Source organism: Camelus bactrianus, chromosome 1 (assembly GCF_048773025.1).
Source record: "Camelus bactrianus isolate YW-2024 breed Bactrian camel chromosome 1, ASM4877302v1, whole genome shotgun sequence".
Classification (NCBI taxonomy): domain Eukaryota; kingdom Metazoa; phylum Chordata; class Mammalia; order Artiodactyla; family Camelidae; genus Camelus; species Camelus bactrianus.
The window spans coordinates 103930654-104064208 of NC_133539.1; the positions used below are offsets into that span (position 1 = coordinate 103930654).

Sequence of the window (133555 nt, forward strand, 5' to 3'; positions counted from 1 at the left end):
ATTTTCTGTGATGAGCCAAAACTTCACATATCTAAGCCCATGTCAAAAAGTAGATCAATACAAAGATTTTGATGGCATGAAATAAAGAGGATTTGACAAGGCAAAAAACTAAATGAATCTTACTAGGACTTTAAACAGGTTACACCTTCTCTGTTGTCAATATGAAATCTAGGCATAAGCTTAAAATATGCTGGCAAATGGTGTTGTCAAACTAAGATGTCAAATGGCAACATGACAAGCCAGAGGATGAGCCTTTTGGCCACAAAAGACTAAACCTCAGATGAGGATGCATATGAGGAATCAAGACCCAAGGTCTCTGGACTGGGGGCAGTTTGCTTTGAGGCATGTCATGCCTGCCCAAGACGGATTCTCCGAGGGGCCACACTGGCCGTTGACTTGGAGTAGCAGAGAAACTTACACCAGCTGGTGGCACATACAGGGCCTCTGCTTGGCCTCAGGTGTCCTTCATTTTGGAATCATGCAATTTGGAAAGGGACACCCAACCAAAGTATGGCCCCCTCTCTCATTAAAGAACTAGCTTGTTACATCATAGACTAGAACCCTCTTAGAACCTTCTGATATTTCTGATGAGGCCTGTTCTAACACCTGGGGCTAATATGAGTGGGTTCTGGTATCTCAATAAAAATAACATGCTTAGAGATTGAGAACCCTTGTCCTTCCTTTTTGTTAACTTTCAAGTCCTCCAGTGTCACAGAGGCTAAGTTTTATGAAGGTTTATTTAGGGATATTTATTTACGGTACTAAGTGGAGAAGGATTTAGGCTTCTCTTGTCCGGGACACAAATTATCAACAAACCTGGCCTTTGGTGCTGTCACTTTATATTCCCTGGACCATTCAGCAAAGTGGCACAGCATGGTCAAGTTTAACATCCGGCAGGATGCACTGAAAGTCAAGCTACCCAGTAGGAGTCCACGCAGGACCTGACTAAACCTGAGGCCCTGATGTCGACATTTCTGAAAGGAGCGGAGTGTGGGATTCTTCAAAAGGCTAACAGAGGCTGAAAAACTCAGCTCTCAACTATTTACCCAGACAAGAGTGGAATATATTCTCTCCTACCAGATGTGCATGGCTCTCAGCATCCTGCCTGGCCCTGTAGGTCCTCAAAGTAAGTCTGCTGAATGAGCACCACAGTGCTCAAAAACCAGCCCAGATTAAATGCAAGAAAAGACTGCTATGTCCTTTCCAGACGGTTTCTTCTGCTTTGTTACCGAGGACTCCTCACTTCTGCCCTTCCCTTACTAGCAGTGAGGTACAGTAATTTGAAATGAGAAGAAAATCTTACATTAGTGAGAAAGTAAGGTCACGCAAAGAATGGATAGGCTTCTTGTAATTTATTTGAGTTATTTCCAAGCGACAGTTACAAAAGTTTTTAATTTTTATAATACTCTTGATAAGAAAATAAAATTTAAATAAAAATACATTCTCAACAATACAACATGGTTACACAAATTCACTACATTAAATTTTGATAACTTACATTTTCAAAGTGGACACTAAAAACCAATACTTACTAGTGACATATTAATTTCCAAGTTAATAAAAAGGGAAGCAGATAATATCAGTCAAGACTGGCGTTTATCTCTAGAATGAGCCCTGTATTTTTCACATACTGCAAGGATACCTAAAAGGCTTTGAAGCGTTTTGTCTTTATAGGATGTACCGTTAGAACAAATTAAAGGTGCTTCTACTTAAAAAAAAAAAACAAACAAACCAAAAAACATTTAAAACCTGGGCTGAATGCAGCTTTCTGATAAATGAATGAAATTAGGCTTCAGAAATAAACAAAAGCCGCATCATTCATCACCCTTTTTGTACAATAAGGAAAGTCTTGTTTTGACCCTTAACCATTACCCGTGATATTATAAACATATTTCTTTGGCAAATAAAATAGTTCAATTTGATAAATTATATTCCTGGAAGTAAAAAACTTCTTTGCTATTTCCCCTCATTAAATGAATATTAAAAAACAAAGCTAAACAAAAACAAAACTAACAATAACAAAACAAGCAACAGATCAGCACAATCTTGACTTAAGAAAATGGCTAAACTAAGAACCAGAACTGGCATTTATGGCAAGAGTTTCTCCATATCATCCTTTTCTTTCCTTCCTGGGGTTTTCAGAGTTTTAGGGTAAAGTGAGCTGCCATGTATTTCTTCAAGTGTGGAAAAGGCAGAAAGAGCAGATCAGGTAGTAACGATAGTACTCATCAGTAACAGCCAAGGAACGAGGCCCTTGGAAGCAAGTAAGTACCTTGGTTTTCCTGGGGTCCCACTGACATGGTCTCTTATTTCAGAAGACTTTAAAAGAAAATTTCATTTCACATTACTTGTTTTTAGGCTGTGCCGAGCTGGTTAATTCCAGTCAAACTGGCTGTTCACATGACCCTTTTAAAGAAAATAACTAGTAACTGAACTCTTCAAATTCTGAGTTCTGTATTCACACAGCCTTGGTCCCTGTGAGAATGCTGTGATCTTTAAAAAACAATCATAATTGGGGACTTGATATTAGAAACAATTAGAAGAATATAACTAAAGAAGCCACAAGAGAGAAATGTGTGGTACCTGGCAACGCTCACATATCCTTTCCAGGCAGACATCTCAGAGACTCCTAAAAGGAAATTTCAATCTGAGTGAAATGAAATTCAAAAATGAGAAATTTACTAAATGTGAAGTTCTTTCACACTGATAAATCAGTGTAGTGTATGGAATCTACGAGCTCATAAAATTTAAAGGACTTTTTCAAACTTGTCTTTAAAATGGGCCAGGAATAACCTACTATAATGCAGACTAGGACTTATTCTTAAATAAAACCAACTGATTTTTACAAGTCCTTTAGAGAAATACATTGTTCAGTTACAGTCATTATGGAACAACTTTGATTGTGTGCCAATGGTCTTTAAAAATAATTATCCAGTAACAGAATTTAAAAACAATTACTTACCAATAACATAACTGGCAAAGTGTATCTTGAAACATAGCTTATGCTCAGGGAAACAAAAAAAGCAGTACTAGCTAGACTTACATTAATAAGTCACAGTTTTAAACAGAAACACGTAAAATACTCCAGGGTTCAAGGTACCACATTTACAAAATTTAAAAAGACAAAATAAGAGTACCATGGTTTTTAATACTGATGAAGCAAAGTGTATCCCTCTCAACTTCAAGGTGGTAAACTTGCTTCGACTGCTTATTTACAGTTATCATTTTTAAGATAAAAGTAAATTATTAGGGAAAAGTAGAATTCGAACAGTTGCTTGCCCAAATTCCATTTGGCTAGCAGGCAGTAAGGAAACAGCAATGAGATATAAACATTTTCAGGAAAGCACTATTTCTATACTTAAACACTGATCATTCAACTGATCATAAAGATTAGATACCATGGAGTATCTAAAGTAGAATCTGGGGCGGCCCAGATTATTAAAGTGCGCCGAGTGACTGTTCTGGAGTTAGCTCTCAACCTTACCCTGGGAGGGGGGCGTCCTATGGTGGCCCTTATAATAACATGGTCACAGGTGAAGTCTAGTGATTTTACCACCACCTTCCCCCACTGTTTACTTTCTCTTCTTTTTGAGAAGAGAAGTCCTTGGAAGTCACGTTAACCTGAACTCTCAAATCAAGAAAATGAGTACCTGATGTTTAAAACGATGAGAAAAAAATTTAGTGATCTCATTTTATGTCATCTGCCATCACTCATCCTAAATGTAAACAAGATGCACACAACAGTCCACGCTCCCTGATTCCTCCGGAGTTCTGTTCTGTTTACATCCCTAAATAGGCAGGAGGATCTGCTGGCTTTCAAGGACGCTCTGGCAGCTTTCTGCTGTTCTGTCGCTGTCCCTAGTGGAATCTGTAATGACCAACGGACCAGAGGAAAATCCTTTTTTAATTTTTTTTTGAAGGAGGGTCTAGATGAACTAAATGGAAAGCTCTGAATAGTCATGGATTGAAATTTTCTAGTAGAACACAATGTTGGCAGTATAGAGCAGGCACTAATGGTAGTGAAAAGTCCACAGAACACGGAGTGTTACAAGGAGAGATGGTTTCTTGCTATGTGGAGTTTTCCTTCTGTGACAAAGCTTCAGGAAGATTCTTTCTATTAAAAACAAGTTGCAGAAACATGGCTTTTGAGACAAGATATGAAGGGAATCTTGATTTTTAAATTCTCCAGGAATACATTAAGACCAAGATTCCCAAACAGTTCATTTTGATTATTAAATATTAAATACAACATGAATGCAGGTGACACTGAAGCCAATGTTCATTCTTAAATACTATGAACAAAATATACGATGAACTGAAAAACTCCAACAAAAGTTCTATTTTCCAGTTCTTCTTAATCAACTGGTCAAACTCTAAGATGTTTTCCCAACAATTGGATTTTCCCTAGAAAATAAAAAAAAAATCATTTTTCAAAAGTTGAAAAACAGAAAATTTTAAAAAGTGACAAATATAGTATCCAGTAAGTGTAATCTCTTGATAACCTCTCATGCCAAATCTTACTTTATTAATTCAAGTTTTTACTGACCATCTTTTAAGTGTCAGGCCCTATTTTGGAAACTATGGACACAGTGATGAACAAAATGGACAAAACCCTTGCCCCTGTGGAGTATAGAGAAAATAGTATGAACAAATATAATATTTGGTACAAGAAAGACTGGTATTTTTTAACAGAAGAATACAGCTGGGAAGGGGTACAGTGTGTGAGGCTGGGGGAAACGATACTACTTAAGAAGGATGGTCAAGCACTGGCCAGGACCTCATGTGGACACTTGCCAGGGCTCCAAGAAAACTGGGTTACTGCTGTTGGAAGAAAACAATTACACTAATGTAGAAAAGACAGTATTAGGATGCTTACAGTAAACTTCCAATGTACTGAGCCTTCTATCCAGGGAGAACATAAATATTTATACCTGTCAAACTGATTTTTATTGTTTATAAAACACAAATATAATTACCAATCCACATAATTTTAAAAGAATACTTAAGATGATGGGGCCAGGATTCAAAGGGCCCCCTTCCCCCAGTCAGCTGCATGACCCTGGGCAAGGCCCTTTACTTCCCTGAGCCTCTCAGTTTCTCTAGCTATAAAACAGGAATAGAACCATGCTGGGCAACCATGAGGCCAACGAGAGTGTGCGCTGTGGCAAACACTTGCTGTCCAAGAACCATCCCCTCCCTCTGTACCTCTGTGCAAACAGAAACCTGATTCTAGTGCTAATACTGGGCAACCCTGTGTTTCAGGGGAAGCTGAAGGTAACTTTACACAAGGTTTCTTTCCTGTTGTGGAAGAAAACAGCTCTTTCTGCCTCTGGACACTATTATTAAAAAATGTGGGGCTCTGAACTACTGCAGCCCAGTTGTGACCACAAGGGGATAAGCCTGAGGAAGACAGAAATCATCTTGTTGAAGACGGCTGAGTGGCTGGACCATCCTTGATGGCAGTGTTGAACTAACCAAGTATAGAAGAGAGGACTTAATTTGTGAGATTAAAAAACGTCTGACTGTGTAAACCACTTCAATTTGGATTTTCTGTTATTTGCTACTACAAACAATCTAACGGACACGATGTAAAGTCCTGGGCACGCTGTCCAGGGCGCCGAGTAAGCTCTGAGATAAGTGTTAACTGTTACTGCCGTTTTCCTCCGCGGTGCCCATCTGCATCCGAGATGCAGCCAAAGCATCAACTATAAGACACTTCTAGCACTTTCCCAGCTGGCTGTTTTTCAGTGCTTAGCAGGTACAGAGGCACTGTGGGAGATGGAAGGAAGGAAGGGGATCAGAGAACAAAAACAGAAAACTACCAAGTATTCGATTCAGTGGTTACAGTGGAATATAACATTGTAAATGGTGACAAAGTACAGCACCAACAGAATGAAATGATACCAGGACTGAAAAAGACCAGGATCACCGTACGAGTGGCCAGGGAGACTCTTGCGCAAGGGAAAGGTTTTGAGCTGGCCTTAGAGGTGAAGCGAGCAGGAGGCCTGCACTGCAGGCGAGTGCAAGGTAGCAGAGGCGGTCTCACTATGTCCCAGCTACGTTTCAAGTGTCTTAAAAATACTTACTTGCTCCCATATTTCGCACTACTTGATCTCTTCTTCCTATACTTTTCATGAGGTTCATCTAGCTTCTCTATGATGCTTTTTATTTGTTGAATTGTCTTAAAGGTTGTTACAGAATCCTCAATTACAAAGTTAGAATAGTCATCGGGCTCTTTCTGTGGTCCTTGATAGACGGCTATAGTCCCACAGGCCTCTATGAGGAGCAAGAAGGTCTCTGGTCAGACAGCTAGGTCATTAAATGTAATTTGTAGTATAAACAAGAATGTTTCAAGGGGCTCAAGCTGGGGAGATCGCCCCCGGAAATGCACAGACAACCAATAATACATACATTTTATTAATTATGATCATCCCATTTATCAAAAACAGTATTTTCACTTGATGAATATCTATGAAAAAGGCTCCCATTGGGAGTTTGTCAACTTTCATAGAAGTAACATTTTGGGAAATCTATGCGTATCTTCAACTTTAAGAAAATGCCAAACAACGTTTCACTAATTCGTAATGAAGGATCATGGTTATATAAAGTATTTCAGTTGTATAGTTACCTTCCATTTTCTGCAGCTTAAGTGAACTGAGGGTAAAAAGGGAATAAATCCTTTCTGTTTCTCTGTCTTCATCAATATCTATCTGGATGTCTGCAGGGACACCTCTATGGTAAAAATGAAATCAAAGACATTGGAAAAATTTCACTCTGTTAACACGCTACTGACTTTTGACAGTCTGAGACTAAAAACAGAACCACAGAATTTTGTAGAAGGAACCTCAGGAATCTAGTCTAACTTAATAATTAAATAAAATGGGGCCAAGAGAGGTTCGGTCATTTTGTGACTCTAATCAAAAGGAGAGGAATCTTAAAGTGAAAGCATTTTCATAACTTATGCTTCATCACAAAAGGCATACTTTACTTTTTAAATCCATAGGGCTTCAATTAGAGGGAGACTCCTAAGCCCTTCTTCCCCAATATCAGGCTCATACTCGCGCATCTATTTAAACACTGCCCCCCTCATCTTTTTTTGACTTGTGCAATCACAGTTTATTTGGGAACATTTTTATCATCTCCCCTAAAAAAACCCCTGTACCCCCATTAGCATTCCCCATTCCTCCCTCCCTCTAGTCCCTCACAATCACTAATCTACTTTGTGTCTCTAGAAATTTACCTATTCTGGACACTTTACACAAATGTTATCATACAGTATATGACCTTTATGTCTGGCTTCTTTCAGCATGTTGTCTAGGTTCACCTGTGCTGTAGCATGTATCAGGACTTCATTCCACTTTATAATACTAAAAAATTATTATTATTTTATAATAATTTGAAACTTTTTTAATCAAAAAGAAACTTACGCAGTACATCGCTTGCAGCCGAGAGCGCTCTCACTGGTCTCCAGACAGCAGAGCCAGTTTCCGTTTAGATATGCAGAGGGGTGATAAAAACTGAGCCTGTTCTGATTGCATCGGCTCACCCTGCAGAGGACGTCTATCCATTCATTAGCTTCTACACAGTTATTTGCCTGGACATAGAGTGGTTTCTCCGTATGTATCACTTGGAACATCTTCATAGGCAATTAAGATTAAAAAGTTAGTGACAAAGTCTAAAAACCAAACACATTATGAAACACAAAAAGCATATAACAGAAATATAGTTTCCTTGGCTAGATAACTGTTGCTTGGGTATCTTATGAATTGTTACTTTGCAAGCAAGTTAGTCCCCAGGACAGTCTGAATCACATGGTACTCAATAGTACAAAAGAATATAATTTTAAGAAGCCAGACAACTGCAAAGGAATAGACTATCATATAAACAGGAATCAAGGAAGATAATTTCAGATGGAGGAAAATGTATGAGTAAAGGCAAAGCAGAAGGAAAATACAAAGGAACAAGGAAATCATCTTGGATGGCTTGAGTGGATGGTACATACTGAAGAGCAGCAGAAGATACGGTTGCACAGACTAGTTAGGACTAGTATTATTAAAGACTTAACGTCAAGCTGAGAAGTTTGATAGAACAAAAGTATTGAGAAAAGTACCTTAACTTGATAGGTGAGCATCAACAACAGTGGGCAATTTTAAGACACAGTTCTAGCCAGCAATTATAAAATATTAGTGATTAATAACAAACACTAAAATAACCTCCTTAAAATTTATAGCTAAGTAATATATGCAGTTTAAAGTGCTTTAAATTATTTATGTCACTTACATTTTTCTTGTTGAAAGAGCTCTCTTCCAGTTTTTCCACAGCAAGAATGTTTTTCACTGGAATTGTGTAAATTGCATCTTTGCCTAAATAATACAAGAAGCAGGATAAATGACAAGGTTTAAGATAATTCTTTTGAAGGTAGGCATAGAAGCAGGAAACAGATTTTCAAGTGGTACATATGTAAGTATTTGTTTTATGGAATAGATGAATTTTGATTATTTTCTACAGTGTGACTCCCACTTTACTTTTTGATATAAAATTAAAACATTTTCAAGGAAAAATGCAGGAATAAATTTGATCTCTTATGTATAAAATAAAAATGTTATTATAAATTTGTAAGATTAATTATATGGGGACTGAAAAAATATGTCCTTATCAATAAAGGCCTACTCAAAATGTGCTGAGACACGGGATTCTCTTTCATGGAGTTATTACATACACAATGATTCTGACTGTGCCTAAGTGTATTTTTCTGGTTTTTTCCAATCTAATAATTAAATAAGGAATATTTAACTCAAAAACAATGATTTGAAATTGAAAAACTGTTCATTACTATCACATATTAGCTGGTCAGCTGACTGGATCTACCAAATTTACTCTGAGATAGGGAACAAAAGTAAAAAATTATATTTGATGGAGTGAATCATCAACCCAATTTGAGAATTTGGAAATTTGAGTTTGTTGAAGGAGCTCCATAATAATACAGCACAAGGATATAATGCATTTCAACTTAAAATTTACTTGAGAATAAATGACATCTCATATAGTCATAGAAGCTATAGGCAAATGTTAATTATGACTTTTTCTGGTCATTCTGTAATGTTGTTCTTAGAAAATCAAAGCTTTGCCTCCCTCTCCCACCAAACTCTGCTTTAATGACATATGGCTGAAGTGTTGGATACTTCTACATTTTATATTATCCGTGGATTAATGTATAGTTTTTTGGTCAAAGACACTTAATTTGTGGTTAATGAAGGTTTTTGTCCTTGAACAGCAAGGTTAATATTTGCTAAGCCTGGTTCCTCCTGTAAAATCTAAAATTTGTGTAATTCAAGCAATGTGATAACCATTTTTTTTAAACGATAACGTCACTTAATTCAACTATCATACATTGAATGTCTATTATATACCAGACACTGTCCTAGCCACTTGAGATATAGCAGTAAACAAAACACATAAGGCCCCTAATAAAGTCTGCATTTAGGTCTAGAAAGACTGATGAAAGACAAATAAATATTAGGTAGAGATGAATGCTGTAATGAAAATAACCCAAGGTGATGTCATAGAAATTGGGAAGTTATTTTAAATTGGGTAGTTAGGGAAAACTCTTATGTTGAATTTAAATTCAACAGATACAAATCATATCTACATGGGAAAATGAGAAAAGACTATCAGCAGTCTCCTGGAGGCAGACAAGATCAAGTTTATGAGGGGGCTGGGGGAGACGGGAAGGGAGTAAACTGAAGGAAGCCACAGCCTGAGCCACATGTAGGAAAAGACACCCGCAAAAGTAGGACTGGTCAGAAGAGCTTCAGGCCAGAGTCAGTGGACACAGACAGCTGAGCGGGGTGGGGGGACACACCAGACATGTATCAGGATGATTAATTGGTGAGCTGCACCGGGAACAGCTGGGCCAATTAGGTCCTCCACCCACCCCCACCCCCCCACCCCCCGCCCCCCGCCGGCTAGTGCTAAGCAGCAGTCAAGAGGCGTGTGCCCAGGCTAAGCAGTGAGGGCGCGGCCCGGGCTGTGGAGCAGTGCCGCGCCATTAGACAAGCACTAGCACCCTTGCCCCTCAGCAGCTCGTCCTGTCCCTCCCTCGCAACTGCTGGCGGTCAGCTACTGAACACTCAAGCAGGTAAATGGACTGTAACACAAAGATGAGCAAGTCACAAAAAAAAATCACCAGATGAGGAAAATCAGCACTCTGAAGAGAGACACACATACAACAAACAGAATACATCTGAGGAAATCAGGGGTATAATAAATTAGTGGGCAGAGGAGAATATCTTTGGGTACCAACCTCCATGGGGCACCACAAAGATTCCAGAGAACTTTAGAATTTTGCAGGAAGTTTCCGTCTTGATTTGTTGAATACACAAAGCATGCACATACCTAGAACCACGGTGTCTGTTCATTTCTAGACAAATTATGACACAGCATATGTAGAGAAAGCGCATTGCTCCCAGGCACGTGTGATGTCATCAGTTAATAGTGTTAACTGGAAAGAACTGCAAGGTGCACTAGTAAAACGGGGGATTTTACTGAGGACTCTCCAAACGTAGAGTACAAAAGGGACAAAGAAACAAAGTAATAGTGTTAAGAGCCACGGTGGATGAATTTAGAAGTTTCAGTATCTGTCTAATAAGCATTCCAGAAACAGAACAGAAAGAGTGTTCAGAAGAAAATTACCAATGAGAATGTCCCAGAGATGAAAGTAGAAATCTTCAGATTGAAACGATCCAACAAGTGCTAAGCAGGATGGAAGAAAAAAGATAATACCTAGCCAGTGGGCAGTAAAATATTAAAACCTGCAGCTTAAAGAAAGTCCTGGGAGTTTCTAGGGAGAAGAATCAAGATTGAGAATCAGAATGACATCAAAATTCTCACCATCAACAAGGGAAACTAGCAAACCATGGAATAGTATCTTCAAAGTTCTGTGGGAAATGATTTTAAATCCAATTTAAATTTTACCCTTCTAGAGTAAGGGTAGAATACAGACTTTGTTGGTTTTTATATGCAAGGACTCAGAAAATTTATCAGCCCTAAAGTCCATCTGAAATAATTCCTTGAGGATATATTCCTGCAAAATAAATAAGAATGCAGGAAAAAGACAAGTGTGTTATATAAGAAATAGTACTGGGCAAAGAAAAACTTAATAAGAATAGATAGAAAATCATTAAAACATAATATAAAATGGTAAAAGAGAACGTAGCACTAAAATTTCAGATGACTTCATTAGGCAGATGATAGGAAAAAAATAAACTGAAAACATATTCACGTTCTTTCTCAACTTGCATGGAGACTGTGATTAACTGCAGACGTTAAGATAAATATGTAAATTTAACCTGTTAACAATTTAAAGGCAGAAACAGGATGCCCAAGTTTCTCACTAAATAGATAATGTGAGCATGTGTGGGACTGATTATTCCAACAAAAAGGCAGGAAAAAAAATAAACCCAATAAATAGAAAAGCCTAATAAACAGAATATACAAAACAAAGTAGCTATTACTTTGTGTTAAATGTGAGTGCATTAAATTTCCCTATTAAATGACTAAAATCCAGATTTGGCTAAAATCACCATTATCGTCTCAAAAAGTTAAACACAGTAAGTTACCCATATGACTCACTGATTCCACTCTTGAGTACAGACCATGAGAACTGAAAACACATGTCCACACAAAAACTTGTACATGAATGTTCACAGCAGCATTATTCACAATAGTAAAAAACTGGAAACAATCTAAATGTATATCAACTGATGAACTGATAAAATTTGGAATATACCAAACAATGGAATATTATTCAGCCATAAAAGGAATAAAGTACTGATTCATGCTGCATCATGGATTAACTTTGAAAACATTATGCTAAGTGAAAGAAGCCAGTTATAAAAGGTTATATATTTAGGTCCATTTATATGAAATGTCCAACAGGCAGATCCATAGAGACAGAAAGCAGATCTGTGTCTGCCAGGGACTGGGAGAAGGGACGAACAGGCAGTGACTGTTAACAGGTATAGGTTTTCTTTTTGGGGGGATGAAAATGTTCTGTAACTAGTGCTCATTGTACAACTTTGTGAATATACTAAAAATCAACTGTACACTTTAAACGGGTGAATTTTATGGTATGTGAATTGTATCTCCATCAAAAAAAACCCATTACCACCACAAGAAAAAAAGAGGTCCAGCTATTTACCGGTTTCAAGGAACACAGCTAAATAACCACAAGTCTATTTTCTGATAGTAGTTGGTTGAGTAACTCCATTCCTCAGGAAGTAAGTATAAAACTGGGCAAATTATTAAAAACAACCACTTTGGGGCACTGGAAAACCACCAAAGGCAGGCCAAACTCTGAGACGCGCTAACTCATGGACGACTGCTACTGCACAGGGTAAGGACTGTGAGTTTATGGTCTTCCTCCCTGGGGGTGTTTCCAGAATTCCCCCGCTCAGGGAAAACTCACAGCTTTACTGGCTGGAATTTACAGATTCAGCTTAAGGGTGAGATTTTGAAAATAAGAGAGTTTTTTTAAAACAAGGCTGAGATAATGAACTCTCCACATCCGTGGCTGACTGCTAAAGCCACATGTATGTAAACCATCCCAGAGAGTCCAGAAAAAGTGGGAAGTCTGTAAGACTTGTGAATTTGCTGTGCCTCTGAATGTGTTCCGGCTCACACGCAGCTCAGGTGAGAAGACCTACTGGCTTCAGGTATTCGAGCTCTATGTGCAAATCACTGGCTGACGCCAACTGAGCAAGCTCAGGTGAGACCCCTAGGGAGGCAGATGGGATTAGGGAAAAAACCCAAAATCTGAGCAAAGACAATAGCAGCCATACACTGACAGACAGAAGAAAAAGAGAGAAAGACACACACACACGTACACTGCATGTGAGTCTAGGTAAACTTTCAGAAGAACAAACAGAATCCAGACACACTACAATGTATTATCTACAATGTCCAGTTTTTAACCCAAAATAAGATACGGAAAGAAATAGGAAAGTGTGACCCATACTGGGGAAAGAAAGCAGACAACTGAAAATGACTGAGTGGATTCAGATGTTGAATTTATTCTCTTAGTGAGCAAAGACCTCAAAGCAGCCATTATAAATATGTTCAAATAATTCAAGGAAGATACGCTAATAATGACTGAACAAATATGGACTCTAATCAGAAAAATGGAAACTATAAAAAGAAACAAGTAGAAATTCTAGAGCTGAAAAGCACAATAAATAGAATGAAAAATTCACTGTGTGAGCTGAAGAGCAGATTTGAGATGAGAAACAATCAATGAGCTTAAATAGAAATTATCTACTCTAAGGAACAAAGATAAAAAAAGAATGACAAGTGAAGTGACTCTCAGAGAGATCTGTGAGACACTATCAAGTATGCCTGAGTGTCGGACGGAGAGAAAAGGGGCAGGAAAAATATTTGAAGAAACAAGTAAAAAATTGCCCAAATCTTGTGAAAAACATTAGCTTATGGTTTAAAGAAATTCAAATCCCAACAACGTCTTGAAAAATTTCAACTGTCAAGTAGTACATTTTATGCCCATTGTAATAACAAAAAAGAAAAAGGAGTGGTGATATAAAGAGTGGGAAAAATATGGGAAAGTCTTACTTTAATGAAGTTCAATTTATCTTAAAAATGTTTAGTGCTTCTAATATCCTAAGAAATTCCTGCATACTCCATGGTTATAAAGATAGTCCCCCGCGTTTTCACCAAGGCCAATGATCCTGTCATCTTGAATTAAATTTTGTGTGTAGTACGAGGTAAGGTGAGGTTCATTTTCTTTCCATGTTTATCCAGTTGTTCCAGCAACATCTGCCGAGAAGACTCTCCTTTTCCAACTGCACTGCCTTGACACTTTGTCAAAACTGAATTGACCATATTTATGTGTATATGTGTGTGTGTGTTTCTGGACTCTTGTCTGTTCATCGAGCTCTCTAGCTCTTGTGCCAAAATTTCAGTCTTGAATCCTGTAGCTTTATGGTAAGTCTTAGTTCTCCAACTTCGGTCTATTTCTTCAGCATTGCATCAGCTCTGTTAAATCCTTTGTTTTCCCATTGACATAGATTTTAGAATCAACTTGTCAATTTTTACAAAAAAAACTTGCTAGGATTTGGAGTGGGACTGTGTTAAAACAAGATGAATTTAAGAAGTGACTTCTTAAAATATACTGAATCTTCAAATCTATAAACATGATGTATGTCTTCTCCTTCCATTTCAGGTCTCCTTTATTTTATCTCAGCAATGTTTGGTCATTTTCACTAAGTCTTATACTTATTCTAAAAAATTATTCCTAAGTATTTTAGGTGGTTGTTTTTGAAGAGGAATGCTGCTTTATAAATGGTGTTATTTTTAGAATTTCAATTTTCTAACAGTTTGATGCTAGGTTATATAAATACAACTGATCTTTATATATGCATTATGTATCCTAAGGCCTTGCTAAATTCACTTATTAGTTTAAGTAGTTGTTTTGAAGACTCCTTAGGATTTTTTATGTAACTCTGTATGCCCTTTTCTTCCTTTTCTTTTTTTTCCCATTTTTTGGAGGAGGGGTTGTCCTACTGCATTGTTTACAACCTCCAGTACAATGCTGAACAGAACTGATTAAACTGGATAATCCTTTCTTTGCTCCCGAGTTTAGATATGATGTTACATTTGTTCTAATTATTGGTATAGTTGGGCTTACACTATCATTTTGGTATTTGTTTTCTATTTGTCCCATATGATTTTTGTGCCTCTGTTCTTCCTCTCCTGCCATATTTATTTTTTGGGCAGGGGAGAGGAGATGGGTTAGCCTTTTTTTAAAGTTTTGTTTTACAGATTATTATATATATAGCCTTAACTCATTACAATCTACTTAAAATTATTCTTGTGTCACTTCACATTAAATGTAAGAGCCTTACAGTAATTTACTCCATCCTCTTCCTTGGTGCTACTGTTGTCATGTATTTTACATCTAAATTTGTTATATACTCTACAGTTATAAACTCTACAGTTCAATGTTAATGTTGCATGGAACAGCTGCTTTTTAAAGAAATCAAGGGAAAATACAGTATTTATGTACATATTTACCATTTCGGTGCTCTTTATTCCTTCCTGCAGATCTAAGTTTCTATCTGGTGTTATTTCACTTCAGCTTGAAGAATCTCCTTTAGCATTTCCTATAGTGCAAGCCTGCTTGCAGTCTATCTAAGTTTCATTTATGATTGCAGTCTATCTAAGTTTCATTTATGAAAGAAATTTTCACTAGAATTCTAGGTTGGGAACTTTTTTCCTTCAGCACTTGAGAGACATCCTTCCACTGTCTTTAGCTTTGGTTGCTTCTTATGAGAAGTTAGCTGTTAACTGTATTCTCCTGTACGTAATCTGTCTTTTGTTCCTCTGCTTTTCAGATTTTCCCTTTATCTTTGGTTTGATTATTATATGTCTAAGTATGATTTTCTTTGTATTTACTATGCTTGGCATTCCCTGATTTTCTTAGATATGTAAGGTAATGTTTTTCACCAAATCTGGGAAATTTTAGGCCATTATTTCTTCAAATACTTTTTTCTGCCTCACTCTTTCTGTATTTTCCTTCTGGAATACCAACCATGCATATATTAGATATTGTCCTACAAGTCACTGAGGTTCTGTCCATTCCTACCCACCCCCCAATCTTTTTCCTCTATGTTCTTTGAGTGGATAATTTCTATTGCTCTGTCTTCAAGTTCACTGAACCTTTCTTCTGACATCTCCAACCTGCTGTTAAGCCTATCCAATAAATTTTTCATTTCCAATATTGTACTTTTCAATTCCAGATTTCCATTTGATTCTTTTTTATAGTTTCTATTTTTTTCTTTTGCTGGAATCCCCCATCTCTTTATGCATGATGACTATCTTTTCCATTAAATCCTCAAAATATTCATAATAGCTTTAAAGTCCCTGTCTGCTAATTCCAATGTGTAGACCGATAGGGTCTACTTCTATTGATTAGTTTTTCTTTTGACTAGTGTCACATTTTCCTGTTTCTTCTCAACATTGTTAATGTTTCATTGTATAATGAACATTATGAATGACACATTGTGGAAACTGGATTCAGTTATCTTCCTTTGAAGAATTATAGCATTAATCATCTGGAGGCTTGGTTTTATACTTTATTTATATGATACTTTCTTTATTCTTAATCCTGGGACATAGTCTTCTGAGCCAATACCCTCTCGAGATTTCAATGAAAATTCCAAACTCTGTCTCTGAGGAGGAAAGAAACTGAGACCTCTGCTCATCTTTTTTAATCTTTCAGTTATTGCTTTTCACTAGCCTCTTTGAAGTTCCCCCTAGCATGAGCAGTTCAAGAGTCAGCTGAAGATTTCAGGGGAGTTCACATGCAGATTGGAGGGCTCATCCTCATTACCTCCTTAATCTCTGGCTTCTCTGGCAGTTTGAACTCTGCCCTTTGACACCTCAAGCCAATAAAACTATAGCTTTCTGCTTGAATTTTAACCACTTCATACTGCACAGGTTGGGAGTGCTTTCAGGAGGAAAAGCCAAATAAACATAAATCTCACCCAGCATGGCTCTCATCTTTGAAGTGTCAAATTCTTTGGAGAGTTGTTTTACATATTCTGCCTAAAGTTTATACTTATTATCTATGAAAGAGTTAGTCTAGCACAAGCTTCTTTCCTATTATTAGAACTCACATGTCTATTTTTAAAAAGGCAGCTTCATCAGTCTACTTGTGTAAGCCTGAATCTTTGGACTTATCCTTGACTTTTCTCACTCTTGATATGTGATCCTCGAATCATATCTTGTGCATAAGTACTATCTTTAAAACAGATCCAGAATGTGATACACTTTTACAACCTCCACTGCTACTAACACATCCAAGCTATTACCTTGTCTCCCCTGGATTATTGCAATAGCCTCTTAATTGGTCTCCTTGACCCCCCGTTCATTCTATTCTCCACACAGAATAGAGTGTATGGAGATTGATTACTCAGCAAGAGTGATCAATCTTATTAAAATGTAAGTCAAATGATGTCATTCCTTTGCTTAAAACTCTCCAGTGCCTTTCCATCTTATTCAAAGTCTCCCACAAAGCCCTATAATATCTAGCTTCTCCATGATCTTTTTGACCTCAATTCCTATGATTACCCCCTTACTCATTTTTCTGTAGTTACAAAAGCATTCTCTTATCTCCTGAATACTCCAGGCATACTTCTGTTTCAGGGCCTTTGTAACCAGCTGCTGTTAGCTATGTCTACATCACTACTACTCCAAATATCCACATAGCTCACTCCTTCACCCTCTTTAGGTCTTTCCTCAAATATCACTTTCTCAGTGAAGCCTTCCTTGGCTAGACTTTTAATATTGCAATTCTCCACATTAAGCCCATCATTCTCTATTCTCTTTCCCTGCTTTACTTTTGTCCCTGTCCTTTATAATTATCCTATATGCTATACAAAAATTTTCTTTATTGTTTATCACTACTAAACTGTAAGATTCATGGGGGTAAGAATTTTGGTATGTTTTGTTCACTACTGTTTTCTCCAGAGCTTCAACAGCATCTGGCATACAGTAGGCCCTCAATAAAATATCTGTTGAATGTAATGCATAATCAAATCAATGGTGTTCTTTAGCTATTAAAGAAAAAAAAAAACCACAGAGCCCTGTGTGTGAAAATATGAAAAGGTAAACCAAGTCAACCTAAATGTATTGAGATTTATGTTTAAAACATCATGGAAATCTCTTTTATATTGTCCATAGGTTATATGAGGTAGAATACTGATATCATATAGAAGCTGTGTAGGCTCTATGTATGTATCTGTGTATGATAGGTCATCCAAAAGCAAACAATATCTAATCAAGTTTGGAGACTACAAACGGAATTTCAGAGGTGAATTTGTTAATAATCTATTATTAGTAAGTTTGGTGGAAATTTTAGAAACCTAGAGCAGTGGTTCTTAATATAATTCAAATAGCGTATCTGGAAGACATGATGTTCTCTGAAGAACACCATTTACTTAAAACACTTACTAAATGCCTTAATGAAGGTAGTAAAAACACAGTCCCTACCACTGAGGATCTTAAAGACTAGGGCAAGAGACAGATAAAAGTAATGATCACACAGAGTGACAGAAGTCATCACTAATGTGCTTAAGAAACGCAGTAAGAGACTATTCAACTGAGGTGGCCAGAGGCTTTATGAAAATGACCTCCATGAAGAGCTGACACTTGATCTGAGGCTTAAAGGACAACAGATCACACAGGTCAAAAAGGAAAGAATAGGATTTCTTGGTGGAGCAAATGTAAAAGCATGAATGTAAAAGAGCACAACTTACAGGAACTGCAAGAGCTAGTCTGGCGAAGAGACACATGGAGGATGTAAAAGATGAGGCTGGAAGAGACAGAAGAGGAAGAGGCTGGAACATCAGTAACATGTCTGATTCCAGCATACAACTAAGAGAACTTTTACTTGTAGGACACGACTCCATTACAGCACGGCAATATCAATCCATAACCATAACCACACAGATCCATAAAAAACTGTCAAGGTAATCACAACTGATAGCTGACTGAATGCCCTATGATACTCATTTTCCACCTGTCAATTTAGTTACATTGAGGATGAGTTGCTTACTATTGCTTGGCAGCAATTACCTCAGTGGGCATCAAAATTTAATAACTCACTTAAGAAAAATCCTTAAAATTGAGAAAATTCTATTAATTACTTTTCCAGTAAATTGGAAAAAGACTGTATTTTTGATTCTAAGTGGTAGAAATACTTGATTCCAAATACTAGTGTCCAGTAGGAGGAAAGAATGAAAGACTCAGTAACTTAGAGCTGTGTTACAGAACACCTGGGAGGCGCGCTTTCAGACACCAAAGTCACAAAGTGTAAAAAGAGACTACTTAACTAGCAGTCTTAGCTCTCCAGAAAACTGCGAGGGAAAAGGAAGTAAGCAAAATATTTGTTGAACGACCAAAGAGAGACTCCAAAGCCTAGGTATTTTATTCATAGATTGAAAGTCCTGAAATCTTCAATCAAAACCTTTTAATATTAGCATAATTTTAACAAACACAGTACCTATATCCTCACTCACAGTACATTAGCAGTAAAAAATGGAGGTAGGTGGTAGAGGTGGGAATGAGATGTTACATTATGGTTCACTGACAGCACAAGAAATTTAAGGTGACAGCCTGAACATAAAGGGAAAAAGAAAAACTGTATAAAGCAAACACGGGAATACAAACAAGCACAGCAGTCCAAGGCATGTAGCTGGGAAGTAAACAGCTGCACACACCCATAAGCAGCCCTGAAAACATCACTAAATCAGAGTACTATATAATAATTATTATTATCAATGACAGCCCCAAGTCATCTAGAAAACGTTAACTTACGTTCAATGAACTCTTTTTTAGAAGGCAGGGAAGCATGTAATACATTTTGGAAAAATCCAACAAAATAGTTAAAACAAAAAGCATGGATGCTTAAAACTGTAGGCTTTGGTAAATAATCTTGAAATTTCATATAACAGACCTCATTCCTCCAATGCCATTCCAACATGTTAAATCTCTTAAGGCCTGAAAATAATGTAACTTCTATTATGTCTATTTTATACGTTAGAGCAGTCTAATCACTATGCAGAATTTTATCCTCACAAGATCACTGCACAGAAGTTCTTGAGAACTGTGGATGGGCTCTGGCTATATGAACTCTCTGAAATTATATGCAAGATTCTGTGTCTAAGTTTGTGGGTGCATTTTTCTGGAGGAAAGGGTCCAAAACTATCATCTAACTCTTAAAGTCTTAAGTGAAAGAAGACTTTAGAATACTGGTTAGATTAGAAAATAAAAGAGGAGAAAATAGCTAATTTATTCATAGCGAATGACTAACTTACCTTAAATTTCATTTCAATGTACTAGTAATATAAACATAATTAGCATATTATGACAGCTATTTTTTAAATGTTGCTCTATATATGAGAGCATTTATATAGTATTCAACATCAGCTGTCACTTCTAAAACATTCAAAATATGCTTAGCTTAAAGAATGCTGTCTGGAAGGGTAAGTATGGGCAGGAATGTAGCCTACTGATTTCTAGTCATTCAAATATTTACATTCCACAACAAATGATCAGGGTGCCTAAAAATATAGTGCATTTGGCTCCTTATGTCTTACTAATATACTTGAACATATGGAGTCTTTCTGGCTAAGCCATTCTAAGGAATTATGATACAAAAACATTTTTTTTTTCACTCTGCTCTTCAAGAATCTCCACTGAAGCATTCTACTTAATTTGAGTCTACATTCTCTTGAAAGTACTCTATGTCTGGTGTTTGTTTTATCATTTCAGAAATTATACCAGAAGTTCCTTTAACAGATCTTTACTTAACAGAGTTGATGGATTAACCAAGACTCTCCATCTCCTCTGTAAAACATACTAAATGATGCTTATGGGATGCTGAGTGTTGGGGCTGCTAGGGCACTATCTACTAAGCTTGTAACCCTTCCATTTCCATCACTTAGGCTGTCCTGATTACCAAGTCCATTGGGTTTGTTCTCAAAACTATTATGCCATTTTTCCACTTTGTAATTATAATTTACTTAAATATTATGTAAAGTGACAAAATAAATGCCACCTACCAAGAGGTATATTATTTATTTGAATATCAGGCAAGCACTCTGAAAAGCTTTTCAAAAAAGGAGACTAACACCCATACAAATAAAGTTGATTTATATGGCGTGAGACAGCTGTAAAAGGTTAGGGTGACTATCATAAAAATCTAACAGGATTCTATAACTGGATTACTTTTCAAGTATCTAAGTTCTAGATCCACTTTGGAGAAATCAACCTGAAAACATGCATTTGGGGGATATCTGCACAAGAAAGACAATGGGGAAATCTAAACTTACAGATTCAAATTCAAAGAAAAGATCTTGACTCTCTATCAAAAGACAGGTAAACAAATAAATAAATATTTAAGATATATGTCTGCATCTTTTTGTTTGTTTTTAAGTGATTCTTGCTTTAACGGACCTTTCTGGTTAAGTGAACATCTTTGGATCCTGATCACGTTGGATAGAAAGGATTTTACTGTATCAGATCTGTGATCTAGATAAAAGTGGTTCTTGTTAAGGTATCAGAAGCTGTGGCCATCTATGGATAATGCATTAGCCCAAAGGAATATACTTAAAAGAGAGATTTTAAGCATTATGTCAGTCCACTGAGGGACAAACTTTGCCTCTCTGAAGCCCTCAAATCACACTGTAGGAAGATGGCTTTCTTTACTCAAACAGGTAGACAATTTGTGCCTTCTCAGGAGGCAAATTATTAAAATTCCCATCTTAGATTTAGCTTGGCTAATAGTCTAGAATGAAATCTTTTAACTGAATAGAAATCACAGTCTATGGGATGACTATGGGAATTTTTGGCTTATATTTTCCAGCAAAACACTGAAATATTGTCATTATTAGATATTAATTCTTACCAATTTGACTCTGGGAGTTAAAGAAACTTCCAAGTTCTAAAAGGTCTAACTTGTTCCTTATATAGTGACTATAAAACAGGGATTTACCAGGGAGTTTTAGAAAACAGAGCATACTGTAGGGACACCATTTTTAGCAACACAAGACATTCAATGTGAGAGAAAAATGTAATTTTACATGGTGTCACTTAAATATTTTTTACATTTTTAGTGTGTGTGCATCACTGTGAGAAACTATAGACTACAAAAGTATTAGTGAAAAGGTTCACTAGTTACATTAAGCAGCAAAAAAAAAAAAAGAAAAGAAAAAGAAACCTTCCCTGGAAACCAGGACAAGACCCCACAATAAAGCATAAACACAACTACCTGGCTGCTTGTGGTAGGTGAGCTCTCTGCTTGTTAAGCAGAACCACCGTTTCTTGAAATTCTTTTTTCCAATCCGAGTTCTTCCCTGAGCTCTTTTATACATCTCCCTGCCAAAACAACAGATGTAAACATTTAGCTACAAGTATTAAAACAGTTAATCCAAAACAAATAATTGTTCTTTAATTTTAAATGACATGAATAGCTGTGTAAGACTATATTAAGTCTTCACCATCTGTAACTCTTGTGTTTATTTTGGCCCTACTAAGGGAATAAACTCTTTAAATAATTTAATATTTATAATTGCAGTATCCAGAACTAGAGGGGCCACTTGGAGTAATTTTCCCCTTTAACTTCCAAAGATAACACTACTTTAAGACTGAATAATGTTGTGACTTTCCCAAAGTACTCCAACATCCATCATCTCATTAAATTTGCGAAACAACTCTGGGACTGCATGGATAAGAAGTCATGCCTATCTGGAATAAAGCTTACAGGACAGCGAGGGTGACTTACCCACTGATGTTACTTACACAGTTTTAGCACAGAACAAAACCCGGATTTCCTCACTCCTGGACCTCTCTGTCCTTACTTAATGTCTATACTGAAATACGACTTTAGTATCTACTTTAATTACATTACCCTTCTTTCAGGTGCACAGGCTCACTCGTACCACTGGACTCTTTAGTTTCAGTAGATGAAATTTCATCCAAGAACTAAACGGGGAAATGGGCAAATATTACACTTCGTGATAAGGTGCATCAAATTCAGTTTATCTTAAATGTCACTGATAGAGAATACCATGAAGTTCTTCATTATTAAGGAACATACATAATTATAATTTATAAAGCAAAACACATATTTAATTGTAGAGGAAGTCCCCAATTTACATGACAGGTACTCTAAAAAGTTTATTCTTAAGTTACTTAAAATGTAGAATATATTTATTTCCCTGTAGAGATAATTCAACCCACAATCTCTTAACTGCAACTCTGAAATCTGTAAAGCTCTGAGTGCAAAGAGTTTTTTGGTTTGTTTTTGACTTACAGTAAACTCATTTACAGTAACTTGACTTAAACTGGTGTAAGGCTATTTATAAGCCTGTATTTCTCCTACTCAGTGTGAATATTCATATACTGAGCTACATAAACATTAATGTGTTTGATTATAGGCTGTGACCCATGACCCACTGGGTATACTATTATAATATACAGCATATAACTATTATTTGCAAAACTTTGAAAAACTGAATTCTGAAATATTTCTGGTCCCAAAGATTTGGATACAGGATTGTGAACCTATATTGCGGGTCAGGAATCATCAAACTATAGCTCATCAGGCCAGATTCAAACTGCAGCCTGTTTCTGTAAGGCCTGCAAGTCAAGAACAGTTTTGAAATTTTTAAAGAGTCGTAACAACAGAAACAAAGAAGAATATGTTGCAGTGCCCTCATGGGGCCATCAAAGCCTAAAGTATTTACTCACAGCCCTTTACAGAAAAGAGTGTGCTAACGTCTATTATAATATATAATTGACTATAGCCCTGAGAGCTAGTATTTCACAGTTATGACTGAAGTGTAATTGGGTTCTCTGGAATAACCTGGAGATCTAATAACCATTTATAAACTTCCTTTGGAGAATGTGAGAATGGGGCAGCTCAAAAAATTTTGGGGTACCCAAATCTAGCCATTTAGTAAAGAGCATTTAGCTTCATGAATATGCTACCTCAACTGGTCAAGAGATTCCTGGCATGCGGCCTTCTCTTCATGCGAGGAGAGGGAAACCAGGAGTTCAGAACAATTCCTGTTCTTATAGAGGAATCGTATTTTGCCCCATAAATGAACTATTTGTTTAGTCTTTGTTTTCTCCTTTACACTTTTCTATATTGTCCCACTAAGGATTTAGAATAAAAACACAGTACATTCCAATAAGGACGACATTGAGGTACCAGTGAATAAAGTAGAATTTGTGGACACAGTCATTTTCTCCTAAGTCTGGCTGTAGACTGCCCACCAGAACCTCCATTTGTGGGATTTTTCAGTGGAATGTTTACCTCTAGTTTGCTAGAAGAAATCTCAGTAAGTGAAAAACAAGAACAGAGTTACTTCTGCATTATATGTGGGTGATAAAGAGCAAGTATCCAAGGGAACTAAAGGGTCCCATCACATCTTCAGTTCTCACAGATGGACCATCTACTCATAGTGTCAAAGAGTTATCCGAAATATTTCATTTCTGAGTATTTGCCTGATTTACGTGACAGATATTATTTATAGTAATTATTAAATCTATTATTTATTTGTTGTATTATTAAGGAACTATGAGGTAAATATGGCTACATAAGGTGAAAGAAAACATAATAATTAAGATGGACTATAGGCAGGGTGAATACAGGTCCCAATTTGCTCAGGACCATCCTTGTCTACAACTTTGGTCCTAGCATATTCAAAGTACTCCTTTTCACTCTTGAAAATTTTTTGCAGGTTTGGACACTAAATTATATGGTCACCCTGTTTATAGAGCTATTCAGGTTACTCTTCCTAAACTCTGTGGAAATAGTATAGGATTCAGAGTTATAAACTGTTTTCTTCTGGAGCAGTGGCCAATGTCACTAGTGAGAACACCACTATTAAATGAGAAATTGGGTTTCATAAGCTTTTGCAATTTCTAGCACCGCACATATCTAGACTTAGCAAGTAAGTTCATGTATTAGGGCAAAACATCCTATGCAGTTCAGAGACAGGAGCTGTACTGTGGTGACAGTGCATGAGAATGTGAGTGGGTGACTCAGAGCAGATCAGGGACAGACTAAACTCCTGGCACCCTTAAATACTTTCTCCACTGACATTACCAACTATACACATGCTGATTATATCAGGAAAAAGAAATCAGATGCTGCCATAGCCTTGGTCATAAAAAATAGGAAAACCACCCCAAAACAAAAGACAGTAATCATAACCTTGCCAACAAAAGTCTGCCTACAGTGTTCCACAAACTGTTTCAACAATGTCCTAAAAATAAAAGGGCAGCTTTTTCTTTGCCTATTCTTTTGAAAGACTTTCTCCTCAAAAGCATTCAATGGTTGCTTAAAATTTTTTTGGTTGAACTTGCACTATTCTCGATGAAAAAATTCCAACTGGCTTTAACTTTTTAAATCATCATTTTCATTTACTGAGTCCCTGTAAGAATTTTAAAAGTACATACAAAAAAAAATACAAACAAAATATACTCTTAAAATATACTCTTGGCAGCCAACCATGAATCACACTATAGAAACCGAATGAAATCTTTAAAATCTGACCTTGCTAATTTAGATTCATTAAGTTAGAACTGTGATAAGTAAGTACTGTCTTCACGCTAAGTTTAGATATACTTCAAAAGAACTTGTCTTTACAAAATTTCTAGCGTTTTATAATAATGCTACATTTTGTTTAGGATGATTCAGAACTAGAAACTCAAGAAATTAAAGATCTTTTCAAAACATTCTCAACTTCTAAGTACAGCAATTTTTGTTTTTTTGTAGGGCTCGTGTTAGGATGTTATATACTGTAGGCTTTCGTACATTTTAAATTAAAGCCTTTCCTCAGGTTACTACCAGAAACCTATACTGTTTATAAGATACTCAATAATTCACAAAATTTTACCCTGGAAGTTAAATGCTCACTATACAGCAGGCACCATATTAAGCCCTTCCCCCTAGACCAGAGGTTCTCAATCAGAGGAAATTTTGTTCCTTGGGGGACATTTGACAATGTTTAGAGATATATTTGGTTGTAAAAACTGGGAACATGCTACTGGCATCTAAAAGCAGAGGCCAGAGCTACTGCTAAACATTCCACAAATGCAGGAAAAAAAGCCCCTCATAGAGAAGAATTATCCAACCAAATTGTCAACAGTGCTGCTAAGAAACCCTAACCCTGGATTATTTGTAATTTGTAATTAAGACATCAGTAATAGTAACTGTTGCTAAAACTCATTTAGGTATTTTCACAGCTGAAAAACCCATTTATGTATGGGAGGAGAAAAGATGAAGACAGCCTTTTCATATTTGATGGACAGTTCCAACATATTTTTTTTTAACTGGGGATTGATTCCTAGGAATAATATAAAATGTTATTTCCCTAATGCTGTATGATAAAAAGTTAGTATTTCCAGAGTAAAACAATCATACCTTTTTAACTGCTATAATATATCCTTCTTCTTGAAACATTTTGAAAAATTCACACATGAATGTCTCTTTGAAACTTGACTAAGAAAAAAACAATTTATGTATGTTAAGTAGAGAAACAAGAATATAATTTTTAAGTTTAGGATTAGGGACAAAAGGGATTTAATCACATATTTCAAGAGAGTTACGGGGTTTGGAGCTGAAGATTTCTCTCAACAGCTGCTGAATGATTATGCACAGAAAGATAAACAGGAGGCTCTTGCAACTGTTAACTAGACTCTCTCCCCATCTTAGACACATTAGTTTAAATGAAACTGTAACAGGTGACTGAAAAAGGACATCCAGAAGACAACAACTGCATCTACATATACTTTTTTTTTTTTTTTTGGTTTTGCTTTGTTTTTAAGGAAGGGAGTGAGGGAGGGAGAAGGGATGGCAGGGTATGACAACATTTAGGAGTGTGAATACAAAGCAGAAGATATAAAGACTTACCTTGCTTTTGGACAGACTCCCCAAGCTTCCCAAAGTCTGAATGGTTTTTGAGATGAGAGTTAACGTTCTGATTGTCTGTGGATCCTAAACAATGTAAAAAAGACACAAAAGTGTTGTCAGGCTTTCAAGAAGTAGAATTTGTGTGAAATATCTAACAGAGTAAATAGGCTACATTGCCCTGAAACACTGACTCAGAAATGTTCATTCAAACCAGTTAAACTCTAGCTAAGGTTGGGCACAACTCACTGGACTAAGCAATTAAGAGACTAAAGAAGCCACATGTAACTGACAATTCCTCCCAAAGTAATTATACCTAATGATGTGTTACTTCTGAAAGCCATAATTTAATCAATATTGTTATTATTTTTTTTCCCCCAAACAGTATGGCAGCTTGAATTACCTAACAAATCGTATTCACTTTTGGAATGTCAACGCCATCTACTTTCCTCTACCTTATCACGTAAAATGGCAGCTTCCAAATTTTCTATACTCAACCCACTTGTAAGCATATTCAATAATTTTATGAGTTCTGCAACCAACTCTTTTCACCATGGATGCAGAGACCTAAATTCAACTTAGGAAATGAGAAGTCACCAGCTGATGCAGGATCTCAGCAGAAGGTAACTATTTGGGTCTACTATCAAAGGTGTTTTCCAGGCCCATCTGCTATAAAGAAGTAAATATAAAGAAAATTGACAAAACAGTGTTTCCTACTGAATTCTTGCTCCCTCCCCCCCCTTTTTTATAATTGAGGTATAATTTACAGTGCAATGAACAGATTTCAAATGTATATAGCCTGATGAGTTTTCACCAATCCATGCATCTGCATAACCGATTCCTCTATCACTATAAAAAACACCTTTTTTGTTTTGGGGATTCAAATAAACTGTCTGCCATCAGAAGACATATTCAAGAAAATTTAGATGCAAAAATGCTTCAGTTTAGTGTCTGGCTGGCATTCTGTAATATTTTAATATCCCGACACTGAAAATAGGCAGTGAATATGAAGGGGGAAGACATGACCAGGATGTAAGGCAGCTCTGGAAAAGGAGTATCTGAGATATGATCAGTAGGATATACTTATGAAATAGTTACACACCTTAATTATGGTTATTCAGAAAATAGTTTAGCTAGAACATCCAGGATTCCATTATATCTATAAAAGGTCCCTCCAACCCTCCGCCTTTAAAGAATATAAAATTCTTAATGTGCTAACAACCTGAATTTGAACTGGATTTCATTAAGTCATCCCTGTTCAAATTTGGTTTTAAAATCAGTGTTTTAGGTCATTATTTCCCTAAACTGAAAGAAGTGAGCAAAGTATATTTTGCACAATTTTTGCATGTCAGAGTTTTTTTTGCATCAATGTGGCCCTTACTACTATTTGGCAATTATGTCGTTTAGCTACTGTTGATTCCCTGATGTACTTACATATAAACTGTTCTAAATTTTTCCCCTACCATCTGCCATCATAATTTTTCACAGACATCCAGGACTTTAGTCATCTGGCACCTAGTATACAGCCTGGCACTAGCATATAGTAGATGCTATAGAACATTTATTAAATTCAACTGAAACGTTGACTCTCTCACCTCAAAATAACATATCCTATCTTTTTTTCCTTATATTAGGTTGAACCATATGAAATTGCTGTTGACTATTTTTTTTAATACTTATTTTTGGTGGTGGGGAGGGAGACAAGGTTCATTTATTTATTTTAGTGGAGGCACTGGGAATTGAACCCAGGACCTCATGTATGTTAGCAAGCACTCTACCACTGAGCTATACCCTCCCTCTTGTTGACTATTTTTGATCTACTAAAAAACCCCAAGTAATTCCATATGGTACATCATAATACTTCAAAGAAGGAATTGTTCTTTTTCCTTAAGATTTATCCCATCACTTTTTCTTTTAAAGACTTTCTGAATGAATCCTCCAGCATACTGATCTAGTACTGGTTAAGTCCTCTTCTCTCTTCAATTTCTCCCTTTCTGTTGGTCTCTTCTCCTCTATTTAAACCTTACATAGGTTTTCCCGTTTTGGAAAAGACTTATCATTTGCTGAGCTACTGTCTTTTACTTATCAAACATTTACTGAGCATCTACTTGTCCTAGAAGTTGTGCCACGTGCTTGGGATACACAAATCTGAAAAAGATCCAATTCATGCTGTTAAGGTAGCCTGTCCACATGCAGAGACAATACAAAGATGATGATAAAACAGTATGACAGATGCCAGGAGAGTTACACGGTGCTACAGACACACATAAGAGAGGAAGCTAATCCAGACTCCAAGGTTACAGAAGTTTTCCTCTGCTGAGTCTTAAAAGGAGCTATCAGTGAGAGAACAGGGGCTAGGATGAGAAGGAAGGTTCAATCTTTCTTCTTCCCTATCATGAAACTTCTCTAAAAAGTGGTCTACTATGTCAACGTTAACATAACCCATACTTTAAAAATTTAAAAAGTATTTATTCATGTATGCACATGTACATGCTTGAATTTGTCCATGTCTTTTAGCAGCAGGGCAAGCTCACTTTTGATATATTTCCTAAGTAAAACTCCACTCACTTACTTATTCATTAATTTTCTGCAATCAGATGTTCTTTTCTACTCTACTAAAACTGACTTCTCAAAATTCAAAGAACTTCTAAATGTAAAATCCAACAGCCTATCATTGGTTCTCCTCCCCAACTACTCTGTAACTTTCAGTACTGGTTGTGACAATGTCATCACCCTCAGGCACTGGGATCATTCCTCGCTCTTAATTTCTAAAGAATGGATTGCCTATACTCCTTACTTGCTACTAATCAGGTGCTTGTCTTAGATATATGTGCGTAGTTTTGGATTATGTATCCTATGTATTTGCCTTATTTCCCCAATTAGAATAAAAGGTTCACTTAAAAGCAAACAATAAAGTTACATGACAGTCTGAAGCAGTCCTTTTGGCATACTGATTGGAAAGGTGACCTAAAATACAGAGTTTATGGTTAGAAGGACTTTATTGCAACATCTGTTACAGGAATATGCAAATCCAAGTCTGAATATAAGGCAGGGTCAGAAGCTCAGAGGTGGGAGTTCTGCTTGTGTCCAGAATGCTGCTATCAAGCTTTCGCTGCCCCGGAGTACTGAACAGCTTCAGGAACACAGCCACAGAAAGGACACTGGCCCACTCTCCGCTGCAGCTACTCACTGACCATTTGTTCTTTGGCAAGAAAGGGTATGTTGCTACTACCGCAGCATAGTTTTACTTAGTTCTCAAAGTTAAATGAGTGGCCAATGTGCAGCTGTCAAGAGGAGACGTGGCCTTCAGAGCCCAGTGTAACTCCAAAATCTACATGTCTTCCCTGGGTTCAATCCCCAGATGGTATTAGTGAGTTTCTTGAGGGCAGGGAGTGTCTGCCTCATCACTGCATCTCCAGCGCTGAGCACAGCATCTGATACACTGCAGGTGCTCAAACACCTGACTCCGTAAGAGGCTGGAAGGAACAGGGTAAGCTCACAGCCTGGGAAGACTGAGTCAGAATTCTCGTTTAATCCAGTTAGAACTGAGTGAGATCAAATCATAGTTTATTAGTTGCATAACCTTGGAGACGTTCTTGAATAGTGGTTTTGTTATGGAGAGATGGAATGGAGAAGATAAGAGATGACAGAATTTATCTCACAGGGCTATTGGAAGGACTAAGAACAAATAAAGTATTTACAACAAGGCCTACTACAAAGTAAGCACTAAAATGTTGACTATTATTATTGTTATAAAAATCAGCAACAAAAACAATTAGATAAGATTATAAATATTTGAAACATTTATAAAAGGTTAAAAATTAGCAAAAACACACTTATGAGAAGGAAACAGAAACAGTGAAAATAAGGAGTTTAAAATGTTAAGAAACATGTAAATATCTACACAGTGCAGATTCAGATTTAAGTAATTAAATATGACTTCAGAACAAAAACATTATGTGCCTTAAGTTTTAAAGCTCATATATTTACAATATCATCTCAGGTGAATAAAAAGTAAAAATATGGAGATATCAACAAATTATGTTACAATGAAAGTTTCTACACCTTACAGAAATGAGCCTCTTCTTCAAATCTGTGTGACGTTTAAAAATATCTGCAAGATTAGTGGGAGGAGGGTATAGCTCAGTGGTAGAGCACATGCTTAACATGTATAAGGTCCTGGGTTCAATCCCCAGTGCCTCCATTAAAAAAGTAATAAATAAATTTAAAAAATAAATAAATAAACCTATTTACCTCCCACCAAAAAAATTTTTTTTTAGATATGCAAGATTAAACCTGTAACTAACGAAAGGAAAAATAACTCAACAACTCTGTATGATGGAAATTTACAAACATACACAACAGCAGAGGGAAAATACGATGAATCTTCTTTGTTCCCATCACCAAGCTGCAACTATTACCAACATTTTACTACCCTTGTGTAGTATCTTTTAACAACCACCACAAAAACCCAGAATTTTCAGCCTTCTCTGAAAGAAATGGCTAAGAAAAATGCCCAGTAAATTTAAGTATCAGTTATAAGAACACACAGCCAAGTGAAATGGGCTTGTTATTTTATCTTTTCTTTATTTTAATAAAAATAAATAAAAATGGAATAAAGCTTTGAGAACAACACTTACTGGATGATGAGGTCGCAAATGAAAAGTATGAGGTGATACTACGGCTACAGCAAAGAAACGAAGAAACACAAAGCTGCTCACTGCAGAATACTGAACATGAGGGTCATCTGCAGGAAAAAAATGGTGAAATGTCATGCACAAAAACACTGAATTAAAAAACAAAGATGACAAAGTAAAAGATACTGAAAAAACATGTAAATTAAATAGGCGATAAATATAATTTGTCCAGTAAGAACTGAGTTGATGAAATGATAGTAGTGGTTATGACTAAAGGAAAAAAATTCTATGACTAAAAAAAACTGAAAGAAATAATAAGAAATAATAAGGAAAGTGAAAAGCAAAGCTGCTAGGTTTTCAGAAATATTTTAATTTGGAAAAATACCTCTTTCCTCATCTGCAAGAAGGGATGCCTGAAATTACAACAAAAATAAAAGTAGTATCTAGCACCACCTAGTGGTGATACTGAATCCCCTAAGACTAGGATAGCAGACTGTCTTCAGCTTGTTTCAATCTTCCCCTCAAAAATCTTGATAATATCAAAGGCTACGGAGTAAAAACAATCAGACAGCAATCTTTACTTCAAAAAGTTATCACTACTCCTTATAAAAATGCCAATGAACTGAGGACACCTTGTGGCTTTGATCATTCAGCTACAGTTTTCATTTCAGATTAGAGTCAACACTTAACCCAACAGTCAGATGGTAGAGGAGCAGGTGGTGACGGAAAGAATGTCTGCATTTGGTTTGAGTTCAACTCTTCCAGTCACTCAGCGGATAGTCGCCGACCAGTCACTGAATTTGTAGTTCTTTACTAACACTTGCTTCCCACCACTGTCTCCTCCCCGCTCCCCAGCCACCCTCCCGGGGTAGTGAGAACAAATGAGAAAATAATGAAAATACTTTATGACAACAAAACTACCACTATTCTAGTCTATGGAGAATATGAAGACAAGTTAATATTTAAGCCAACAAAAAGACAATTAAGGAACTATGTTTGCATTTATAAAAAATTATAAAATGTGTTTTAGATTATTCATATAAATAAAAACCAAACAGCTACTGCATATTTGAGGCCAAGATCACTGGGTAGGGTGGAGTACAGTGATCAGTAATATGTTTGGGGGTAGGCCAGGCCCAGGTGTGAGACCCTGCTCGCCTGCTGGCCATGCCACAGACCCTGGGCAAATCATTTAACTTCTCTAAACCCCAGTTTCCTTATCTACGGAAAGGGAGCAGTGCCTACCGTATATGGTGGTGTGCAGGTGAGGGAGAGGAGATAACTCAGGCTAGCACTGTGCCTGTTCACTAAGACCTCAGTGTGGAGATTATGATCTCACTCACTATTTAAAAATACAATTTTAGTCAGCATTTCATCCTTTCATATGTTAATATCTCTGTTCCCCTTATTTTTGTTACCTAGTCTAGATTTAGTACACTTATTACAAGTTAACCGTTTACAGCTTTACTATAATTAGTAAACTCAGCCCCACTTGAGCTTTGGGTAAATTTAGTGGAGGGGCAGATAACTGCACACACCTGTGTGCACACACATACTCAAATGAATATGATAAAATCACAAAATCTCTTCAGATGGTTACAGAAATAAACTTACGGTTTCACATAGCTGGGTAAGACTGATAATTTAAGTAGCTGCCTTACCTCCTCACCCTCCCCCCTATTACAGGCAGATCTGGAAAGACAGCCATAGTAAGTTTATTTACTTATCAGAGATGCATATAGTTAGAATAATTCCAAGTATTGACAATCAGAGATAGCAACTGTTAATTTTATGAAATGTTTCTAAGCAAAGCCTTGACACAGCTGCTCTAGCAATGTTAAAGCATGCCAGTTATTGATATGTGGGCCTCAAAATCCTGTATTTTGAGGTATATTGCAACAGAGAAGTTTCTAATGTCTAAAACCATTTCTGCAAAAACCTCTCACCACTAAAACCTTAGCATTCTCAAAACTGTCAAATCTCGTCAGTTGTATGGAACTAAGCATTCTCACTATTTGAATGCATGTAAGTGGAAAAAGTAGTTGGTACAAATAACAAAGGTATTCTGGTTTATCATATTTAACAGTCTCATAAGCACCAGGTATAAATGTGTACTTATATAATGTTATAGTTCTCAATTTCTGCCTTTCTTAAAACTAATGGTGGTTTTGATTTGCTTGTATAAAGTTGCCATTATATTGAAATAAAACAGTTTTATGTTTTGAGATTATAAGAAAATTAAATCAGATGTTTCATTAAAAAGCTAGAACTATTTTGAACAACAAAAGACGACTGTACTTACAAACCTTAAACATTTCTCATAAACCAAATACATGATAAATCTATAAAAAAATCAAATATAGAAGAAGAAATGGTGTATTTTAGTAAAACAAGGCACTTACTAGGAAATCTTTGAGTAGCCATTTGCCTTAGAGAATAAAAGATATCACACATTACAGTGGGGCAGCTCATACTTGATTTTACAATTGTACTGAATAACTTGTCTACATAGTAGCGCAGATTCTCCTGTGGGATTAAAAAAGGTAAACGCTAAGATACTGACTTTTACACATCTTCAGTAGCCTTTATGGGGAAAAAAATGCAACAAAAATGAGACATATTAGGCAGTCACTATCTAGTATTCTGAGACCTTGCTTCCCTTCTCTGAACTCATTCAGTTGAAGGACAGATTGCATCCTGACCTCATTTAATAAATCAGATTTAGATGAGTTAGATGTAAGAGGTGAATGGACGGCATAAACTTCATAAGAAGCAGACAATAAAACGACCCAAAGAGAAATCAGGGAAGTAACATTCTAAAAACTAGACACAGGAAATGCTGCTAACAGTATGGGCCTTATGTAAGTAAAAGGCACTGCTCACCCCACCCCCCAGCATTGCTACAACAGAGTAAGTGGGAGACAGCGGTACCATTAAGACCAATTTTAATGCAGTTACAAAGACAGCAAAGACTTACCTTATTATTTTCTACATTATCTCCCTCTTTCAATTTAATAGGATCAATTTCACAGGGTTTTGAGGATTCACATATCTGGAAAAAAGATTAATTTTTCCTTTAAAGCTCTTTTCTAAATAATTTGGCAAAATGAAAATAATTATTTTTTCTGATCGTACAATTATAAAAATTAAAACTGTAACAAAGTTTAAAACCCCCATCTAGAGATAGTGTATACAATATACCTAAAGAACTTATCAAAAAGTATTTTTCATATATTTAAAACTCTATCTAAAATAAATCGGATAACAAAGAAATAATTATGTAGAGTATATACTGCAATGTGCCCTTCAAGTAAAAATCCACTGATGGAAGAATAAATCATTTATTTTATTTCTGAAGTGTTCAGCCTCATTCATTCAGTAATATATGAGTGGACACAGTATTCGCATCAGTAGATCACTTGATGGAAGAGATGCTATGATAAGGCCAAACTATTCTTATTGGAGGTGCGTTCCTGTACCTCATCTAGAATAGGTTTTAATGTTACTTTCAGGTAGTGCCCTCCCACTATTTTCATCATCTCATCCAGACATCGGGTGGCCAAGGAATTTCCTCTAAAAATTGTGTTTGCATCTCTGAAATACAAACAGAAATAAGGTGAAACCAAGTGTAATAATCAAAGGCTGTAAAATCAATAACAAGAGATTTGACTTTAGTCATATACACAATCTTAGTAATTCTTACCAACCATTCAAAAGCTTGCTACAATTAGGATTTTCAAACTTACTAAAACCACTTATCCAAAATATACAAAAATAAGTTAACAACAAAAAGCAAACTGTATTTGAATTACAAAAGTAGAGTGTGTATGTCTAAAACAACAGTGTTAAATTATGACAGCAATGGGAAGCCATCCAATTGCTCTTTCTGTCACACGTGTGCATGTTAGGGTGCTACACAGCAAATAACGGGAAAAAAAGCTTCTGTCCTGGTGTTTTATTTGTGACAAGTGAATCATTTAAGATGAGAAACAGGAAATTTTGACAAATGAGTAAAAAAAAAAATCATGCATTAATTGTTAATTCTACTGTTGGTGGACAACTGCTAACTTAAAAGAACTGCCTTTTATTACTTGCTAAGCAGTGCTTTTCAGACCTCTATAGAGTAAGGCTGGTCAATACAGAAGAATGGAGATCACAAAAACAATTTGGAGAATTATGGTCCAATTTCAACAGCACATAATTAACTTTTAATAAAATGTAACTCTTACTGTGTATCCTTCAAGTCTAATTCAGCCACTGCAGTAGCAAAAGGAACAAGTTTATCATGGTGGAGCAGCAGTCGTACAAGGGGCAAAACAGCGTCATTTTTATCTCGACATATTTCACCCAAAATGTAAGCAGCTGAGGCAGATATCGGCTAGAACACAGAAAGGTAGAGAACAAGCAGAAAATCAAGGAAGCATGATTAAATATATATTCAATCACTAGCTTGTAAAAGTAATTCAAATATATTCATTAACTGTAACTGTTGTATAGAATAATATTTAATTTTCTAAATTTTTATCAGAGATGAAATTTGGTGCACATATTGGTATATATACTCTGGTTCAGATAAAAACTGAAAAAAAAAAAACAAAACCTTGATACTCTGAAATCTTTTCCTCATCATTTACAGAATTACTTTAGCTTTTTCCTATTAAATCACAAGCTTTAAGATTTTTTAAGTACCTGAACATCTGGTGATTTTAGCAGCAAAGTTTTCAAAGGACCATAGTACTCTGAAGGAAGCACGTAGTCTTCTGTATAACATATATTTAATCGAAGGGACCCCAGGTCATCAGTTTTAGATGACTTGTTTCCATTGTCTCTTGGTTGTAACAAATACCTAAAGTAAAAACACAATCAATTCTATGCGATGGTAATGGATATTCATGCTGGTGAGGTAAACAGCTAAGCTATAAAAAAACTAAATTAAAAAAGTCAACTTAATATTTAACATTAGGACAATTCATAAGTAGCAGGGTATGAGTCTTCAGAGGCTTCATGTTGGTTGCGTATTGAACTAGAAAGCTATAAATAGATTTCTATCCAGGAAACAAAATGTACAGATAATACAAAAAGCAAGATCTCAAAAGGGCTGAGTAAGAGTTTGATTAGCTTGCAGGTTAGGGAAAAAAACAAAAAGTAAAACATTTAAAATCCAACATATTTTCAAAAATAATTTTTACCAACTAAATTTAAGAAAGAAAGCATAAGTGATCTTGTGTTAAAGTAAATCCTATGTTGTAAAAATTTGAACTTCTATTTTAAAAGTTAGGGTTGAAAGTTTATAAGAGACTTTCATATTATTAAAGGATTAACAGTACAACTATACTGAAAATGTTTTTATTTGCAAAAATCAGATTTACACGAACTTTTTCAGGTAAGTAAAAAGTAAACAATGTATATGTAAAAACAGAGGCAGCTTTAAATATCCAAGGATAGAGAAATGTTTACAAATTAAGAGAAACATCTGTAGGACCAAAACCAGAAATCTGTTATTTTTAAAGATTTTTTAATGGAAATTTAAAAATACATAAAAAGTAAAAAGAGTAAATACTGAACTCTCATGCACCCATCACCTAGTGTCAGTAATTCCCAACTCAATGCTATTCTTGCTTTAGCCATATCTCTACTCACTCCTCCCATTCCACTCCTGCGTTATTTTAAAGCATTTTCCAGGGGTTTTAAAATTTCATCTATAAATATTTCAGTATATATAACTGTAACTACATAAACAGCTAAACTTTTAAACATCATCATTATCCAGTCAGTAGTCAACTTCTCCCAAACTTGTAAACAGTTTTCTACAGTCTATTCAAATCCAGGGTTCACAGATTGTAAACATGGTTGATAGTTAAAGTTTCTTTTAATCTACAGATTCCCTCTAACCACTAATAAATCAGGTGATTTATCTATAAAATTTTCCACATTTGGGACTGTGTTAACTCTATCTCCATGATGTCATTTAACATGCTCTTTTGTTTCCTCTGTACTTCCTGTATATTGGAGTTAGATCTAAGGGCTTGGTTAAACTCAAGTTTGGGATTCTGGCAAGAACACTTCATTGACAGTGTTGTGTAGCTCCATCAAGAGGCACTGATGTCTGATCGTTTCTCTTTTTGTGGTATTAGCAATCACTGATGATCACTGCCTAGAGTCAGTAATCTGCACAAGTTGCAAAATGATAACTATTTCTATCATTCCTCCTCTACTCATTAGCTGGAATGCTTTTTATAAAGGAGTCAGGAGTTTCGATGTTTGCTTTTTTTCTTATTACCTGATTTATTAGAGAGATCTCTTCAATATAAAAAATGGAGGGGTGGCAGGACTGGGGTTGGGGTCCGGGGCTACACATGGGTATTATGGGGCCAGCAGTGGCTGCAGGGTTACAGAGGTACCTGCAGCTCGGGGTTTGAGTGGGATGGCCCAAGGGGGCTGTGCATACTGATGTTTAATTTTGGTATTTATCACTTATATCCTCCCCTAATAGACTAACTTATTTAAAAATAGAAGGGAGGAGGTTTTAATAGAATATTAGCTTTGAGAAAGACGATAAAGACATAAAAGAGAACTAGAGAATTAACCAAGCAAAATTTGTAATACAAGGAGAAGAAATTATACAGATATTATATCACTACCCACAAAAGAGGAATTTCATCTCGGAAGACAAACCCTTCAGAACTTCTACTCTCTGATTTAAGGAATAATGATTTAAAGAATTTGCCTCTGGAAATAATAGGAAATAAGCCTGTTAGCAAAGGTGACTCTGGAGTGCCTCCAAGGGAAGTCTAGCTGGCTGATCACCAAGCATCCTGACGTGGGCACTATTTTGGTCAGTTTCCCACAAGGAGGTATATGTTCCATAGCCTTGCAAATTCTGATACCTAATGCCATCAGCACATAGAAAAGTGAGCCTGAACTGAAATGACTGAGCACAGACACTAGCATACTTACAGTAGAAAGCCAATGACTAAGTTTATGAAAAGAAATGCAGTTGACCCTTGAACAACATGGGTTTGAAATGTGCGGATCTTGGAACCAATCCCCCATGGATACTGAGGGAAGACCACAACAGTCAAGTGGCAAAGATACCTGCATTTTTTTGTCCCTGACACATTTTATTATGAAAATGTTCATTCACAAAAGTAGGAAGAAGAGTGATAACATTAGTAAGGAACACCCTCACCATCACCCCATGCACTCATCACTCGGCTTGAACAGTTATCACCATTTCCCACAGTGTTTCATCTACATCTCTCACTTCAACAAATACTTTTTTTTTTTTAAACCTGTTAATACTTAAGTTTTTATGTTTGATCAATATATTTTTTACCTGTTGGTAAGCTATTCGGAAAGCCAAATTATCAGAAAGTGCTGTGGTGAGTTCAGAGACACAACAGAGATTTAAGTGGTCGTAAGAATCTCTCAGCTAAGACAATAGTTTCTCCAAGGAAAGGATAATGCTTCTAGAGCAGAGTCCCCTTACCCCCCTGACGGTGCTTCAATGGGCCTTACCCACCCATGTTTGCCTCTGGGGTCCTTTTTTATTGTTCTAGATTAATCTGCCCCTTTTATTTTAACTGGTGCTTTCCATATATGGTAGAATAAAATTAACTGTATCACAGTTACAACCTGGTTCTGGCTCCTGGGGGCTGCACGTACCCACCTTAAATAGTGTCCCCATGCTCCAGTCAGACTTACAGACCCTGTCTGGGTTTGTTCGTTAGAAATTATACTCAGAGGGCATCTTTAATTCCATTATCTCTAAATTACTGGGGGGGAAGGAGCATGCCTTGGCCCTCTGGTACTGTTATAAAACTACAAACACACACAAAATAGGCCTACAGTCCTACATGCACATTCTACACAGAGGGATTAAGGCCGTGCTGTACCAGTTATTAATTTTTATGCATACACTGTTTTAGGATGCTCAGAAACTCCAGCAGGGCTTGTGCCAGCCACTCTTTTTAAACTTGTCTCCTTGGGCTTCTTTGGCAGGATAAGAAATCCCTACGAACAAAATATCTCATCCATGCATACTTGAACAAAATATAGCATTTCAAAATATGTCATTGTCCTACCCATTCCCTGAAAAGGTCATTTTTTTTTTTTAAATGAGAAAGGACCACTCACTTGGTTTTCTTTTTTGAGGAGGGGTGGTAATTAGGTTTGTTTGCTTATTTTTAATGGAGGTTCTAGGGAATGAACCCAGGACCTTGTGCATGCATGCGCTCTACCACTGAGCTGTACCTTTCTCCCCCTTGATTTTCTTTTTAATAATATTTTATAAGCAAGGGGCACTCAAATTTTTTACAGCTTAAAACAAAGTATTTCTGAGTTTTAAACATATTCAAAAGTATTTATGCCAAAGTACAAATTTACTGTAGTACATTGGCTAAGAGCACAAACTTTGGAGTCAAAGAGTTTGGTCCAAATCCCAGCTGTGTGATCTTGGGCAAATTACTTACTCTCTCTGTGCCTGTTTCCTTATCTGCTAAATAAGTGGTAATAATGATGTCTAACTGATTTAATTCTTACAACAATCCTAAGGAGGTTATATAAGCAAAGCACTTAGAATAGTGCCTGGTACACAGTAAATGTTATTTATAAAACATTTATATACACTAACTATTACCACTTAAATATATTAAATAATGATAAATGTAGTTATTTATATAACTATATAAATGTGATTTATTCTTTTAAAACACTGTTACAAAAGGTTCAGTTTGAACCATCTGAACGATCCCTTGTGAATTAAGTAATCCTGTTTTAATTAGAGTTAAAGAGAAAAACCTCAAGATTTGTTAAACAGAGAATATCTGGTGTGCCTGAGGTCTAAGGATGCAAAACAAAAACATCTCAAATATATTTTCTTCAGTTTCTGAATGAAGTATTTCAGTTTGAAAGAATAAGAAACAGGAAATAAAGAGAAGTCACTAACTGGAGGTGGCATTTAGTTGAGAAGTCACTAACTGGAGGTGGCATTTGGTTGCTCACACGTATTTTTTTCATTCACAGAGCAGCATAAAAACAATCCTAATGCTCTCAATATTCAGCAGTTTTGACAGCCCCTTAATAGAAAGAAAAAATCAGCACTGGGAAAATTTTAACAAGATTTAAATAATTAAAATTGAGCTAGGCAGGGGAAAACTACAACTATTTGTGAATCATGCTGCCTAAGCTGGGAAGTAATTGTTCAGAGGCAGCTCTACTAATACTTGAATGTTATTTCTGGTTCCAGAAATAGAACCATTATCAATTCTTACTGAAGACAGGAGATTAAAGATAGGTGCCAAAATTAGCAAACCAGAAAACCAACTCATCTCCAGTAAATATTAATCTAGTTTTAAATTTGTATAAAGCGTTTATGTTGAATAAAACTCCGTGTTTTATTTACTATTTGAATCTTACTTTCAAACTTAAAACTTACAACATGAAAAGATGTTTGTATCTACTTCCTTAATGTCCACTTTGGATCATTTGGGGGAAATTACTGCACTGATTTGTACAATCACACAAAGGTTTTGCATACATTAAGTTCTCTGACATTGAGGTAACTAGCGAAATGAGATTCAACTAGATTATCACTAAGGTTCTCTTTGTAACATCCCAAACCAATGGACTACTGGTACAAAGGGGGAAAAAAAGCAGCAGAAATCCTATATGTACTGGCGTGGAATAATGGTGATGACAGCAGCAATAGCTACAATGACAAGAGCACGAGTAATACTCAAGGTCACAGCCCCTGTGCTTTCTCTGTGTGAAGCCACTTCATCTTCTGACCACTTTGGGAGTCCGGTACTATCTGTATTATCTCCATTTAACAGCCAAAGAAAGCAAAGGCATTCAGGTGGAGTAACTTGTCCAGGGTCACCCAGGTAGTCAACAACAGAAATGGGATCTGAACCAAGGCAGTTTGGTTCTAGTGTCCGTACTCTTAACCACTATAAAAAGTCAACAAATATTTATTGAAGTTCTGCTAAATTCCTAAGTGAAAAAAAGTATAGTGCATAACATGATACAATATGTGTCCATTGTGTAAAGAAGGGGATAATGGAAAAAAATGTGAAAATGAATATATGTATGTATATGCATGGGACATTGTGCTGTACACCAGAGATCGACACATTGTAACTGATGGTATTTCAATTAAAAAAAAAAGAGAGAAAGGGAAAGAAGGACATGTATGTATTTGTCTGTATTCACATAAAATATTTTCAGAAACTCAAACCTGCTGCCTCAGAAAAGGGAAACTCAGGGTCAGGGGCAGGAAATAGATTTTTACCTTTTGAACTGTAAACCATGTGAATATATTACCTATTCAAAAAATCAAATCAGCTATTATCTACATGTTAAAGTTAAAACTAGCAAATATCAACACTAACAAGCTAATCCTAACATCTGACAGATGTTTCAGAATAAAGAATACATATCATTACTAAGGAACTGACTAGCCAAGAAAGGAAAGGGAAAGTAATTGAATCATGTCATAATTCGAGAATGAAATTAAATTGGAACCATCAAAATCAGTTTTTAGGAAAAGACTCTAATAGACAAATACCAAGGGGAAATTCTGTGAAAAAGGAAAGCAAATTGAGGCTTTCAAAACAACAGAATTACATTACATTATTCTAACTCTCATAATATTAAGATTAGAAAGAATATCTGAAATTCTGAAGGTAAAGCTTTTCTTGAGTTTTCATGTAGTTACTATCAACCCCACAAGGGGATGCTGCAGTTCCACAAATGACAAAGGAGGCTAAGAGTTTTAACTTGACTTAAAAGGAAATGACACACATTTTTCTATTTCCTTACAAGTAGGGAAGTATAAAGTAATTAGCAGCTGCTCCCATTTCGTGCTGTATAAATTTTAGCACTTATACTGTTGGCAGGTTACTTTTAAAATATTACTGGCAAAAAAAACTATAGGAATAAAGTTAATTTCTGTTTGTCAGTGTTCTTACATCCTGCCAAGGTAGCTCAACAAAGTTTTGCCAGATTTGGAGGGCCTGTCTGGAAATGGTCTTACTTAAAATACAGGCTGTGTGGCACATTTCAAGTCCACTTTAAGGGGCCCAAGTCCACAGCAACTCACATTTTATTTTGTAACGAATAGCATGGCGTATAATTTTAAAGACTTACTGAATTAAGTTCAGAAATTTTCATTTTAAAATGTATGCTACTTTATGGAAAGTGGAAGAAGACTGGGGGTGGGGGTGGGAGGAAGATGACAAGCTTCAAATGTTCATCAATTTTTCACAGTGACAAAGTTAAATTTTTTCCCCTATCTATGAAAATATTTTGGAAATTACAGCATATAAAATACCACCATAAAGACCACTAAATCTTAGACCTGCATTAGCAAGAGGTAAAAAATAAAATAAAAAACTTTGAGAGTCTAAATATCAGTCTATCAGGGGAACGGCCTGAAGACAACAGAGTTCAAACTGAAGAACGCCTGATGGCCCGCCCCGTCAGGAGAGGCAGGCTCTTAAAGACAAAGGAGCCTGCTGCCCACAGTGAGAAACATCTAAACACTCAGTTTCAACTTCTCTTCCGGGCGACTGAAACTGAGTTTTAAAAAGTGGGCCTTAAAAGGCAAATGAGAAAGGCATGTTGTTTTATATTCGGTTGAAACCCAAGTCTAGCATGAGGGCTGCTGGCAACCTACTGGAAGGGACAGGATATACATGCTTTTAAGTGGTGCAGATAGGAAAAAACAATAGTTTCACGTTGATTCTGCTACGGAAACTAACGTCAGCTTAATGTCTTGAACACTAATTTAACATGAGTTTAATGTCACCTAGAAGTCATGAAAAGGTAGAATACTATTGGAGCCAATACTGAGCCACCAGAGCTCCTGAAAAATCTATTAACTAAATCAGCTTAACAACACGTAGATCCTAGACATTCAGAAACTAACGTCAGGGCCATCCACAGCGCATTTCAGCTGCAGGGATGTAGGGGAGGGGAATCACTGGCCAGATCCCATAAACAGCCGAATCTCTACAATAAACCCTTTGCTTTCAAACATCCACAGTTCCCATGACCATTAAAAAAGCTTCTGAGCTGCAGAGTTGGTTTGTGACCAAGCACCCTCTCACATGGGCAGCTCTTATGTACTGTTTTAAATGGTCTCCATTTTTTCTTTAGAGTTAAGATTAAGTTTTTGAAGAGAAAAATATTTCTAAACAATTCAGCTCTTTCAACGCAGTACCAGAGGACAAGTCATAAAACTCATATAATTGTACCTATTCTTTAGCAGCAATAAATTAGGGACCAAATCAATTAATGTTAATGACTTTGGGCTTATTCCATTAAAAATTTAAAATATGCACATGGTAGGCATTTATTTGCATATATAGTACATTAAAGGGCATGATCTACTATGTAGTTCACTACAATGTCTGTCTTCTTACCAGGCTTGATGAGAGGAATCATTTCTTAATACGTTCACAGGAACCTTAATCTCACCTAGGAAAACATCTTGGACCAGGTTTCCATTGTTCCACAAATCAATCCTGAAAATTTAAAAGTGGCTTTATTTTTTGCAAACAATATTTAAGAGAACACGCAGGACCAAATAGCTTCAAATCACTATGCCTTGTATTATAGCATTAATTTTACAGTTCTGGATACTTTCGCCATAAGCATCCTTGTCATAGACATCTTTGCCTTAAGCATTTTTGCCACAAACATTTCACTGCATAACTAATTGGTCATATGGCAATTTGTCATAAAAGATAAAACAGAGACACAAACATAAAATATGAAAAATGAATAACAAAATTAAAGACTGTTGCAAAATACAAAATATCTGAATACATTTAAAATGTGTGTAGATTCATGGCAATACTGTGCAAATAACTGCTTTTATTTTGTGAGTTGTACCAAAGCACTCTGTCTTTCAAGTCTTTCATTCACAGTATTTTATACAGGTGTGTGTGTGTGTGTGTGTGTGTTTGCTTGTTGATTCGTCTCCTTGTTTGGCGTTGCATTTTGCTAAAATTTCTTTCTTTGTTAAGAGAGGTATCAGTTTCCAAACACTAATGCATATTTGTATCTGAGTTTTGTATTGCACTAGGAAAGCCTCCACGTTGTTGTTTGTTCTTGGCATGCTGCTGCACATCTGTTGATAGATATTACAAAGTCCTATGGGAAACGTGGGTTCTATTCCATGCTTTCGAGGCCCTCAGACTCTTCTTCCTTCAATGTGATGTGTTTCAAAATAAGAAACCAACTCTTTGGGGCAAATCATGTCATCTGTCGGCTTGATAAAGCTATCAATAACATTGCTAACTGGAAGAAATGCTAATGCATTTCAACCAGTTGAAAAAACTATCAAGTTATTTTATCTTTCACAGCAAAGCTGACTTATGGCCAATTAGTTATGTGGCAAAAATATCTATGGCAAAGATGCTTATGGCGAAAGTACCAGACACGTGATTTTACATGCTTAAAAGGGATGTTAGCATTGTCATATATCTCACCATCTAAACTAAGAGAGCAGAATACTGCAGTAGCTTTTATTTAACAGCACAGAAAGTAATTATCTTAAATAATCTAAAAGAAAGCATTTAAGCTTCTTAGTTTCAAAGTCTAGGCTTTATTTTAATCTGTAGCAATAAGGACTACAGAGTTACTTTTTTGAATTTGAGAAAAGAAACCAACACAAGACTACAGTTTCTTTCTCAATTAAAACCAGTTAATATGTAAAGATGGGTGATTTAGAAAAATACATTACCTGATCATTCCAAACATGTGATTAATACACCCTTTAGATGAACACACTGTTAACACCACACCTATACATGCATTTACAAAACTTTCCCCTCCCAAACAGCATAGATATTTAATACCTAGGAAATAGCACAAACTTCAAACACATGCACCTGTTGAATTATCTTACAAGACTTCTTACCTCACTGAAATTTCTGTTAGACAGCAGATATGTTAAGAAGAATAAAAAAATTATTTCTAAATTGGCTAATATATAATTACTTTTCTACATATTTTTTTCTTCCATCCATTATGCTATGATTTAGAAATTTAGGAGCAATTAAATTTGGAAAAAATAAAAAATAAAATAGGTGAAAATTAGGTCATCTTTGTTTATCAAATAAATACACCTTGACTATTTCTGCAAGAATACCAGATTTTGAAAAGATAATTTGGATTTAAATTAGATGCACATTCCTCTAACTTTTATCAATTAACTTGCTAAGGAGAATTCTGTTAGGCTTGACTCACTTTTTTCAGTTAAATTTAGGATTTTCTTTTGGCACAGTAAAAAAGCAATTCTGTAAAACCACAAGACACATACCTAATTTCTAGCTTTTCAATATCCTCCTCTTCTACCTGGAACTGGGACTTTCTGGTGTAACTACTGGATCTGGTTACCTGTAAACAAAATATTTTAGTAAAAAATTTTTTTCTAATATATTTTTCCTACATGAACTTAAATAAAAACTATCATCCTTAAAATGTTCAATTGTGTTTATCATAAACATAGGAAAATATCTAAGGAACATTTTACCCAAAAGCTAAATACAAAAAGAGCTACGGAAGTAGCAGAGAGGTAAGAATAAGGTGGTGTAAAAATATCAAATTCCACCTTGCCTCTGTACCCTTCCTTATCAACTCAAATATAGCAGCACTGGGTTCTCTGGTTCACATGTAATCTGCTGGTGACTCAGAGTAAAAGTGTTCTATTTCAGTAAAGCTGCACAGGCTAGGAACTGTTTGAAGACTCTCCCACATTTCTCAAGATACCAATGTCACCCTCACACTTCCTCCTCACATTTTTACTGAAAACATCAAGGCCACTGGCAGGAACTTCCTCAACTACTGTGCACCTGAACACGTCCGTCCCCACACAGGTCCTTCTACTTGACAAGGATGAGATGATCCTCCTCTTTCCTAAGACTACTCCACCCACACAGCAGGCAGTAAACACACAGTAAGCATTCGATCTATTTTAATTACAGCTTTCTTTACCAGACTGTTCACCTCATTCAAGTCTCAGAAAAATTCTCCCCTTAAATTATGGTTCTTCTATCTCTTTCCTTTCACAGACAAATATCTTAAAACTGTAATCCATTCTTACAGCCTCCACTTCCTCACCACCCACTCATGACTGTAACTCCTTATAATCTGGCTTCCTCACAGATCACCCTCCTAAAACCTCTCTCTAATCACCAAGTCTGATGATGAATTTTTAGTTCTCACTTTCCATGACTCCTTTATCTGAACGACTGACCAGACAACCATCCCTGCTCTTCCCAGAGATACTCTTTCCTTTGAGTGCGCCCAGCACTATCCCAGCCACCTTCTGCTCTCTGTGCTTCTTCCTCTGGTACCTCTTCTTCCTCAGAACCTATAAACAGGGGTCTGTTCCAGGGTTTTATCTTTTATTTTGCTCTAAGAGCTGCACAGTGCTGTACAGTTTACAAAGTGCTTTCACACCCATTATCTCTTTTGTTCATCAGAACACTGCTCTGAAGCAGGCAGGGCTAGATTTTTTATCCTCATCTCAAAAATGAGGAAGCTAAAGTACAGAAATTAAGAGACATATTCAAGCTGAATACTTCATATGTGGCAGTGAGCTTCTTCACTTTTCTCCTTTACTGTGTACCTCTACTCCCCTGGCTTTCTTTCTTGACTCTGTAAGCAAATCTTGAGTATCTACAACCATCACCCATCGTCATCATGAACTTCCTATGGGAGGATTTTACATGTCAGACCTCAAAGCTCATTAAGTCCCAAACTGAATCACTCATGTTTTCCTTCTTAACTTTTCTATTTTTCCAGATCTGAAACCATAAGGACATTTGACTCCTCCTTTTATCCTTTCTTCTATAATCAGTTCATTACCTTGTCATTTGTAGTTTCTTTCTCTTCTGTCTCTTCCTCTCTATTTCCATATTACTCTCTTGGCTCAGACCCCTCTCTTCCTCCCCACCCCCCCTTTTTTTTTCAAACACCTAAACTGCAACAGTCTCTTGATCTCTGTTCTCTCTCAGCCATCTGGCCCACAGATCATGGTTAATTCTTCCCCAAACACTGCATTACTCTTATTACTTACAGGTTCAAAAACATTCAGTGGCTAACACAGCACTGCAGCCTGGCTCTCAAGCCTTTCGTTAGTCAGATCTACTCTATCTTCTTAAGCTTAGTTCCCATTATTCTCTTATATAAAACTTTCAGTCAAATCACTACTTGCTGCTCTTTGGACATAACTTTGTTTTTCTGTCTCTATATCTCTGCTCAGAATGTTCCTTCTCTAATACTTTTTCCTCTGGCTTAACTCAGCTGGAACAGAGCTCCCCAATATCTACTGCTGTGTTTTACTGCTGTGTGTGTATGTGCGTGTGCACGCTTTGGGTCTCTTGCTCTAGCTAGATGACAAAGATTGAACCTTATCTTTATAATCAGCTCAGCAAAGGGTCCTTTGAATGAACGTTTCAAGGCCTAATAGGTACACTTGCAGATAGCAAACAAGTCAGGCCTTGACCTTCAAAGGGCCATCTGCTTGCTGCAGTTGCCCCTTTGTTTTCTGCAGGCTAGCTAGATACAGCAGCCATTTTTAAATGTAGAACTGAACTACATGAGTCCTTAACAGGGGAACAGAAAAGCCTCATATTGGTGCATTTCCTTTTGTTTCTCTTTTCCCCTTGCCTCCACCTCCACAATTCTTCCTACTTTGATTCTGCCATTTCTTCAACCTGTGTTCCTTTATTAATGTACAGTAATCAGGCATGGTTAGATGTGCTTTCACTATCTTCACTTTGAAATACCAAGAAAAACACACACAAAAAGAAGAAAAAGCACAAAATGTAACCCTTTTTTTTTTTTCAAATCTTCCCTACAAGTTAATCTCAACTGCAACATCTATGGTTAGAACACAGTCTTTTAGAATAGAGAGTTTGATTATTTTTGCTTTTTCCTGTGGTTTTCAAATAATACGGAAAAGGATTTCTTTACCAAATGCTCCACAATAAAGAACTCCAAAGCACTGTATCTGGGACAGTTTCAAGGCAGCTGAAGTTCTCCACGGAAATAAGCATGTGTCCAGAGTGATTTAGCTAAAAAGATGTTAATAATAAGGCCCTAATCATATAGTACTTTATAATCTCAAAACATTTTTCCATTGGAACCTCATAAAAACTCTTCGGAGTCAGGTAGGGCTGCTGCTGTTTTCTCATACAAAATTATCCTTTCACAGGATGAGAAAGTTAAGTCTCCCATTGAGTGATTTGTTAAAACTCAAATGAGACTATAACTCAGATCTGCCAAGTGATATCATACCTATTTCACTAGTGGTTTTCAAACAGTTCCGTGCAGGAGAGTTCTGTGGCCACTGCACGTCAGGTCGGGGGTTGGGTGGGGGGGTGTGTTCGAAGTAGGGTGTGATGCTGACTGGGTGCGGTCCTAGACCTCTCTATCCTCAAATCAATCAGAGCTCTGCCTTTGTTTGTTTTATGCACTGGGCCTCCACTGTATTACACCCTGGTTCTACTGCTTTCAGGAGAGAAATGCTCAGTTGCACTAGTTCATAAAATGATTATTATAGCCAGGATATGAAAAAAGAAAGTAAAACAGCATTCAACAGTCAATGTCAACAATTAAATAAAACAAAAAGTTACCTCAAAATAAAAGATTTCATTAAACTGCGGGTTGCTTGTTTTCTTCTTTACTTTTGTCTTCTTTTGGTCATTCCTGTTCCAATGTGGTAGAGTTTTACCTTGTAGAACTTAACAGTACACAATTATAAAACATGCTAATTCCAACCAGGGAGCCTGACCTCTGTTTAACTGTTAAGATGACTCAGGGAAGGCCGTAGTTTTAAATATTAATTGGGGAAAAAAAACTGAGGTGTCTCTAAAAACTCTAATCAAAGAATACACAAGTTTTGTATATCTGACATATGCCAAGATTTTATTATTCTGTCTCTTGGCTGTACTAGATTGACTGCCAAGCTTACTTCAGGGGTTCTTAGGAACACATTCTATTATATAAGCAACTCAAAATAAATGATAGAAGGAAAACAATGAGAGTCAGAGTACCTTTATCTATGTTGAATAATACCCGAGGAACACGGAAAGCATTCTTAACTCAGCTTACTTCTTGGGCTTCAGCTACAATGTGGCTTTTTGAAAAACTTCTTATTTTGAAATAATTATAGATTCAGAGGAGGTTGCAAAGAAACGTACAGGGAAGTCCCATGTAGCCTTTCCCCAGCCTCCCCCAAAGTTAACATCTTATACAACTACAGTATAATATCAAAACCAATAGTGATTTTTTTAAAACAAATTAATTTGCCAATAGTTTCTAGCTGTATATTACTGAACAATTACACTAAAGAATCTGTCAGGTACAGATTATAAACAAGAACAAAACCCCAAAACAGCTCCACTAGATTAAGCGTTTTTAACATGCAAATTAAATCCCTCTGATAGCATGCGTGCTACAGAACTGAGTATCAGCTTTTAAATTTAAAACCATCTATGGTAATAATAGGATACTATTGTTTGAACATCTAATAAGTGCCAGGTATGGTGCTAGGTACTTTACATACGTGGAGACAGATACATTTTTCAAAGTGACTTACTGGTGACTTTATAAAAAAATAAAAGTACCTAGAGAGCTTGGGGTTGGGAAGAAGGTGTGTGTGTGTATATATGCGTTTGTGTAGAGGGAAAATTGTGCTTTTTGTTTCCTGATTCTAAACCTTTAAGTTGTAGACAAATTTCAGACTAGTCAGGCTCTGAAAGAAACCATAATGAAGTTATAAAGTACAAACTACTACAAAGTGCTATAGATGTTCCATAAATTATCGTGAGTAATTTAAATCAATGACACAGTGTACTTCACCGTATTCTGACTTGAGCAGTTTGTCTGTGGCTTGGAATTCTCTCTGAGGAGCACAGATACCATGAGGAGAAAAGGTATTCTTAGTTTTGAGCTGCTTTCCAGATAAAAATATGGAAATTTCCCTGCTATTCTGAGATAGCATTTATTAAAATAGGATTTTACCTGCAATAACATGTAATACATTTGAAAGCAGGACAGCTGATGATAAATGAAGAAGGTCAAATTTATGTTTTAGAGTACATTTTAACCACTATAAAATTGAGATTGCTTCCCAAAGCCTGAGAGTCTGGCAGATTTGAAATGGCACCCATTTTCTTTTACAAAAACAGGAGCTGGTTGGTTGCAACTGTATAACAGAACTAAAGATCTTTCTTTCAAAGCGTTCATTACTTTGTGTCATAAATAGGTATTTAGCATGTGCTCTTAAAACCTTGATTTTGTAATTCTTGAACTTTAAAACTAAAAATCTAGTAATAATTCAATAAACATTACCTAGAAGGGCCCACTAGAGAAACTGTTGCATAAGGGTCACAGCTTTGTCCATTTATGAGAGGCAACCCATGGCATGCCTTGATGCTAAGGAAGAACAAAGGAAAATTAAGGTATTACATTCAAATTAAACAACATAAAACATTATCTTTAAATACAAATTAATATATTCAAAGGGTTATAGCTGTTTTCCACGTCTGCAATAGTATGCCTGTGTATCACCTAAGCCAAACATATGTATGTACGCACTTATTTACTTACGTGTATTTCCAAAATAGGACCAGACCACCACAGTCAGTACTAAGACTACCAAATAACGTTTAGCACACAAAGTACCCAACAAGGTACACTCTGTGGTTTAATTATACATTAAAACTGCTGTGGCTTCTAAAAAGGAAAAGAAAGCGGTATGAACCTTAAAGGAGAAACTACAAACCAAGTCAGATCTGTGGCATCGTATGCTCTGCTAGAGCATGAATGAGAAACAAGGAAACAACTGTGGTTTCCACTTAAAATCTGATTCATAAATAAAGGGCAAACCGCACACAATTCTGTATGTAGCCTTTTATTCTGACTCTCAGTAACAGCTCCTGCAACATTCTGCAGAAAATGCTTTAGACCATAAAAAAAAAACATTATCTCATCCACTCCATGGGTAATAGTCATTGGTATTTACAGAGAATACAGAATCTAACTTAATGACCTGCTCCTCAAATTTTCTCACTAAATTACTGAGTTCATGAATCTAGGTTAGCATCTAAGTGTCTGCATTTCCTAATGCCTGAAAAAAACTCATGAGTGCTGGAGAAACATATTCTTTGTTGAAAGATGTGGGCTACTGAGCAACATCCTAATTTCTCTCCACAACCCCACAGATCATATACGTGGGTGAAGTGCAAATGGTGCACTGACGAGTAAAGAAACAAATGATAATATGACTCATTTCTATTAAGTTGGGTATCAAAAATCAAAGTTAAAACATTTCTGAAACTAACCAAAGAAAGCACAGGCCAAGATGGTAATTCTGACTGTTAATGTCAGGCTTAGGTACAGTCAGATTTTCCCACTGTGCGTACTGTTTGAAATTTACACTTCTCAGGGTAAACCTCAAAATGATACCTGATTTTTACACAGTATTTGCAGTTTACTATTTATTTTCACAAAAATGCCATCTAATTCTCACAACTACCTTTGAGAAGAGCATCACCACAACATTTTAAAGAAGAAAGTAAAGCTCAGAAAGGTTATGTGAGAAAGTAACAAAACAAGACTAAAGAGGCAGCACAGCTTCTCAGAAGTGGGCCAAGACTCAACTCCCACTTTCTTAATCCTGTTTCTAAAGTCCGGGGTCCTCCAACATTCCCACTGTGCCTGAATATATTGTATTACTTTCCTTGTTAATACCAAATTTATCTCATGTAAGCACTAATAATGAGAAATCTTAATTACAGAAATTCACCATAATTTTATGAGGTACAAAAGCACTGAGAAAACTTCAGTTCAGTATACAAAGACCTCCAAAAGGATACCCATAAACAAACAAACAAACAAAGCCAAACCCCCCTCAAAAAAAATGCCCACAAGCCAAAAGTATGAATTTATAAAAATCATCAGAAGTACTCTTAATTTTTAAATGTTAAGTTTAAAAATTGAAACAAACTTAGTAATACTATTAAATCCAGATTGTTTTATTTGTTACATATATATATAAAATGTTTTCCAAATTACCTAGGATATAACCATTCTTCTAATTGGTAAGGCAAGCAATTTTACATCATAAACCATGGGTGAGCCAGAAACAAATGTTAAAATAAACTTAGTACACTAAATTATCTTGTATTTTATTTATATATGACATATAAAGCATTTGATATGAACACATTTTCTAGAAATCACAAAGGAAAATAAATTTAGTCCAAGTTTCTTTATAATACAGAATGACCCATTCTTTTCCTTGGATTTTTTTGTTTGTTTTTAACTAAAAGACAAATATTAGCTTCTACATACAGGAGTACATAGTACAGGGAGTAACAGGGAATGGATTTAGCCTGCCACCTCAAAGAACTTAAAAAAATGGGTAAAATCAGCAATGCAGGACAGTGATCTGTGAGTGGGGAACAAACAAGGTGAGCCCTCCAACTGTCCCAGCCCACTTTCAGATGGTCTCCCTGTGAAAAAACAGAGAGCTGTCAGCTGGGGAAGGCCAAAGTGATGAGAGTTCTCTGGGCAGAGTCCTGGAAGAAGGAAAGCTGCACAGAGAGAAAGAAGCCTCCGGAAAGCCACAAAAAATCCCCCTCTAGAGTCTTCAGCTGACTGCTGATAAGCATACACATGTGAGGAAACTATCTGAGGCTGGGGAAAGAACCATTAGAAAAGAGCGGAGAGTATAACGGAAAAGAATCTGAAAAGAAAAATAAATACATGTGTATGTTTAAAAAACAAAAAAGAGCAGAGGGATGGGCCACTTGGTAATTCATGGGTGCTGCTTCAACAGTGGGAAAATATCGGCCCTGGACTAAGGCTACTATTGCTCCAACTGACAAAGCTTAAAAGCAAACCACAAATGAACCAACTGCTTCCAAGTAACTTCACTGAGCCTTCAAATATACTCACAGGAATATAAAAATATCCAGCAACTACACAATGTCTAGCATCCAAAAGAAAATAATCAGGAACATGAAGAATCAAGAAAATATGACCCACGATGAAGAAGAAAAATGAATCAATAATAATAGATCCAGAAATGACACGGGGGATAGAATACATAGACAAGGCCATTATGAAACAAGTACAACTGTATTTCATACATTCGGGAGAGACAAAGGACACTTTAAAAATTGAATATCTAGAGATGAAAAATACAAGGTCTGACATGAAAAACACACTGAGTGGGATTAAAAGATTAGATATGACAGAAGAAAAGATTAGCAAACATGAAGATAGAGTAATAGATACATAATAAATAGATATATAAATGGTCTAAACATGACAATTAAAAGCAGAGATTTTCAGATTGGACAAAACAAAAATTATATGCTGATTTTAAGAAACTCCTTTAAATGTAAGATAAAATTAGGTTAAAAGTAAAAGAGTGGAAAAATGTATACCATGCTAATACTAATTAAGAGAAAGATTCAATGAGTAATAACAACAAAATGTCCATTAGTAAGGGTCTAGTTGAATAAATTATAGTGAATCTATATGATCTAATTCTATGTAGTTGTCAAAAAGAATGAAGTAAATCTCTATTCTCTAATTACTCTGATATAGAGTGATCTTTAGGATATATTCTTACATGAAAAAAGAGGAAGTTACAGAACACTATATGTTGTGTAAGAATGGGGTAGGAAACATGAATTTTTTTATCTATTTATGTGTGTAAATATTTTTTGCTTATATGTGCAAAAATACTGGAAAGAAAGACAAAAACTTTTAAATACAGGAGTAAAGAGGGTAAAGGACTGGAAATGGACTTGCCCAAATATACCTTACATAGTTCTGACTTTGGAAACATACATTTCAAAAGTAAAATCAAACTTAGGAAATAACCCTTTAAAATAACAGAGAAACTACTTTAAAAAAAGAGAGAGAGAGAATTAGTTCAAAGGACGAGAGCGCAGTATTTGACTCTACATTCTTAGTATTATATATTCTTAAAACAAACAGAACAGTAAAATCTAAAACTTCAGTTAACCTAATTATCAGTGGTAATGTTGATATCACTATTTTGAATCTATTTTCTGTATCTTATAAGACAATGTAAATATAAGTAACTATGTTAATGTTGTTAAGTAATGATGTAATGTAAGGGATTAAGATTTTCAATGTAACAGGAAAGACAGAAGTATAAAATCAAAGTTAGATTAAAAATCTTGTAATACTAAATTTAAATTAGAAACATAAAAAAAGAAGAAAATAAACCAGTCAGCCATCCATCCAGAGTGGCTATATTAATATCAAATAAAGCAGATTTCACAACAAAGAATATTACCAATATCAGAATGAAGCAGATTATTTTATAATAATGAGAAGAGTTTAACTTTTCTGTTTGCCTCTCAAAATTTCTTGACCTTTCACTTCTTACCCCACTGAAATCTAGTTGTTGCTACACTTACTCTATAGAAACTCTTCTCATTAAGGTCAAATGATATCCATATTTTTCAGGGCTCTTCTTGCCGGACTTCTTGGTTGCATGCAATATTCCTGATCAATCTCTCCTTGAAACCTTCTCTCTTGGTTTCCTTGACCTCACTCTCCTAATTTCCCTCATACGACTTACCTGTCTCCTTCATGTCTTCCTCACATGTTATTCTACCTCTACTGCTGGATTCACTCTCAGTCAACTCCTCTCTTTACACTACATAACCTCCCTCTAAGCCTACTTCTAGCTATCGTGTCGATTCTTATGGTCACAACTACCATCAGCCTTATTTTTCTATATGAGATCTCACCACAGAGCTCAAGATTTTTATATCCAAATGCTGGATGGAAATCCCTACCTGGATGCTCAAGAACAGCTAAAGCTCAACTCATTATCATCTCTTATTAAAGCAGTTCCTCCTCCCGTATTTCCTCTTTGTTGTATATACCACCACCACCCAAGTAAAAATCTAGAAATCTAGGAGCTACTCTTAAATTCCTTCTTCTTCATCATGTTCTACATCTAATCAGTAAGTGTCAGTGATTCTACTCTTTAAACATGTCTTCACCAGTCCTCTTCTCATATCAGCAAATTATTGCTCTGACACAGAATCCATCACCTCTCACTTGGATCCCCCAACACCCTTCAAACTCACTTCCCAGCTTCTACACTAACTGCTGTCACAAATCTGATCTTTCTAAAATGCAAATCTGTCCATTCTCTATTGTCTAAAATCTTCCAGTAATTTCACAGGCTCATATAAGTTTTATATGTTCATATGGTACATAAGAGCTTCCAAGATCTAGCTCCAACCTCTTTCACCAATTTCTGACCAATCTTTGACTCAAGATTCATATACTGCTTTTAATTACACACCAAAACACAGGCTGTTTCTTGCCTCCATATTTTGGCCTATATTATTCTTTCCTTTTGGGAAAAAAAAAAACCCTCACTATTTCTAGGCTAGCCATTTTCTATTCGTCCTTTAAGACAAATGCTACCTTTCTTCATTTACTTGTTTCAAAGATTTATTTATTCATCTTACTTATGCTTATTAAGTACCAGGTTCTGGGGCGATGAGGTGAATAAGACACAGTCCCTGCCCTCATGAAGCTTATAGTCCACGTTAATAAGGAGATGATGAACAATAAAGAAACAATAATAATAATTACAAAGAGTGGTAAGTGTATGGAGGAAAAAGAATAGAGCACCCTGTTTTAGAGGAAGTGATATTTAAGCTGAAACTTAAAAGATAAGAAGGAACCAGCTAGAAGAAGAATAGGCATAATGGGCATTCCAGGCAGAAGGAAAGGCAGATGTAAACATCGAAGCTGGGAGAGTAATGTCACGTTGAGGACCTGAGAGAAGGGCAGCAAGCACATGCACAAGAGGAAACATGTCACCAAATGAAATCAAAGAGAGACAGGCAGGGTCACTGGATCTTGTGGGCCAAGATAAGGAGGTTGGAGTTTATTCTAAATGCACTAAGTATCTGAGCAGAGGAATGACATGATCTAATTTATGTTTCAAAAGACTGCTCTGTGCTGCTTACAAAGAGAACGGATTGCAGATTGGAAGACCAGCTAAGAGATTATTGATATAGTCAAGGTAAGAAATGGTTGGTGGTTTGAAATAAGGAGACTTCAGCAGATATCATTAAAAATTAGAAAATTCAAAAAATACTTATACAGAATCAATAAGAAGTGGATCCAATGTGTAGGGAGAGAGAGAAGGAAAGATTTTCAATGACTCTCAGATTTCTGACTAAAGCAATTAGGTGGATGGTGGTACCACCTGCTAAGGCTATCAGGAGGAACTAGATAGATATAAGAATCAATATTTCAGTTTTAAGTATGTTAAATTTGCGATGCTGTGAGACATCATAGTGCATTTGCCAAAAAGGCAGGTGCACATGTGAGTTTGGAGATAGGAAAAAAAAAAAAAAGAAAATCAGGATTGGATGCATAAGAAGCAGACAATTTTTTAAACTTTTTATTATGAAATAATTTCTAACTTTTAAAAAGTTGTAAAAACAATATATAGAGTTTCTATATACCTATCACCTAATGTTAGCATTTTGTGTAACCAGGGTAGAATTATAGAAACAGGAAACTAACACTGATACAATGTTAGTTAACAATTATATAACAAATCTACAAACCTTACTTAAATGTCATCAATGTCCTTTTTCTGTCCATGATGCAATATAAGATCTCAACTTGTATTTAGTTGTCATGTCTTCTCAGGCTCCTCCATCATAAAACAGGTCCTTAGTTTTCCTTCTTTGCATCACAATCTTGCCAACTGGCCAGTTATTTTGAAGAATATTTCTTAAATTGCATTTGTCTGATGCTTGCTCATGATTAGATTGAGGTTATGCATCTCAGTGTCCTCAATGCAACATACCAGGAGGTACTGAATGTCTCATTACCAGAGACATTAACTTTGATCATTCAGTTAAGGTGGTAACTACCATTTTATAGGGTTATTTGTTGAGACTATGGAAATATGCTGTTTGTCATTATGCTTATGCCCACTTATTGAGCATCTACAGATGATGTGACCCTGTACTAATTATTATTGTAGTGTTTGCTAATAGTTATTTTTCTATTTCCATCATTTATCCTACATTCATCACTTAGAATTCTACTATAAGGAAAAAGTCCTTTGTCCCCCCATGTATTTGTTATATCAGCATTGGCTCATGGATATTAGTTTTATTCTATAGCTTTTAATCCATCATTATCATTATTTATTTTGATGCTCAAATTGTCCCAGATTTGATTATTTGGAGCTCTTTCAAGCTGGCTTCAATGTCCTTTCCATATGCCCTCATTATTTTTTGAGCAATTCCTCACTTTCTGACTCCATAGAGACTCTGGGCTCACCTTATATTTTCCCTGTCCAAACCCAGAAAATAGGCACTGCTGAAAAAAAAAAAAAGGCTAGGTTCTTTTTATTGGAGCAACTCTTATATTATAGCCATAGCTATGTGTGGCTATTTAAATTTTAATTAAATAAAATTAGATAAAATTTAAAATTTAGTTCTTTAGTTACACTAACCACATTTCAAGTTTTCAATAGTCACACATGCGCCAGTGGCTACGGTATTGGACAGTTAAGACATGAAATATTTTCATCATCACAGAAAGATCTGGTGGACAGCGCTGACTGGAGAATGATATTTAGAAACCAAGATACGGATGCTAAATATATGCATGCTACTGGGATGACATTGCTTCCAGGCCTTCTCAGTGAACAGAGCTAGTGTGTATGTACACACACACACACACACACACACACACACCCCTCCTATATCTATTAGACAATTTTACTTTAAGAAGTCTGCCTTCAAAGGAGAGTAAAGAATGGGGATGGTAGCTTAGGAAGGAGGCTGGAGATGAGGTCTGGGAAGACATGTCTTTGAGAATGGGAGATCCTAGAACATGTTTACATGCTGATGAAAACAATCTAAGAGAGAGGGTAAAGCTGATGAAACAGAAGGAAAAACTGAAGGAGCAAAGTCCTTGAGTAGGGGAAATAGAATCCAGAGCTTAGTTGGAAAAAGTCACTCCCAACAAAAGAAGAGGTACTTCCTCTACTATAACATAAAGACAAAAAGATGGATGCCAAGACAGGTTTGCAGACTTGGATTCAGGAAAATGTAACCAATTTACAGTCTACAATGATGGAGAATCTCATAGGTGTATTAGAGAAGCACAGTGAAATGCCATGGTAGTTGTAAGTACCCATGTGAGGTTTGCAATCATGAATTTAAAGTAAAATCTGTCTTTCTGTGTGATTTTTCTCTAGCAATATTAAGGTGCAGACTGAACACAGAGGGAGAGGTTGAGGGATATATATCCCTATATAAATAAAAAAGGGATAAAGAGAAGAGCAGGGGAGGTTAGCGAACCTGTAAGAAAATGACCACAGTGACAGACCACGGAAAAAGACCCAAGGGAAGTTAAAATAGGAGCAGGTAAGAATGTGGTAAAGATCAGTGGATCGAGGTCTTCCTGAAGTTCAAGAAATATTGCAGTGGGGAGCTTCCAGGTCTAGAGGATAAGAGCAACTGCTGGGATATGAATCTTTTCACACAGTACTCCCCAAAAGTATGTGTTCAGCAAGGAGCACAAAGACGACGATATATGAAACTATGCCTTCAACACTGTTGAGAAACAGAATACCACAAACTTTCAAAATACTTCTAAAGTTGAGAAATCAGCAATAAATTCCACAAAGCTACTACTGGAGCTCTGTTGCTGTAAGCATGGACAGCGAACGCTTATGTGGGAAAAAAAGGAAAGAATGCAGACCAGCATATGTCCACAAACAGACATGTTTGTGAACACTGACAGCAGTTTTCTTTGTAATAGCCTCGAACTAAAAATAAGTCAAATATTCATCAATTGGTGAATGGGTAAACAAATTCCATACAAAGGAAGGCCATTCATAAATAAAAAGAAATGAACTAGTTTCCTGTTCTAGGACAGGATGGAGTAGATGCATACCTCCCTCTTCTTCCCATTAAGTATAGCTAAATACCCTGGATATTATACATAAAACAAACATAAGAAAACTGAAAGATGAAGAGAAAAAGGCAAGCCAACTAGAGATTGTGGGACCCAAAGAAAGATGCAGCAGTGAATTTTCTGGGCTTTCTTATGCTTTATATAGCCCAGACTGAGTGCTAGAGAAGGCACCAAACCAGAGACACCAATGGGCATAGAGAAAAGATGCCCTAAGAAAAGCTAGCTTTCTCTAGCTAAAGGACCAGGAACTGGGCCGCTTGCAAGATGGAAACCATTTTAAGACAATAATCACCTACTCCAATCAAACAGCATGAAAAACACTGTGGCTCCACCCTCACCCCCATCAACAAAGGCCAAAGGTTGAGGGGAGAGCCTAGACTTCTACTTTTGACAGGTTGTAACGAGCCCCTTCCTTCCACGGTGTCAGTAGGGAGCACATCGGGAGCCTGGACGTTCACGGCCGCTGAGGAACGATGAGGCACGCCTCTCCCTCCACGCTAGGGTGGTGTCAGAGAAGGCTGAGTGGGAAGGCAAGACTTTCCCACTTTCCAGGGTAACTAACTCCCCGCAACCAGGGTGTCAGTGGAGGACACAAGGAGCAATAATGAGGTACTCCTCTCCATCCCAGCCAGAGTGGAAACAGGAAGGAACTGGGGACAGCCTGAACTACCACCCTCACTCAGTAGTAACAAGGAACTCCTCTCACTCTTCCCTCGAAGTATCACTAGTGGTTGAGTCAGGGACCTGGACTTTTACCTCTAGACTGACAGTAATAAAAAAGGTCTCCTCTTCCCTCACCAGCAGTGTCAGAGGAGTCTGGCTAAAACAGAAGATTTAAAGATGATCCAAAGTCTCATAACATAATATCCAAAATGTCCAGGACAGACCTGAAAACCATTCACCATACAAAAAAACCAATTTCCAACTTAGATGAGAAAAGACAATCAGTATGTGACAACACTGAGATAGGATGGATGTTGGGCTTACCTGACAAAAATGTGAAAGCAGCCCATCATAAAAATGACTCAATGAGCAATTATGAACATGTTTGAAATAAATGCAAAAATAAACAGTTTCTGCAAAAAAATAGTAAGTTTCACTAAAGAAATACAGACATAAGTAAGAACCAATGGAAATTTTATAACTTAAAACTACAATAACCAACAAAAAAATAATTCACTAGATGAGCTCAACAGTAGAATGGAGAGGACATAGGAAAGAATCAGTGATCTTAAAGACAGAACAATAGAAACAACCCAATATAAACAACAGAACAGCATATTCCAACAATATGCTGGGGGTAAAAAGAGGGAGGCACAGAGCCTCAGGTACCTGTGGGAAAATAACAGATCTAACACTCATGCCACTGGAGTCACAAAAGGAGAGGAGAGAAGGCCAGCTGGGCTGATAAAGTATATCAAGAAAATAATGGCTGGAAATTTTCGTAATTTGGCAAAAGATATAAGAATATAGATTCAAGAAGCTGAGGCAACATTGAACAGGATAAACCCAAACAAATCTGTAGTCGAACTAAAACACTTAGAAAGCTAAAGACAATGAAAACAATCTTGAAAGCAGCTAGAGAGAAATATAGGAATACCTGCATAGGAAAAACACTTTGAATGACAGTTGCTTTCTCGTGGAGGCCAGAAGGAAATGGTCGATTTTTTCATGTGCTGAAAAAAAAGAACTGTCAACCAAGAATTCCATATTCAGTGAAAATAACCTTCAGGAATGAAGAAAAATATCAAGACATTCTCAGATGAAGGAAAACTAAGAGAATTTATCACCAGTAAACCTACTCTCAAAAATATTCTCTAAATATAAAGAGAGTGATAAAAGAATCTTGAAATGACAGAAGGAAAGAATATGGAGAACAAAAATATAAGTAAATACAATACAAAATACTTAAAATTCCCTTCTTTTTTTCTTTTCTAAATTGTGTTAGATGGCTGAAGGAAACACTGTAACACTATGTGAGTGGTTCTCACTGTATATACTGGACATACTTAAAACAATTATATTACAAATGGTGGAGGGTAAAAGGATTAAAAGAAGGTAAGATTTCTACACTTTATTCTAAGTGGTATAACATCAACATCAGTAGATTACTTACTATAAATGTACAATGTAATACCTAAAGCAATCACTAAAAAAAACTATACAAAGACATACACCATAGATTAAAAAAATACTACAGATAAATCAAAATGGAATTCTAAAAAATCTTCAATTAACTCATAGGAAAAAGAAACAGAGGGGACAGATATAGAGAAGAGAATAGAGGGGACAGAAAACACCGAAAAAAAAAAAAAGGGCAGATTTAAGCCTAACATATCAATAATTATATTAAAAATAAATGGTATAAATTCACCAAATAAAAGAACCTGCCAAAGTGGATCTAAAAAAGTGACCCAACTATATTCTATCTAGAAGAAGCTGCACACAATAATTAGATGGATCTGATTTTTAAAAAGCCAATCTCGAAAGGTTATGTACTATAAGATTCCATTTACATAACATTCTTGAAATGACAAAATGGTAGATACAGAGAAAGATTAGAGTTGCCAAAGATTAGTGATGGTGGTGGCGAAAGACGTAGGTGTGACTATAAAGGGGTAGCAGAAGGGAGATCTCTATGGTGATAGAACAGTTATGTATCTTGACTGTGGTGGTGGTTACACAAACTTACACAAGTGATAAAAATGATACTTTGTACACTGTACAATGTCAATTTTCTGGTTTTTATATTGTATTATAGTTACACAAGATGGGACCATTGAGGGAAACTAAGTAGAGGGTACAAAGGACCTCTCTGCACTTTGCAGTTTCCTGTAAATCTCTGATTGTCTCAGAAATTTAAAAAAAAAAAAATACCAGAGTTCAAATCTAGGTTCTACTTTCCTTGTATGAACTTGGGCTTATTTAACCGATTTGTGCATCATTTAGTCATCTGTAAATGAGGACAACAGTTATCTACAAAATTATGGTAAGAAACAAACAAAATAATACCTAAAAAAGGATGAACAACTGCTATACAATGTGGAATGGTCTCAAAAGCATTATGCTAAGTGGAAGACACAAAAGACTATATATTATATGAATCTGTTCATATGACATTTTGGAAAAGGATAAAACTATAGGGACAGAAATCAGTTCATGGCTGCCTAGAGCTAAGAATAGGGAGAGGGGACTGACTGAGTGATCCCTTTTCGTATAGCTTTGACTTCTGAAGTCATGCTGATATTCTGCATATTCAAAAATAAAAGTAAACCAACAAGGACAGGAGAAAATAACAATAAACTAAATGCAAACAAACCAAATCAATCCACCTAACTATATTTCATAATACAACATAATGAAACTGAGCAGAGGATAGAGCAGAAGAAGGCAGACCAATCCAAATACTTTCATTATATGCTCTCAGTCGAGGGGGAAAAAAACTGCAAACAAATCTTAAATTGTTTTTAGTAGGTAAATCCAAACTGAGGAAGATTCAAAAATAACTGGCCTATATTCTTCAAAAATCTCAATACCATAAAAGACAAAGAAAAAGCTAACAACTATTACAGGTTAAGGCGATTAAAGAGACATGACAACTAAACATAATACATGGGGGCGGAGGGTGTAGCTCAAGCGGTAGAGCACATGCTTGGCATGCCCAAGGTTCTGGGTTCAATCTCCGGCATCTCCTCTAAAAATAATTACATAAACTTAATTACCTCCCCCTGCCAAAAAAACAAACAAACAAACAAACAAATAACACATTATCTTGGACTATATCCTTTCTTGGAGAAAAAAAGAATGTCTTCAAGGACATTACTGGGACAGTTGACAAAAGTGAAATATAGTAACTGTACATTAAAGTATTGAAATATTAAAACTATAGATTATACTTTTATTGTAACAATGTTAAGTTTCCTGAATTTGATAATTGTACTAGAGTATATTTAAGTATTGTGTTCAAGAGACTATCCTTATTCTTAGGAAGTACACACTGATATATTAAGGGTCACGATACGTGTAACTTTCTTTAAAAGAGTTCAGAAAAGGTTAAGTAAGTAATATTAAACATAGTATTTTGTGTGTGTGTGTGTGTGCATAAGCACATAAGTATAAATATATACATTTATGAGAGAGATACCTCAAAGGAGCCGGGGTATTCATAATTAGGAGAATAAATTATAGTCTGGAGCAGCAACCGGAGAGTAATAATGAGGCTAGTCCTTAGTATACTGACTCCTACTCTAAGGTATATGGCTATGGTAGAATACACAGCCTCAGACTTAGAAGGCAGAAGAGGAAACTGTACTTCAGGGGATGTCCAGATATCAGTTAAGAAAAAGATAGAGAAAACATTCAGAAGTCAAGGATGTCCCAGTAGTTTGCTGATAACACAGAGGAAGGGTTTGGGTGGGAGGGAAAAGGCAGGGGGATTGGGCTGGATCAGATTTCCCAAACAGTTAGAAGATTAGAATCTGGGTGATAAAAAAAGAGAGCAAAAGAGGCAAAAGGGAATTCACAGTAGGTGAGAACCAATACTGGTAATCTCAAGGTGCACATTTAGTTTTAGCCCCAAGGTCCCTAATGCTGCTGTATCTGTTGTATGCATCAGTTTCTGGAGGCTCTCTACTAGGACTCCTTTCCAACTCCTTCCTGCCAGGTAGTTACACATGTTTGTGTGTGATCCTATAACAACACCCTACATCTATCATTTAACCCACATTAAATAAATATTGGTTGAATGAATTAATGACTCATCATATATAACCTGAGTAGACTAGATGCGAGAAAATAGATGGGAAATCAATTTAACAAAGGAATGGCATAGCAGAGTTCATTTCTGAAAAAAGTTTCTGAAGTATTTAAAATAGGAGTTGGCTTAACATTCAAAGACTACAAAATGGAGCATTATTTCTAGTTGATTTTGGTAAAAGAAATATGCTTACTGTACAACAAGCTGCTGGCACACAGTTCCATTTTCTGTTATCAGTTCATTCAGTTTTAATTCAAGGTGAACTTTACCCTATAATGACAAAAAAAATTTATAAACTGAGAAGTCTATTTTATTGACAAAGTATTAATGAAAGGTATGCACTTTTTCAAATGGTAGCCATAATGTTCAGTTATCCACTAACTAAATATTAGTGATCCGTACGTAGCACATGCTTTTCCCACACTGAGTACTTGTTAAACAACTAATAATCAACAATGTAGACCAAAATCTGAAAGATAAGCAAATGTTCACATCAAACACAGATTCAAATCTAAGAATTTTATGCCCACTTCAACAAATATTTATCTCAATTATCATGGATTGAAAAGAAAGATAATAGTTATGTCTTAGGAAATTGTGAATTTAGCAAATTACAAGATGTAGACTATTTTTTCCAGAAAATATAAATCATCTATGAGTATACAGGTAGTATCGGTAAAAGACAGAGAAATCATACAATTCTAAAACAAGAAAACTAAAACTAAGTTAAAGCTAATAAGATTCAATTTGTCAACACTTACTTGTCTCAAATAATAAAGACTGATGGACGATCTACTATATTTTAGGAGGCACTGTGGGAGTGCATAGGAATCCACAGATATCTAAGACACACTCACTGCTTATAAGAACTCAATCCAGTTGAGGAAATAATAAATAAAAGGTAATATATGGCTAAGAGCACTGATGAAAAAAATGGGACACAGAAAATGAAAATAAAGGAGTATATTTTCTTAAATAGCTTTAACGAATGGATTTTTAAAACATTCAGTAGTATAAGTTTAAAGCAAATAAATTATCAACTTCCCAAGAAACAAAGGCTTGGGAACAATATAATCTAGAGCTTGATATTTCTACACTGACACTGGTGATGAGCAATTCTGAACTGGCTAAGAATCAGTGCTAGATTACCTCCACCCAGTTGACAAGACAAATTCCCACACTACCAACTGGAGATTTCAGGGGTGTGAAATCTAGGGACTAATGACACAAGTAATTCCATCAGAGGTAGGAAAGTTCATTATACAATCATTGTTACTCTTTGGAACAACCCCTTTCAGACAGTCACAGAAATACAACCTGAATCAGCCTATTTTTAACGGGGATATTTTATACAAGAGTCATTCTGAGGTCCACTAACTACAAAGCTCAGGGTTAGACAGACGTGCAATAAATACTACTGGATCGCAACACGAAAGTCTGCATGAGAAAAGCTAAGCTCCAAAACACAAAGAGGGCATCACTGGTGGTAAAATTAGCAGCTAGGTGGAATTGGAACTAGATCGAGCAAATCTCCCATTAAAAATCTAGGCACAAATATTTATAAAATCATATACAATTTATAAAGGAAGTCTTTCATTAGTCCTGCATTTAATATTTACAATCCCTTACTATTCAAGAGTGACTCTGAGAAGGTCCATAATATGTAGTTATTTAAAATATTACTCAACTAGAATCCTGAATCATACTTGCTGTCACACGAGCATGTGTGTCATGTGACTATTGAGTGAGTCAAGACAACTACACCAACATTTGCATCTCAAAACAGCTTTACTTTCAACATACGTGTATTTTATGGTAGAAACTGTGTACTACCGAGGTGCTCCCAGCTATTTCTCAGGAAATGTCTAGGATCTACTCTATTTTTAAAATAACAAAAACTGTTTAATAGGGCAGAAAAAGTATAATAACTTTATTCACAACTAAAAATCATAGCACTGCCTCAAGTCAAGCTTAGAAATAAAAAGACATTTAATGGGGTTCCACCAGGAATCATTATCACAGAGTCAGAGCCTACCTAATATGTTCATTACTCCCACTGGCTGTTAAACAGAACATTCCTTTGGTATTAGTCAAAAATAGCATAATTATGTATTAACCTGGTCAAGAAAAGAGTGGGGACAGAACAAGCAAACACAAGATACACACTATTAGGGTGGAACATTAAAATTAAAAAGCATTATGAGTTAAATTAAGGAAATTATTATTTATAAACAGTAAAACACTATCTCATTATATACTTTAATATGGAAATATGTACATGATACTCAATAAAAGAAAAGAATAGGGTGTACAATACAATGTTAATCTGTAAAAACAAAACATGATATACATACGTGTGTGTGTGTGTGTATATATATATATATTTCTATGTAAAATTACTACAAGGCCATCTACCAAAACACTGATAGAAGTTACCTTTGGTTGGTAGGATTTCAGATTTTGTCTTTCTGTTCATCTAGATTTTTAAAGGTTCTACTACCAATGTGTTTTACTTTCTAGTAAAGAAAAATGAACAAAAAGTTTTCAAAATTATTTGAAGCCACTTTTCAGTGTTAGAAATACAAATTTGAAAATATTTTAGAAAAAGTATTTAGTATTCCTTATACATTCACACAAAAGTTCAGTCTTACTTACATCTGTCACCATTTTATTAATTTGGATTACAGCAAAACAAGTTTTTTTTGGGGGGGGGGGTGGTGAGGAGGCGAGCACTTGAGTTCAGCAAAACAATTCCCAGTTTCCCTTGAAGCCAGGGATAGCGGCTAAGGATAGCCGTAAGATATAGTTCTGGCCAATGAGATGTAAACAGAAGTTGCTGGTGGAACATCCAAAGAAGCCTGTTGAAAGGAACTCCCTAACTTCAGCAGCAGCCTGAGAGGCTGAGAAGTATACTCAAAGCTTTCCACAATCTCATGCTGGGCATGATTAAAGTGGGAGTCTGGGTCCTACCAAGATAGAGTAGCTCTGGTAATACCTAGGCTTTCTATTGGAACTTTCAAAGGACTGAAGACTATGTGAGAATAGTAAGGATGAATAACATAGACCAGCCTTTACAAAGACTGAACCCAAGCCTGGAATCAGCCAAATTCCTCACTGGCTTAAGGTGATCTGCCTCCAGCCTAACCACATGCCAAACACAAAAGTAAATCTTTACTGGAGGAAGAAAACAATATCATCCAGAACTTCAAATTATCTCTAAAATATTTCATATTTCAATGCCCAGCATTCCACCAAAAATTACGGAGCATGCCGTAACACCAAATCCCCTTCCCCTCCAGGAGAAACTGACAAAGAGCAGCAGATTTCTAGGAGACACAGATGTTGAAGTTAACTGACAACTGACAGAGGTTTTTTTTGTTTTTTGTTTTTTTGAGACAGAAAACAAAATTAAAAACCCAGCCAATCCTTGGAAACTATAAAATATGTCAAATAAAAAATTCAGAATTAAAGGAGGGAGGGTATAGCTCAAGTGGTAGTTTATGCTTAGCAAGCACAAGGTCCTGAGTTCAATCCCAAGTACCTCCTCTAAAAATAAATAAATCTAACTACTTCCTCCCCTCAAAATAAAAATAAATAAATAAATTAAATTAAAAAGAAAGGAGTTTAAAAAATTTAGAATTGAGCAATAAAATAACCAAAATGAGTGTGTATTTAACAGCCGATTAGCTACAGCTGAAAAGAGGACTAGTGAAATAGGAGACAGATTAGTCAGAGAGGGAAAGAGCGTAAGAGACACATGAGACATAGTAAAATGGTCTATTATTCATGTAACTGAAGTTCTAGAAGAGAGGAGAAAGAAAGACCAGGGGAAAAAGATGAGGAGATAATTGCCTGGAATTTTCCTAAACTGAAAAAAGACATCAAGGCATAGCAGTCAAGAGCCCCTAGGAACACCCAACTATGACAAATACAAAGAAAGCCACAAGTAGGCACAGCATAGTAAAACTGAAAACAGAAGATAAAGAGAAAATCTTAAAGGCAACTAGAGAAAAACAGACATTACTTGCCAAGAAGTAACTGTTAAGACACTGACAAGGAACTATATTTGGCGATAAACATGCAAGGTGATTTGGTCCACAACTGCTTTCTTATTTTCCAACCTCCTAAGGTAGGTTCAGGGACAAAACAGTGTACCTATTTTATATATGTCAGAAAAATAATGGAAAATCAAATATCGGACATTATATTCTATAATTTAAAAATAAACCAAATTCTTGGAAGGTATTATTCTCTCTCTATTTCATATCATTAATGATATTAGGTTAACATATACAATTATATCACATTAATTTGTATTAGGCAGCATATTTAGGAACTTATATTTCTCTGGTACTGTCTGAAGGTTTATGTGCTAACTTGATTACGGTTACTTTTATGAAAATTTCACATAGAAAAGGCTGTAATTATTTTAACTTTATATTGTGTATATTCTTGGTACCATAAAGAAGGTATCATGTGAACTGATGCATAAAATTTGAGAAATTCGGATGAACATAGGTATCTGGGCAAAACACAATGCACACACTTAAAAACCTCATGAGTCTAGATGACACAAATGAACTTACTTACAAAACAGAAACAGACTCACAGACATAGAAAACAAACTTACAGTTATTGAAGGGGAAAGGGAAGGGAGGGATGGATAAATTAGGAGTCTGGGATTAGCACATACAAACTTCTGCATACAAAATAGATAAACAACAAGGTCCTACTGTATAGCACAGGGAACTCTATTCAATACTTGTAATAACATAATGAAAAAGAATATGAAAAAGAATATATACATATAACTGAATCACTATGCTGTACACCAGAATCAAATACAACACTGTAAATTAACTATACTTCAATTAAAAAAAAACACCCCATGAGTCTAAACATCTTTTCACTTTTTAATCACAAAACATTAAATTTTAACAACCATCCCACATAAAAGAACTCAGTATATTTCAACTGGTAAAATTTTTTCTTCACATGAAGCACATTTCCAGATTTCTAACAGATGTTTTTATATATAGTAATTAACTCTGCGAATCATTTTGGACAGAACTGCCTAACAGTTGGAAAAATAAAAGTTTTACTTAATATCTGTTTATGGATGGATTTGTTTTCTCTTTAAAGAAGTACTTATTATGATCTAGAATGACGCATTCCTTTACTATTTCATGTTTACAGATTTACAAATGAAGTTTTTTAAAATAAATCTGTAACAGTGAATTATACCTTTATACTCATTATGTCTTAATTGGGCATGTAAAAAAAAAACCTGATACATGCATTATTAGCTATCATCACTGCATTTTTAAATGCTTGTTTTAAATAAGTAGGACAGAGGCCATATTACCACCCCCCCAAATAAAATTCAATGAAACCATCAACAACTTATGGCATGATCCAGAAATTCAAGATAAGCTTGCTGGTAAAGACTTATTGACTAAGTAATTACATCAAAAGGATGTGACTGAGTGCATCTGGATTTACTGCTTGTACAAGTTGTGTGAGATAAACACCCTTAATTAATGAGAGCAACAATTTCTCCATATGAGAGATTAAGTTTAATCGTTTTATGTAAAGGCATGCTCTTTAACATAGGACCTAAAAAAGAAAAATAAAGAAAGGAAATATATTTAAAGTTCGTTGATAGTTCCAGGACCAAATAGCTAAAAGCATGGCTGCAGATCACTTAAGGCAAAAGAGGATTTATAGGAAGGGGCACCAACACAACCCATATTAACTTCATTTACATGGAAAATAACATGGAGAAAGGACACTAAGTGAAGCAGGATGATAACTAGGATCAGAAACTAAGGAAGTTCTTTAAAAAGGAGGGAGTGGTCAACAGTATCAAAAGCTGCTGGAAGATCATTTAAGAGGAGGACAAAAAAAGGTCCTCTAGACTTAGTAACAGTGCCATGGGTAACATTAGTGAGAGCCATCTGTGTCCTTCCTCCAACCCACTGTGGGGTCTGAAGGCAGATTACAGTGGGTTGAGAAAAGAATAGTTCAAACCACAGGGAAACACTGCAAAACAAAAAAAGAAAAGAAAGTGTAGAAAAATGCACTCACAAATATTAATATTGTCTTGAATGTTTGAAAAGAAAACTGAAAATGATTAACATTAACAGCAATAATAAAGGATCTGAGAAACAATTCAAGGTAAGTAGTTAGTGTTCTTAGCAGTTTTTGAGCTGTTTTGGTATAAAACCGATCTTACTACTGTGGGATCTTTTCATTTGAGGGTTAAATTAAGTTTCCACACGTTTCTTCCCTAAGAACTCCAGAGCTGAAGGGAATTCTATACATTGAAGTTCTCATGTAACAGTTGAAGATTCTCAGACAACAATAGTTTAACAACTCTTCTGGGTACAAATGCCAAATAGAACTAGGAAATCAAACATTTTCCCCTCTGAAGTAGAGGTATCAGTCATTTCCTCTACCTAAACCCCTTGGTGTTAGGGGACATGCCTATACAAAGCCCCAAAACCTTACTCCTCAATCATAACAAATTACATTGCACTGGGCATCTGACTCAAGTTTGGCCAAATCTCTCTAAATTGTGGCAGAGAACTGAGTCAGATCTTAAGAGAGGGAGGAAGCTGTGTGGTCAAGTAGACTCAAAGATTGATGTGGCATTTTTTAGCTCTCAACAACAGACTAGAGCAGATTTACAAAGAGAAGCAGAAGGGAGAGACATGCAGTCTCATCAGACATACAAAAAGAATATAGTGGAATCTCATCATTGATGCTTTTTCTTTCCCTTTCACTTTGCAAAGTGAATAGTTATTAAAATTAGATGGGAAACTAGAGAGAAACATTAACTATTCACTTCACAAAAGAAGAGGGAAAGGGAAAAAACACAAAACAGTGAGCTCATACACTCAATGAGCACATGAGTAGGGAGAAATGAATCGGTGGGTGTCAGTTCCCTTGTGCCGTCTGCACTATCTACTGCTGCACTGAGTGAAAGTCTATACTTTAAATATACAATATATGCTTTTCACTCACCATGGTGCCAAATGCACGCCAACTATTTTGTGCAGTGGTTAACCAAAAGCAAACCAACCATCCAATATTTTAGTGTACTTTATGAAAAATCAGAGTCCTTTCAAAAATAATTTTGACTGTGTGAACTGTATCTAGTCTGTTATAATAGGAACCTGACCTTCAGTTAAGATGCAAACCCTCCATAAATGCATGACCACTTTCCAGCTCTCACTGGCCTTATTGAAGTTCCTGTAATTATACTCCAAGAAGTTCCCTCGGAACTTTCTAATGTCCTTCCCTTTTTCTGTGAGCTAATTTGGTTATGCTTCTGTGCCTTATACTCAGGTGTTTCCTAAGTGATTCTTCTAATCACTATGTTGAAGCCTTTTTTTATGACCAACAGTACAAAACAGTAAAAGGCAGTAAGCACCGTGGTTAGGAGTTTCAGAATCAGACAAGCTCTCTAATGGAATCACGGCTCCACCAAATAGTTTTACGACCCTGCAGGTGTCATTTAACCTCTACGAATCCATTTTCTGCATCTGTAAAATGGAGGTAATGCTACCTACACCTCATAACACTATTCTGAAGGTTAAGTGAGATAAGTATATTAAGTATTTAGTACTGTGCATGTTATATACTGTTACACTTACTAATAGTAATTATTAAATTTCTGCTGAACTCAATCTGTCTCATAGCTTTCTTCTATAGCTCCATCAATTGCTCATATTTCCATATTTGTGTAAAATTTTATAAAATTTATGCAAGTGAACAAATTTATTAACAACAGGATTTGGATGAACCATGGGCTGCTTTTCTATCTTTTTCAGATTCAAATTTTATTAATACAAAACTAATTTAGTATTCTTAATCAGTTTAGGGGCCAAACAACAATATTCTCAATGGTACGTAAAAGTGTTATGTACTCTTCTTCCTAAAATTTATTTTAAATAGTGAATAGATTTACAAATTAAGGATCATTTAAGACAAAAGAGCTGTAGAGAGAAGGATATATATAGTTCAAGTGGTAGAGTGCATGCTTAGCATGCACATGGTCCAGGTTCAAACCCCAGTACCTCCTCTAAAAGTAAGTAAATAAATAAACTTAATTACCTCCCCTCCAAAAGAAAAAAAAAAACCTTAAAAAAAAAGGACAAAAGAGCTGTAAAGGTTAGTTACTCATGGTCATGAAAATAACTCGTAGCAAATAAAAAATGTCATTGTACCTAACAGTAAAATGCTATTTATAGATTTTCATATCTCAGACATGACTTTTATGCATACTATCAAAAAGCCTGTTACTCATGACTGATCTCTAATACCATTTCCAGTAACTATATAATGACTATTCTATAGCAATTTCTACCTTCAGAGAGCTGAGTCCCTTAAATCCTTTAGCAGATGACATTGGCCGTAAGAAAAAGAATGGACCCTGATAAACTGTATCTTGAAATGATCCTCATTTCATTTCAGGCCAAATTCTGAAAGCCTTTCCTTATCTTGCTTTTTTGTTCAAACTATTAAAAAAGAAAAACTAGCACTTAAAAACTTTCATGTCAGCCTTTTGGTAAAGGCATATGAGGGAAATGGGCACCTGACTGAATGGTGGTAAACAGATGTTTTACATCTGTATGTATTAACAGCTTTCAAAATACTCTTGAAGATATTTCACTTCATTCTCACAACCATGTAAGTCAGCATGGCAACTTTCATTCCCATTTCACAGAAATAAAACTCAAGGGCAGTAAGATAACCACTTAGGAAAATTAGGACCTAAATTTTCTGACTTCTAGTTTAACATCCTTTCCACTTCATCACATTGCCTCTCACCTGGATCGTTAACCATACAGGATTAACTGGGACAGGAATACAGTTATCACCAAGTGGAAAGAAAAGAATACTAAAATGGAGTAGAGTGGAAAAAAGGGGAAAGTTTCAATTATATGTTGTACTTAAGAAGGGATCTTAGCAAACAAATATTTAATTTTTTTTGACAACTTAATCAAAGAGAATGCTTGAAAGGTTATGAGGAAATAGAGACACAGGCCCTTTATTTGCAAATATCTGTGGGTGTGCGTGCAGGACTTTTTTCTTGTCTTAAACTTCTGTTTGAGTCACAGTGGCAAATTATAACTTCCTTTAGAGAGGAAGAATCTGCTTGCAGTGATGCCCTCGGGAAATGGTTTCACAATCCTTACCATGTTTTATAAATAAATAGGGTTACAAAAAAAGGATTCCTTTTAGATAGAAATAACAATTTCTAAGAGCAATTCAGATTTTTCAGAAAGAAAATAAAAAGTTAAACTACATGGTTAAACATACATCTTCACTCACACATAGAATCTTTCAGACCTCTTATTTTGGCAAGAGGAAAAAAGAGCTTTAAAAAGAGTAATGATATATCCTTTCAAATAAAAAAGAGAGGCGAACACCAGGAAGGGTGAGTACGGGAATGAAGGCTCTGCACGGATATCTAAGGATTCTCCTCAAAGTCCCGAGTTATTAATAAAATACATCTTTTCCCTTAAAACTTTTTCCCTAAGAAAATTGTTAATTTGCTACTGTGACTCAAACAAAACTAAAGCACACCAAAAAAAGTGTCCTCTTTAGATAAGCCCCCAAACACACACATGTGCACATACACATGCATTCTTCTTGATTCCATGTGGCAAGGCATTTCCTTCCCGCTATGTTACCCGGAGGTCTATAATACTGAGTGCCAGAATTTAAAATAAGCTATGATAAGCTCTCTCTATATATGAATTAGTATAATTAGTTCATTTTTTACTCATTCTGCGTGTGACAATCTCTTCTACCACTTAAGCCTTAATATTTACCTGGACCTCTGAATTGGAATCAACAGGCTGTAGTGAAAACCAAGTTTCTTTGCCACTATGGTTACACAAGTCTTCTTTTTTGATGGCTACTTTTCCTATAAAAAAATAAGTAAAACAATATGAGGAAACATATTTTGTATAATCATTAGCACTGTTACATATTATATTTGTAGAAAACATTTTAAAATAATTTACATCTGCTGATATTTTAAAAATCCATTTTTATAAAGCATTTTTCTACATTCTAAAGAATAAAAAAGTGCCTCACTTTCTTATAACCCCTTGACAGGTCCTTCTCTGGGTCATTTTGAATCAGGGGATTAGACCAAAACTCAATTGTATTTATATGCAACTGCATTTTTTAGTACTTACTCAGATTCATGTTTTCACCCAGAGTACATTCAGTGTAAAAAGCAATGCACCACCATAGTGCAAATTAATCCCCAACTTCTTTAACACTATGAATAAAGCATATGTTTGGTCTGAGCAGATATATCTGCATTTAATAAGAGTGTATAAGCTCCCCGAAGAGAAAAGTAAATCAACATCATACGTCACTAATAATATTGAAAACTGACTTGAGACTTATGAGATTAAAATAATTTTATTAAAAATTTCCTTTTATCTAAACATTGTAAACACTGCTTACATTGCTACAATGCATACCACAAAAAAAAAAAAAAATCAAAGCACTTCCCCAAAGAGTTTCTATTTCTCAGAGAAGGATACAGTACAATGAACAAAGCAGTACGAGAGGAAGAAACAGAAATGTTCTTATTATAATGAAGTATTTGCCATGTTGGTACAAAGCATTTCCTTCCTCAATTCAAGTTTTAAGAAGCAGACAGAGTTTTGCATATGACCGACAATTTATTACAAGATTCAACACAAAAGCTTCAACAAAGGATAAATGCTAAAGTAAAAAATCAGTTCACTTTCTTTTATCAAGTAAGAATTTTCATTTTAAGTGCCGTAATCATACCTCATACCTTTTCACTTATGACCTATCTTGGTCTTTTAGTTCAACACTGGAAAACGTTTAGGAAACAGTAAAAAAACAAAAACTTTCTGTCAAAATACATCAATTTTTGTGTATCAAGCAGAGAGAAAAGGCATAACAGGAAAACAGAGAGAAAATCTGTCTTTAAAATTTTATTCTGGAATTAGTGGTAATGGTTGCACAACTTCGAATATACTAAAACCCACTGTACTATACACTTTAAAAAGGTAAGTTTTATGGTATGTGAATTACACAACAATAAAGTTGTTAAAATTTAATTATATTAAAATTTTTGATAAGCTTATCTTCCTACTTAGGACTTAGAATGCAAACTACAAAAACTACCTATATGTGTAATTTAAAATCAGGCAAGGAGAGGAAACACAAAAGAAATGAAGGAACTATAGACACAGAAACCATCTTGTCGGTCTCTAAATAAAAAGAGTATTCTTAGATAAAGCACCACTTCTAAGCATTTTCTTACCATCCATAACTACCATATTATATTGGGGTCCCATTTTTAAGACACAACATATTCTTAGAAATTTCGTCCTGATACAGATAACCAACTGGCAAAATCTTGGCCACTAGTAGAAATAGCTAAAAGGGTAGATAAAAGTAGTGGTAAGTGTGCCTGCCTATACAAGATGAAATAGGACCAGAGGACTGAAAAAATTCTGGCAAATATCAACAACAGCCATCCAGTCAATGGCAACACTTAGATGCCCTAGTATACAGGGTTTAGATTGACATGTTCTGGTTTCTGTGGCAGATGGATATATAGTGGCTTCCGATAAATCATACTTCCTTGGTCTATGCCATTGCGTGGTCCCCTCCAGCACTGACTCTGGTTTTGGCCACGGCACTGACTTTTGCCAATGGGACATCAGCAAATGTTATGCAAGCAGAGTCTCAAGAAGCACCTGTGCAGCAGTAAGGCTTACCCTCTTAGAACCTCAACACCGCGAAGAGAGGGAGGTCCAGGTAATAGCCAGCACCAGCCATCAGACATGTGGGTCAGACCATTAAGCTTGGTCACCAAAGTATAGTCTTAGGCAATTTTCAGACAGTAGGTTTGAGTTAAGAGCTAAATGCCAGGATAAATTATAATTCAAAGTGTTGGAAAACACCTTAGCTCTCTTAAACCCACCCTTATTTTACAGGTGAGCAAGGCCTAAGAAAGTAAAGTGACTTGTTTAAGGTCACAAAGCCAGTTAATGATGGAGTCATGACTGTAATTCAGGTCTCTGATACTCTAGCGAAATTCTCTTACTTCGTATCATTCTGAACCAGAGGAAAGCAAAACAAGTTAACCAGTCTAAGAAAACTGTAGTTTAACTGTTTGACCCTAGATTCCCCTGAAAACTAAAATAATAAGAAAATACACATTAGAAGGTTAAATACATATATTTTCATTTTAATATAATTACGATCCTCATTGGAAATGGAATTTTATCCTTTTTTTTTTCAAAGATGAGAATTTTTAATGGTACAAGCAAGTTGAAAAAATTAATTTAACCCTACAAATTCTGCACCAACAAGACATCCTGCGCCCAGGATTTGACTTTAGGGAAAAGAAGGTCCACAAAAAAAATGTGTCCATCCATGTTTATAGCAGTTTTTAAAGTTCACTTCTATGACTGGTGTATAATAGTCACCAACACTGTTTTGAGAAATGAGGCCTAATGAATATTCTAATATTCATTAAACATTCTGCTCAGTTACCATATTCCTTTCACCACTAAGAAGACATAACCCAAGCATTTGCTGAATATAGAAAAAGGTCATCATTTCGTGATGTGTTCTAAGAATTCCAATATTTTTTTGTTTTGTTTTGTTCATTTATTCTTTTTACCCTTTCTTTTTTTTTTTTTTTTTGAGCACTTTTAGCATCTCTGCCATCTCTTCTTGTTTAGACTACAGGAATCTTGGACCAGTTCTTGGACCAGAGAATTGAGTTCCTTCCTCAAACGCACATTGACCCTCATCACTTTTCTGCACATATCAGTGAGGCTAAGTATATTAAATAAATCTCTGTTGAGCCTGGCATGCTCTACAGATTTCTCCATGCCAGCATTCTCCTTTTTAGCAGCACCAATCTTGTCAATAAGTTGGTATTTCTCCTCAATCAATGCAGCCAGCATTTTTGCCAACTTCTCTTTGTGTTTTCCATAAAGTCGACTTCTACAAGACTGAGCAAGTCTGAAAGTACATAAGACACCCAACAGGAAGCTGATGACAGGCAGACATGCCACTGTCCACCCTTCTAGGGTCTGGAAAGTGAACCATGAACTCAGGCCACTGGGCAGCAGCAACACCACAAACTCACTCAGCTTCCCAAAGAAGAGCCTTAAGCCAAGCTCCACAAAGGATGGCAGCCCCTCCATGGCACTGATCCACCACAGGGCTCTGCCCAGTTACCATGGATACACCAGCCACAATAAGCCCTGGGAACACACCAACATTCTACCTGGAACCCAACCAGCAACTGACATCCTAGATTGGTCAGGTATCTTGTCAGTGTTGGGAGAGGGGCTGTGTCAGAGGAGAGGTTTGTCACGAAAATGTGTTTCTCTCCACTAGGGTCTAATTGTAACTTTTTCTTCCCTCTTTCCTTTTGTGTTGATCTCAATACACAATACAAATGGTGTGAAGTGTGTCCATGTGAAAGTTACGGTTTCACATGTCTTTAAAATTTCTAAAACCTGACAGTATCTGAAGAACCACTGTAGTAATTATGTTAGAATCATAGCCATTAACACAGAATATACACCTCTGTCCCATTTCTACTGAAACACACACACTCATCATGGATCCATCAGATTCGTGGGGGCTGAATTTCATGGAAAGGAAATCAACTGCAATGTACAAGTTTTTTATTTAGTTATAGTCAGTTTACAAAGCTGTGTCAATGCTTGTATACACTTTCATGTCTGTCTCTTTTGCTCTCAGTACTGTTTTTAGAGCTACATGCCTGTTTTTATATGAATATGCCATTCATTCTGTTCATAGGGTGGAATATGCCTTTCATTCATTCTGTTGGAAGGCTTGTAAGAGTATATCACAAACTATTAATCCATTCTCTTAATAATAGACATTTGAGTTAGTTCAAGTTTTGTTATCATGAATCAGTATTTTTGAATATTTATGCACACATCCTTTTCTAAATCTCTGATGGAATTTTATTCTTATATAAAGCTTTTCTTTCCTCTTTTCCTCTCTTTTTGAGAGAAAAAGACATTATATCTTAGGATAATATAGCACAGTAAAAGACCTTGAAAACCTTAATTTTACAATTTCCTATCTTTTTGTAGTAATGCTTTCTAGGTCTCAAGTTTTTAATTACTCCATAATCAAGTTTTTGTACTAACTGTTCCTGGCATATAAAGACGTCTAATATGAAAAACTTTGCCCATATTGGTAACAGTTATAACTTTCAGGAAGGGGACTGGGAGGTGGGAGTCAGTGGTCAAAATTAATTATCTGTAATACTATAATTTAAATTTTCTTACAAAAAGAAAAATATCCATATATTACCATATATGGAAGGTAATATCCATGTATTACCTATACAATTAAAAATAAAAAACAAAAAGCTCTCAAAGCTATTCAACCAGTTCACATTCTCAGCTCTTCTTATGTTTGAAAGATAGTTCTCTCAAATTTAACTCAAATTACATTCCCAGAAAATGCTATGGCACTGTTTAACCTACAACAGAGCAACTCAGAGTCATAGAATAGTTAAGGGAACTCAATTTCCAGCAGCTTGAAATTAAAAACAACAACAACAAACCCCCCCTAATCTTATGAGTTAATGACAAAAGAAAATATGTTAAACTAAAAAATGCAAAAATTTATAAGTGAAAATATCAAGACCATTTTCCAACTAGTTTTTTCTTTTTCGTTTGGTTTCTTTCTTTTTTTTTTTTTTTTTTTTGCTTTTTCTTCTTTTCCAACTTTAAAAACTATGCACATACTGTGTTTACTTTAATAATTCCTATTTGTAAAAGGAAAAATAATTTCTGCTAAGTGAAGAAGTTTTATTTCCTAATAAGAATAAACTTATTTTTTTAAAAGTTTCCATACCAAGTTATTGCCTTCTGATACCACTCTACAAAGAATTGATTTTTACTTAAATTAAAATTTTTACTTTAAAAATAAACAAAAAATGAAACAAGGGCAACTTTTACAAATCATAATTATAAACCTCAATTAAAGCCTTTACGAGAAACACTAAATGATGACTATGTATAAATAAGACAATGAAAATTACAAAACATTTTCTTAAAAAGTCATGATAATCAAAGATACACACTCTTTCAAGGGTCACTAATAACAGCCAACAGCCTCTATGCAATCTTTATCCTACTCTCTCTCTAGTTATTAAAAGATCTCCTTGCCTTCTGAGATACTGCTCTCTCCTATCTCTCTTCTGACCTTTCTGATACACTATCAATCTTCACTGAAGCCTCATTTTCCCTGCAACCCTCCTTAACTGCTTCCAGGGCAATTTCATTCATTTTGGTAGAGGCTTCAAGTATCACTCAATGCTAATGACTCTCAGATCCACATCTCCACATCAAGTCCAGATCTCTTCCCTAAACTTCAGATCTGTTTTTCCAACAGCCAACCAACATGTCCACCAAGATAGAGCCCAGGTAATACAACAAGTTTAACTTGTCTGAAGCCAAAGACATCCTCTCCCCGTCCCATCCCCCACTCAAAACTGAATGGTCTTTTTCACAGTTTATCGCAGTTAATGAATAAGAGCCACAGACAACAAGACCATTTTTAACTCCTTCTCTTCTTATATCCTCTGTATCTCCTTAGTCCCTAAATCCTATTTGAAGGCTACTCCTGTGAGGTACATGCCATCATTTACATTTCCACAGCCATTACCCTTCATCTCATTTGAAAACAGCTTCCTTGATGACCTCCCTGCCATTAACCTCTTGCTATTCTAAACCATAAACTATAGATTACATATTTAAAGTATGTGTATGTATACCTAAAAAAAACTGCGTGTGTATATATAGTTATATATAATTACACATATATACTTTAACTATGTATTTCTAGAGACACTGAGTTTGCAGTTTGAGATTTATTGCTTAGGCCACAGAAAGTTGTTAAACTACAAACGTCTATTTGTATATATAGTTATATATAACTTTCAAAAGCCTCCTCATTCTAAAAAGGCTCAGTACTACTGTCTATAGGATAGAGTCCAATTCCTTAGCACAGCTTTTAGGGTCACCACAACTTGGCCCAATTTGTATTTCCAGATTCACCAGCTACCACACTGCTCTGAAGTAATTTATACACTCCAGCACATACACCACAAAGATTCACTTTTTCTTCTCTGCTTCTGCTAATCCCTGTTATCTTGAAACTCAGGGTAGTCTCTGTTCTCTGCTAATCCTCCACCAAACAAAATTAACTCTTCTTTCCTCTGTGCTCCCAAGTACTTTGTTCCCACCTCCAGCACAGACCCTATTAAATACATTAGTATTAGAGTACACATCTGCCTCCCTGATAGCCTGGGAGCAACTTGAATCTTATTCATCTTAATATTCCCATCTTTCGTGTGCTACAGAAGTGTTTGTAAATGTTCGTTTAACTGAATTGAGGATAGAGCCTCAAGGGTAATCCATAATTAAAGGTCTGCTAGAAAGAGAAAAGTCCACATATAAGTAAAGGAGTCAGAAGAAAGACAACTAGGAAAATGCAGTGACATTAAACTGTCTTTTCTTTGGCTTTCAATAAACTGAATAAACAGTTCAGAGAGTCTAATGTGACACAGAGGCAGAAGGCGATTGAAAACTACGAAAATGCCTTTTGTGATAGAGAAAAAGTATTTGTTATGTATACAGCTGACAAAAGTTAACATACTTAATAAATACAGATGTATAGGAATAGATAAAAGATAAAATTCCATCCAAAAGAAAAATAGACAAAAGAATTAACAACTAATTCATAGAAGAAAAATGTAAAAGACCGATAAACATTTGAAAAATTCCTCAAATTCACTAATAATCAGAAAACATTAAGTTGGAAAAAGAAAATACTACTTTCACCTATCAAATGGAAAAAAAAATTTCAATGATAATATTCAAGAATGACCAGGGCATGATGATGATTATGCCCATGCTATGCTGGGGGGAATGTAAATTAGTACAATATTTCTGGGAGCCAATGTAAAAATACATACAGGAGAAGCTTAAAAATATTCAAACCCTTTGACTCAGCATTTTCACTTCTAGGAATTTATCCTAAAAAAAGAGACATGGAAAAGTTTATGCAGAAGGATATTCATAGCAACACCATTTAGAGTATTAAAAATCTGGAAACATCAATGTCCACCAAGAAAGGAGTGACAAAGGAGTGATAAAGTCATATATTTCTAAAAAAGGATATTAAAAAACAAATTATTTTTGAAAAATATTTAATGAAAGAATCATTAGATAATATTAAGTGAAAAAGGAGTGATAAAGTCATGTATTTCTAAAAAAGGATATTAAAAAACAAATTATTTTTGAAAAATATTTAATGACATGGGAAAAGAATCATTAGATAATACTAAGTGAAAAAGGAAAAAACTGAATAAATAGTACAACATAACAATACAAATGCATGAAATAAAGAATGGGAAGAAATACACAAATTATTAACTGTAACTATTCCTGTGCAAAGTCACTACCAGTCCCTAAGAACACAAAGTAATTTTATAATTAAGAAAAAATATGATTGTTTTTAAAAGGTTATTTTATTTGCTCCTAAATGATTTTGGCAAATTTCAATTGTCAGAAAAACGTAGAAGCCAGATTACAGGAGATTTAAAGATAAATAAGTAGTAAGCAGAAGGATACACACCATTTGTTAAATAGTTCAATAGCAAAAGCAGAAACAAATTAGATGGTAGTTAAGAGGTCAAAATCAATTAAAGCCTAATCATTTAAACTGTAGGAGACGAGCATATTCAAATTGGAAATGAGAGATGGAGACGATGAAATTCAGGACACTAAAAAGGGAGAGTAATACATGTAAATTACAGACCTCTACCTGTTATTACAGTTCAAAGATAATGGTGCAAAGACCATAAATGTGACACATATGGGGCCAGTTAGCATTGTTCTAGTCCGTGCCTACAGATTACACCCCAGCCTCAGACAATTATTTAAGAAATAGTTACTGGTCACCAATATGGCCAGAGAGAAAACATATGACTAGATTAAAGTGAATTATTACTTCTATTAGAAAAGCTCCAAAAAACAGATGTTCTTTGGAGATCAAATACTGTGATCTTTGTATAAAAACATTCTTTGAACCATTTAACAAATACTTACCAAACAGTTACTAAATGTAAGGCAGTCTCTGAGTGACAGTCTCTGCCTTCATAAATATCATATTCAACTAGCGAATCTAGACCTTAAACAACAAAATGATGAACAAGTATAATGAATACTACAGAAAGGGACCGATCAGGTACTATGGAAATAGATGAAACCATGACAAGGGGCGGATCAGTTACACCCCTTCCCTGAGGAAGTGTCATACAAGCTGAGCATACAAATTAAAAATCAGGTCCACAAATGAAGTCTAGAGGAAAGGATTAGAAATGTTGAGCATATTTTCAACACTTTTAGAGAAAGAATGAGTGTAAACACCAATGTTGTGATTAAAGATAATTATGAATAGTACATACCTATACGAAGGTCTCTTTGTAAAACATTCTTATCATAGACATAGAAAGACAAATATTGGAAAGTTCTTGGAATCTCAAAGTAAAATTCTTCACTGAAAAATGGGCTGAAGAGAAAAGGGGGAAAGTTCATTAAATGTAAATTCAACAGTATCCTCAATTAATATTTTCAATAAAATAAATTAAAATTACAAACTAAAACACCATAAAGAAAAGTTTCAATAGCTCCAAAATAATTCTCTATGTTATGTTTCAACTAAATCCTGCACAAACCAAGCTGAACTCTACAAGGACCTCAACTGCCAGGCTGGGCTCTGAACAAGCAGATTTGCAGGAGTCCTGTGGCCAGCAGACCCACTAACTGCCTAGGGTCATGCTCCCCTAAAGTGGACACAAGAGCTGAGGACAGTGTTGTTCACACCATCATCATCTCAGAAATACGTAAAGCTAAATTAATCACAATAATATAACATCTAAAGTGGGTAATGTTATATAAAATGTTAAACATATTCTTCAAAAAAATAAAACAAGATATTTTTAATCCACTTTACTGAGGAATAAATTACATATGATAAAATCCAATTTAAAGTGCAGAGGTTGGGGGGGGGGTATAGCTCAAGTGGTAGAGTGCATACTTAGCATACACAAGGTCCTGGGTTCAATCCCCAATACCTTCTCTAAAAATAAGTAAGTAAACCTAATTACTCACCCACCCCCTCAAAAGTGCAGAGGTTGTGACTTTTGATAAAATTATAAACCTGTGTAGCCTCCATCCCAATTAAGATACAGTAACATTTCTATCTCCTCATAAAGTTACTCTACCATACCAGCCACAGTGATCTGATTTCTGTCACTAAAGATCTGCTGTAGGATTTCATATAAATGGAATCAAATGGTTAAGTACATTTGTGTCCAGCTTCTTTCACTCAGCTTAATGTCTGAGATTTTTTTTCTATTTTGTTACATATATCACTAGTTCATTAGCTTTAATTGCTGGATAACATTCCATTTATGAATATTCCACAATCCATTCTCCTAGTGATGTCATCTGACTTGCTTCCAATTTGGGCAATTAAAAATAAAGCTGTATGAATATTTGTACGCACAGCCCTTTTATGCTTTCAGTTCTTCTGTGTATGTAACTATAAGTGGAGTTGCTGAGTTAAAGGGTAGGTGAATTTTTAATTTATGGGAAATTGTCAAACTGTTTCCAACCTGATTGTACCATTTTCCACTGCTACCAGCAGTGCAGGAGAGAGCTTCAGGTGCTCTGTATCACTGTCAACTTTTGCTACCAAAACTTTTTAAAATCAGATATTCTAGTGAATTTGACATGATAAATTTATACCCCTGTGTAATCTCTACCCCAATCAAGATAAAGACATTTCCATCTCCCTAGAAAGTCCCCTTGTGCAGTCACTTCATACTATCACAGGGACCAGTGGTCTGATTTCTATCATGATACATTATGTTCAAGAATCTATAGTGACAGAAATGGTTTTAAACTACATTTCCCTGATGACTCATGATGTTAAATATCTTTTCATGTGCTTGCTGGCCATTTGTATATCTTACTTTAGGAAACATCTGTCTGAGTTTTCCCCACATATTTTAAAAGGGTTGTCTATCTTCTATTTTTTTTTTAAAGAAATTTTGGATACAAGTCCTTTGTCAAAATATTTTCTTCCAGGCGTGGCCTGCCATTTCATTTTCTTGCCAGTGTCTGTTGAAGAGCAGAAGGCTCTGATTCTGATAAAATCCAATTTATCAAGTTACCTCTTTTATGGCTGATGCTTTTAGCATCCTAAGTAAAGAAATCTTTGCTTACCCCTAAGTTGCTAAGATTTTCTCCTATGAAACAGCTTATTTTTCTAAGTTCATTTTAAAAATGCTATTTTGATATTTAAATTCTCCCATGAAGACATGAATCTCTGAAATGCTAGTTAACATCATCTGTCAAAGTACCTCTTTCCTGAAAATGTTTAAAGAGCAAAAAGATACATTAAAAATGTCACCATAAAATATAACTTCTTCAGGATGTCACGACTTAAAGAGAAGCTGAAATGCAAAGTAAATGACTCTTAAAGAAGTCATTTAGGACCCTGTCCAGAAAATTGCCAGCTCAGCTTTTTAGTTGTTACAATGCCTGGTCAACGTCTGTCAATATGTTTTTCACTTCAAACGTAACCAAAATAAACTTCTAAAAGTTGGTCTGTCACAGTAACTAGTCTTCTATTTAGTCTCAACATAGAAAGCAATACAAAAACAACTATTAGGCAAAGACACGACATGTTTAGGAATTTTCCTCCTTTGCATCATTTTACAATCATAAAATTAAGAAATTCCTTTATACATCACACATCCACACTCAACTATTATTTTAAAAACACATTCTAAGGCCAAATAAGGACAAGATGAGACCTATTCATTAAGTCATCTGTATCACTATATTACCACAATCTCAACAAATTAATCCCCACATCTGGGTGTCTACGTCTTTATTCTATAAATTAATTAATTGATTAATCAATGTATTTGAAGAAAACTTTTCAACAAGGTTGGTAAGGAGCAATGACCAGATTTATTTAAAGCAATACTCTACTATGATCACTGACCTATGATCACGCTTATCACTCCTAAGGAAGTTCCTGGTGTGGAGAAGAGAAGCAGTATTAATGTTACTCGATTTGTTTACAGACCACCTACTCCTTAAAAGGAGTTAAGGTAGAGATTTAGGAGCTATGGATTCCATGTGTGACTCCTACTTACCTGATATGAAAATTCTATATCCAGACTGCCTATAAAAACTATAATATTCAGAACCCATAAAGATCTAAATGGTATCTACCGACTTTTGACTTAGCTTATCACATTATCCACAAGGGTAGAAAACAATGAAACGAAAGCAAAGTGAGGAAGGCTTTGTGCTACAGTTTCTTTCACCCTATTCCACAAGGGAACATGCTAGGGGGGCACCTAGAATCCAAGAAATATCTAACTATATTGAAATGACCTCAGGTAACCACTGCTAGCCTTAAAATATCTTCCAAGTTGCTATGCATCTAGAAAAATAATTTAAGATGGATAAAAATAATTGGTTTTATAATTTTCTCCAACACAAATATCTGGAAAGGCAAGGGTTTAATACAAACAAACAAAAAAGTAAACTAACTTCAGTTACTCATTTACAAGTCTACATATTAGGAACAACCCAAAGTATTCAATTTATTAAAAATTACTAGTTTTGTATGTCACTGATTTTTCTGCGATATGGAATCAACATACATTAAGTAACAAATTAAGATTTAAATAGTTTCACGTCCCAATCTCAGTTTTGCTTCTAACTTCCTTTATTATATGCACAAATTATTCAGCCTTTTGGTGACTCAGTTTCATCATTTATAACATGTAAGTAACAACAGAATTCTAATACAACAGGGACAGGTGATTTACGATTAAAGACGTGAAGTGTATTACTTTAACTCTTTTTGGGTTACTAAATATCTCATCCACCGTATGTTCATTCCAACAACTCTCCATTCCCTAGCTTTAACTCTTACCTCTGAATAAGACTGCATCCTTACAGCACAGCTCTGCACTAGAATTATGTCCACAAACACTATTGCAGAGAAGAGGCGGTACACTCTAACTTGATGAATTAGAATTTACTATGATATTCTCAAAGTGCTATTACACTTTCAAAAGATGAGAAATCTACCTAGGAGTTCATTCCCTTACAATGCCCTACTTAGTTAAGCGACTTGTACAAACTTTAAGGGGTAATTTATTCTCAAGAGTAATAAAATAATGATGAACTTTGAGAAAAGTTTGAATGAATGGGCAAAATTTAGCCTACAGAAAAACCTGAGGTATATGGCAGTTGTTTTCAAAAACTTGAAAGAGTGTCATGTGAAACATGGATTAAACTTGTTCTCCAGAAATCCAGGGGACAGAATTAAAAACAATTAACAGGAAGATAAATTTTGAGGCAATGAAAAGTCACATGAAAGCAAGCACTGAGTCTGTCTTGTTCTCGTGGTTGTATGAATAAACAGCACCCAGCAAGTTCCTGGCGTGCAGTACATTCTCCTTTTGATAGACGTTAATCAACTAAATGCAACAGTTTTTTAAGAGTCAGAATGGTTCCAAGACCCAACAGGCTGCTTAGGAGGCAGTGAACTCCTTGGTCACTGGAACATTATTAAGCAAATGCCAGATGATCACTTGTCAAAGATAATTGTCAGTATGAACTAAGCATAAGGCATTTAGTCCAGCTCAATGAACATGAAGGCTCCTTTAAACTCTGAGATTTCATAATTCTAAAAATAAACTCAGAATGTAAAAGAAAAGTAAAAGTTCCAGATGAAAAATGTCTTCTTGATGATGGCTGCCTAGGAAATGTATGTATAAAATGTTTCAATCAATATATATCATGCAAATGATAATTTACCAATTGTTTTACAAACCTTAAAGATTTCTCAACAACTTGGGTACGGTAAACCTCTTCCTGGTCCAAATTTATGGTGCAGAAACAATCTCTCATTTTGTGGGGTCCAAGATATGGCAATAAATTTTTTGCTTCACCTGTTGGCACAAAAATTAAAACTGATGTTAAAAATCACCACCTGCTATATGCTAAGCCTTATATAGAATAAATTAAATTCAAAAGAATATATAAGATGTAGCACAGAAAAAAAAATTACTGATTAGAGAAAGATGATGATCAACTTGATCTAAAGGAGTCTGGTGAGACAGAAGGGAGGAGCTGTGTACACAGGGGTGTGTGAGATCATGTTATACCACTGGGTCCCTCCTCCTAGAAAAGGGCAATCCCCCAACTTGTGCCCTCCAACCCATCCCACCAGCGCCACCCCAAAGACTTGTCTCCATAATTAATCCCTCTTTTTTGTATCACCATTAATTTCCCTCTCTACTGGATCATTCCCATCAGCTCATGAACAAGCTTTGGCATTTCCCAATTTTTTAAAAGTACAAAAAAGAAAAAAGAAATCTCCCTTGACTCTACCTCCTCCCTCAGGATATTATTCCATTTCTAGACTCCCTTTCACAGCAAAACTTCTCAAAAGCAATCATCTCTAGTCACTATCTCCAATTCCTTACCTTCTATTCATTCTTTGATCCTCTTCAGCTTCTAACCCAATAATGACACTGAAACTGCTCTAGCCAAAGTCACCAATGCATTCCATATTGCCAATGGCATGTCTCTGTCCTGATCACACCTGATCTGGCAGCAGTATTTAATACAAGTGGAGGCAAACATCCCTCCTTAAAAATCCCTCTTTCCCTAGCTTCCACACCCAGTATTTCTGGCTTTCCTCCTACATCACTGGCCCTCTGCTGACTTCCCTCCCTTCTCACCTCTGAATGTTGCAATGCTTCAGGGTTCAGTTCTGGACCACTTTCTCTTCTTTCCCTATGCAAATTCCTTCAGGGTATGTGGTGTTAATGCTAATGCCTCCCAAATCTGCATTTCCCACCCTGATTACTGCTCCCCAACACTAGATGTGAATATTCAACTGCCTCCTTGAATATTCAGTAGGCTTCTCAAACTTAAGCCCCAGATCATCTGATTTCTTCCCCAAAGAACACAGGCTTACCCCAGTCTACCAGCATCTTCTCTCTTTTTCACTATCCTTCCAAAACCTCCCACCCCTATATCCAACCCATCAGTAAATCCAGCAGACCTCCAAATAAATCCCAAATCCCACCACTTCTTCTTGCCTTCATTAGTATTACCCTACAGCCCACCTTCCATCAAGCATGTGATCTTTTAAACACACTATTCAGGTCATTCCCCTACTCCAATACGGTTCCATTTCACTTAGCGTACAAGGCCATTTCTAAATCCCTATTTTCATGGTCTTCACAGCTCTACTGGACTGTGCTCTTCTCTCTGGCCTCTTCTCCTCCCACTCACCCTCTTCCCTTACATTAACCATGCCCAGCCTGTTCAAGGGGAGGGCCTCTGCCTGGAACGCTCTAACCCTCCCTCTCCTTATGGCTGCCTCTTCTTACCACTCAGGTCTCAGCTCAAATGCCACTTCCTCAGAAAAACCCTTCCTGACTATTCTATCTAAAGTAGATAAGCCTGCTACCATATTCTATTTCTGCTTGTTTTCTTGACAGCATTTACAACTATCTGAAACTGTTCATTTTTACTTAAGTTTATTTTTGGTTCCCTCAATTCAAGGCCTGAGAACTTGCTGATCCCCAAGATTTAAAACAGTGACTGTCACACAGGTGACACTTGAGAAATAGTTGCTGAATGAATATTAGAAGAAGCCTGTAAGTCTAGTTTCGAAGTTCTCGTGATATGAGATGCTCATGGGCTGAAAGGACACACAGAAGTGTGGGCGCTGAAGTCAGACACCAGTGAACTACATTAGGAAAGCAAGGTGGTTGGCACAGGGCAAGAGCATTTCCCTGAGAATCATGAAACCAATGCTCCTGTCTCACCTATGCCACTAAGCAGCAAACGACTTCAAAGCTCTGAAGAACAGTTTTCCTGATGAAAGCCTGAGCTAGATAAACTCAAGTCTCTTTCTGCTTGTCAACTTTAAAGGCCACTTAAACCAATATATTTTAAAGAAGTCAATCAGAAACTTAAGAAGCACTGATGAAAAACCCAGTAACAAATAGTTCTCTAAAATTAAAATTAGAAAATCAATGGAAAGGCACCAGTAAGATACTCATTGTTAAGTGTGTCACTGAGAGGTTAGGGAAAAAAGTCAAGGAACCACTTAAACAGAATAAACATACTTATATTCATCTCAAGTCAGAATCAAGGAATCTGATCTTTTAAAATGACCCTCAGATTGTCTAACGTGAGTTGGCCTTTATAAATACACTGGTTTCCTAACAGAAAAAAAATTATATGTATTTGAATTTGTATCCATCCATTTTCCTGTTCCACATGAGAAGAGATCCCCCTCCTCTTCTCCAAAGCTCATCCATCTACCGGTGCTCTCTCTACCCCATTCCCTCCCTCTCACGCTAGGACACTGCCAACCAATTCTATTTCCAATCTTCTCCTTTAAGTCTCTCTTTCATTGACAGCTCCCCTCTGTATAACCCAGAGGGTTTTGGTTTGTTTTCTCTCAACTGAAAATACAACTAGGTCACCATATAAGGCCTGGAAAGTAAACAAATTTGGAATTAAATCATAATAAAATGCTCCGTATCTAATGAGGGAATCTGGAACACTCAATCACTGCCCTTGAACATGTTGCTATTTTATTCACATAAGCGCAGTTTGAGCAAATGCCACTGTATTAAGTGTACATGTATTCTACCACCCACCTGTTTAAGAGGGAGACAGTGGGGATCATTTTGTCAGCAGAATCTAATGACTTTGACATTGTCAGATATTTACTTAGAATAAGTAAAAATTCAACTTCTATGTAATACATAAAATGCACTCAACATCACTTCTTAGAAAGGCAGTTGTCATAATCTGTACTCTTTGAGTGTCACTAACGTTCAAAATAAACTACCTTGCAAGTAAATTCATCGAAATCAATGCCAGATCACAAATCAATCATGTTAATATGTTGATTAAGTCAGCTATCAAGGCTTTAAACTGTAACTCCAAACTACAGTAGTAATTAATTGGCACTTTATAAAAAAAATCAAAATAATTAACTGCAACTTTATTTTTAAAAAACAAAAAATGAAGTAACTAATGGTTAGAGAATTAATAAAAATCACGTTGTACCCATTACATCTCTAAGCAGAGATTATTTTAATAGCACACACTTTATATCAAGCTACACAAAAAGGTCAGACGTCAGGAACTTTAGAATATACTTGTCTTACATGTGATATCTGCGTAAGGCCTCACTAGTTCTAGTTAATTACTGTATATAAATAAGCAAGTGCTTTGGACCAAAAAAATAAAAACACTAACAAAAAATTACTGCTCCTTAAAAGGCAAGCTTCTGGAAAACTTAATTTAAAATCTCGCTCCAATCCTTCACCTCCTACTCACAGCCTGAACCTGAAATTTGGCTTCTGACCCTTTCTTTACTAGAACTTTCAAGAACAATAATAATATTAAGTGTTACCAAATCAAAGGACTGCTTTTCTGGTGCGACCTTATTTAACCACACTTTAGTATTTGATAACACTGACCCTTCCTCAATTTAGGTAACCCATTCTAATGGTTTTCCATTGACTCCCTTTTTCGGGCTTTTCATCCATTACCCACACTTGACTGGCCTGTCGATGTCTGTTTCCTAATAGCAGCGGACTTCTTATCATGGCACAGGTGGCAGAGTTCTAAGACTAGCAGCTACAAGTTACAGCTTCCTAATTTTGCAGGCACCTTTCTGATCCTAAAAGTGGTAATTACGCCCCTTGTGGTCCAGGTGCAATGTGGCTTTTGAATGTCATGCCTGAAAGTTTGACTAGAGTCCGTTTCTTCAGTCTTTCCAACAACTCTATAAGCCATTTAAAATCTTTTATTAAATCTCTTTCTGCTTAAACTAGCTAGAGTTGATTCTGTAACCTAATCCTGACTAGTTTCTCTTATCTTTTCCATTTTTTCTAACAAATCTGAAAATCCCTATCTGGATCAAACATGAACTCAAAAATTATAAAGCAGTATTTCACTCATAACTACTTTTATTGTTCCATTAGACAATGAGTTGAATAGCAAAGTGTGCACAAGAGGTGAATGCTTCAACTTGGGAAATGGAGACAAATGGATCTTAATTCTTTGTATTGCTATATCTGCCTCTGGAAAACATTTCTTTGTTTCCTACTTTAGCATTTGGATGTGGTTTTTAAAACACGCTCAATGATACAGTATCATGTTTCCACGAACTTGGTTGTGCCAAACACTCAACATCCAAACCATGTGCACCGTTTCTGGCACCTCCATCTTATCCTCAAATTTACACATCCTATTTCGACTCTAAAGTAATAAGATTAAAGTAGTCAAGACATTCAATACATTGCTGAGATAGGACACCTGAGCAAGACAGCTGAAATGATGCAAGTGGTTTTTACTTGCATTTGAACGAAAGTAAGAAATGTTTTTAGCTTATTCTTCATTTAAAAAACTCTGTCCATGCCAGGGTACTAATATATGCAAAAGCAGGTATTTGTCCTACAAAGGTAGATGTACCATTGGTCCTGTAGCAAATAATATAGATCTAATGACATTTACAACTGTCACTATGTCCTTCAACAATGAATCAAGGTCAGGAGGCATATTATTGACAAAACAACTGCTCTTCTATGAAGAAAGGAGGCTGGCTTTCAAATACAACATCTTTTATTCTATAACAACACCCCTTCTTGTTGAATTCATAACTGGTACTCTTTAATAACTTTTCTAGTTTACATGACTTACAACATAATTGTTAACCAAATTTTTTTAAAAACGCTTCTATCCTAAAGAATAGACTTTTAGAGATGAACTAATCTTCCACTGGGCATTTCTTCTCCCTCACAGATGTACTGCAAGTATGCCAAGAACGTCTTCACACTACATATGAGTGGTTTTGTCCAACCATAAAATGCAATAGCCACCTGCCCCTTCATGTGATAGTAACTGTTTCTCTGCATCATATATATCTTGCAACATCATACACAGAGTATATAATAAAATGTAGTATTTAGCTTTGATCCCCATCCTTCACACTGTTACCAGTTACCTTTTAAATATGTAACCAAATATATCACTCATTCAAAAGTCTTCAATGGCTCCACACCATCTACCCCTGCCCCAGGATAAAATCTAAAATTTCTTAGTCTGGCATAAAAACTCTCATGATCTGGCACCACCTACTACTAAATCTTTACCCCCACAAATTATGCTCCAGCAGTACTGTACTTTTGGTCCCTTGAACACACTGTGTTCTCTCATGTCTGCAATGCTATTGTCATTGTATGGGATGCTCTCACCTGATTTTTTTCCCCAAACAGGGAAATCTTTCTCAGGGCATCTTTGTAAAGCCTTCCCTCAACTCCTAGGTAGTCATGTCACCCTTTCCTCTACTTCCTACTGCATCTTATATGCACTGCCACTATAAGGATCAAACTGTATTGCACTTGTATTTCATTCCAACAAATATTTATTTAGTGCCTACAGCATGCCAGGCACCTTTCTAAATGCTGGGAACATAACAGTGACTAAAAATAAGTCTGCCCAGTTTGGTGCAGCCACTGTGGAAAACAGTATGGAGATTCCTCAAAAGACTACAAATAGACTTACCATATGACCCAGGAATCCCACTCCTGGGTATATATCCAGAAGGAACCCTACTTCAGGATGACACATGCACCCCAATGTTCATAGCAGCATTATTTACAATAGCCAAGAAATGGAAACAGCCTAAATGTCCATCAATGGATGACTGGATAAAGAAGATGTGGTATATTCATACAATGGAACACTACTCAGCCATAAAAACCGACAACATAACGCCATTTGCAGCAACATGGATGCTCCTGGAGAATGTCATTCTAAGTGAAATAAGCCAGAAAGAGAAAGAAAAATACCGTATGAGATTGCTTATATGTGGAATCTAAAACAAAACAAAACAAAAACAAACAAACAAAAAAACATACAAAGCATAAATACAAAACAGAAATAGACTCACAGACATAGAATACAAACTTGTGGTTGCCAAGGGGGCAGGGGGTGGGAAGAGATAGACTGGGATTTCAAAATTGTAGAATAGATAAACAAGATTATACTGTATAGCACAGGGAAATATACACAAAATCTTATGGTAGCTCACAGAGAAAAAAATGTGACAGTGAATATATATATGTTCGTGTATAATTGAAAAATTGTGCTCTACACTGGAATTTGACACAACATTGTAAAATGATTATAAATCAATAAAAAATGTTAAAAAAAATAAGTGTGCCCACATGGAACTGTTGTGCAATCTAGACAGAGGGGACAAACATCATAAACACTTAAACTTAAGTAAGTACATAATATTTACTGCTATAAAAGAAACAAATACTTACTGCCAAGGAAGAAAAGAAAGTAAGGTAAGAGAGTTAGGGAATGCCCAGAGGTTAGAGAGAGGGAGGAGGGCAATGTTTTTTTTTGTGTGTATATATATATTTTATATTGAAGTACAGTCAGTATACAATGTTGTGTCAATTTCTAGTGTACAGCATAATGCCTCCATCATACATGAACATACATATATTCATTTTCATATTCTCTTTCACCATAAGTTACTGTAAGATATTGAATATAGTTCCTTGTGCTATACAGTTGTTGTGTATTTTATACATGTTAGATTTATTTATACATTTACATATGTATACATATATGTAGTATTCCACTGTAAAAATATACCATAACTTCTTTATCCAGTCATCTGTTGATGGACATTTAAGTTGTTTCCATGTCCTGGCTATTGTAAATAGTGCTGCTATGAACATTGGGGTGCATTATCCTTTTGAATTAAGGTTCCCTCTGGATATATGCCCAAGTGTGGGATTGCTGGATCATATGGTAAGTCTATTTTTAGTCTTGAGGAATTTCCATACTGTTTTCCATGAGGGCTGCACCAAACTACATTCCCACCAACAGTGTATGAGGGTTCCCTTTTCTCCACACCCTCTCCAGCATATGGCTTATGGACTTTTGCTTGTATTGTCTGTTTTAAGAGGGGAAGGTAATTTGGTTTATTCATTGATTTCTGTTTGGAGGAGGTACTGGGGATTGAACCCAGGACCTCTTGCATGGTGAGCATGCGCTCTACCACTTGAGCTATACCCTTCCCCCAATGGTTTGTGGACGTCTGAATGACGGCCATTCTGACTGGTGTGAGGGGATACCTCACTGTAGCTTTGATTTGCATTTCTCTGATAATTAGCGATACTGAGCATTTTTTCATGTGCCTATTGGCATTTATATATCTTCATTGTTTAGGTCTTCTGCTCATTTTTTTTTTATTGGGTTTTGTTTTTTGTTTTTTGTTTTTGTTATTGAGTTGAATGAGCTGTTTGTATATTCTGGAAATTAAGCCCTTGCCAGTCTCATCACTTGCAAATATTTTCCCCCGTTCTGTAGGTTGTCTTTTCATTTTGTTTACAGTTTCCTTTGCTGTGCAGAAGCTTGTAAGTTTAATTAGGTCCCATTTGTTTATTTTTGCTTTTATCCCTATTGCCTGGGTATTGTCCACCCTAGGACAACACTGCTGAGATTTATGTCAGATAATGTTTCGCCTATGTTTTCTTCTAGGAGGTTTATAGTGTCTTATGTCTAAATCTTGAAGCCATTTTGAGTTTATTTTTGTGTATGGCGTGAAGGAGTATTCATGATTTACATGCAGTTGTCCAGTTTTCCCAACACCACTTGCTGAAGAGACTGTCTTTTTACTCCACTGTATGTTCTTGCCTCCTTTGTCAAAGATTAATTGACCAAAAGTTTGTGGGTTTCTTTCTGGGCTCTCTATTCTGTTCCATTGTCCCAAATGTCTGTTTTTGTACCAATACCATGCTGTCTTGATTACTGTAGCTCTGTAGTATTGCCTAAAGTCTGGGAGGGTTATTTCTCCAAAATAATTCTTTCTTCAGTAATGCTTTGGCAATTCTGGATCTTTCGTGATTCCATATAAATTTTAGTATTATTTGTTCTAATTTTGTGAAAAATGTCCTGGGTAATTTGATAGCGATCGCATTCAATCTGTAGATTGCTTTGGGTAGTATGGCCATTTTAACAATATTAATTCTTCCAATCCAAGAACATGGGATATCTTTCCATTTCTTTAAGTCATCTTTAATTTCCTGAGTCACGTTTTGTAGTTCTCCATGTAAAAGTCTTTCACTTCTTTGGTCAGATTTATTCCTAAGTATTTTATTTTTTTGGATGCAATTTTAAAAGGGATTGTTTCTTTCCTTTTCTGATATTTCATTGTTAGTGTAAGGAAATGCAACTGATTTCTGTATGGCAATGTTATTTTCTACAGGGAATCAAGATATTTGAGGAGATACTTGAAAGAAATCAATGAGGTAATGAGCCAGGTAGATATCTGGGCAAAGAGATGGAGAAGCAGGGAGAATAAAACATGCAAGGGGCCTGAGACAGGATAGTTTGGTACACTGACGGAACAGCAAGGAGGCAGTATGGCTGTAAAATAAGCAAAGCAGGGAGAGGGAGGACATGGCAAGAGATGAGGTAGGGGTGGGGAGGAAGCAGGTTAAATAAGGTCCTGTAGGCCAATGGAAAGTCTTGGGCTTTTCTGAATGAGATGCGAAGCTCCTGAAAGATTATGGACAGAAGAATGATCTAACTTTTGTTCTAAAGAATCACTGCAGAAGGACAAGGGTGGAAGCAGGAGACTAGACAGAAAGCTATAATAATAATTTTGATTGGAGATAACTCAGACAAGGGGGGCAGTCCTGGCATGGAGAGAAGTGGTCAGTTGGGCTTATATTTTGAAGATAAAGCCAAAAGGATTTTTGATATTTTGGATTTGAGTGTGAGAGAAAAAGGGGTCAAGAATTACTTCTCAAAGAGTTTCAGTCTGAGCAGCTGGATGAATAGAGATGCCATTTCCTGAGGAAAGAGCCTCTTGCAAAAGGAGGATCAAGAGTTTGTACTGAGGGGTACAGCTCAGTGGTAGAGTGCATGCTTAGCATGTACAAGGTCCTGGATTCAATCCTTAGTACCTCCATAAAAAAAATTATAATAAATTTAAATTAAAATTTTAAAAAAATCCAGGACCCTCCCCCAACATATAAATAAATAAGTAAATAAATAAATAGTCTGTATTGAGTATATTAAGTCTGAGATACTTATTAAATATCCAAGTACAAATGTCAAGGGGGCAAAGAAGTCCTAGCTAGAGTCAAAATTTGAGAATTATTAGCAAGTACACAATATTTATAAAACCGTAAGACTATACAGGATCACATGTCAAGTAAATGTGAAGAAAAATGAAAAGAGATTTGAAGACTTGCCTCAGAGCTCTCCATCATTTTGCGTTAGTAGAGTTAAAAGAAGGAACCACCAGCAAAGGAGACTGCTACATGTCTCTTCGTTGAACTATAAACAAACTCTAAGGGACAGGACCAATTCTTAGCATCATGCCTAGTTTATAATAGACAATGAAAACCTACTGAATAAGTGTATGTATGTGTATGTTTATAACTTTAGCATGGGCAAAGAGGTTCTAATACCACATCGCAAATGATAAAATTCCATATAAACTACTTTTTATAAGTTTATAAGCTTGATACAAATTGATCTACATCAACTGCTCCAAAGGTTTAAAAAGAAAATATCCCCTGTATACAGTTACCAAAAGCACTAAATTTAAGTCTTTATAGCGTTACTACACAGATATCACATTGAAAATAAACAAACCAACTCTGAAATGCACACATTCAAATGTTTACTGGGTGCCTACTAAGATGCTAGGGATGCATTAGTGAGAAAAACAGACAAAATTATGTCCTCATTGAGCTAACACAGATGGACACATAGATAACAAATAAGATCAATAAGTAAAAATAGCACGTTAGTATTAAGCAGGAATGGGCACCACATGAAATGGCAGAGGGAAGGGAACCAAGGAAGGCTCTGCATAAATGCCTGAAGAAAGAGGGTAGACATTTGTTTTATAGAAAATATCTTTTAGTCGTTGGCAAAGAGCAAACAATTTAAACCAACAAGATAAACACCACTGGGAATCAAAATTGATAAGATAACTTAGATTAACAGAAATAGAAAGAAGGCCAATTCTCTGTGTACAAGATCAGTGACTGTGCAAAGGTCACCAGTAGTAAATCCAGATAGTACCATACAAATTTTACCTAGGACTGGAATTCCAAGTATCAGGCTACTGGGTAGAGATTCTGGTGTACATGTTTCCGGACATAATGTGAATATATGCACACATGCACTTATGTGTACGTTTTAGAGGGGACTGCTTGCATGCATGCATTTATATCTATAGTTTGTATGTGTGTTTCTGTGCCCTGGAGGGAGATATTACTGGGATAAATAAGAAAAGAAGATAAATATTTATTAAGCAGTTGGATGTTCCAACACAATGCTAAATATTTTCTCAAATAACTCATTTGGTCTGTACAACAACCCTGTGATGTAAGCATTACTGTTCCTGTTCTTTTTTATAATTTTTAAAAAATTCAGTTACAGAGCTGGTACTGTGATTTAACAGAAATCAAACTCCAAAGCCCACTCTTTCCATTCCTCTTAATGTCTTTCTGAATACAGCAGCTCTGAGAGGAATAGACAGCTATTCCTTTCTGAAATTATCCTAAGAGATCCTGCAGTGTATTTCAGAGAGGTCTGATCTATTTCAAAGGACATCTTAAGTACAGAAGAGCCAACACAGACCCCAGTGTGATTAACCCCCAAGAGAAACTGCAAAGGGCCAGGGTCCTGGGCAAGATGACCCTAACATAAAGATTATTTGGAGTAGGAGGAAAGCTCAGTCATAATAATAGCTGTCATTTACTGAAGAAATAAACGTATTACACGCAGCAGATGTTTTTTACGGACTTCATACATATCATTTCACTCAATCTTTATAATAACTTCTTCCAGTGAGTTTTTTTTTTTTTTTTTTTTTATACACAGAAATTGGGGATAGAGAGAGAACATTCCAGGAGTATGGCACAACACGAACCAGTCCGGGAGGTGGAAACAAGAGGAGCACCTTCGAGGAGGCGGTGAATAGTTCAGGCTGGCTAGAGCACAGAGAGAGATGAAAGGGGCATAGGAAGGGCTAAGGTACTAAAAGGAAAGGTGGCATCAAACAGAACCTGGAATGCTAAGCTAAGGAGTTTTACTTTATTCAGGCAGCAATTCGGGTCACTAAAAGTTCCTTGTGGTCAAAACCATGCTTCAGGAAAATTACTCGGACAGTTACAGAGCCTAAACTAAGGTAATGAAAGGGCAACGGAGGAAAAGAAAAATGGAAGAGACACTACGCAGAAAAAATTCAAAGAATTTGGCCTGAGTGACTCAGGATATGATGTTCTAGTAACTGGAATATCAGTCTAAACAGAGGATTAAGAACTTCAGATGGGGGAAAGATACAAAAATATGCAAACTTAATCATCTATACACACCACAAAAAAAAAAAAAATGGAGGAAGAATGAATCAAATATACTCTTAAAAATACAATACAGCCTCAATGCTGACAAGTTTAGAGTAAAAGTGAAATGCTGTTACGCCATCTAATTATAAATAAGACAATCCTATGTGATGTTAACATAAGGTCTTTCAAATTTTCTTATAAAGTTTAATTTAAATTTTTGCAGTAAGATAAAAGGTGTACAGAATTCTGAAAACATACAGTACTGGTACGGTACAGCAAATTAAGCAAATTCATTTTGGAGACAGATCTGAGTTTCAATTTGAGTTTCGTACTTAACGATCTCCTTAGTCTCCACCTCCTGCATGAAAAAAAGGTAATTATAATGCTTCAGGACTACTGTGAGCCTTAACTGATGTAAAGCCCTTACCACAATACCTAGAACAGAGTAAGCATTCAATACATAGTAACTAGTCATGTCCTTCCTTGGTCAGAGATTCCTAAAAATTAGCATCTGACACAATTCCCTTCACCCAAGCCATCAGGTCCTAACCAAAGATAATCTATAATTTAACAACTGGATACACCAGAGGAGCTTATTTATTTTTTTAATGAGACTTTTATTTCATAAGGAATACATTTCTACTAGAGGAAATATATGGAAAAATATCTGGCCTTTCTATACCTCAGCCCCCACATGTCTAAAACAAGTATTTTGAACTATTTCAGACTGGGGACACAAATTGGGGTCAGCTGGCCAGCAATTAACTTTATTTGGCCTGCACAGTATTAGAAAAAATGGAGCTAATATCTAGAAACTGGGAGAGTTAATAATAAGCAAATCCATACTTCTGGTTTCTCTTTAATAATCAAAGACCTGGCAACATGGTTCTGAGTAGAAACTACAGACAGGCACTCTCTTTGGAAATCATAACAATCCCCACCTGGCTTTACCTCACTATGCCTACTCTCTGTAGAATGGTGTTTGCAACCCCTGAACTAGTTAATCTTCTAGGTTCCCGTAGCTTTAAGATTTTGAGAGGTAACGCCTGAAATTTAAAAAGCACATGGCAACTCTGATTTCAAATGTTTTCAGATATTGCTACCTACTGCCAGTTTAACCTGCTAAACACTACAAGAACTAGATACACATTTATATTAAATAAACTGTTCATCAAAAAAACTATGAACATACACTTTACTGATTATTACTGCTTATGTTAGCCCACACTTAACTGAGCACAACGTGCAAGCAGTATACCAAGTCATCCAATCATTTCACAAACATTCTGTAGGATTAGAATAACTAATATTACCAATTTATACAAGAGGAAGCTGAGGCTCCGAGAGATTAGGTGATTATTACAAAAGTAGCAGAAAATCATGTTTTCAACATGCTACATTTTCATTCATCATTCAATCAATTTCTATGTACCTAACATAATAAATACTTTGTAGAGAATAAAGAAATCTCACACAAGGTAACAGCTCTCTCTCATTCATTTATCTTTACAGTTCTCAATGGAGAAAGGAAGAGAAAAACTGCCATAATCAACATGACCTTCCAAAACTTTCACATCCATCCTGTGAAATGACAGATTGCCCCAGGTGTACAGTAGCAAAAAAGGAGGGAGGGATGCCTAAGAACTATTGAAGAGAAAAAAGTTACGCAGCTGTTATTTCTCCCTTTTCTTGTTACCCTGAAAGCACCACTGGATATGTGATATAGATGTGATATTATTCAGGCAAAGAATGAGTCACCAATAGGCACATGGTGCCTACTGGAATAGCTACTGGTAAGTAGGGTTTTCCAATGCATAAATTAGCATGATCAGATAACTGGACTGTCAAACAACTTTTCTCACTCCCAGTAAATGATAAATTATCTTTGAAAAATATAATCCATCCGGGGGGGCGGAGGGTGGGAAGGGATAGACTGGGATTTCAAAATTGTAGACTAGATAAACAAGATTATACTGTATAGCACAGGGAAATATACACAAAATCTTATGGTAGCTCACAGAGAAAAAATTTGACAATGAGTGTGTATATGTCCATGTATGACTGAAAAATTGTGCCGAACACTGGAATTTGACACAACATTGTAAAATGATTATAAGTCAATAAAAAATGTTTAAAAGAAAAGAAAAGAAAAGAAAAATATAATCCGAGATTCCCTAATCCCACTCAACTGGTAATCTGAAAAAATCAACACATTACATAAATCCTATCAGAAATCCGGTTCTACCTAAGAATAGGCACTATGATATTAACCTGGGACCTGGAGGTTAAAGAAATAGGGAATAATAAAGTTTCACTAACACTACACTCCTACTCCATCATGGAAGTAAGGTACTGTGCAAGCATCAATAAGACAAAAACTCAAGTAATAGCACTGAGCAAGCACTTGAGTGGGCAAAGGACTCCAGGAATCCAGCATACTTTAGGTGGTTAGCTTAGACTCTGAGCAAAGAATGGTTCTGTGGTTATAAAACCTGGCATAAAGTCAAGGTTTTAAAGCATAAACTCCATGGCAACTCCTCAAAAACGCCCTACTAGGTAATATGCAACTCTTTAGTGGGAAAGTCTACAGAACATAATTAGGGGCCAACTGTTTTACACAAGTCTTGTGCAATAATTATCACAGTTATCTATACTGCTATCATATTAATCATCTCTGACTGAAGCTTGGTCCAGAACGAGAAGTTAGGAAACTACTGCACATGAAAAGGCAAGTTTCGCAAGGTATTGCCAGGAAATGTCCATGGGTTATAGCAAGACGTCACCAAGTTGCAGGCAGGATCTTCCTGTGGTTTGTCTTGCCCACTTCTGGTTTCAGTTCTGAATGTGTGCTGATTCCTAAGCTCCCTACAGCCCCCTTCTCAAGTAGCACACCAAACTCTGAAGCACATATGGTAAAAATCTGTCCTAGGATAGGCCTACAGCCACCTGAAACTTAGGGGCTCCTAAGCTGACAGAGAGAGGCTAGCATGGCAAGCAAATGGAAGGCCCAAATCAAGTGGTGGCAGAACTCAGGGCTGCCTACCCAGGCTGTATGTGGGATAAGGCTGCTATTCCTGGTAACAGCATCCAGGAAGCCAAAATGGGACTCATTGTGATGTAATGCTTTTTTAAAAAAGGGGGGGGGGACCTAGATATAAAGCAGTTGCATCCACACAAGTGCATGTACACGTATATGTGCACACTTGCACACATGTGTGCCCTAGGAGAACCATTAACATGCAGAGACAAACCTACATGAGCACAGTCACGCAGACCGAAGAATAATATTTTTTATGACTCCTCAAAACAATACTAGAGACAAATTTTTATAGCATTCCAACATTCTAATTTTATTGAATACCCATTACATTAGATCATAACTAATTTAGGAACAATTATCAACTTCTTGATAACAAAAATGTACTCATCAATTCTTCCCAATATACCATCTGACAGGCAACTTGGTAGAGAAAAGGACAAGGATTTTGGCATCTTAAAGACGTTCTGAATAACCTGGCTATGCCCCGTTGAACACTGAACAAATAACTTTTCTGTCTGCTTCTTTGCTAAAACAGGAATGATAACAAACTTCTTCATGAAATTGGATTAAATGAGATAATTTACAACATATCCTAACATAGTACCTAGAAAAGAGTAAATACTCAATAAATGTTAGTTTACTTCCCCCATCCACCAAGAAGTATTTTTATAAAACTGTCCAAATTCAAAACTAAGAGGTGCTGTACCACTCACACAAATGTTATAATATTTGAAGGGATCAAAATTTTTCTTTCACTATATTCCTCTGAAAAAAAAACACTGAATTTTCTTAAAGTCAACTTTCCGAATACAATTTGTAAAAACAGGCAGAGCATATGGGAATTCACTGTACTATTCTAACACTGTGTGTGTGTGTGTGTGAAGTTATATTAAAATTAAAAACTATCCAAAAAACTGACAGAAAAGTTGACTTTATTTCTGTGTGCACTCAAAATGTTACCAAGCCTAACATTTGGTTACACGACTAATATTGCATCAAATTCATTTATGCAAATAGTCATTTTTGATAACATAGCTCATACATAAATACACTCTCTAGGAAAGTAAACCATTATAAGGCTAATTCCCTTTGTCCCCACTGACAAAACCAATGTCGTTCATCTTTTCAAACCTCTCACTGTGCATTTTCCCATATACGTTAGAGAAAATAAAACACGTAGAATAACAACACATATCACCTTAACAACTGGCTTTTTCTTTTTTTTTTACTCAACAGTACATCTTGAGGTTCTTTCATAGTATAGATACATCTCATTCTTTTTAGCTGTTATAGAATATGCATATGAACACACTATTTAGCCATTTCCTATGAATGGACACTTAAGTTGCCTCTAATTGTTTTGTTTTACCAACAAGGTAACATTAAACAGCTTTGTATATGCATCTTCTGCAAATACACAAGTGTTTCTGTAGGGCAGATAGACAGAAGTAGAAATGAATAGAGAATATACTTTTAAATTTTTAACAGATACTGCCAAAATGCTCTCTAACGCTGCTTTCCAATTTAAACTCACAGCAACAGTGAAGAAACTACTTGTTTCCCTAAACCCTTACCAAATTTAACAAGCTTTTCTTGTTAAATTAAAACCAAAATTAACAACCTTTTCTTTTTTCACAAACTGATTAATGTTTTAAATTTGTATTTCTCTGATTAATTTTTGTTAAACCTTACCAGTATTTTCTTATGTTTACTAGACTTTTGAATCTCCTTTTCATAACCTTTAATTTTTTTTTTTAGTGGTCTTTTCTTTTTTAAAATTCGGATGAACTTTTTCAATATTCTGAATACTAACAGGTAGCAGCATGGCATGGAAGGTTACAAGCAACAGAGCCAGTCTGCCCAGTCTGAATGACAGCTCCATGCCTCACTAGCTCTCTGATCTTGGCAAGTTAATTTAGTTTAGCTACTCCATGCCTCAGTTTCCTAATCTGTAAAAATGTGGATAATAACTGTACTTACAGAGTTACCATAAGGATAAAATTAGTTAACATTCTTTAAACACTTTAAAACAGTGCCTGGCACAGAATAAGTGTTATATAAGTGTTTTCTTTTTGTCTGTAGGATTTGCTACAAATATCTTCTCCCAATCTATTGTTTATCTTTTAACTCCTATTTATAAGTCTTCACTTACTTTTCCTCAAACAGTTCTTTTTCCACTTCTATTCTAATATCAGAAATTATATAAATAGATGAAACCAACAAAAGACTGCGCTCATTGGATCTTACAACCAACTTCTCCTCAAGAATAAACACAGACATCAGCCAAAGCATCTAAATTTAAAAAACATCTTTCCACTAAAAAAAGCTAACTTCCTCACTGCATAAAGCATTCCCACAAATCAGTAAGAAGACTGGTAATTCAGCAGAAAAAAAAGGCAAACCAAATAATCAATTTCACCAAAAAAATGGAAATAAAAATGGCTCTGAAAAATATGAAGAGATCCTCAACCTCATTTAGAAGTTGTGAGTTAAAACTAAAAATTAGGTATTCCTTTTCATCTTACAGACCAGTAAAGATCAAGAAGTTTTAAAATATTCACTATGTGGGTATTAAGAAATGGACATTCAAACATTGCTGGTGGGAGCATAAATTGTTACGGTTTCTATGAAAAGCAATTTGGCACTGTCTTTCCAAAATGAAAATGCACATACCATCCAATTCATCAGTTTAACATCCAGAATTTATCCTACAGACACGTGTATTCATATTAAAAATGACATGCCTACAAGATTATTTACCGCAATAATGTGTATAATAGCAAAGATTGCAAACAAGCTAAATGTCCATCAACAGGGGACTGGCTAAATAAACTGTGGTACATCCAGATGATGAAATTTTATGCAGCTGTTTAAAAAATGAGGCAGCTCCCCTATTTATTTATTTATGAAAAATCTTCAAGCTATTACTGTTAAGCATAAAAAAGCAGGATACAAACAATGTGTGTATTTTGTTGTGATATGTATATTGGTGAGAGAGAGAGATATTAATACTCATACTTTTAAATGTAAATGCTTAAATAATCTCCACAAGGATACACAAGAAACCAGCAATGCTTGCTTCTGGAAAGGTAATGGCTAGGAGACAAAAGAAGTAACAAAACTTTTTAACGTATACCTTTATGTATCTTTTGAATTTTGTACCAAATATTTGTATTATCTAATCAAATAAACAAATAAACCTTAAAAAGTAATCAAATTAAAACCTCCCTGTGATCACACCAAATTTTTTTTAGTTCAGTTGTTGTCAGTTTACAATGTGTCAATTTCCAGTGTAGAGCACAATTTTTCAGTTATACATGAACATATATATATTCCTCGTCACATTCTTTTTCACTGTGAGCTACCTACCACGAGATCTTGTATATATTTCCTTGTGCTGTACAGTATAATCTTGTTTATCTATTCTACATATGCCCGTCAGTATCTACAAATTTCGAACTCCCAGTCTGTCCCTTTCCAACCTCTCCCCTCTGGCAACCACAAGTTTGTATTCTATGTCTATGAGTCTATTTCTGTTTTGTATTTATGTTCATTTCTTTCTCCCTTTCTTCCTTCCCTCCCTCCTTCCTTCCTTCGTTCTTTCCTTCCTTTCTTTCAATTCCACCCATGCGCTATTTCATATGGTATTTTTCTTTCGTTTTTCTGGCTCACTTCACTTAGAATGACATTCTCCAGGGACATCCATGTTACTGCAAATGGCGTTATGTTGTTGGTTTTTATGGCTGAATAGTATTCTATTGTATAAATATACCACCTCTTCTTTATCCAGTCATCTGTCGATGGATATTTAGGCTGTTTCCATGTCTTGCCTATTGTAAATAGTGCTGCTATGAACACTGTGGGGTGCAGGTGACTTTTTGAAGTAAGGTTCCTTCTGGATATATGCCCAGGAGTGGGATTCCTGGGTCATATAGTAAGTCTATTCCTAGTCTTTTGAGGAATCTCCATACTGTTTTCCACAGTGGCTGCACCAAACTGCATTCCCACCAGCAGTGTAGGAGGGTTCCCTTTTCTCCACAGCCTCCAGCATTTGTCATTTGTGGACTTTTGAATGATGGCCATTCTGACTGGTGTTAGGTGATAGCTCATTGTAGTTTTGATTTGCATTTCTCTGATAATTAGTGATATTGAGCATTTTTTCATGTGCCTATTGATCATTTGTTATTTCTTCCTTGGAGAATTGTTTGTTTAGGTCTTCTGCCCAATTTTGGATTGGGTTATTTGTTTTTTCTTATTAAGTTGTATGAGCTGCTGATATAGTCTGGAGATCAAGTCTTTGTCAGTTTCATCTTTTGCAAAAATTTTCTCCCATTCCATAGGTTGTCATTTTGTTCTGCTTATGGTTTCCTTTGCTGTGCAGAAGCTTGTAAATTTAATTAGGCTCCATTTGTTTATTCTTGCTTTTACTTCTATTGCTTGGGTAGACTGCCCTAGGAGAACATTTTTGAGATGTATGTCAGATAATGTTTTGCCTGTATTTCCTTCTAGGAGGTTTATTGTATCTTGTCTTATGTTTAAGTCTTTGATCCATTTTGAGTTTATTTTTGTGTATGGTGTAAGGGAATGTTCTAGCTTCACTGATTTATGTGCTGCTGTTCAGTTTTCCCAACACCGTTTGCTGAAGAGACTATCTTTATTCCATTGTATGTTTTTGCCTCCTTTGTCAAAGATTAGTTGACCAAAAGTTCGTGGGTTTCTTTCTGGGCTCTCTATTCTGTTCCATTGGTCCATATGTCTGTTTTTGTACCAATACCATGCTGTTTTGATTACTGTAGCTCTGTAGTATTGTCTGAAGAGGGTTATTCCTCCAGTCTCTTTCTTTTTCTTCAGTAATGCTTTGGCAATTCTAGGTCTTTTGTGATTCCATATAAATTTTATTATGATTTGTTCTAGTTCTGTGAAATATATCCTGGGTAATTTGATAGGGATTGCATTAAATCTGTAGATTGCCTTGGGCAGTATGACCATTTTAACAATATTGATTTCTCCAATCCAGAAGCATGGGATATCTTTCCAGTTTTTTATGTCTTCTTTAATTTCCCTAATCACTGCTTTATAGTTTTCCGTGTATAATTCTTTCACCTCCTTGGTTAGATTTATTCCTAGGTATTTTATTACTTTGGGTGCTATTTGAAAGGGGATTATTTCTTTACTTTCTTTTCCTGTTGATTCATCGCTAGTGTAAAGAAATGCAACTGATTTTTGAATGTTAATCTTGTAACCTGCTACCTTGCTGAATTCTTCAATCAGTTCTAGTAGTTTTTGTGTGGACCTTTTAGGGTTTTCTACATATAGTGACACTTTTACCTCTTCTTTTTCAATTTGGATCCCTTTTATTTCTCTCTCTTGCCTGACTGCTGTGGCTAGGACTTCCAAGACTATGTTGAATAGGAGTGGTGATAGTGGGCAGCCTTGTCTTGTCCCAGATTTTAGTGGGAAGCTTTTGAGTTATTCACATTGAGTACTATACTGGCTGTAGGTTTGTCATTTATAGCTTTTATTATGTTATGTTCCCTCTATACCCACTGTGGTGAGAGTTTTTATCATAAATGGGTGTTGAATTTTATCAAATGCTTTTTCTGCAGCTATTAAGATGATCATGTGGTTTTTGTCCTTTCTCTTGTCAGTGGGATGTATTACATTGATTGATTTGTGTCTGTTGAACCACCCTTATGTCACACCAAACTTTCTATTGGTACTCTTTAAACAGTCATGCACAGCAGGTTGCTACTATTCAGCTAGTTGGGGGCTAGTCTGTTCAATGCACAAAAGCAGAGGTTCACTACCCTAGCTGCCCATTTTCAACCCCTGTGGGATGTTTTAACCTACAGATGTCCAAGTACCACCCCAGATACTGATTTAGTAGGTATGGAGTAGGGCCTGGGCATCAAATTTTTTAAGTTCACAGGTGACACTGATGGGCAGTCAGATCTGAAAACAGCTGAGTTAGAGCATGAGACAAACAGGTAAATACCCAGGCTCAATCTCCCCTGAGCTTACAACCGTAGTTTCATCACGAATCCTAATCACGTCACAAAGTTCTTCAAAAGGAACAGATGAGTGTGTAGATGGCACAATATTACTACTTCTGGATATACCACTAGATAAGCAGTATAATCTTCATATATTAAACACAGTACATTTGTATGAATTCATTCTATGTAGCATTTTAGCAAAAACTCTGCTAGTGTACTAGTGCCCAACAGGCCATTAATTGTGTGACACTGGAGTCTCTGAGCCTCAACTTCATCATTTGTAAAATGATAGGACTGAACAAGATATGTTCTCCATCTTCCAGCTCTAAACATCTATAAATCTCTAAGAATACAGGTGCCTAAAAGCAACAATTGCTTTAGGACAAACTAGGAAGAAACTTTTTCATCTCATTCACTGCTTAGGCCCAGTTCACATTCCAGGAGGCTAGTGCCCTAACAGACACTCAGACATTTATTGCGTATTGCTGAAGAAATTAATGGTCACAGGAAAAAAATGTTGTTAGGATTCAAACAATCTTATATAATACATCTTAGATTTACGCAAAATAAGCATACTACATTTGAGCTTTAAAAGAAAAGCATCTGATACACTGTCTTTAAAAAAATGGTTCAAAAGGTAATAGTCAAAGACTTTGTGCTGGAAGGGATGTTAAAGTCCACATCCAAACCTCTCATTTTACAAGTAAGAAAACAGAAGCTCAGCAAAGTTAAAGAATTTGCCCAAAGTCATTTTGTCATTAAGAATATTCTTAGAACCAAGCTCACAGTAACAGATTTGTCAATTATTGTTCACTGATGTTTGCATGTGTACTGGTATAACCTTATAAGGTATATTATTTTAGCTAGGGATTTTTGATGACAATAATGACATATAAAACTAAAGATACAGAAATTTCTTAATATACATAAAGTCTCTTAATTTACATTAATTGATTACAACAAAGCTGTCAGCTGCTCTCAAAAGTGCATAGAACTTCATTAGTAGATAAAACATATAATCTGATATTATTGTCAAATAATTTCATAAAGCACATTAACAAGAAATAGGATTAGCATCTACGATTAAAGGATAAAACGATAGTTTTATTTCAGCTACATTAGTTCCAGTCTCTTAGAGTCTATTCAAAGAGTTCTAAGTTACAAAAAAATCTATGAACTCATTGAGGTTTACCTCCTGCCTTCCTCAGACCAAATGATTAGCAGAGTGCTCTGTGAACTTTTACAAAGAACCCCTTTCTCTCATTTGTATCTCTCTGAAAGATGGATTCTTCCTCCATCCTAAATAACTCATCATCTCATTTTAAATTTCTGACAATAATGAGTTCTTAGCATGAACAAAACCTTTTTTAATCTCTCCCTCTTTCTATTAATTTATTAAATAACCCATCTCATTTCAAATATCTGATAATAATGAGTTCTTAGCATGAATAAACTCTTTTTAATCTCTCCCTCTCAATTCTACTGCATGGTCAATAAAATGTTTTGATTATACTTTATTACCAAAAAATGCAAACCTGCCATGGCAAATAAAAACATTTAATGTGTACACAGTGTGATTATGAGATTTTTCTTTTACAGGCTCAGGACCAATTAGTAACGATATTCATGGAATATGGTCAGGTAACAATATTCAAATCCCCTAATAATAAGCAATCAGGGCATTTAGAAAAATTTAATCCTTTTCCTAATGAGGCAACTTTGGCATCACTTCAAACCTAAGCTCAGTTGGCACTGTGATTTTTAAAGGGATGAACTTCCTGCCACAGACCCATGTCATTTTCTTTTAATAATATTATCACCTTCTAGTTTGTTTGGCTGTAAAATTTACAAACCACTTTCATATCTAGTATATATCTCAAATTCTCCTCAGGATAACATAGTGAGAGGTAAAGCATTTTCTAAAGGCCTATTCTGTTCTAGGCACTGTGCTGACACCTGGAGAGTTAAAAAAAAAAAAAAAAGAAGAATAAAAAATTCTATTCTGGAAGAATTCACAGTCTAATGGGGGAAATAAATGATTTCTATAAAACGTGCTGTAATAAGGAAATGAACAATGAGTTGTGATCACCAAACAGTACGCCAAACAGGCCTAACACATTCTCTCCAGGAATCAGGGTGGCAGTGCCCCAAAGAAGGCTTTGGTCAGGAGATTACATGGCGCAGGCTTTTGAAGGATGAGTAGGAGTTCCCTGACATAAATATGGGGTGGAGGGAATGACATGTACAAAATGGACAGTGATGAGGAATTATTCTCATTTTAAAGAGGAGGAAGATAAGCTCAAAAGTAAGTGAGCTGCCTAAAGTCACATGAACAACAATTAACAATGTATGAAACAGAATTCAGGTCTGATTTTAGTCAGCTTCATACACCAGGAAATGCCAGTGCATGTTGGGCATGAACATTAGATAAACATCAGTTTTTATCTCCTACTTTACTCCTTCCTAAGAGGTGGTCCATGTCTGATTCAGCTCCTGCGGGGAGAAAGAGAGATGATCAAAGTAGGGGATTTACTGAATCCTCAGATCAATCCTGTGAGGTAGAGGTGTTTTTACTATTTCTTCTTTACATGTGAGAATACAGAGACACAATAGGGTTAACAAAAGTTGGAAATTAAGTGAAGAAGCAAACCCAGATGACTACCCTGACCAAACCTCTAAACTCAAGCACTTAACCATACCCACAGATTCTACTTCTCCAAACAGCCCTGGATCACTCTTCATCTAAAAATATCAGGGAGACCAAGTGAGTTCTGGGACACATCATGGGCCCACAGATCTCGTACTGTACCACACATCTCAATATTCATACAAATTCTCGTTGGCTCCCTTAACAATCTGGTCTCCCTTGAGCAGATAAACCCACATATAAGGTAGCGTGAGCTCTCTGAGCAACATTTTTACAACCTGGACAAGAGCAAATTTAACAAAAAGCAGTGACCGAAAAGGACAGCACAAAATAGCAGCATGAAGCCTTAAAGTATAAAGGAGAAGCCCCAGTCCCCGTCTTTCACTTGTGAAAGATTTTCTTAGGAGGATGGGGCCAATGTCAAAGTGCTTCAGAAGGACTAGCATACCTGCCACTCACTGCACTGAGTTCAAGCCAAAGGATGGAGTCTGGAGTACAACTGTAATTTCCTTTATCAAAGGTTCATATGACAACTCTAGGAGATCCAAAAACCAAATCTGTCTCTTGAATATTAATATCTGGAGCTGTCATGATTTCCTACAGCACTAATATGACCTCAGGGAATTGGGGATCGGCATATAAGCTAAAATACTGCAGTAACACTGGATTTGTTAATGTCAGCTGATTGAAAGTGACCACAAAATGGTTTTCAATCTGTCATCTCACCTTGTGAAGTATATGGGAAGTATATGGGAAAATCAGATGGGATATATGGGAAAACTAACAAATACTGGAATCAAATGCCTAAAGAAGGTTGTGGAGTTCTACTCTAGAACTTTGGAGACATATAAATCAATCCCTCCTCATTTTCTGCTGCTATGATTTGGAGGTGAGGGGTCTGCCCACATCCAGGAACGTTTCCTTTCAGGCTCACTTTCAGCTCTGTGGATCTCTAACCGTCCAAGTCAGAGGCTCTCAACCAGCAGTCTGGAATCTGCCAGCACATCTCCAGGCTAGTGGGCACTACCAGGCCTTCCTCCCAAGTCTCCCAGCATGGTGAAAAGGAAAGCTGACAGGGTTACCCCCATCCCCAAGCTGCATAACATCTGCATTGTCAGAAGCACTATCATCCCATTTCTGTGACTGTAGCACCTGCTAACAATGACTCTTCCAGCCCCCAAACCCTCAACCTGCAAAACCCACATGTCAGTTTCAGGGAAACAGAAAACAGCATTTCTTCTCAGGGTTCTGAAGCTCAGTCAACCAACTCTAGATTACACCAGCTTAAAAAGAGGACAAAAAAAAGGAGAGGGAGGTGGGGAGAAGCTTCACCTACAAGCATCCTAATACACTTTTTCTATGAAATAGGCACTCCATGACCTGAGCTGTAAGCCAAGCAATTCAAAAAGCAAGAAACTGAGATAACAGACGTTAATACCTCAACTACAGTTAAAGAGGTAATATCATTCCCAGCAAGTGGATGTTCAGTCTCCCAAATCTGGGTAGTGGGGTTGCTCTAAACCGTAGAAACAAAGCTGTGTTTTGTTGTTGTTGTTTTTTTTAAATCTGTAGGCCCAAGTTTCACTCACAGTGACATCAGTTACAGTTCTATCTTCGCCATGGAGCAGGTGAAAGTGCAGGGCAGCTAAGTCCTTTTGAAAACAACCCAACCCTAACTCAATTCCAAGACAGACATATGTACATGCAGTTCCACGGTATAACCTGCAGATAAGTCAATCAGCGAGGCTCGACACTGCCTAGCATCAAGTGACACTAAAATGTAAAGCAGTAAAAATTTGGAAAATGAGATCAAGGAGGTGCTCTGGCCCATTCATTTATAGTTTTCCCATGTTTAAAACAGATGTATGCAAATATTAAGCATAAGACTTAATTTGAATATGGAAAAACTTTTATACCCTAGAAGGTAACTTCAACATTGGGAACTTATAGACAAGGTCTTCTCTGGTGTCATTTTCCCAGGTTTTAAGAACTCTACTCTCTTAAGAGCCCCAGGACGGACTACTTTTGGGAATAAAAAGGTGAGAGAATTTAACATGTCTGCTTCTGAGGTTTAGTAAAATCCCAAATACTTGAAAGTGGGAGCAACCTGAAAAGAGGAAAAGTGGGAAAACCCAAGCTCAATTAATAACATCACTTCTCAGGAAGAGGAAAATTTTACATCCTGCTCAAGAAAGAGCATTGTTAACCATTTTAATGCAACTCGGTTTTCTTCATACAAAGTGAAAAGTACTCCTCATGACTAAGGGTTATTTACATGAAACATAAAGCATGTTTCCAATTTGAGGATACTGAATCAAGAAAGCAAAGCTAATTTTCAATAAAAGCAAAAATAAATTATGTTGATACAGCTTACAAGGCGCGGGGGGGGGGGGGCGTTTCTGTGAAAAAATCGGAAGCCAAATAAATGTCCAAATGACTGAACTCAAATGGTCTGTCCATAGCAATGTGCAGAATCTCTGAGAAAAAATTTGAAGGCAACTAGACTGGCTCACTCACAACAGTAACAATTAAACGCATGAGAAAGAAAGGAATTAAGTGGGTTAAGTGCGGGCTGGATGACGGTGTTTCGAGACCTGCTCACAGGAAGCCACTACATCCTGCCTGAAGTCCCTGTCAGTCACGCTGTCTCTCGATTCAAGTCCCCGCCGCAGCGAGATGGGGCGAGTACAGGTGTCCGGCCCGAGCCCCTCCCGGCGCACTCACTCTCGAGCACCCGCGAGGCGGCCACCCGAGCCCCAGGGCGACCCGTTTCCTCCAACTCGGGGCGCCTTTTCCCACCTCTCCCCGATTCAGGAAACAGGCAGCCCCCTCCCCTCGGGCCAGCCCCTCTTCCCCGCCCTCCTCCTCCTCATTCTCCGGCCGCACCTCCGGGTAATTACCGCTCGGCTTCCAGCGCCGGGCCGCTCCCGACGCCCGCAGCCGCCCGGAGGCCCGCGCTGGAGAGCGGCCGGAAGCTCCTCACTCCCCCGGCCCGCGCCCCTGGCCGCACCCCCGGCCGGGGAGTCCCCGCACCCAGGCCGCGCTCCGAGGCCGAGCCCCTCGCGCCAGCGTTGCCACCGGAGCCTCCCCCTTTCCCCGGCAAATTCCCGGCTCTCCACTCCCTCCGGACAGGGGCAGCTCCAGCCCACGCCGCCCCGTCCAGGAGACGCCTCCCCCAACACACCCCCCTCCCAGCCTCTCCGTGCCGGCCCTCCCCGCGTGCCTCGCCCGGCCCCGGCCACCGCCCAGGCCACTCTCGGCCCCGCGAGCCCAGCGCGGCTCGGCGCCGCCACCCCCGCGCGCTCGCCGCCCCCTCAGCCCCGCGGCCGCCGCCGCCGCCGGGTGGGACCCATCAGCCCGGCCCCCGCTTACAAATCTTGCCCCGCAGGCTCTGCAGCACTCGGACCTCCCGACTGTCCTCATCCCCGGCCTCAGGCTCTGCCGTCGCAGTCGCCGCCGGCGCTTCGGAAGAAGGCGCCGCAGCAGCAAGCGCCGCCGCCGCCATGGTGCCGCCCGGCCTGTGCCGCAGCCCCGCCGCCTGCGTAGCCGGGCGAGGCGGAGCCCAGCCGCGGCCTCCGCCAGGGTGAGCCGCGCGCCTGGCCCCGCCCCTGGGCCTCGGCCTGGCTCTCTCCGCCCCGCCCCCGCCCCACCCCGGCCCCCGCCCCACCCCGGCCCCCCCACCTCCACTCACCACCGCCCCCGCTCCGCCTAAGCCCGGCTTCCCCGCGCTAAACACCTCCTGGCTTTGCTCCTCTTGGCCTCCTAAAAGCCCAGGAGCTAGCCAAGTGTGGCTCCAAGTCGTGGCTCTGTGCAGCCTCAAAACCCTACTGAGGGAAAACCCTGGGCCTTCCGAGATCCCCAAATCCTCCTGGAAATTAGCCCCCCTCCCCGTCCCCATCAGCGGACTTCCACCTCTAGCGCTCAAGGGAACTCCCTGTGGAAAGAAAACAGAATGGAATTTGACAGTTGCACAGACCTCAAAACTACCCTATTCAAAACGAGCCAAGAGGTGCCTTAGAGACTCCCGTAATAATATCCACACGCCTCCACCCTCAAGCCACACGTACGTACACATTCTTACTTCTGAGTAAGAACACTTTATTCTGGTTCAAAAAAAGGTCCATACTCGCAATCACAAGCTGAATGCCTGAGACCATCCCAATTTTGAAGACTTTACCACCACTTGGGTATTATGGAAACAGAGCTAAGAAGGGTAGGGTCCCACCCCCTGCTCCGCTCCCCCCGCCCCAGATTATAACTGAGCTTGTGAAAAAATTGATTCACACTAGGAAATTTGTAAATCTTTGACTAGTTGTTAGCTTTATTTCAAGGAAACTTTTTGCAGTGAGTAAACTGTATGAATAATACCCTGGTATGTGAGGAGGAAGATGATTTCCTAGTCTTGAGGTTAACTGCTCTGCCCTAAGAAGGAAGAAACTGTGACTTAATAGGGCAGGGTAGTTGTTTTCTAGGGCAAGAATAGGAGTCAGTCAGTCTGTCAACAAATATGTTTTGGGGGTCAGACTTGACAATAGTTAGCTTCAGAGACACATGTCAAGGTGAAGACAGCCCCAGCTCTCCAGCAGCTCAGTCTACGGGAGACACAGAAAAAGACAGAGGCATCGGGAGAAAAGAACTAAGATGATTAAACTGGGAAGTCAGGGAATGCCTTCCTGGGAAATGTACTGAGCAACCAACAGAAGACAAGGCGGGAGGGGCAGAAATGTGCCAAAGAGCAGAAGCTTCTTGTGCCAAGGCTGGGCAGCGCAGGGAATGGCCTTGGTATGTGTCTGTGGCCAAGGAGTGACCCTTCCAGGTCTGTGCGTGTTGTCGTTGACCTCTGTGTGATTTGTAAACATGTTGGGGAGAGTAAACCTACCACCTCATGTGTTTTGCTGTCATTTCAAACAATAGATCCGAAACATATTCCCTATCATCCTTTTCCAAATCTGAATTCACAGCCATATTCTGTTATCCAGGCTAAAACTCTGACTCTTTTCTGAATCCCTAGGCCCCATACTGTTTTCAGTTGCCACATCCTTCTGACTCTGCCGAAATCTCTCTCTTCCTTCCTTTCCATTCTCCGTCATTGTCCTTGTTAAAACCATCCTCATCTGAGTAGTGTCGACATGTTACAGTTTTTGTGTGTGTGTTTCATCTTCAAAAAGAATGAGTTTATGAGACAGACAGACTTGGGTTGGAGCCTAATTCTACCACTTTTATATGTGTGACATTTGGGCAAGTTACTCAATCTTTCTGAACCTGTTTTTCAACAATAAACTGGGAATACTATACTTACTATCCCTTCCTCAAAGGGTTATTCTCAGGATTAAATCATGATGGAGAGTACATGTGTGAGGCATCTAGTGGAATGCTGGGCATGTAGTTGGATTAACTCAGTAAATGTCACCTCATGCTCTTGACTGGAACTCATAATAGGTCTCCCATCCTTCTCATTCTGCCTACACACCACTTAAATTAATCTTCCTGAAGCAAAAATTGGGGTTTGTCACTTGTCTGCTCAAAAAAGCATCAATGGCTTCATTCATCCCTTCAGCCAGCAAGCACGCTACGCTGCAGGTCATGAAAAGTACTAGAAATGACTAAAGAGTAAAGTTCACATTCCTCAGGCAAGTGTTCAGCGTTGGAAATGGACCCAGCCTACCTAACTCCTCTTATCTCCCGCCATACCGGGCCACTTTTCCCCCCCAGCTGGGCTCTGTTAGGAGGGCCTTTCCTCCCTCCTGGCCAAATGCTGCCCCATCTGTCTCTCTCTACCTGGTGTTATAAACCTGTGTACTTGTTTATCTCTTCTTCTGGATATTTAACTCCACTGATAAATATCTGTCAAATGAATGAAATTGAATCATATTTGCCCACTTTCTTCCTCCACTCTGCAGACTAGATATTTTCCTATTTTGGAAATCCTGTTATGTACTCAGTATTCATTTTCATATCTGTCCAAATGGTTAAAAGAAGAATGGAAAACCTTAATGACATCCTATCATTTGAAATTAAAAGCCAGCTTTTAAAGGTTTGTTCCTTTTTTAAAAATAATATCCATACCAGATTCTTCTAATTTCCTTTCTTTTCACTAGCTTATTCCCAAGTCCATAACTCTATCACAAAATTGTGTGAAAAACAATTTTACATGAAGTGTAAAAATTACACTTTTTTCTTCCCAGGCAGTCTTCCTGTTGCACAGTTCAAAATTATCATAGTCTTTCACTAAAACTCAGAAACTCCATTTTTTCCCATCTGAAATTGCTCCCAATTACTCTAATTCTGAATAAACATGTAAGGACATTGATGTTCTTTTACTGGCAGCGGTCTGCTTTGCAGAGACTTTTAGCAGAATCAGTGTTTCCTGAGTGTAAAATATTTGGGAAATAAAGTTTTGTAAAGACTCGTAGGATTTACTCACAGTGCTATGACAAGAAGGCTGTTCCATCCCCCTCCCTTAATTGCCCTTGCACTGTGTTTTAAATTCAACTAGAGTTCCTCTCCTTTCTTCATGAGGTTTGGTAACTGGAACAATATTGCATCATACACAAACTGGCCCTTCACTTCCTTCCTCAAATTATTAATGAATGTGTTTAAAGGCCCTCACTCCTCTCTCTACCCACTCCATTCACTACTTCGTCTTTTCCTATTTCTTAATCAGGTTTTAACCCATTCAGTCATTTTTCACCCATAAATTGGCTGTCTTCATGGTGACCGAGGTAGGGAAACTCTTAATAAGAATATGTCCACACATGGAAGCAACCTAAATGGCCGTTGACAGATGAATGGATAAATAAGATGTGGTATATATACAATGCAATACTATTTAGCTGCAAAAAAAAGAAAATGAAATAATGCCATTTGCAGCAACATGGATGGACCTAGAAATTATCATACTAAGTAAAGTAAGTCGAGCCAGAGAAAGCCAAAAATATGATATCACTTATAATATGGAGTCTAAAAAATGATACAACTGAACTTATTTTCAAAAGAGAAACAGACAGACATAGGAAACAAACTTATAGTTACCAAACAGGAAAGGTGGGGAAAGGGATCATTTAGGAGTTTGGGGTTAGCAGATACAAACCACTACATGGAAAATAGATAAACAACAAGGTCTGACTGTAGAGCACAGGGAACTATATTCAATACCTTGTAATAACCTATAATGAAAAAGAATATTAAAAAGAATATATAGGTAAAACTGAACCACTTTGCTGTACACCAGAAACTAACACAACATTGTAAATTAACTATTCTTCACTTAAAAAAAAGAATGTGTCCTACAGCTAGAAAGAAATCCCAAGATGGGTCAGTTATACAGCATTGTTTGGAAACAACACCCATCAACCTATAACATGGCAACAGAAGGGGTATCTCCTGGCCCTGAGTTATTTATTTATTCACCTTCTTTCTGGTGAGTCAGAGGAATACAAATGGGCTTGCTTTTTAATATTTAAATGTAGATCATTTTCATAGGGCTGTCGACTCCGGAGGCAGAACTGGTAGGGAGGCAAGTTCCTTTGGTCGTTGATGACGTGATCTCCCCATTCATCTTGTTAGAGTACTGTTTGTGTCTCAAGCATGATGCACTCAGCTACATTGTACAAATAGTCCCTCACTTCAGGCATTTTTCTTTTTGATAATTTAAATTGGTGGAAGGTGAGACAAGAGCTTAAATATTAGGAGTATTTGCATAATATTCAAAATGCACTTTTAACAGCTTACCTCAAAATCAAACAGGGCCACAACAGGGATGTGCTCAAAAATACACACAAGGTGGGGGGTGGGTATAGTTCAGTGGGAGAGTGCATGCCTAGCATTTATGAGGTCCTGGGTTCCATCCCCAGTACCTCCATTAAAAAATTTTTTTTTATTAAAAAAATAAACCTTTCACTATAAAAAAAGAAAATTTATTAAAAACACACACACACAAGTTTTTCTCCTAAAGCCTCCAACTCCTCCATTAAAAATCTTTTCAAATTTGCTGCGCTCTGAGAGCAGGACATTGAAGGCCTGAATGCTGGAGCATGGGACAGTCTATGCCCTTAGGCCTGCCTGACTTCACTTTTTTCTCAGCCTCCCTCTTTTTGAACTGTGATGGTATATCCACTGCACCTCCACTGAACTTTTCTTATCATTTTAGACTGACAAAATAATGGGTCTGAAAAGAAAACCAGAAAGTTGGACAATCATGCTCACGTTTCATTGCTACTCTGTCCTTGAGAAATTTCTCTCTTTGGGCAGATTTGTCCATTCACCGTGAACCCTGGAGACATGCTCCACCCAGTTGGCAAGAACTGGGCTGTGGCCCAGCTGATTTTCATGCTGTGAAGATATAGGCAAGGTCTTCTGAGGCCAAGAAGCCTGTCACTTGCCTGGTTGGTACCCGTTTGAGTTTGTCCCTCCAGCACTCATCAAAGGAGGATGGCTAGAGACCCACCTGGCTGTACTTGTGCAGGTTGGAGATAGATGTGTCACCTCCCAGACCTGTCCCCAGTGCCGTGGGGGAATAATGGAGTGGTGCTTGGGTAGAGGATGCCCTTGCGTTCTTCCAAACTCTGAGGAAGGAGCAAAGGAGACTTGGGTGGAACTAGAAAGGAGATGGCCACAGAGCAGGCCCAGAGCATCCTCCTACAGCAAAGTTCAGGGGTGAGAAAACATCAATAAGGAGAAAGATTCAAGGGAGGGTATAGGTCAGTGGCAGAGTGCATGCCTAGCATGTGTGAGGTCATGGGTTCAATCCCCAGTACCTCCATTAAATAAATAAACAAACAAAGCTAATTACCCGTCCCCCACCCCAAAAGGAGAGTGATTCAACAATGCAAATCCAAGGGGAACTTCTCTGAAAAGTATCTCTACCGTCTGGCAAGACATAGGAACTCATAGTGCCCTGTATTGAGTGCTTACTCTGTGCCAGACTCTTCACCTGGACCCACAGGATCTGATATTATTGTCATTTATTGTTGCTTGTGTTGTAATTGTTATTCCCATTTTATTGATATCTCTGAGTAGAGAAAGATTTTTTTAAAATCTTGCAGGTCAGACAGCTAGTAAAGAGGCTATCTGTGATTGGAACTGATGCTGTTCTGGCTATAGGTCACACCACTCCAGTGTCATCCTGGAGATCCATCTCCCACTGGGCAGTTTTCCCAGCGGTAAGAGATTGGGAAAGTCCAGTTCTGAGAGGCAGTCCGTCACTCCTGATGGTGACAGCAACTTCTGAGCAGCTTCCATTGGTGTGTTGGAGGTGAAAAAGCTATTTGGACGTTTAGCCCTAGAACAGCAACGCTGATTCCAGAAAAGAACCATAGGAAAATCTTATTTGAGTAGAGAAGGGCACACGTCACTCCTGGAGACAAAAAGAACTTTAGAGGGAGGGGACCTGACTGGAAGAGCAGGGCAGCTTGGAGGGGGAGGGGCCAGCAGCTCCTGCACTAACCACTGTGTTGCATAAGCAGAATTCTGTGGGCACTGATGACTTTATTTCCCCCTCCATGTCGTTTCTCTCTACCCTCTACTCTCCCAGCCCTGGGTGAAGGCTCATACAGGTTTCACTGCTGGTTCAGTCACTTTTAGTTATAAAAAATGGCTCATGTCAGTAATTAAATGTTTAATTTAGACTAATAATCAAAATTTCTCACTTCAAAGTCAAGGCTTCTCCTCTGCCTTGATTTAGATGTGCCCCAGGCTGGAGGGTTTACAGAAGGAGGGAGAATGAGATTGACTTCTTGCCGTTTTTCCTGAGCTCCTTCTGCGCTCAGGGAGATGGCTGACTCCTTGGGGATAGACAGGGTCCAGGGGAAGGGAGATGGAGAATGACACCCCTTGGATGACCTGTCCTGGAATGATGCAGCACTGCAGCTCTGAGCCTCATGGTGCTCAGAGCAGCCTCTTTCATTCATGGACCACTTTGGTGGGTTTCCTGGAGATTCTCTGTTCTGAACCTCAACTCTGGCCATGTCTCCTCCAGTCAACAGCTGGAAACTCCAAACATTCGGCCCCTAGACTTCCTCAGCTTATCCCTCTGCTAGGGCTGGCCATCTGGCACCTCCCACTTCAGGTGAAGCCCTTTAAGTGATGTCTCCAGTCAGTCCCTCTGGGAAATCATGCGCCCTCTCTGTGGAAGGGAAGCGCTCTCCCACTGCATCTAGTTCTTGCTTCCTCTCTCTCTCCCTCTCTCTCTCTCTTTCTCTCTCGCTCTCTCTCCCTCTGCTGTTCTGCAATCTTAGGGCAGTAGTCTCAGCCCCTCACTTTTAGATTTCTCATGCTTGTCACACTCCAGGGACACCCTCCAGGTGTAATGAGGAGTACTTTGGGGGTCACTTTCGCTTTTCTTGATAAGAAACGCCCTCCTTGCCTTTGCCCATAGAGGTGCATGGAGAAATGCCGTAGCACACTAACGACCCTTTCTGGAAGACTTTTCCACCCTCTGCCCACTATAGGTCAGAATGGAGAGATGGCTAAAGCTGGCCCGCAGAATGGGTCCCCCCTAGTCTCTTGCAGACCCTGCATAGGAGGTCTGGCTCCTCATATTTAGGATGTGGGGAGATACCTACAGTAGCATCCTGTCACACCAGGACAGTGAGATGGATCGTGCCACTCATCACCCCCCAGACAGCAGAAGAAAGTAATAGACCTTAAAGGAGACTGGCTGTTGAAGACCTCCTAGCTTTTGGAAGGGAGTGGTCTTGAGACCCTCTCTGACTCACTAAATGGAGGACAGTCCAAGAAGATAAGGAACAGGGGATGATGAGGCTGATGAGGCTAGAACCCTGAGGTTGATCCAGGCGGACGTCACACTCAAGGCTGCTCCAGCCTGCCTGCAGACAGCAGGGAAAGGTGCTCCCTCAAGAAGCCTTAGGTCCAGGAGACTCTGAGCCTCAGGGCTTCTGCAGCCTCAGAATCTGAATGACTGGCTGTTCCTGGGGAAAGTAAGGTGATGGCCTAATAGAGTATATCTTCCAGGGGGACTGGTGAGGCCTCAAAGGTGCGTGGAGGCAGAGTGAAGTTTAGATGGCCTGAACCCAGGAGCTGAATTCGTCAAGGGCTCACTCTCCACGAACGGAGGAGGAAAGCTTATTCAATAAAAAATTCACTGAAACCTGATAACCACAAATACCTACATCTAACTTGTCAAGTCAAAAAGTGTGTTCTTTTAAAACACTTCCTCTTTAGGTATCAATTAAGGCTTATATATACACCATTTGACCCTCTAATGTTAACATTTAAAAATATTTCCTTTTTGGCTTTCCCATTTTCTCTCTCTGCTACTCTCCCTCTCTCTGTCTCCCTCCCTCCTTCCCCTCTTCCTGCAACCATTTCAGAGTAAGTGGTGCCTCTACCCATAAATACTTCTGTGTATATGCCCTGAAAACAAGAGTTCTCTTACATGACCTAGTGCAATTGTCAAAATCAGGAAATTAACATTGATACCATATACTAGCTAATCTATGGGCTTTATTTGAATTTTATCAACTGTCCTGATAATGATCTTTATAGAAAAAGAAAATCCTTTATGATGAATTGCACTCAGCTGTTTTGTTATGTGTCTTTAATCTGGGACAGTTCTTTCAGTTTTCCTTATATTTCACAAGCTTGACATTTTTGGTTAGTACAGGCCAGTTATTCTGCAGAATATCCTCCAATTTGTGTTACGTGTTTTTGGCAGGAGCCCTGCATAAGTAAGCAATGCTGAGTTCTCAGTCCATCTTTTCAGGAAGCTCCTGGTGACCATCTCTCCCACTGCTGGTGATGTTAGCTTTGATCTGCTGGTTAAGGTGGTGTCTGCCAGTTTGTCCTCTGTGAAGTCACTATGTTCCCATGTAATGAATAAGTATCTTGTGAGCTGATTCTTGAAGTTTAATAAAAATGAATTGCTTTTTCTCCCTAGACATGTTCCTCCTTACATATTCCACTTGGATGAATTACACCTTCACTGGCCCAACTGCCCCAGCCAGAAACTAGGCTCATCACTCTTTCCTCTTCCTGGTCCTTCGTGTTCAATTACCAAATCCGTAGATTCTGCCCCTTTAATGTCATTCAAGTTGAGCTTCTTCCCCACCTCCATTGCCTCAGGTTAGCTCAGTGTCTCATCATCTTTCCCTTGAGTTACTGAGACACCCTTAAGTAGGCTCCCCACTTCCTGTCTCTTCCTCTCCCCACCGAACCCGCTTTGCCACCAGAGCTGTCTTTCAAAAATGCCAATCTACATTTTCCTGTCTAAAAAATCTTTCATTGCAAATTGGAGGTTTTCAGGCCGTGATGGGAACCACATGACATTTGTACTACAACTCTGTACCATAACAAAATACCACAGACTGGGTGGTTTAACCAACAGAAATGTATTTTCTCACAGTTCTGGACGCCAGAAGTCCAAGATCAAGGTTGTGGTCAGTTCTATTTCTGGTGAGAGCTCTTTTCCTGGATTTCAGATGGTGCCTTCTTGCTCGGTCCTCACATGGCCTTTCTTTGATGCATGCACAAGGAGAAAGACTATGGGCTCCCTGATGTCTCTTCTTATAAGGAGACACTAATCCTATTGGATCAGGGCCCCTCTTTTATGACCTCATTTAACCTTATATGTCCTTAAAGGCCCGAGCTCCAAATACAGCCACACGCCATAATACAAATGCTACAGCTTCAAGATATGAATTTCGGGGGGACACAGATGTTCCGTCCATAACAAGCTCCCATGTCTGCCTTCCTCATACCCATGGCTCACACTGTCAAACAATCAGAGCACTCTTTTCTGCTGAATTTGAATGAGCCTCAGACCATTGTGCCCCACCTTCTCAAGGTCAAAGTCTCTCTTGAAGCTGGGATGCATGCATGTAACTCAGTTTCCCCCAGGGAGCTTTAGCCATATGAGACTTTGATTCAGAGGAGAGAAGTATGAGAAAGAAAAGGATATTGCTGGTGAAGGTGGCAAGGCAGAGCAGAAGGCCCTCAGGCAGTAGAGGTAGCGGCCCAGGCTACTGTGTCCTGTGCAAACTGCAGTTCCTGTGAGTGTTGACCAGATGTGTGACTTGGGCGTTGTTTTTAGATGAAAAGTTTTCCACTGGATTCTTTGACCCGCCAAGAGATTGTTAGTTACCCAATACCTTTAATACATTTGTTTCCTGCTTAAGCTAGCTAGGATGGGTTTTGTTTTCTTGACAACAAAGACAAGTGATACATTCTTTCACTTTATGCACCGATACAAGCTCTTTGCAGTTTCCTTAACGTGCCAGGTGGTTCTGTGCAGATCTGCTGTACTCCAACTGCCCCCTTTGTCCAAGATTCCCTCCCTACCCCATCCTCCATTAATACCAGTTAAGAGGCTTTTGTCTGCAAGTAACAGGAAAACTGTCAGAAAATGCTTTTTTAAAAAAATCCAGTTTATTTTGTCAAAAATGAAGTCCTATGGGCCCTCAAAATTTAAAAATAGAATTACTATATGATCCAGAAATTCCACTTCTGGGTATATACCCCAAAGAACTGAAAGCAGAGTCTCAAGGAGATTTGTACACCCATGTTCATAGCAGCTTTATTCACAATAGTGAAAAGGTGGAAGTAACTCAAATGTCCATTGACGGCTGAATGGATAAGCAAAATGTGGTATATACATCTAATGGAATATTTTTCAGCCTTAAAAAGGAAGGTAATTCTAACTTGTTACAACATGTCTGAACTTTGAGGCTATTACATACTCTAAGTGAAATAAGCTGGTCATTAAAAGACACATACTGGACAATTCCATTTTTACATGGTACCTAGAGTAGTCAAAATCCTAGAGACAGAAAGTGGAATGATGTGGCCAAGGGCTGAGGGGAGATAAGAACAGGGAGTTATCATTTGATGGGTACAGAGATTCAGTTTTGCAAGAGAAAAGGAGTTCTAATGTTCTGGCTCATTTTTGGCAGAGGTAGCCAAGAGAGCATCATGGGTCATGAACTGTTGTCTAGTAGTGAGCTAGATCTAACCATTTTCCATTTTTTTTTTTTTTTTTTGTGGATTGTTGTAGAAGCTGGAAAATTGATTTCAGTGGGGGAGATATAGCTCAAGTGGTAGAGTGCATGCTTAGTATGCACGAGGTTCTGGGTTCAATCCCCAGTACCTCCATTAAAAAAAAATTAAAATAAATAAGTAAATAAGCCTAATTACATCCCTGCCCCCCCCACAAAAAGGAAAGAAGTGATGATTATACAACAATATGACTTACTTAATATCACTGAATTGTATATTTAAAATGGCTAAGATGGTAAATCTTATGTATATTTTACCACAATAAAAAAAATTCTTGGGGGTGGGAAGGGACAGACTGGGATTTCAACATGTAGAATATATAAACAAGATTGTACTGTGTAGCACAGGGAAATATATACAGGATCTTGTGGTGGCTCACAGCAAAAGAGAATGTGGCAATGAATGTATGTATGTTTATGTATAACTGAAAAATTGGGCTCTACACTGGAATTTGACACAACATTGTAAAATGACTATAACTCAATAAACTTTTTTAAGTTAAAAAAAAATCTTGGGAAAAAAATCCTTAGGTATGTAACCCCAGGATGATTAATTCATCAACTCAACAATGTCAAGGTTTGAGTTAGCATCTTTGCAATTCTTTTGGCTTTGGCCTCATGGGCACAAGAAGACTTGCTGCAGCTCCAAACATCTCAACATCCAATGAGAGGAAAAACCATTTTCTCCTAAAATGTCTTTTTTTTTTTTTTTTTCAATTAGAGAGGAAAAGCCTTCCCAGATACTTTTTCTGGAAATCACCCCGCCACCACTCTTCCTCTCACCCTGATCAGGAAACTTTTCCTTCACATCCCATTCACAATCATGATGAATGTATAATTAACATTAATACCCCTGAATCTGGAGGCGAACTTTCCTTCCCAAAGTGCATTTCTGCCTGAAACCTAAGACCTGAACCAAACAAATGCTGTGAAAAAGAGGGCCACAGCCTCTGAGTAGACAGCCAATTCTGTGCACCACACTAACATATCTACTTATCTTTCAATGATAATGTCAACCGAAAATATGTCGACGTGCGTAACAGCAGAGATTCATCTCCTGCCTTGCCCTGTAGAACTGGCACCTTCTTTCTTGGTGCCACTGTGGTACCCTGTGTGTACATTCACTGCAATGCCCAAATCACATTTATCGTTCCTATTTGTTGATCTGTATGTAAGATTCTCAAAGATTGGACAATGTTTTATTTGTCTTTGCCTCTCTTGTGCACAGAAAACATAGAAGAACACCAAAGGCACTTATGAAGCAATTGCTGAATGGTGAATGAATAAATGAATGAATGAATGAGCAAATGAATGAGATGAACTATTCAGAGAAGCTGCTAACACATGAGCTGAGAATTTTGAATTTCAAACCCACAAGGGAAACCAGAGCAGACCACATAACCATGCTGGGCTGAGCCCGAGTTTTGCAGGAAGCTCAGGTGCAGAAAAAAGGCAAGGTCTCAGAAGTCAGATGAGGAAGGAGGAAGGGAAATAGGCAGAGTCTAGGGTTTTCTTTCAATCCTCCTGCTGGGCTGGGGTTGTGTATGTCACAAGCAGCTCATTTTTGGCAGAGGTAGCCAAGGACAACAGAAGCTCATGGGTCATGAACTGTTGTCTAGTAGTGGACTAGATCTAACCATCTTCCATTTTTGTGGGTTGTTGTAGAAGCTGGAAAATTGATTTCAGTTGGGGAGATAAAGCTCAAGTGGTAGAGTGCATGCTTAGTATGCATGAAGTTCTGGGTTCAATCCTCAGTACCTCCATTTAAAAAATTAAAATAAATAAGTAAATAAACCTAATTACCTCCCTGCCCCACCCCCAAAAAAGAAAATGCAATTTCATAGTCAGAAAAGAGTTCCAGATTTTAAAAAATTGATTTCAAAGTTGCAAGTTGTTTTCATGCTTGTTACTATGGTCAAATCTCCAGGCAGCTATTTCAGCCTGTGGTTACATCCTTACTCCCAGGAATCCTTTTTAGTAGATGTCTGATCTGCAACAACACAAAACGTATTTATTAGGTCCTTCGTGAAATTGCCCTGAAGGGTGGGATGGGGGAAGACTAGATTCTGAGGGTTCTCCAGGAGTGAGCAAAGGATGGAGAGTAAACATGACTGCTCATATTGATCACGTCTTAAATGTGATAGCTATTTGGTGGGCTAGTTTTATATTTTTATACTGAGAATAAAAATATAAGGGTTTTTCATGAATTTTCTAGAAATTTCCATATTCACCTCTATTTTTCCACAGGGTCTGGAATTCTTCAATAGAAATCCTCCCACCTGAAATGTTTTCAGGAACCTGAATCCTGTGATCTGGCTGATATTACTGCATGTGTGTAAGTGCTGGTTAAGAATTTTACAAACATGAAATGTTTAAGTTGAAAAAAAAAGTGTCTTTTCATTGAGAAGATGTAAGCAAACAAGAGCCCCTCCTCCATTTTTCTGTATCAGAGTTTTTCAACCTTGGCACTACTGACAGTTTGGCTGAGATAATGCTTTGAAGTTGGGGGCTGTCCTGTGCCTTAGGATGTTAAGCAGTGTGTCTGGCCTCTGCTCACTAGATGCCACAAGCATCTTCCCAGTTTTGACAATCAAAATGTCTGTGATTAAAAAAAAATGTTTTCTTTTGTATAGCACAGGGAACTATGTTCAATATCTTGTAATAACTTCTAATGGAAAAAAATATGAAAATGAATATATGCATGCATATGCATGACTGATATATTGTGCTGTACACCAGAGACAGACACATTGTAATTGACTATACGTCAATAAAAAATAAATTTAAAAATAACTGACAGAAAGAATATTGAAATGTTCGCCAAAGTACATTATATAAAATAAAACCTTAGCCTTTTGACCCACCCCCCCAAAAAAAGTCTGTAGATAATGCCAAATGTCACTAGGGAGGCAAAATCACCCCCTGCTCTATATTTATGCGTCTCATATAGTAGCAGGGTCACTGTGTTTGTAAACCTGACACCTGTCACAGCTGAGATCCACGTGGTCCAGCCCCTGAGTGGGTGAGGTTCAAAGAAGCAAAGTCCTGATAGGATTTCTAGGCTTCATCTCAAGGAACAGAAGTGAGATCTAAGTATGTAATCGGGAGCAGCTCTTATCTAAACATCTTTCCTCTTCTCTCATATTCAGCCACTCCATTCCTCTCTTTCCCCAGAATGGAGCGCTCTCACCCACCCATTCTGTCCCTACATCTCTGTGTCCCCCTCCCACCTGATGCCTCTGAACACAGTGATGACCCCTGTTCTCTGTTTCTCCCCTTAGAATCTACCCAAGTGGCTTATACCACCACCATCCCTCCCCCTTTCCCCTAATTCTCCAAAGATCCGGTCTAGACCATCCAAGCTCTTCTCCACAGTTAGATGTGGGTGGATGGGAGGAACTGAGCAGCCCAAACAGCACCAAATTTAGCAGCAGGGAGGAGGACAGGGAAAGCTGACAACACTCGTATGTGTGAAGGTTTGCAGATTTTTTCACCCTACTCACAAATGTGCAAAGAAGATGTAGCATTTCATGTCTCCAAAATTGTTCTCAACTTTCTTACGCGCCTCCAACCACTAAACAGAGGGGGAAATATTCTGACACACTTTAAATAGACATTTTAGGTAAGTGGTCCATCTCTTCAGGTAAAAAATGCTGTCTCTCAGGCATCTGTATCCTCCTTTTCTATCTTTTTAAGATGGTGCCTAGGTTTTGGTGGAGTTGGGACTCATAAACCTTGGAGGGACAGAAAGAGGAAGGGATCCACAGGTCTGTGCAGAATCTTCTGCTTCCTTGCTGATTTCCATCGTGGGGGTTGGTCTGGACTCTCCTGGGCTGTGTCTAACCTGTCCCTGGGAGTTCAGTGAGGACCTGCTGTTGAGGCTACATTTATTGCACCTGTGGTCTGGTTCCTCCTGGCTTGGAAGCTCACTGATGACTCTGCCTCTGCTCTGGCTGCTACAGACCCCTTATCCTCCACCTGACTCTTACTTAGAATGTTCACCCTTGGTCTTGCTGCTCACTTCCCTTTCCCTCATGATGGCTGAGGTGTAGAGGCCTCTTGGCTCTAAACTCAGCTCCTCTCCTGGCCTCTTCTCTGGAGCCAGTGGGAATTCCTTTATCTGTTTTATTTCATACTTGTTCTGGGGGCAGCCCTGCCCGTCTCCCGGCAGAATCCTACTGTGCTGCTGAGTTAAACCTGGATGTAGCCACTCCCAGGGTGGTGCCAGCCAACCTGCAAGGTGAGCCCCTCCCAGAGTCCCAAACACAGAGGCTTCAGAAGCCCTCCACCTTTCCCCCAACTGCTTAAAAAAACTCCCCATTTAGGGTGGAATCAGGAGAAAGGAGATTAGAGTCACCTCTGACAGCCTAGGACTGATAGGGTGGGCATTCTTCTTCCTCTTCCTGTCTTCTCCAGAACTTCCCCGTGTAAGACTTTGTGATCAAGCTGGCTTTTGATATGCCAACAAGAGAAATAAAGGAATCTAGACCATTTTTTTCCTCTCTCTTACAAAGCCTAGCTTTTAAGAGCATCTGGTAGAAAAATCTTAAAATCCGATTTGGAAACTGATACTTACCTTTTTCTTTCTCTTTTCCTTTGCTGTTGTTGTTGTTTATTTTTTCCCTTGTAACAACCCTAAACCTCCCTGGGGTAAATGGAAACCACTGGAAATACGGGGCAGGGGGAGGGGAAGTGTAAGGAAATAAAAAAGAAAGCAGCCTATTGGGGTATTTCAAAATGAAATTATCATCATACATACATCGATCATTTTTCCTGTCACATGTCATGTTCTTATGAGGTTGTTCCATAGAGGTCTGAAAGCCCGAGACCTCAGCCTGTGGGTAGACCACGTATGTCCAGTGAATGGCCAGAAGTAAGTAGATGTAGGTCCTCAGACAGGAAACCAGAACTCTGAGGGCAAATCTTAACAGACAGGAGATCTGTTTACCATCCTCGAGGTCTCTTGGCTCAGACCCTCAGGGCCTCAGGACTAGCACAGCCCTTCCAGGTGTGGGCTAATTTTCTCTCCCAAATGAAGTTGGGCCAGAGTCTGCAGAAGGGAAATTTCTTTGTAGGGCTGTCCTTCCCTGACTCTACAGTCCAAAAAAATCAGTGTAATAAAATGCTTTTAATGGGAGGACTAACACAGAGGTATCAACTTTTTATTTTGCCAAGCAAGTATGTTTAAAACAAACCACTATTTCTATCATCAATATTTATTTTTTTTAAAAAAGGACTTTTAACACCTAAAAATTTGGTGATTTAGTTTTAAGGAAGGAATCATTTATTGATAGGAGAGAAAGCTAAACAGATGCCTGGAATGGCATGGGGAAAGGGCATGGAACAGAGGCAGGGAAGGGAGATAGGAAATGGCTATTCCCAGGCGGTAGGTATGCTTCTTTGCCTACAGGATTTGTACAGGAGCCGCTGGAATGTGGACTGAAAGGAAATCAGAGCATGTCATAGAGATCCTTGAGTAACAGGGTGAGAGACTGGAAAGTCTGCTTTGAGAGAGCCAGAGCTTCTGACTCTTTCGTGAGAAGGGAATTGACACAAAGAAAGCCACTTCGGGGAAATTTAAGCTGTAGGTTATGTACAGCCTCTGATGAAATCACTACACTGTGAGGGAGAGAGGCTAGAGGAAAGAAAGACATTTAGGAGAGAAAATATGGAACCATCCTAGACTTTGGCTGAAGTGTAACCTTCAGTGGGAGATGAATGAGTCACTTTTTCTGTGTCTGTTGGTTATTGTGTCATATGGTTACCCTGGTGGGGGTGGTTGGTGATTTTAAAGAGGGCTACATGTATTACTAATAACTTAATGGGCACAGGGTGGATTTTTAACACTTTAGACAATTCCTGTTTCATTCTGTACAGAAGTTAGTCCATATTGATGCGGGCTTTCTGCCTTGATTCATCTTATCTCAGTGTCTGTACAGTTACACGGCTTGTACTTTTCTTTTGGATGACTTACCACAGTTTGTGATTATGTCATTAACGTGAGCATTTCAGTGATGTCTGTTTCCTCACAGAATGGGGTTCTTGAAGGCCACAATCAAACACAAATAATAGATCCCATGATCACTGCTACAGGAAGCAGTCTCGGTAGTTCCTGGTGGCCTTCTTCCCCAGCTAGCGTTCATGAGCCAGGGTGCCACCTGTTGGATAAAACAGACAATCCAGCATTTTGCACAATCACATATCTCTTTACAAATAAGCATGTTGCAGTCCCATCTAATTTTTGCTGATAGAGGATCTTTTCCTGGCATTTACAATTTTTTTTTACATTAAAAAATTTGGTTTCATTTCCTCAGCAAAACTTAGTGTTTTCTCACTCTTAAACAGTAGCTTTGTTTAATCCCATGCTCCACGTTTCAGATAAAGGAAGCTTCTATGTTAAATTGTAGTAAAATCTCTCTTACATCTAAGGAGTCAGAGAATGGAACAACAACTGGAATTACCTTTTGTACCAGGCATGCACAAGTGACTTGAAGACACAGATATTTGCGACAGAAGAACATCCCATAGTGCTGGTGCAAGCACACTTTCGTTGATAAAAGATTATTGAAAAGAAACTTTGAGAATATGTAGTTCCTCAGTCGTTATTGTAAACTCCTGTTATTATAGTGGAAAAGCATGAACATAATGGTTAACGGAGTCCTGGCCAAAGATGGTACTAATTGTATTTTTCAGGAACACATATATTTTCAAACATTTTCTGTTAAACACACATTCACACCTTGACCTACTCGTCCATGTTAGGAGAAATGCACGTTGACTTAAATGATGTTGGGTTCCCAGGGTCTCTTGTCAGAGGTTTTATCACGTCAGCCTTAAAGAGGAAACGTTGGCTTGCTTATCTGGACAGATTTCCGAACTCTTTTTCTAAAGTCTTACGTTTTGATATTTGATATTTTATCTTCTATTTGCTTTCCTCATTCCGGGTTCCATATCAGAAGTGGAACCTTTTCATGATCCTTTGACTTGGGGAGGTGGGAGGAGAAACAAGTTTTCTTCTTACTGATTTCTGGGAAATATTTACGTACAGCAGATCCGAACTGTTTGTATGCAGATGTGATGTGCTGCTATGTTCTGTGTGTGTGTGTGTGTGTGTGTGTGTGTGTGTGTGTGTGGTGTGTGTAGCCTTGTTTGTAGTATTTTCATCGGATAAAAATTGTCAATTTTGACAGATCCAAACTCAATCTTTTCCTTTGTGATAATTTTTATCACTTTTGTGCTCAGAATAGCTTGTCTTTCCAGAAATTAGATATATGTGCATTTAGTTTTTATTTTGTTTTCCTGATTTTATATTTTCCATTGCACTCTTTGATTCATTTGAAATTGAGTGTATAGTCTGAACCAAGCTTCAAGTATTCTCTCAAACTGGCCGTGATCTCAACACCATTTGCTTAACAGACCATTTTCTTTTCATTTTATTATAAACTACATAATCTTTTACGTAAAAATCAATTTTGTGACTTCCATTTCTGTTCCCCTAAGCAGCCTGTTAGTTATTGTGCCAATTCCACACATATTTAATCCCCATAACTGTTTAATAGCTTTCAATATCTGTCTTCCTCATTACTATTCCTTTAGAATTTTTATCACCTATTCTTGTTTGCTTTTTCTTCCAAATGAACTATGAGGATCATCTTGCCAGTTCCCAAAATACAACTATTAGAATTTTGATTCACCCTTTACATCCTATTCAGTAAACATTTATTAAGAATTGATATGAAGGCGCTAATAAACATTGACCAAATAATAATGTTATGAACGTTTGTAAGCGTATACTTCCTTATATTTGTAAGAAAGATCCTTTAAATATTTTAAAGGATATCACCTTTCATATTGTTCATCCAGGAGTTACAGAATACTTGAACACAAGACAATTAAGGTAGGTATGAAGAGGGAGGAAATCTTTTCGCTGTAAACCAGGAGGGGAACAGGCTGGCTGAGTACAACTAGGATTGAGAATCTCTTTAATTCAAAATAGAAAATTGAAAGTTATATAAGAGGTTAAGACAGAAAGGAGACACATGGGCTCAGAGAGTCCCATACCCCAAAATGAGACTCCACATGACAACAGGCACCAGGCTGGCATTTCAGAGAAGGGCACCTGGGTCCCATGTTCAGGTTCCATGGATCCCAGATTGCAGCTCTGCACATGAGTAGGATAACTGCCTTGTAGCCCCAAGAAGACAGAGAAAAAAGTTTGGGCATGATAAAGAAAATCAACCCATGCTATTAAAAACTGGAATTAAATACGAATTTTATAATCAGCATAATCTGTGAGTGTTTATTATTTATGCTATTGGAAAAATTAAGAGTTTTCATTAGAAACTACTAAGATAATGTAATTAAGCTTGTCAACAGAGTTTGAATGTTAAGTGAATCTAAATTACTACACCTACATGTTTCATTTAATATATTTATTACTTTTTGATGGATTTAGTAAGATTTTGCTTGTTAAATTTGAAACTCCATTCTGCGAGGCAACTGAAATGCCTGAGAGGATCCAATATTAAATTTATAAATATTGTTTAAAATGTTTAAGGGTGCTTCGTTAAGTCAATTTATATAAAGAGTTGTTTGCTTAGGGGAATATAATCTTTTAAATGTACAAGTTAATGAAACATTAATTCAAGGATGAGAAAAAATGGTTATTTTTACACATAATAGACTTTTATACATAATTGTGAACATGCATATTTATGGATAAAATAACCATATTTATAAGTTGATTTGTATGCTTACATTTTTAAAAACTTAAACTTAAATGAATTGAATATTGATTCAGATACATGTTAACATGCATATTTCTTTGCATGCTGCAAGATCTACCTTAAACATTAAAGCCCAGTTGTTAGTAGTAAGGAAACCAACTCATTTTAGTTTTCTTGAGACTACTTTTGTTTTTGCTTCTGCTGTTTCTTTTCCTTTTATTGAAGTATAATCAGTTTACAATGTTGCATCAATTTCTGGTGTACAGCATAATGCTTCAGTCATACATATACATACATATATTCCTTTTCATATTCTTTTCACCATAGATTACAAGATATTGAATATAGTTCCCTGTGCCATACAGTATGAATTTGTTTACCTATTTTTTATATAGTAGTTAGTATATGCAAATCTCAAACTCCCAATTTATCCCTTTCCACCCCCTTTTTCACAGTTACCATAAGTTTGTTTTCTATGTCTGTGAGTCTGTTTCTGTTTTGTAAATAAGTTCAATTTTTTTTGTTATCAATTGTGGGTTTTTTTAATTGATTTTTAATCATTTTACAATGTTGTGTCAAATTCCAGTGTAGAGCACA

General features: G+C 37.1%; 1 protein-coding gene and 1 non-coding gene across 3 annotated transcripts; one reads left to right on the plus strand and one right to left on the minus strand.

The window, feature by feature from the left end:
- Positions 1-1337: 1337 nt before the first annotated feature.
- Positions 1338-113811, minus strand: RASA2 (RAS p21 protein activator 2). Of its 2 annotated transcripts, none has more exons than XM_074370395.1 (24): positions 113596-113811; positions 86939-87056; positions 82476-82579; positions 73771-73865; positions 64122-64198; positions 50500-50583; positions 48780-48852; positions 45458-45534; positions 43554-43655; positions 35818-35974; positions 35358-35506; positions 34608-34722; positions 34106-34180; positions 33531-33654; positions 31132-31238; positions 26495-26578; positions 26006-26083; positions 22481-22554; positions 21839-21948; positions 8281-8363; positions 7428-7636; positions 6629-6732; positions 6087-6276; positions 1338-4404 (listed from the first exon to the last, which is right to left on the minus strand). In XM_074370395.1, exons 1-24 carry the CDS (start codon positions 113726-113728, stop codon positions 4374-4376), a joined length of 2553 nt encoding a protein of 850 aa, XP_074226496.1. In that variant the 5' UTR covers positions 113729-113811; the 3' UTR covers positions 1338-4373. The 2 variants fall into 2 exon arrangements, with proteins under 2 accessions (XP_074226496.1, XP_074226502.1); XM_074370401.1 differs by having other exon boundaries at positions 21842-21948; positions 113596-113810.
- TRNAV-AAC (transfer RNA valine (anticodon AAC)) lies at positions 30623-30695 on the plus strand. Its single transcript has one exon. It is a non-coding gene; the product is annotated as a tRNA-Val (tRNA).
- Positions 113812-133555: the final 19744 nt, after the last annotated feature.

Excerpts from the sequence above, each read along its gene's own strand:
- RASA2 (XM_074370395.1), bottom strand. The coding sequence starts at position 113,728 with ATGGCGGCGGCGGCGCTTGCTGCTGCGGCGCCTTCTTCCGAAGCGCCG. Across the intron at positions 45,535-48,779 it reads ATGAAATCTTTTATTTTGAG|GTAACCAGATCCAGTAGTTA; the intron begins GTAACTTTTTGT and ends TTTTGTTTACAG. Across the intron at positions 7,637-8,280 it reads GCTCTTTCAACAAGAAAAAT|ATGTTCCAAGTGATACATAC; the intron begins GTAAGTGACATA and ends TTGCCTATGAAG.